The sequence below is a fragment of the Panthera tigris genome, chromosome D1 (genome assembly GCF_018350195.1).
Source record: "Panthera tigris isolate Pti1 chromosome D1, P.tigris_Pti1_mat1.1, whole genome shotgun sequence".
Lineage (NCBI taxonomy): Eukaryota > Metazoa > Chordata > Mammalia > Carnivora > Felidae > Panthera > Panthera tigris.
The window spans coordinates 100,147,234-100,291,412 of NC_056669.1; the positions used below are offsets into that span (position 1 = coordinate 100,147,234).

The window sequence follows — 144,179 nt, forward strand, 5'->3', positions numbered from 1 at the left end:
AAAAATCACATAAACCATAGAACAAATGAGCACGTGTTGTTGATGATCAGCCATGGATATTGGCATTAAAGGAGGTTAGATGTTGGGAAATGGCTCGGGTCAGGCCTTAGGTGGAATTGAGCATAGAAATTTTGATTTGATAAATTAGTCAATAGGAAGAAATCCAAGTTGTCAGAGCTAAAGGCTGTCCTAATAGCCACAGTAATCAAGGGAAGAAGAATTTGATGTTCTTCCAGTGCAAGCTAGAAGCACTCCAGGGAAGCTAGCTGTGTTTAAGCTACTATAATCCAGCTGGGTAATGATTGCACTTTGCCAAGTCTCCATGGGTGCCAACCTGATATTATAAAGAGAGGACAAGAAAGAATCAGATAATAATGAGAAAGCAAAGGGGAAAACACAGGGAATTTATTGAAAGACAGTAACTGGAAAATTCAGATGATCAGGGTCAAGTGGAGATTCAGGAAAGAGACCTGGGCTTCCCTGTGGCATCCCAGATGTACCCACCTATCTGTGGCTGCCCACTTTGGCCCTTGACCTATTTCTTAGATTTAAAAAAAAATAATACAAGGGCTTTAAAATAATATTAATTAGTGATAGCACTAAGAATTTTTTTTTTAAACAGTGAGGGTGTGGAAGCCCATACCTACTGGATTCCACAATTTTCAGACTCAGTGCTAAGTACGTTAACATCATTCGCTAAAATAATGTTGATACACGCATGCAACATGTATCATCATGTCATTATTGCTGACAAAACTGAGGTTCAGAAAATTTAATTCATCAAAGATCACAGAGTAAGTGACAAAGCCTGAAATTGAATTCAGATCTAGGTTCCCAAGCACGGGCTTCTTTCATTATGCTGGACTGTCATTAGCTTTTGTCCCTTTCCCACCCATTCCTTCTCTGCACATAGAAAGCACATGTTGTTGAATATCAAAAACCAGCATTTAGCTATGAGGGAAATAATAGTTTCTTTCTACCTTGACCTGGTCAGACAAAACTAAAATGATGTCTTTGTTTATGAGATTCATGCTAATATATTTTAATTAACCTGAATATTTTAGACATGTGCCTGTTACTGGCTAACTTATTGTTTCAAAAAAAACAAAAAAATATTGTTAAATGATTAAAGATACTTCTGTGGCTAAGGACTGCTTGTGAACAAAAATGCTTCTGCTTTCTCAAAATAACAGGTACAAGTAAACAAAGATGGCATAACTCAAAACAAGATAATCACATATATAACGTTAATCAAAACCAATGGCCCCACCAGAAATTTTCCGGGTCATAATGTAACCATTGCTGCTTATTGCTGTAACGTCTAGCTTGAGAAGCTTGAGCAAAACATGTCGTTTTTAATTTAATTTAGATATTCTATGAGTATTTAATATCATACATGCCTAGTAAAGTTATCAGATTAAAAATAATAGAAAGTTAAAAAGATAATAATTAAGGGATCTAGATGAGTATTGTTGAAAGCAGCAAGGGACACCTGGGTGGCTCAGTCGGTTAAGCGTCCAGCTCTTGACTTCAGCTCAGGTCATGATCTCACTATTGGTGAGACCTAGTCCCATGTTGGGCTCTACGCTGACAGTGCAAAACCTGCTTGGGATTCTCTCTCTCCCTTTTCCTCTGCCCCTCCCCTCATGCTCTCTCTCAAAGTAAAAAAAAATAAATAAATAATAAACTTAAAAAAAAAGGAAAGCATTAGTGACACTAAGTAAGAAAATAGTTAAGTAGGAAAGAAAACACAGAAGTGGGGGGAAAACATGTCACAAGTGCGACTTTATTATTTTACCAGGTTGCTGCATTGTTTTTGGAACACTGAAGTAATTATTGTAGCATTTGGATAGAATCAGTGGAAAGCTTGAAGATATGTGGGGCTATGTTCTGTCCACATCCACATATTTTTTTCAAAACATGGAAATTCTTGCGGTGACTTATAAATGCTGCCTTCCCTGAGCCTGGGGTTGAACATCATAACTATTGAAGTATTATCGCCTCTAATGTTTTACATCTGATCCTTGCTTTATAAATTTGAGTGCTACATTTAGCTGCATTGTTATATTAACCCCCTGAAAAAGGGCAGATCTTCAGAATGATGGAACTGTGAAAAATACATTGGTCTACAACAATGTGGTGTAGTTTTCTGTCTGTTCCCTAAATTTAATTGGAGTTCTGCCACTCAGGATCAATTTCAAAACCGAGCTCATCACTGGTAAGCTGTGCGATCTCAAACGAGTTCCTTAACTTATATATGCCTCCCCATCCTTAAGTAAAGTATGAAGCTCCTTGTTTTACGATTCACAGTGCTATTTGAAGATTTCAATCAATGCATTTTAAGGTTTTAGCACAATGCCTGCCACGTGATAAGTGCAATAGAAATGCGTGATCACGATGATCATTGCTACTGTTTTTAGTATTATTTCAGATTCTTTTCCAACCACAAGCATGTTGCTCCTGGAAGGAAACCACAGTACTGGAGCCACATTCACCCTCTTGGGCTTCTCAGAATATCCGGATCTGCAGATTCCCTTGTTCCTGCTATTCCTGACCGTCTACACCGTCACTGTGGTGGGGAACCTGGGCATGATCATGATCATCAGGGTCAGTCCCCAACTCCACACCCCCATGTACTTTTTCCTGAGCCACTTGTCCTTTGTCGACTTCTGTTACTCCACTACAGTTACCCCCAAACTGTTGGAGAACTTGGTTGTGGAAGACAGAACCATCTCTTTCATAGGCTGCATAGTGCAATTCCTCTTGGCTTGTATATTTGCAGTGTCAGAAACGTTCATGTTGGCAGTGATGGCCTATGACCGCTTTGTGGCAGTTTGTAACCCTCTACTCTACAAAGCTGTCATGTCCCAAAAGCTGTGTGCATCGTTAGTGGCGGGGCCCTACTCATGGGGTATAGTCTCTTCCCTGACACTCACCTATTTTCTCCTGACATTGTCCTTCTGTGGCTCTAACGTCATAAATAATTTTGTCTGCGAGCACTCTGTCATTGTCTCTGTGTCCTGCTCGGACACCTACATCAGCCAAGTGCTTTGTTTTGCCATCGCCATGTTCAATGAGGTGAGCAGCCTGGTAATCATCCTCACTACTTATATTTTTATTTTTGTCACTGTCATAAAAATGCCTTCTGCTGGTGGGCGCCAAAAAGCCTTCTCCACTTGTGCCTCCCACCTGACTGCCATCACCATCTTCCACGGGACCGTCCTGTTCCTTTACTGTGTACCCAACTCCAAAAACTCATGGCTCATAATCAAAGTAGGTTCTTTATTTTATACCGTGGTGATCCCCATGCTGAACCCTCTAATCTATAGCCTCAGAAACAAAGATGTGAAGGAGAGTGTCAGGAAATTAATTAATCACTCAATGCAATTTTGTCAAAGGTGTGCATTTTCAAAAGAGATTTGATTTATTATACGGAGAATTACTCAATGCTTCTAGTAGAGGTGACAGTTCAAAGTATTTAGTCAATTCACCACATTTTGAAATCTACTGTTGTAATAAACCAGTTATTTGATCATTGATTTCTGGTCACTTCAATGTTTTGTAAAAGAACTATGAGCAACAGGTGAAGAAACATAGTGTTGTGGGTTGAATAGTGTCCCCCCCCCAAATATCCAAGTCCATCCAGAAGCTAAGAATATGACCTTATTTGAAAACAGGATCTTTACAGATGTAATAAAGGTGAAGATTGAGATGAGATCGCCCTGGATGAGGGTGGGCCCTAAATCCAATGAGTGTGTCCTTATAAGAGAGAAAAAGAACCCACGGAGAGGTCTTTGTGAAGATTAGTGCTCTGCTGATACTGAGTAGGGGGCTCTAGGAGGATGCAAGGAAGGCTTCTCCTCTAGCATCTTCAGAGGGAGCATGACCCTGCCAGCACCTTGATTTCAGGCTACTAGTCTTGAGAACTATGAGGAAATGCATTGCCCTAGTTTAAGCCACCACGTTTGTGGTAACTTACTGCAGCAACTCTAAGAAACTTATCTAACAGTAAACAGCAGACCATAAAATTCAAATCTCTTGGATTACCATGCTGGCATGGTAAATCATTTTTCAATTCCATTTAAACATTGGGAATGTTAGGTGATGAGATGTTTGTTTATTTGTTGGTTGGTTGGTTGGTTGGTGGTTGGTTTTTTTTGGTGGTGATGGGGGCGGGGTTTCCCGGGATCCTGAGCTGATGGCCAAGAAAGAATTCTTGAAGACGTCTTTGGTGCAAAAAGGTGATTTTATTAAAGCACGGGGACAGAACCCGTGGGCAGGAAGAGCTGCCCCAGGACCACAAGGAGAGACTAGTTATATACTATGGAGTTGGGAAGAGGTAAAGTCCAAGGGAAGTTTCCAGTGAGATTTTCAGATGCCAAAGAAGATTCCCAGGATAGGGAGGCCTAGCAATTGTCACGCTAAGGTTGTTTTCCCCTCTAGTAAAGCATTAGCATTAAGACAGTAGGCAGTTCCCTGAGGAACATTTTGCTCTGGCTGCCTCAAGTATTTGTCAATGGGCTGCAGGTTATAAAGAAATTTAGTTCCTTTGCCAGTTCCTTCTGCCTTTGTTTCATGCATCATTAGGGTCATGGAGGAATTCTACAAAGTGGTGGCTGATTAGGAATGTAAATATGGAAGAATTAGTAATAAGCAGAGAGGCACTATTTCTAAGACCTGGCCAAGTTCTTTGTTCCTTCTTCCTTTTTGTACTTTTATTAATAGTATTGGAAGTGATGTGAAACATGATGACGGAGTATCAAAAGTATTTTATATGAGGGGCGCCTGGGTGGCTCAGTCGGTTAAGCGTCCGACTTCAGCTTAGGTCACGATCTCGCGGTCCGTGAGTTCAAGCCCCGCATCGGGCTCTGGGCTGAGGGCTCAGAGCCTGGAGCCTGCTTCGGATTCTGTGTCTTTCTCTCTCCCTTCCCCTCCCCCCACTCTTGCTCTCTCTCTCTCTCTCTCTGTCTTTTTCTGTCTCTCTCTCTCAAAAAATAAATAAACATTAAAGAAGATTTTTTTTTCAAAAAGACATCAGATATGTTTAAGTTTAAAATTTTAATTTAGATACTAAAAAAGAAAAAAAGATAATAAATCATTGGCTACTATTGAAGGTTGCTGGGGTGTCAAGGCATTGCTCTGAAAACTGATAAATAAGGGAAATAAATATTTATTTTGTCTTTCTATTATGAGTTGCATTTCAGGGTTACCTAACAGTTTGTGAGGGGAAATTCAGGGAGAGTAAAAGCAGAAAAGAGGATGGAATTAGAAAATCGCGATTTCAGAACTCCTAATGTTAAAACATGCACCAAGGCAATGGTTTCAAGAAATATTAAAATCATTACGCAAAATGTTGGTGGGGAATGCTAAAATGAGGTGATCTAGCTGATAGGACCTGCATCCACAGATGGGACCGAGGATCCCTAGAAAACGATTAGTTAACAGGTGCTTTTGTGATCCAATGCCACGGGAGGAGTCAGAACCACGTCTGAACAATGCTTGCCGAAGGGAAGCTAAAAGAATGAATCGGAACTAATAAAGCTTCTTGAGGTGTCAGTTTATAAAACCCAGGGCAGGAACATGTCAAATGACACCAATTAAAGCAGTAAGCCCAATGCAGAGAATGCAGCCTTCTGCAAAGGGTCCAAGTCTTCCGCAAAATTACCTGAACGCACATACCGGTCCACATGTGTGTGCATGCCCAAGCGCCCCGCCCCCAGGGAACTGTTACATGATACATTGAGCATTTACATAATAAAGGAAACTGAGTTATAACAACAGAATATGTGTAGAATTTTGTAAGGATATATTTTTTGTTAGGTCAAATTTGACGAGGGTATTTACTCAAATGTTCATTTTACCAACTGTCACACTTTTCATAAGTTCCTATTAATGACTCAGTTGTCTTAGCAAGTGGATTGATAGAGAAATATTATATTCTATAAATATTATTATATTGTAGAGGACTCAAATTAATAAGACTGGAAGTCAGGGACTCACTGTCCATTAAATGTTCTGGCCCTTTAGGACAAAGAGCAAGCCACATTAGTCTCGTTTTCCAGGCTGCACACAGGACTCTTGGCCAAGAAATACACTTGGGACAGAAAAAAACAATCAGTATGGCCAGCAGTTCTTGTGGATCTTGTTTTGAGGCTTGTAACATTGGCTCAAGGGCTTTTTGTTTCCTTGAATATTTTCAAAAGAAAAAAAAACATTAACTTTTAAAATAAGTTTTTCTAATTTTATTTTGAGAGAGACAGAAACAGGGCAAGTGGTCAAGGGCAGAGAGAGAGAGGAGAGAGAGAAAATCCCAGGCAGGCTCTGTGCTGGCAGCACATGTGGGGCTCGAAGCCATGAGATCATTATCTGAGCAGAAACCAAAGTCGGATGCTTAACTGACTGAGCCACCCAGGCGCCCCGCCGTTAAACTTTTAAAAATTACATCAATAAACCTTTTTTATTCTTAAGCTATATCATCTCAGATTATTTCTGCAGAGCGGAAATTATTCAATGATAATTTCTTAATGAAAATGTACTATAAAAGTATTCCACTAATGGCATCCCATATTTTGTTATTGTTCCAATACCCACTTAGTAGCATAAATAGAGCTTTAAAGAACACCCATTGATATACCCAAGTAGGCTTCCTTCTTTTCCTTTCTGCCATGAATAATGTCACTTGGAAATCTCCAAGTTATAATTTTGCAAGCAGATTTAGAAAGCACAAAACATCACGGCGAACTGATTAATTATTGGGATGCGTAAAAACACAGTGTGTATTTTTTTTTTAAAGTTTTTACTTAAATTCCAATTAGTTAACATACAATGTAATATTAGTTTCAGGAGTAGAATTCAGTGATTCATCACTTACATACAACACCTAGTGCTCATCACAAGTGCCCTCCTTAGTGCCCATCACCCATTTCACCCATCCCCCCACCCACCCCCGCTCCAGCAGCCCTCAGTTCCTTTCTATAGTTAAGAGTTTGTTTTCCTGGTTTGCCTCTCTTTCCCCCCCCCCCTCCACATTCATCTGTTTTGTTTCTGAACAGAAACAAAATAAATAAAATAAATGAAATCATATAGTATTTGTCTTTCTCTGACTGACTTATTTTGGTTAGCGTAATACTCTCTATCTCCATCAACTGCAGGTGTTGCCGAGGATGTAGAAAAAGGGGAACCTTCTTACACTGTTGGTGGGAATGCAAACTGGTGCAGTCACTCTGGAAACAGTATGGACGTTCCTCAATAAGTTAAAACCAGAACTACCCAACGACCCAGCAATTGCACTATTAGCTATCTATCCAAAGGACACAAAAATGCTGATTTGAAGGAATACACATACTCTGATGTTTATAATAGCATTATCTAAAAGAGCCAAACTATGGAAATCACCCAAATGTTCATGGATTGATGACTGGATAAAGAGGAGTATATATATGTCTAGACATGTATCATAGACACGGACACTCACACAATGGAGTCTTGCTCTGCCATAAAAAAGAACACAATCTTGCCATTTGCTGAGTATGCATTTGAAAATAAGTAGTATTTGCTGTTTCCTTTGCCCCAAACTCCACACTCTTCCCCCCAATCTTTGTACGTCTTCCTCTCTCACTTCATCATGGTACAGGCTCAAATAGTACCTCACTGTGGTCTTGTCTGGCCTCCTTATTTAAAATGGGGCACCTGGGTGGCTCAGTTAAGCTTCTGACTTTGGCTCAAGTCATAATCTCATGGTTCATGAGTTTGAGCCCCGCATCGGGCCGGCTCTGTGCTGACAGCTCAGAACCTGGAGCCTGCTTCGGATTCTGTGTCTCCCTCTCTTTCTGCCCCTCCCTTCCTCACACCATGTGTCTCACTCTCTCAAAAATAAGTAAACATTAAATAATTTTTAAAAAATGATATCTTCAATTGTATACTTATAGCATTTATAATTACTAAAAAATGATCACATATTTATTTATTTGTACTCCCCATTAAATAGAAATTTGTTGACAAAGGGACATTCTTTCTCTTTTTCCCCAATATCTAAGATAGTACCTAGCTCATTATAAACTTATAATAAATAATTACTTACCCTCATCAGGTACCCAACCACTTTTCCCTGGTTCCTGTAGCAAAACACAAAATTCACAGAACAGTCCCTGCTTTAATTCTCAGCATGTACAACCTTCAGTCTTTATTCAATTGTATTGCTTGTTACTACAGAGAAATTATACATCTTTTGAAAGAAAAGTTTTAATGTGATCCACTTCCTTATTATTCTTATATCAACACTGTAGCCTTGCATTTAATGGATATGTAAAAAACGTTTGCCAAATGGATCAACGCGATAAAACTTTAGCAAAACTACCTGTAAATTTTTCTAAAGGAGAATACTTGAGATATTTTCCATTTGCCGGTAATTTCACCATGCTGCTCCTGATGTTGAAAAAGTCAAGATTTCTGATATAATAAACCTGATAAAGACAGGAAGTTGAGAGGAGTGCAAATTTCTTTTGGTTTGTTTGTATTCTGTTTTGTTGTGACTGCAGTTTCAAGAACCACTTCTAAAACATCCTTATCATTCTTTGTGAACTATCCCCTCACCGCACTGAAATTCCTCCTAGTTCTGGTAGTTTGGCTCTATTCCCAGTTCCTTTGGAAGGCCATATTTATTGTTCAATGAAGACTCATGGTGCACTGACTTTATGCTACTCATTCATCTAGGAGCTTGGGATATATTAGTGAACAAAGCAATGAACGATCTCTGCTTTCCTGGAACTTTTATCTTAGCAGAAGAAAACAAGCAATGTACAAATAAAGAAATAAGTAAGGATTAAAATATATATTTGAGGGGCTCCTGGAAGGCTCAGTTGGTAAGCGTCCAACTCTTGACTTTGGCTCAGCTCATGATCTCAACATTCATGAGCTCGAGCCCTGCCTGGGACTCTGGGCTGATGGGGTAGAGTCTGCTTGGGTTTCTCTCTCTCTCTCTCTCTCTCTCTCTCTCTCTCTGTCTGCCCCTCCCCCCAATCACACTCACACACACACTCTCTCTCTCAAAATAAATAAATAAAGTAAATATATTTGAAACATGTGAAGTACTTTAAACACTATATTGGGTAGTAGAAGAGCCCCAGTGGTAAAACAGTATGTTCGAGGGTATCACTGAAAAGCTGCATTTGAACAAAAACTTAAGGGAAAGCATTTCAGTGGGCAGGAAACATGAGGAGAAAAGACCATAAAGAAAGAGTTGGTAATATTTTTTGGAAAACATAAAGCAAAACACAAAAACAAAGAGGTCAGACTAGATAGAAGAAGCAGAGGTGGTTAAGAGTAATAGAATAGAACAAGGTTTGAAAGGGACTATTTTCCCAACTTGATATTTAACTTTTTAAATATTTATGCTTTAACTCTCAGTGAACCATGATGACCTAAAGGAGGGATCTTCACCCTTCTCCAACAGGGTCAGAGTGGATGGCAGGGAGGAAGACAGTTACGCCTGCTATATGGTAGCCACTCAATATTTGATAAGGATGGTTTTTATAATTCCATAACTTTTATAATGGTTGTAGGTATGTATGGGAGTAATCAGGGGTTGGAGAAGTGATTTTAAAATATAACATTTTGGGGGCACCTGGATGGCTCAGTCGGCTAGGTGTCTGACTCTTGGTTTTGGCTCAGGTCATGATCTCATGGTTCATGAGTTCAAGCCCCACACTGGGCTCTGTGCTGACAGTGTGGAGCCTGCTTGGTATTCTCTCTCTCTCTGTCTTTCTGCCCCTCCCACACTCTCTCTCTCCTTTTCTTCCAGACTAAATTAATAAAATCTAAAATACATTTATATAAATTTTTGTATAAAATTTTCCTAATGCTGCTCCATGTTTTCAAGCATTACATCAGAGAAAAATGATTAATTTTAATTGTTTATTTCATGACCTCAAGAGAATGGGGCAAGACATAATCTCTAGGGCTCATGTCCCAAAGGTTGTACTATAGATATAAGAATGTATCCATCAGTCCCAACCAAGAGTGGCCTTACCTTTGCCATCAGCAGGTTTGTTTTCAGATTCTAGAGACCGATTGATATTAATTTCAATGTAGGGTATCTGGGAAGCAGCACGGTGGGGGAAACTTACCCTTAGATCTAGACAGTTCTTGAGAATTATTTAGTCACTGCAGAAGTAACATATCTGGAACATGCAAGGAAGAGAAAGTGCATTTATACTACACGGTTTTGTCTTAGAGGGCCTGGCTCAGATGCACAAGGGCTAACCTGGGTGGGAGGATAGAAGAGGTCTGAGAACTTTGGGAATGTGCATTGTTCTGTTTCTGTAAGTTATGGGAGAAATAGTCAAGGTAAGATAGAGAAGATTTAAGTAAAATGAAACTAGCAGAGATTGAATAGACTCTCTAGTGAAAAAAATTAAAAGGGGCCAGCTTTAATTAAGATGATAAAGCAGAGAAAAATTAGAGAAAAATTAGAACAAAATAGGGAAAACAAAGGTCAGATTTCAGCTGTTATATTTCTTGGACTCAATGGTAGAGAAAGATTTTACCAACAATTTAATAATAGTATTTGGGATGCAAGAATCATCATGTTGAATATCACATTCATTTAAAATGAAACCTGAAAAGCCTTAGTCAGTTAAATATTATATTAAGCAAGAAGTGTGATAATGAGAACGTCTAGCTTCAGGATGGATGTCTTTTGAGGTTGTCTTTAATACTCAGATGTATGACTGACTATAGGGACAGAGAGATCCTTTAAGCTCTCAGTCTTGAATATGATCTGATATCTTTATTGATGGGCCATCTGAAACTATCTCTTGGGTTGTGGGACCAAAGATAACCTTACCATTGAGATGATTAAGAGTTTTCTGCTATGGTAAGATCTTAGAGGTGTTGGGCACCAACTGGAGAAGTACAATGATACTTTTGTATTACTATTTTCTTCTAAAATGCCTTCATAGTGTATTACTACCTCGAGTGTTTAAAAAATCCTTCTCCTTCACAGATACTATATGGACAGAATGAATATCCTGCATGTCTTGAAGGGAGAGGAGAGGTGAGAAAAGAGAGAGAAAGCGAGAGATTCCCAGGCAAGGAAAGTGTCTAAGTCGCTTATTACTACTTTAGTTATTTCTGGGAGAGAAAATTTCCCTAGTTCCTGTTCTTATTTCATCATGATGCTGATTTCTAGTGCAGCTCTTTGGTCTGTACATTGTCAGTAGACTATTTCCCATAGGCCCAGAGACGCTGGCTTGTCACAAATTACAAGTATGATCATCAATAAAAGAAATATCTTGGTATCTAGACCTAGAACAGGGGTCAGAGTCTGGTGTGGAGGAATGGACATATGGTTGGGATTCTGATCAAGGCTCTAGTCGCAGGTATGTAGATTGGTCATTATTGGCATGTCATTGGAAAAGTCAAGGTGTCTCCAGAAGTTTTGTCACCTCTAGAACAAGGAAGTAGACATGATTATCTTTAGCATCTAATCTAATTATTTATCAAGTAATGAGGTCAGATTGACAATTTGGAGCCCATTAGTTGAGGAGAATACTCTGAAAAAATGAATTAAGGTTTATTTTGATATCAGATTCACTGAGTCAGAAAGAAAAAGATTAATGTGTTGTATGAAATGAATAATAACGGCAAAAATATAAAATGTTAAAGGTGTTTATGCTTAATGTCACAGTGTAAACCTGTGATGTAAAAATTAATTTATTTGGAAATTTCTCATGTTTGTACTGCTTATAGGGCTGACATAATCAGTCATTATATTGTATTAGGTGTATCTTTTATGCACTTATAATGTGCAAGGAGGGCTGAAAGGGTTATGCTAATATTTGATTTAAAATAACCATAAATCCCTTTATCTCATACTTTTATATGTAAATATTAAAAATTACAGTTAAGAATTTAAACAACTTTTAAAGATTTTATTTTTATGTAATCTCTACACCCAACATGGGGTTCGAACTTACAATGCCAAGACCAAGAGTCACATGCTCTACTGGCTGAGTCAGTCAGGCATCCCGAGAACTTAAAACATTTTAATTCAGTAATTGTATTGCTTTTAAACTTAACGAACATTTCAAAAATGATTTTGTGTTTTCAAATATTAGACATTTAGCATATCTTACATAAAATACATAGAGAAATTATGAAAAGATATTTTGCTTCATCTTCCAGTCTTGGTAAGGGGTAGTTAGGAAGCTTCTTAGATGCTCACTCCCTTACTATTTTTATTTTCAGGACCGATTCAGATTCTGACAAACAGAAACCATCATGTTACTTTCAGAGAGAAATAAAACTGGGGCTGTGTTCACTCTCTTGGGCTTCTCAGATTACCCAGAACTGCAAGTCCCTCTCTTCTTGATTTTTTTGGCCATCTACAGTGTCACTGTTGTAGGAAATATTGGGATGATAGTTATAATCAAGATTAACTCCAAACTGCACACCCCCATGTACTTTTTCCTCAGCCACCTCTCATTTGTGGATTTCTGCTATTCCTCCATCATTGTTCCCAAGACCCTGGCAAACCTAGTTGTAGAAGACAGGACCATTTCATTTCCAGGATGTATAGTGCAATATTTTTTCTTTTGTACCTTTGTGGTAGCTGAATCCTTTTTACTGGCTGTGATGGCCTATGACCGCTTTGTGGCCATCTGCAACCCTCTGCTCTACACAGTGGCCATGTCCCAGAAACTCTGTGCCATGCTGGTGGTCGGATCATATGCATGGGGAGTAGCATGTTCCCTGATACTCACATGTTCTGCTATCAGATTATCTTTCCAGGGTTTCAACACAATCAATCACTTCTTCTGTGAGTTCTCTGCATTGCTGTCCCTGTCTTGCTCTGATATTTACGTCAATCAGTTGCTGCTTTTCATTTTTGCCACCTTCAGCGTGGTCAGCACACTGCTTATCATTCTCATGTCTTATGTATTTATCATTGTCACCATCCTCAAGATGCGTTCAGCCAGTGGTCGTCGCAAAGCCTTCTCCACCTGTGCCTCCCACCTGACAGCCATCACCATCTTCTATGGAACCATTGTCTTCCTCTACTGTGTCCCTAACTCCAAAAACTCGAGGAACACAGTGAAAGTGGCATCTGTGTTTTACACAGTGGTGATTCCTATGCTGAATCCTTTGATCTACAGTCTGAGAAATAAGGACGTCAAGGATACAGTCAGCAAGATAACTAAAGTCTTTTCTTTTTGAGCATATTATTGCAGTATATTGTCCTTGAAATGTAAATCAAGTGGGCCCATAATTGTTGATTGTAAGATAAGTTTAAATATAATGAAGAGTTGATGTACAATGGATTGGATGTGGATTTGGATCCAAGAGACTTATCTTGATGTTATCTTTTGCTCGCTGGAAAAAAAAATCCGAAGCCCCTCTGACCTTTGGTTTTTAATCCAAAAAACTGAGGTAATATAAACTAGCTCCTAAACTGATTGTGAAGACTAAACCTTAATTTAGATATCATGTCGAATACCTTGTATAATCTCAGTAAACATTAATTTTATTCTCCTTTCTTATAACATACCTCAAGTAGACTAGGTCTCAATAAACACATAAATATATCTCCAAAAGTACAACTAGCAATTAAAATAAAACATAGTCTTCATATCCAAGGAATGCACAGTCCAGTGTTGACAATAGGACAGTGAAGAAAGTGGCCATTGTATAAGGTGAGAAATAAAAAGTATCATAGAATTTTTGAAAGAAAGAAAAGATCAAGTCCATTTACGGACTTTAGAGTAATGACTGCAAAAAATAGGTATCACCTGCACTTGGCTTTGGATAACAAATTGCACAGTTTCAGGAGACAACACGTATGAGTTTCATTCAGAAGAGCAAAGCATCACAAAATCATGAGGTCAGAATGTAATACTGAATCAGTAATCTAAAAAATATTTTATTGAGTGATTACTATATAACGTGTGTGTGTGTGTGTGTGTGTGTGTGTGTGTGTGTGTTGTGTGTGTTGTATTGTGTGTCTAGGTTACTTGGCATGAGTGGAAATTTAATAAGACATTGTCTATATCCTGAATGTGTTTCAAAGGAGCTCCATTGTGGCAGTGTGATAAGTTATGATGGCATCCATCAAAGGCTTTTAAAGATGTTAGACTGGATTTCAGGAAATCTCCTTTTTTAATTTTTAAAAATGTTTTGAGACAGAGAGATAGAGAGAGGAAATGAGTGGGAGAGAGGGGCAGAGAGAGACAGAGACAGAGAATCTTAAGCAATCTCCATGCTCATCACGGAGCCTGATGTGGGGTCAATCCTACAACCCAGGGATCATGACCTGAGCTGAAATCAAGATCAGCATGGCTCACCCAGCTGAGCTACCCAAGTGCCCCTGGATTTCAGAAAATCTTATGCAAAGAATAAGCATAATGAGTGTCTGCCCAACCTGTGTTTCATAGTAACATTCTGCCTATGAAGACATCACAAACATTATCAATCCTTTATCATTTTTTTTTCCTGAACATGAACATAATCTCTGAATCCTTCTCAACTGAACTCCCGCCTTAAGAAAAAGTGCTCAGGGTCTCCTGGTGGCTCAGTCGGTTAAGCCCCTGACTTTGTCTCAGGTCCTGATCTCAGGGTTCATGAGTTGGAGCCCTTACATCAGGCTCTCTGGTCTCAGTGTGGAGCCCACTTTGAATCCTCTGTCCCCCTCTCTCTCTTCCCCTCCCTGGCGTGCTTTCTCTCTCTGTCTCTCAAAAATAAAATAAACATTAAAAAATGCTCAAAACCAATTGCTTCCATAGCTATTCAAAAATAAAATAAAGTCAGATAGTGATTAACACCAAGGCCTATTTATTTTATCTGGCAAATTCAACATACTAAGCCTCTGTAATATTAATAAGTCATGTTGCTTGAATGCCTTATACCTGCTTCTCTTTCTCTTTACTCAATATGGACAGTTAAAATTGCAAACAAGTTATTAATAAAATGAAAAGTAATACATTTCTGCTGTTCTAGTAAAGGAGAACTATTTTATATGGGCTCAGGATAGTTACTTAAAATGTGCATATTATTTTGAACTTATGATCATTATTAAAATGTTCTATTTATATACATCATAAAATAAGGAATCACTTAAATAACCATTTTACATGGAAAGATACAATCTAAGAAACAGTGTTTTAGAAATGGATGTCTGAGGACATTTCTCTTCTATTGACTTCGGTTTCTCTGCATATCCACAAATTTATCTTTCACTTTCCTTTGGTGCTTTTTTTTTTTTTTCAAGACACTCAATACATTTTAGTGAGCCTTTTAGTTTACAACATGAGGTGAAAGGATAGTCAGTCCTCTTTAACCAATATTTTACACAGCTGTAGGAAAATATTTCAAACTTTAGGGAATTATAACGGATTACATATATTACAGGTTGGGAAGCAGGTAAACAGTATCTTCATTCTTCAATTTTCCAGTTGAGTCTTCCTTTCCAATAGTATCCATCTCTAATTAGTTACATAAATTTCTTCAAGGCCACGTTTTGTTGTTGCTGATGTCTTCAGACCTGAAACTTTGCTATTTCAGTCAATATCCGCGAATTCCGCTTCAAAAATGCGTTTTGCATTGGGTGGAATTTTGGCACCTTTCTTTCCATAAGCCCATTCTGGATCAATCTCTAGTTATGCCTTTTCTCCTTTACTCGCTTATACACTTATACAATAAATTAACTCATTATTCATAAATTAATACAATTTACGTGCACTTATACAATCCTAATTTTCCTCAAAATTTAGGAAATTATTTACAATTGAATTATTTTTGCAATATTTATATTGAATTAGGAATTCTTACTTTGAGTCAAAAAAGGGTAATCCCTCTTTAGAGAGACTCTTATTTTACTTCTTTTCTGCTTGGAAAAAGGATGATCATTTTGGGGTAAAAGTAACACCAACCATTTCGCTCTTACTCTGAGGAAACCAAAGCCCGTAACACGTAAGTGACCCGGCCAAAGTTGTAAAAGCAATTGCTGACAGAAACGAAAGCAATCGGTTAAGACTCCAGACATATCTTCTACTAAACTCTAGCAGACAATCTTGTGTTTTCCTTCATTTCAAGTTGCCACATTTCAGACTCTTTATGATAGATTCTGTTGCTTCTATATAGAACATGACATATTAGCCTCTGAAATTTTTGGTTGTGTGCCTCTCGATTTTGAAAATAATTTAATATTGAATATAAAATATTGCATCATAATTTTAAATAGCAGCAAAAAGTGTGATTTCTCTTACATAATATAATTCACTTAAAATACATAAATAAAGGGGCACCTGGGTGGCTCAGTGAATTAAGCATCCGACCTTGGCTCAGGTCATGATCTCACCGTTCATGAGTTCAAGCCCCGTGTCGGGCTCTGTGCTGACAGCTCTGAGCCTGGAGCCTGCTTCACGTTCTGTGTCTCCCTCTCTCTCTGCCCCTCCCCCACTCACATTCCATCTCTCTCTCTGTCTCAAAGAATAAATACACATTAATTTTTTTTAATCTTAAAAAAGGATAAAATGTGTTAATAGTTGTATTCAGAACAGTAACTGGGTCATAGAAAGTGGTCACTGTGAGCATTGGTTACTCTTCTTAGCAAAGGTGGTTTGTTATTCGCACCTATTTCTGGTATTTGACAGAAGTCCGGTTTGACTGTTCAGCAAAATCCCTGGTCTCTACCCACTAGATGTCACTAGCACCCCTTCCTATTGGGAGAACCCAAAACGTCTTGGGACAGAGCCACAGGTCCCAGAGGCATCAAAATATCTCCTGCTCCAGAACCACTTCTCTATAAATAGTCAACAGCCTGATTTTTCACCTTCAGACTTGAAAACAGGCAAGGTTTTCAACATTGGGTACTATGTTGGACTCAGAAAAAGACACCTCACTTTTACTGACCATTGAAGAGAGAGAACCATATTATCAGAATAACTATTTGTTTTCAGACTGGGATTTCTCAATGCGCATATCTTTTACCTTTTTGAAATCATTTGACCAAAGGGGGACATACCTAGTGGATTGAATTTTAGTGAAGACCATGTTTCCTCCAGAAATAATCCACTGGGGACTCCACCTCATAAAGCAGGTTCTAATTTCTTTTCAAATGGTTAGAAGAAAATATTTATTGTCATGGGTTTTATAAGGGTTAAATAGGTAAAGCAAATTATGTATGCATATACAATATTTTACATGTACACTCTGGCTTAGTGTTATTTAACTTACCGTTTTATCATAATGATTTTTCAGGCCATTAAAGGGCCTTCAAAAACATCCTGTAAATAGTTGCATAGATTTCCATAATATATATGTACCCTAGTTTTCACCATTTGCCTCTTGTTGTTCAAATCTTTTTAATATTTATCTATTTTTGACACAGCATGTGCGAGCAGGGAAGGGGTAGAGAGAGGGAGACAGAGGATGCAAAAGAGACCCTGCACTGAAGACAGACAAGCAGATGCTGGGCTACAACTCACAAACTGTGAGATCATAACCTGAGCCAAAGTCAAACACTTAACCGACTGAGCCACTCACGTGCCCCTGACCATTTCCCTCTTATTGACATATTATTGCTGAAATTTACTCTCATAAATAATGCTACAATGCAGCAGGAAGGCTTTTGGTAATACTTCCTTATGTACATCTTTGATTCGTTCTTCAAATAGATTTAAAACTGAATTTATTTGTCTAATAGGTTAAGGCTTCAGAGTCAGAGTTATAGGAAGTTTGAGACCAACTACAAACTCCCTGAACAAAAAAAGACAAGAAAGACCATGATTAGGAGAATCACTATGTTACTTTATAGAAAAAAAAAAAAAGCTAGTGTGGAGGATAAAAGCTACTTCCCCATCTAAAACATATGGATAAAAAATGAACACTTGTGGGTTAAGAGTCTTCAACTGACATGCTTCTCATCATTTCAGTGGAAAACAGGGAAGGATGTGGTGTATTTCAAAACATTATTTTCTGAGATCTCACTAGATTCAGTGCTCATTAAACAGTCTGCCAGGAAGAAGGGATTTGAGTTTCATAACACATTGTGGCTAATTATGTCTGAGGTCTTTCTAGTGATTCAGGGTCAAGCTGTAAATTGTGTAGGAGTCGCTTAAAGAATCATATACACCGTGATGGATGTGGATGTTTCTGTGTGATCTGTGAATCAACGTGTGACCTTACGCATCTTTCCACAATGCCTGCACTTTTCCTAAACTTCACAAAAGCCATGTCCTAATTCTTTGCGGAAAAACTTAGCTATCTTACGCGTTTTCACGTCTTTTTTTTAAGAGACTGCCAAAAAATGAATCTGAGCTCATACAGTGGAGGATAACTATGAATATTTTTCTCCAACCTCAATCAAATGGGAACATGGGCAAGGGAAACTGCTCCAGTGTGACCGAGTTCATTCTCCTCGGATTTGCAGAAGCCCCTGAGTTGAGAGTCGCCCTCTTCTCTGTGTTCCTTCTCATCTATGGAGTCACAGTGCTGGGCAACCTGGGCATGATGGCCGTGATTCAGGTCAGCTGTCACCTTCACACTCCCATGTACTTTTTCCTCAGCCACTTGTCCTTTGTGGACTTTTGCTACTCCACCGTCATCGTGCCAAAGATGCTAACTAATACCTTAAACGAGGACAAAGCCATTTCTTTCCTGGGGTGCACCGTGCAATTCTACTTGTTTTGTACATGCGTGGTAAGTGAGGTCTTCCTGTTGGCGGTCATGGCCTATGACCGCTTCGTGGCCATCTGCAACCCACTGCTGTACACGGTCACCATGTCCCGGAATCTCTGTGTGGAGCTGGTGTCTTGTTGCTACCTGTGTGGGATGGTGTGTTCTCTGATCCACTTGTGTTTAGCTCTGGAGATCCCATCCTACACATCAAATGTGATTGACCACTTCTTTTGCGATCTGCCCCCTCTCTTATCCCTTGCTTGCTCTGATGTCACTATGAATGAACTGCTACTGTACATCGTGGCCACCTTCAATGAGATCACCACCATCGTGATCATCCTCACGTCCTACTTGCTAATCCTCATCACCATCCTGAGGATGCACTCTGCCGAGGGAAGGCGCAAAGCCTTTTCCACCTGTGCCTCCCACCTCACAGCCATCCTTGTCTTCCACGGAACAATCCTTTTCACTTACTGCCGGCCCAGTTCTGGCAACAGTATGGATACTGACAAGGTGGCCACGGTGTTCTACACTGTAGTGATTCCCATGCTCAACCCCCTCATCTATAGCCTGCGGAACAAGGATGTGAAAGAAGCGCTCAGAAGAATGGTGAGCTCCAAAATATTTTCCTAGAAAATATTTTCTTTGTGAGACTCAAGTTCCCACAGGGCAGGCTGGTTGAGCAGTGAATGGGTGGTTGTAGTGTTTGAGTGGAGGGTAGAGCCAGGGAGTAGGTAGTTAAGAGTGATTCTTTTTGATTCACTTACCTTTATGAATCTTCCATTTGCCTCAAAGTTAGGACTGAGTATATTTCAAATTTTAAGCCTACTTCTTTTCTTTTCTTCAATCTATAATCTTTGAAATGGATAGGAGTAATGGATTTTTAAGACATCTTTGGTTTGATCTATAACCTTCATAAGCTTAATGAAGAACTCTTGAGAATCATGCTTTCTTTCAGTATCTATGATGGAAAATTCATTCCTTTTCAAAATTGAATTCCTGCTATTTTACAATGAAGAACACATCTTTGTCCAACAGTTGATATATAGAGTGAGATTTCCACATGCACACATGTCATTTTTATCTTTTTATTCTTTTTGATACATTTATTGCTTATTTTTTGTTTTCCTTATTATTTGTCTCGGTGTACAGTGTTTTTGGAACTTCAGATAGTATGTCATCTGAAAAAGTGGAGTTAATCTTAATTATTTCACATGGATGTTAGTAAAATTAAATTGCATGTCATGTGCAAAGAGCCTAGAATAATCCCTGGCACATAAATAGTTTTCTCTTTCTCTCTTCTCCTTCCCTTATATTGTCCTAATATTACATATATACTTTTGGTCACATGCGCGCGCACGCACACACACACGCACACACACACACACAAACTTGCCATCATTGAATAACCCTTACTACAAGTAGCTGCATTTCTGACTTAGGTCACTTGTCACATTTTTGTTGTTTTTTTCCTCAATTTTTGTCTCCATTATAACTCTCCATTTGGAAGAAACGCTGTCACTTAAAATTGGAATTCTAAGCTATTTGTAGAAAACATAAATATTTCATTTTCAAGCCAAAATATGGAAAGAGCCTAAATGTCAATCAACTGATGAATGGACAAAGAAGATGTGATATATCTATATCTATATCTGTATCTATATCTGTATCTATATCTATATATCATCTATATCTATATCATCTATATCTAGAGAGAGAGAGAGAGAGAGGAATATTACTGAGCCACCAAAAAGAGTGAAATCTTGCCATTTGCAACAACCTGGATGGAATTAGAGAGGATTATGCTGAGTGAAATAAGTCAGTCAAAGGCAAATACCATATTATTTTCTCTCATATGTGGAATTTAAGAAACAAAGCAGATGAACATAGTGGGGAAAAAAGAGAGCTAAACCATAGAATAGTCTCTTAACTATAGGGAAGAAACTGAATGTTGCCAGATGGGAGGTGGTTGGGGGAATGGATTAAACGTGTGATGGGTACTAAGGAGGGCACTTGTGATGAGCACTGGGTGTTGGATGTTAGTGATAAATCACTGAATTCTACATCTGGAACTGATATTACACTGTATGTTAACTAAGTGGAATTTAAATAAAAACCTGAAAAAGATCATTTTCAGGGTGCATACTGGACTTTATTTTACATCCCTGTGGTTCCTGAATTAATTCTGCTATGACAGTGTGTGACAGCTTCGTGGCCATTTGCAACACTTTGCATTACACAGGTGCTGTGCCCCAGAAACCCCGTGCCCTACTACAGGTTGTATCATATGCATGGGGAGTAGCATGTTTCCTGAAACTCACATGTTCTGCTTTCAAAGTATCTTTTAGTGGTTCATCACAATCAGTCACTTCTGTGAGTTCTCCTCACTAATGTCTCTTTCTTATTCTGAGTCTTACCTCAGCCAGTTGCTTCTCGCTGCTTCTCACAATGAGGTGAGCACAGAGCTCTTCGTCCTTCCATCTTATGGGGTTTTCACTGCCACCTCTCCAGATACATTCAGCAGGTGAGCATCAGGAAATCTTCTTCAACTGTCAGCTTCACACTTGACCGGATCACCGTTTTCTACAGCACCATTCTCTTCTCCTAGTCTGTGCCCTACCTCCTAAACCTCCAGGCACACAAAGTGATACCTGTTATGTACGGTAGTGATCCTCGTGTTGAAGCCCCTCATCTATAGACTGAGAAATAAAGACATCAAAGACACAGTCAGAAAATAATTAACACTTTTTTTTCATAGTGAATGGTAAACACTTACCTCTGTTACTATAGAACATCTTTCTGTGCTTTTTGAAGGACCTGTCAATCAAGCTCATTTTTAAAAATCACTTTAGATTTTCCAAAAGACAGAATACTTACAATGGGAAGAATATGAATTTTAGGTCTGAGAAATCATACCTGGCTCTGATAATATAAAATCGGCCGGTTGGTTTATCTGAACCAGTCTTTATCTACAAAAATGATATAATGTGATGTAATTCATGGAGTGACGTGTGAAAAAAAATAAAATGTAGACAACATATCTGGCATATTGTATATGTGCAATAAATGCTAGTTGTATTCTCTTCTCTTCACTGCTAAGCGATAGGTTGCAGGTGTTAAATACACAGCCACTTTTGTAGTTTAAATTCAGTGAAATAGATGACAGGAAAGAAATACATAGTCTTCTTTTCAAGAACCTCACAAGCCAGTGGTATTAGTAAATATCATAATGTTCGGTCAGGAGACACTTCAAAATCATATGTGGATATCAAAGAGATTATTTCATAATTGCGTGCATCCTTTGCTTGACCTTGAAGGAAGAGCAGGTTTTGAAAAGACACAGAAGAGAAAGACACAAGGTGTATTCAGGAGTAAAGAACAGGAACAATGTTCGAGAGGTGAGCATGAATAATAAAGCCAATGATTCAGCACTATTGTGAGCTACTGTTTTATGTCATATGCATTCAAGGTATCTTGTTAGGTGCTGGAAGGAATGAGAATTTGCGTAAGATACACTTACTATTCTCAATTCCTTCAAAAAGAGCTCCAGTGTGGACGGTGCAAATATTACAAGAAGTTTAGAAATATTAGCGCGTTTCCTAGAATAGTGAGAACAAAAACAAAGCAAATATATTCATGTTCTATGTTTTAGGCTCCCTTTTATCACCTGTCAATTTGCATAAGTATATTATTAATTGACATGGCCCCTGACCAAAGGCATATCTCAATTCTTTTCTTCAGAATTCTTTAGGCAGTCTTCATAACATTTTTGAATAGATTTCTTGTAAATATTCCGAGCCATTTGTTTTCCTTAAATGTTGTTTTAAATTGTCATTTGTAAATTATAATCTTAACAAGTAATTAATCAAACCTAGGTTATTGTGTCTATTAGGAAAGATTAGCTTTTCTCTGGTAGTAGTAATATTTATTATAAGATGGCCTCATAGATAAAGGTGTCTAATTTTCAAAAATCTTATGACATCATATTTATCTTTCTTCTATCATTAATTTTGCTTGAATTACTTACGTATCCTTTGTTTGGTACTCTTTGTCATTGGTAAATCCCAAATTAGTTCAGAAATTATTGTGAGAAAAAATAATAGCTGTGTTTGTTGAAGGTAACATAAACACTGGATAATAACCTTATATTGGTTCATGAAATAATTTGGAATGGTTCTATGATCTTAAACGTACGGTAATTAATTAAAGTCCACTTATTTCAGAAATAGAACTATATAATTATGACCCAAACTATCTTATATATTTGCATATATTCACGTATATGAAACTGCCTTCCTTTACACATTGTCACTTACTTGATTTGAACTTACCTGGAACGCTTGTAGAAAAGTAGCAGAAATGTTATATTGTTCTTGATTGGAGTGAATGATGAAAATGAAAACTAACCTATGAAATTTAATAGATGCTTCTAAGTGTTTAGAGGGAAATATATGTCTTTAAATAACTGTATTAGAAATGAAGAAAACTCTCAAAATTAGAATCTTAGTTTCCACATTAAGAATCAAAAAAAAAAAAAAAAGAAAAGAAAAAGAAAAAAGAACAAGGGAGGTTATAATAAAGACCAGATTATCAGTCAATAAAGTAGGAAAATAAAAAGTAGAGATCATTGAGTTTGTACTGTGAAAAGATTACTACCATTGACAAAATTTTAGCTAGAATTACCAGGAGAAAAGGAAACCAGAAACAAATTAGTACAATTAGTGAGGATAGTAATCTTGCAAAAATTTTATGCCAACAATTTAGTCAACTTAGATGATACAGACAGATTTGAAAAAGATAAATTTTCCCAAGCTGACAAAGAAGTTGAATATCTGAATAGATATGTGACAATAAATTCAATTTGTAATGAAAATATTCTCACACTCCTTCCATCAATATCCAGACAATTACTATTACTAAATATCTATGTAGGCAATAACACTGGTTGTTACACAGATGGCTTCACCAGTTACTTTTACTAAATAACTACATAAGCAATGGTACCAATTGTGAGTTACTTTATTTAGGAGATAGAGATCATGATCCTTTTTCCAATTCATGCAGTTATATCAGTATTACCCTGATACCAAAGCCAAACAAAGACAACACACAGAGGAAAACAGAAACCAAAATCCCTTATGGATACAAACCCAAGAATTCTCAACAAATCCTTGTATCCAATAATAAGATAAAATAGATGCACTGAAACATATGAAAGGCTTATGAGCCACACCAAGGGAGATTTATCTCAGAAATGCGAAGTTGGTTTAACATATGAAAAACAATGTAATATATCACTTACATAGAATGATGGAGATGGGGAACCAGATGGAATGTCTCCTCAGCCTTGGGTGCCGTCTTTGGCACATCAATTTTGTAAAATATAATCATATTATATGGTAGTTGAGAGAATACCAATTTATTTCCTTGAAATTACATTTTACCACATATACCTTTACAAATTTATGTGCACAGCCAGTGATACACAGAGACGAATGGAAAACTGTGGCTTAGATTGATCTTTCAAAGTCAGAAGAACACATCTGGGAAAGATATCTGAGGGGTCCCATTTGATGACTTCCACTATTGCACATGCATTAGAAAAAAAATGCAGTCTCAGAAGTCTCTCTGGATTTACTTATTTTTTTCTATACATTCATATGGGTGGAAAACCAGATGGGCCTCAATTTCTTTTATTGATCATTTATTTTGAATGTGTCCAAGTTTCAACCGCCTGTAAGATAAGCATAAAAACTGGAATTGCTCTCCTGGCTGGTTACTAGGAAGCTAAAGTAAGTGAATATTTGTATAATAGTTAGAACGGGTTCCAACACATAGCAAGTGTGAGTTATTATATGGTTTTCTGACCACTGGAGTCATTATTTTTTTGTTATTTAAAGGAATTCTGATGCAGCTGTAGTCCCTGTGCCCTACAGGAATCTAAGGGATGTTGTAATGTTATAAGAAAGGAAGAACTTCTAAGAGATATGCATGGCATGTCATTACGGCAATATGAGCTGTGTCCCACACATACGACACTTAATGTAACCTCTATCATGTAGCACCACAAATTCTGGGAGGAGGCATATGTGGTTTTAAACCATTGTTTCCCAATTTGGGATAATTTAAAAAATAAATTTCCTGATGATATTCCATAGAGATGAACTATTAGTTGTGTTATATCATACGTCACCTTGGTTTAATTTTTATGTATTTTGTTATACCATAGAGATTAGTAATTGTTTTGGAGCTTAATGGGCCCATCCCCCAGGAGCTTAAATTACAGTATAAGTAAGTGTCTGCCTCCTATATACATCTCATATCTTCAGCACCAGGGACAAAACGTAGGTCACTCAGGTTTGTTAGCAAGAACTAGGTTTTGGTTACTTGAAAATAGAAATGAATATATTTTGTCTGTAAACAATTATTTTAAAGATATATTGAACTCAACTCTCTTTTTTTATTTTAAAATTTTTTTTAGCGTTTATTTATTTTTGAGACAGAGAGAGAGACAGAGCATGAACAGGGGAGGGGCAGAGAGAGAGGGAGACACAGAATCTGAAACAGGCTCCAGACTCTGAGCTGTCAGCACAGAGCCCGACACGGGGCTCGAACTCGCGGACCGTGAGATCATGACCTGAGCCGAAGTCGGATGCTTAACCGACCAAGCCACCTAGGCGCCCCTCAACTCTCTTCTAATTAGAGAATGTTTTGACAGGACCCATATTTCTGTGCAGTTACTGTTTAGAGTGCTTTTGTGTTTTGGTATTCAGAACAATTAATGGTGAATTTAGAACTGTTTTCTCTGTAACATAAAACATGGATGTGGGTAAAAGAATGCTAAATAAACAAATGGTACCTCTCTCTCTCTCTCTCTCTCTCTCTCTCTCTCTCTCTGTCTCTATTTCATCTCTTACCACCCATTTTTCAGAGCGATCTCTATCACAGCATCTAACATGTATGACCATTGAGAGGGTCCTTAATTTTCATATTAATGCTGAGGGTTGCATTTCTGTTCCTGCCAGATGGTTATCGAGAGTCAGGACTTATGAACTCTCTGTGGTTAGAAAAAGAGATGAATTCTTTTGGATTTGTTTTGGGTTTGTTATGAAATGGTTTTGTATTATCAGCCTTGGAGATTAAGAAGAAAAACATTTGCCAGGTTGAATATCCTCTTTGAAAAGTAGGCAAATAAGTCAGGTATTTTGCTTTGTTTTGTTTTTGTTCTTGGTCACGTAATGAAAAACTGTGACTTAAGGGAAGTGATATGTTTCCATGTCTTTAAGGTTAGCTCAAGAGACCGAGAAGATACCAAGATATGCTTCCATTCCAGAACCTCTTCACTCAATTTTCATTACACATAAGTGTAGAAGTCATGAGTCTAGTCCTCGTGCTGTCTAGAAGTGGGAGCAGAGAATAGAATCCCTCAATTTTTATTTGCCTTTTCCTTTAGGAAGGGCCTCAGTGGTAGATCTCCCTTATATAGAGCATACATGTAATCATTTCTGCAATCAACTACTTAAAGAATCTCTATCATGTGTATTCATATCTCTATGGGTGCATCTTCATTTGCATCTATATGTATATGCTGAGTGTACTATTCAGTATTCTTTTTATTTAAAAAAAAAAACCTCATAAATGGGATTTTACATAGCATGATAATTTTCTGTCCTAGATATGACACCCCAAAGTTTAACACTAGCTCCACTTCTGAAAATATTTTTTATGGCAAATATTATAAACAGTAATGCAATACAGTTTTGGACATGATTTTTCACAATTTTATCAATGTAACTAAATATCTTTTAATAGCTTATGAGGAATAAAATCTATCAAAAAAATATCAGATAGCTTTTATTGTTGTCAGGGTCAAGACTTGGATATATGCCCCTTCATTACTTTCCAGAAAAAGGTATTCAAGAGATCTATCTCTCTGAATCTTTATTAGCATAGATCGTTATTATTATAATTGATTAAGCTAGTAAATCAATTAACCACATAGTTGATTTGATAGGCACAATTCTCACTTTCAATGTATATTTTATATCTCTTGTTTCATAATTCAGATTTTAACGAGTTTTTGTGAGCCACAAACATCAAAAATTCTATCACACTTTTCCAAAATAGAATATGAGAAAACTTTGTTTCGAATTTATGTTCCTGATAGAGTCACGTAAAAATAAAAAAAAAACAAAAGAGTGTTTGGAGAATCAGAGTAGGTGTTACTCTCCTGGACAGAGCTTATTAAGTTTCTTCAGAGAACAGACGCTAGTGTCTGTATGGCTTTGAAATATATCATTGAATCTAAAATTCCACCCAGAAACTGAAGTTAATCATAGATAAAGTGATAGATAAGGGTTGGAATCGTTCAAGGTTTCTGCTGATGCTTAAGTCAATTTTGGTCAGTGGGATCCACTGAGACTTTCAACCTTTTGAATTACTTGACCACTGTGTTTCTGTTATATCTTATAGATACATTGTTTGATATCACTGTTATATTTTTCTGAAATTAATGTTAACCTGTTTTTTCCTCCCTTTTTAGAAGAAAGACAATATCTGTCATTTGTTTTCCTAAGTCCAACACCTGGCAGGAATGGGCACGGGAAACTGCTCCAGTGTGACCGAGTTCATTCTCCTCGGATTCTCAGAAGCCCCTGAGTTGAGAGTCGCCCTCTTCTCTGTGTTCCTTCTCATCTATGGAGTCACGGTGCTGGGCAACCTGGGCATGATAGCAGTGATTCAGGTCAGCTGTCACCTTCACACTCCCATGTACTTTTTCCTCAGCCACTTGTCCTTTGTGGACTTTTGCTACTCCACTGCCATTGTGCCAAATGTGCTGTCCAGTATCTTAAACAAGTGCAAAGCCATCTCCTTCCTGGGATGCATGGTGCAATTCTATTTCTTTTGTGCCTATGCAATCACTGAGGTCTTCCTTTTGGCTGTGATGGCCTATGACCGCTTCGTGGCCATCTGCAACCCACTGTTGTACATGGTCACCATGTCCCGGAATCTCTGTGTGGAGCTGGTGTCTTGTTGCTACCTGTGTGGGATGGTGTGTTCTCTGATCCACTTGTGTTTAGCTCTGGAGATCCCATCCTACACATCAAATGTGATTGACCACTTCTTTTGTGATCTGCCCCCTCTCTTATCCCTTGTTTGCTCTGATGTCACTATGAATGAACTGCTGCTGTACATCGTGGCCACCTTCAATGAGATCACCACCATCGTGATCATCCTCACCTCCTACTTGCTAATTCTCATCACCATCCTGAGGATGCACTCTGCCGAGGGAAGGCGCAAAGCCTTTTCCACCTGTGCCTCCCACCTCACAGCCATCTTTGTCTTCCACGGAACAATCCTTTTCACTTACTGCCGGCCCAGTTCTGAGAACAGTATGGATACTGACAAGGTGGCCACGGTGTTCTACACTGTAGTGATTCCCATGCTCAACCCCCTCATCTATAGCCTGCGGAACAAGGATGTGAAGGAAGCACTCAAGAAAGTGTTGGGATCTAGATTACCTTTTGGAAAACTATTTTCTTAACCAGACTCAGAGTTTCATCAGAGACTTTAATGACGGGCTGGATTTGGGTGGGTGTGAATGGAAAAGTAAAGTAGGGAAATAAAACTTGGGGACTCTGCATGCTGTTTTGTTTTCCACTTGCTTATCTAATTAAGCCATATAATATCTTCTATGGATAATTTAAATACACCTTTTATGGGACCATATCTGTGTTATTCTTATATCAGTAGTGTAGCTTTGCAATTAATTGTTGTGCAAAAAATATTTTCCAAATGGTTCAACATGATGAAACTCTAGAATAACTACGTGTAAATTTTTCTAAAGGAGAATACTTGAGATATTTTCCATTTGCTGGTAATTTCACCATGCTGCTCCTGATCTTGAAAATGTCAAAAAAAAAAAAAAAAAAAAAAAAAAGGAAAAAGAAAACAAAAGAAAAGAAGAGAAAATAAAAGGTCAAGATTTCTGTTATAATAAACCTGATAAAGACAGGAAGTTCAGGGGTGCCTGGGTGGCTCATTTGGTTGAGTGTCCGACTTCGGCTCAGGTCATGATCTCGCAGTTTGTGAGTTCGAGCCTCACGTCAGGCTCTGTGTTGACAGCTCAGAGCCTGGAGTCTGCTTCAGATTCTGTGTCTCCTCCTCTCTCTGCCTGTCCCATGCTCATGCTCTGTCTCTCTCTGTCTCTCAATAATAAATAAACTTTAAGGAAAAAAAATTTTAAAAAAAGGAAGTTCAGAGGAGTGGACTTTTTTTTTTTTTTTGGTTTGTTTGTATTTTGTTTTATTGTGACTGCAGTTTCAAGAACCACTTTTAAAACATCCTTATCATTCTTTGTGAACTATCTCCTCTCTGAACTGAAATTCCTCCTAGTTCTGGTAGTTTGGTTCTATTCCCAGTTCCTTTGGAAACTCATATTTATTGTTCAATGAAGACTCATGGTGCACTGACTTTATGCTACTCATTCATCTAGGAGCTTGGGATATATTAGTGAACAAAGCAATGAATGATCTCTGCTTTCCTGGAACTTTTATTTTAGCAGGCAATATACAATTAAAGAAATTAATTATTATTAAAAATATATTTGAACGATGTGAAGTATTTTAATCACAAAATTGGGTAGTAGAGTAACTCCTGAAGTAAAACAGTATGTTCATAGAAGATTTCACTGAAAAGCTGCATTTGAACAAAAACTTAAGGGAAAGCATTACAGTGTGCAGGAAACATGAGGAGAAAAGACCATAAAGAAAGAGTCGGTAATATTTTTTGGAAAACAAAAAGCAATACACAAAATCAAAGAGGTCAGACTAGATCGAAGAAGCAGAGGTGGTTAAGAGTAATAGAATAGGACAAGGTTTCAAAGGGACTATTTTCCCAACTCGATATTTAACTTTTTAAATATTTATGCTTTAACTCTCAGTGAATCATGATGACCTAAAGGAGGGATCTTCACCCTTCTCCAACAGGGTCAGAGTGGATGGCAGGGAGGAAGACAGTTACGCCTGCTATATGGTAGCCACTCAATATTTGATAAGGATGGTTTTTATAATTCCATAACTTTTATAATGGTTGTAGGTATGTATGGGAGTAATCAGGGGTTGGAGAAGTGATTTTAAAATATAACACTTGGGGGCACCTGGATGGCTCAGTCGGCTAGGTGTCTGACTCTTGGTTTTGGCTCAGGTCATGATCTCATGGTTCATGAGTTCAAGCCCCACACTGGGCTCTGTGCTGACAGTGTGGAGCCTGCTTGGTATTCTCTCTCTCTCTCTGTCTCTCTGCCCCTCCCACACTCTCTCTCTCCTTTTCTTCCAGACTAAATTAATAAAATCTAAAATACATTTATATAAATTTTTGTATAAAATTTTCCTAATGCTGCTCCAGGGTTTCAAGCATTACATCAGAGAAAAATGATTAATTTTAATTGTTTATTTCATGACCTCAAGGGAATGGGGCAAGACATAATCTCTAGGGCTCATGTCCCAAAGGTTGTACTATAGATATAAGAATATACCATCAGTCCCAACCAAGAGTGGCCTTACTTTTGCCATCAGCAGGTTTGTTTTCAGATTCTAGAGACCGATTGATATTAATTTCAATGTAGGGTATCTGGGAAGCAGCACGGTAGGGAAACTTACCCTTAGATGTAGACATTTCTTGAGAATTATTTAGTCACTACAAAAGTAACATATCTGAACACGCAAGGAAGAGAAAGTGCATTTATGCTACACGGTTTTGTCTTAGAGGGCCTGGCTCAGATGAACAAGGGGTACCCTGGGTGGGAGGATAGAAGAAGTCTGAGAACTTCGGGAATGTGCATTGTTCTGTTTCTGTAAGTTACAGAAGATATAGTCAAGGTAGGATAGAGAAGATTTAAGTAAAATGAAACTAACAGAGATTGAATAGACTCTCTAGTGAAAAAAAATTAAAAGGGGCCAGCTTTAATTAAGACGATAAAGCAGAAAAAAATTAGAACAAAATAGGGAAAACAAAGGTAAGAAGATTTCAGCTGTTATATTTCTTGGACTCAATGGTAGAGAAAGATTTTACCAACAATGTAATAATAGTATTTGGGATGCAAGAATCATCATGTTGAATATCACATTCATTTAAAATGAAACCTGAAAAGCCTTAGTCAGTTAAATATTATATTAAGCAAGAAGTATGATAATGAGAACGTCTAGCTTCAGGATGGATGTCTTTTGAGGTTGTCTTTAATACTCAGATGTATGACTGACTATAGGGACAAAGAGGTCCATTAAGCTCTCAGTCTTGAATATGATCTGATATCTTTATTGATGGGCCATCTGAAACTATTTCTTGGGTTGTGGGACCAGAGATAGCCTTAACAGAGAGATGGTTAACAGTTTCCTGGTATCTAGACCTAGAACATGGGTCAGAGTCTGGTGTGTAGGAATGGACACATGGCTGGGGCTCCAATCAGGGCACTAGTCACAGATACGTAGATTAGTCCCTACTTGCATAACATTGGGAAAGTCAAGGTTTCTTTTATCACCCCTAGAATAAGGAAGTGGACATGATTATCTTTATCACCTATTCTAATTATTTATCAAGCAATGAGGAAAGATTGACAATTAAGAGCCCATTTGTTGAGAAGAATATCCTGAAAAACAAGTTAAGGTTTATTTGATATCAGATTTACTGTGTCAGAAAGAAAAAGATTAAAGTACTTTGTGAAATGTAACATAAAGTGTTATGGGTGTTTTTTCTTAATGTCATAGTGTAAACATATGTTGTAGACATTAATTTGTTTGGAAATTCCTCATTTTTGTACTGATTATAAGGCTGGCATAATCAGTCATTATATTATCCTAGGTGTATCTTTTATGAACTTCTAATGTTCAAGGGAAACTGAAAACTTTATGGGAAGTTTGATTTAAAATAACCATAAATCCCTTTATCTCATATACTACTTATAAATATTAAAATTTACAGTTGAGAACTTAAACAATCTTTAAAGGTTTTATCTATCAACTTATTTATTTATTTATTTGTTTGTTTGTTTGTTTGTTTATTTATTTACATAATCTCTACACCCAATGTGGGTCTTGAACTTAAAATGCCGAGATCAAGAGTCGCATGCTCTAGTCAGCCAGGCACCCCAAAGACTTAAATTTTTTTAATTCAATAATTATATTGTTTTTTTAACTTAAAGAGCATTTAAAAACTGTTTTGCATATTTTCAAATATTAGATAGTTAGCATATCTTGCTAACAAACACATAAAGAAATTATGAAAAGACATTTTGCTTCATCTTCCAGTGGTGTAAGGGGTAGTTAGGCAAGCTTCTTAGATGTTCACTCTCTTTAATATTTTTATTTTCAGGACCAGTTCAGATTCTGACAAGCAGAAACCATCATGTTACTGTCAGAGAGAAATAAAACTGGGGCTGTGTTCACTCTCTTGGGCTTCTCAGATTACCCAGAACTGCAAGTCCCTCTCTTCTTGATTTTTTTGGCCATCTACAGTGTCACTGTTGTAGGAAATATTGGGATGATAGTTATAATCAAGATTAGCTCCAAACTGCACACCCCCATGTACTTTTTCCTCAGCCACCTCTCATTTGTGGATTTCTCCTATTCCTCCATCATTGTTCCCAAGACCCTGGCAAACCTAGTTGTAGAAGACAGGACCATTTCACTTTCAGGATGTGTAGTACAATTCTTTTTCTTTTGTACCTTTGTGGTAGCTGAATCCTTTTTATTAGCTGTGATGGCCTATGACCGCTTTGTGGCCATCTGCAACCCTCTGCTCTACACAGTGGCCATGTCCCAGAAACTCTGTGCCATGCTGGTGGTCGGATCATACTCATGGGGAGTAGCATGTTCCCTGATACTCACATGTTCTGCTATCAGATTATCTTTCCAGGGTTTCAACACAATCAATCACTTCTTCTGTGAGTTCTCTGCATTGCTGTCCCTGTCTTTTTCTGATATTTACATGAATCAGTTGCTGCTTTTAATTTTTGCCACCTTTAATGAGATCAGTACACTGCTCATCATTCTCATGTCTTATGTGTTTATCATTGTCACCATCCTCAAGATGCGTCCAGCCAGTGGTCGTCGCAAAGCCTTCTCCACCTGTGCCTCCCACCTGATAGCCATCACCATCTTCCATGGAACCATCCTCTTCCTTTACTGTGTTCCTAACTCCAAAAACTCCAAGCATACAGTCAAAGTGGCATCTGTGTTTTACACAGTGGTGATTCCTATGCTGAATCCCTTGATCTACAGTCTGAGAAATAAGGACGTCAAGGATACAGTTGGCAAGATAATGGATACTAAAATCTTTTTTTCTTAAGCATATTATTTGACTAGAGTTTGGCCCTGAAGTATAAATCATGTACCCATAAACGTTGATTATAAAGATACATTTAAAAATAATGAAGAGTCGATGTACAATGAAAAGAATGCAGATTTTTATTCAAAGAGACCTTGATGCTCTCTCTTGCTTACTGCAAAAAAAAGTCAGCAATCCCCCTCATCTTTGGTTTTTAATCCACAAAAATGAGGTAACATAAATTAGCTCCTAATCTGATTGTGAGGTCTAAAAGGTAATATAAATATTATGTGGATACTTTGTATAATATCAATAAACATTAATTTCATTTCCCTTTCTTGTAACATACCTGGAGTAGACTAGGCTCTCAATAAACATGAATTTATCTCCTAAAAGTAAAAATAGCAGTTAAAATGGGACATAGCATTCCTCTCTGCGCAATGTAAAACCCAGTGTTAACAGTAGGGCAGTGAAGAAAGTGGCCTTTGTATAAAGTGGGAATGAAAAGTACCACCAAGTGTTTAAATGAAAGAAAAGTTAAAGTCCCTTGGGGACTCTGAATAACCCCTCCAAAAACCAGGTGTTGTTTGAACTTGGCTTTGGATAACAAGACGAACAGAGTTTCAGGACACAACATATGAGTTTTATCCAGAAGAACAAAGCATTGCAAAATCAGGGAGGTCAGAATGCAATACTGAGCTACTTATCAAACAAACATTTTATTGAATGATTACTATATAACATGTTTGTGTGTGTTGCAGTGTGTGTGTGTGTGTGTGTGTGTGTGTGTGTATGTGCGTGTGTGTGCCTGCATGTGTTGCATTGTGTGTATAGGTTGCTGGGCATGAGTGGCAAGTTGATAAGACATGGTCTATATCCTGAATGTGTTTTCAAAGGAGCTCCATTGTGCAGTTTGATAAGTTATCTTAGGCTCCACCAAAGGTTTAAAGATGTTAGATTGGATTTCACAAACTCTATTTATTTATTTTTTTAGAGGAAAGAGAGAGTGAAGGGCAGAGGGAGAAAGAGAGCAAGAGAGAGAGAGAATCTTAAGCAGGTTCTATGCTTAGCACAGAGCCTGATGTAGGGCCAAGTCCCACAATCTTGGAATCATGACCTTAGTTAAAATCAAGAGTTGGATGCTCAACTGACAATCTACCCAGGAGCCCCTGGATTTCAGAATATCTTATATGCAAAAAATAAGCATAATGAGTTCCTGCCCATCCTATGTTTCATACTATTATTCTGCCTATGAAGATGTCAAAAACATTATCAAAACTTTATTATTTTCCTAAACATGAGCATAATCTTTGAATCCTTCTCAACTAAACTTCTACCTTAAAAAAAAGTTCTCAAAACTAATTGCTTATATACTTTAGTCAAAATACAATAAAAATAAAAATACTAATTAGCATCAAGGCCTACTTAATCTGGCAAATTTAAAATACCAGATTTCTATAATATTAATAACACAGTTTACTTAAATACCTTGCATGTGCCTCTCTTTCTCTCTACTCAATATAGATAGTTAAAATTGCAAACAAATTATTACTATATTGAAAAACATAAATTTCCTGGTATTCTGGTAAGGGAGAACAATTTTATATGGGCTCGATAAAGTTACTTGAAATGTGCATATTATTTTGAACTAATGATCATTATTAAAATGTTCTATTTATATACATCATAAAATAAGAAATCACTTAAATAACCATTTTCATGGAAAGATACAATCTAAGAAACAGTGTTTTAGAAATGGATGTCTGAGGAGGGAATGCATTTCTCTTCTATTGACTTCGGTTTCTCTGCATATCCACAAATTTATCTTTCACTTTCCTTTGGTCCTTTTTTTTTTCAAGACACTCAGTACTTTTTAGTGAGCCTTTTAGTTTACAACATGAGGTAAAAGGATACTCAGTCTCTTTAGCCAATATTTTACACAGCTGTAGGAAAATATTTCAAACTTTAGGGAATTATAATGGATTACATATATTACAGGTTGGGAAGCAGGTAAACAATCTCTGTGTTCTTGAATTTTCCAGTTCAGTCTTCCCTTCCAATAGTATCCAGCTCTAATTAGTTACATAAATTTCTTCAAGGCCATGTTTTATTGCTGCTGATGTCTTCATATCTGAAATTTTGCTATTTCAGTCAATACCCTTGAATTCCGCTTCAAAAATGCGTTTTGCATTGGGTGGAATTTTGGCACCTTTCTTTCCATAAGCCCATTCTGGATCAATCTCTAGTTAAGCCTTTTCTCCTTTACTCACTTACACACTGATACAACAAATTAACTCATTATTCATAAATGAATACAATTTTCCTACACTTATACAATCCTAATTTTCCTCAAAATTTGGGAAATTATTTATGTGACTCTTACATTGAATCAAAGATGAGATCCCTCTTTAGGAGACTCTCATTTTACTTGTGTCTTGCTTGGACAAAGGATGATCATTTGGGGGTAAAAGTAACACCAACCATTTAGCTTTTACTCTGAGGAAACCAAAGCCCGTAACACGTAAGTGACCCGGCCAAAGTTGTAAAAGCAATTGTTGACAGAAATGAAAGCAATCGGTTAAGACTCCAGACATGTCTTCTACTAAACTCTAGCAGACAATCTTGTGTTTTCTTTCATTTCAAGTTGCCACATTTCAAATTCATTGTGACAGATTCTGTTGCTTCTATATAGAACATGACATATTAGCCTCCAAACTTTTTGGTTGTGTGCATCTCAGTTTTGGAAAGAATTTAAGTCTGCATACAAAATATTTCATCATAAATTTAAATAGCACAAAAAGTGTGATTTCTGTTGTGTAGCATAATTCATTTAAATTCCATAAATAAGAACATCTGAAAGCAGATTTGTGTCACTCTTCTTCCTCAACTCATGTTCAATGTTACCCCAATCCATTGAATATTATAATTTTATAAATGGCATTCATACTTTTAATCTCTTGGATTAATATTGCTCTTGGCAATATTGAACGTTCTTTTTCATAGATTAAGTTAACCTTGTAATAATACAATAATAATTGCATCACTAATCAAAAACATAATTGCATTTGCAAATTTTGATAAAATACAATTACCCAAAATTGAAAAAAAATTTGTTTGCAAATATTTATTTTCATGAGAAATATCATGAGTATATATTTGGATTTTTTATTTCAGTTAATTAAATGTATCCATGGAAAGATATCACTTAATGCTAGAAAGCAAGAGGGTTAAGCATCATCTCTATTTCTACTTCTTAAAAAGAAAATGCTGAGACTTTTTGGTCATGTTAAGAGTAAATGAGACTAGAAACTGTGTCAGAAATTGTGCTGTATTAGTAAGGTCACTCAAATCTTTCAACTCACCCAAGTTATGTGCCAGTTCCTCACAATGATTTTTTATCAGAAATTTTAAAAATAACGCATCAAACAAAATTTATACTGAGTTTCTCCGATTTTGTTGAAGGGCAAAATTTTGGAAATTAATTCTCTCAACAGGGTTTGTTTACCCAGTCTGGTAGATTGCAAACATAGCCAAAATTCTCCAGTCCTCTGGTGTCTATGCCACCGTGCAGATCTTCTGATTACATGGTGGAGTCAGTTTTCCCCACTCCTGGAGGGTAGTCTGCTTTTCTGAGTAGCTTTGGCTAACGGAGAGTAGTTGCAATGACGTTGTTCAAGTTTTAAGCCTCTGAGAGGCAACATGGCTTTTTCATAACCTTGGGGATTTTCACAATCTCTCAGGAAAGTTGCCATGTTAACAGGCACAGCCTGTCACCCTTACCTCCAGCATATGATCTGGCATCTAGCCAAGTGCCCTACATGGGTGTGAAGTCCTCTTAGATCACCTAAACTGCCAAGCTCATATCATATACATAAGCAGACCAAGCCAAGATCAATCATGTCATGATCAGATCTGCAGTACTATCTTACAGACTTATGCAACGGTAACCTATTCAATTAACAGTTGTTTTCAACTAATATGTTTGGAAGTGGTTTCTCATAAAAATGTTGGAATCACTCACTTTCTCTTTTGTTTGTTTGTTTATTTGTTTATATTGAGAGACACAGAGGGAGCACGAGCAGAGTAGGGGCAGAGAGAGGGAGAGAGAGACTCGCAGGCAGGCTCTCTGCTCAGAGCAGTGCAGGATGCGGGGCTCAATCTCACAATGGTAAGATAATGACCTGAGCCAAAATTGAGTCAAACGCTTACACTGAACAACAAAATTAAGAAAATCACTGTGTTAATTTACAGAAAAAAAGATGCGAGCATGGAGTATAAAAGTTAAACATCTAAACATATGGGTAAAAAATCAACACTTGTGGGTTAACAACTTTCAACAGACATGCTTCTCGACATTTCAGTGGAAAACAGGGAAGGGCATGGTGTATTTTAAAACATTATTTTCTGAGATCTCACTAGATTCAGTACTCATTAAACACTCTGCCAGGAAAAGGGGATTTGAGTTTCATAACACAATGTGGCTAGTATGTTTGAGGTCTTTCTAATGATTCAGTGTCAAGCTGTAAATTATGTAGGACTCGCTTAAGGAATCATACGCTGTGATGGATGTGGATGTTTCTGTGTGATCTGTGAATCAACGTGTGACCTTACGCATCTTTCCACAATGCCTGCACTTTTCCTAAACTTCACAAAAGCCATGTCCTAATTCTTTGCGGAAAAAAATAACTATCTTATGCATTTTCATGTCTTTCTTTTTAAGAGACAGCCAAAAAATGAATCTGGGATCACACAATGGAGGATAACTATGAATATTTCTCTCCAACCTCAATCAAATGGGAACATGGGCATGGAAAACTGCTCCGGTGTGACCGAGTTCATTCTCCTCGGATTCTCAGAAGCCCCTGAGTTGAGAGTCACCCTCTTCTCTGTGTTCCTTCTCATCTATGGAGTCACAGTGCTGGGCAACCTGGGCATGATGGCCGTGATTCAGGTCAGCTGTCACCTTCACACTCCCATGTACTTTTTCCTCAGCCACTTGTCCTTTGTGGACTTTTGCTACTCCACTGTCATCATGCCAAAGGTGCTGTCCAGTATCTTAAAAGAGGACAAAGCCATCTCCTTCCTGGGATGCATGGTGCAATTCTATTTCTTTTGTACCTATACAATCACTGAGGTCTTCCTTTTGGCTGTGATGGCCTATGACCGCTTTGTGGCCATCTGGAACCCACTGCTGTACACGGTCACCATGTCCCGGAATCTCTGTGTGGAGCTGGTGTCTTGTTGCTACCTGTGTGGGATGGTGTGTTCTCTGATCCACTTGTGTTTAGCTCTTGAGATCCCATCCTGCACATCAAATGTGATTGACCACTTCTTCTGCAATCTGCCCCCTCTCTTATCCCTTGCTTGCTCTGATGTCACTATGAATGAACTGCTGCTGTACATCGTGGCCACCTTCAATGAGATCACCACCATCGTGATCATCCTCACATCCTACTTGCTAATTCTCATCACCATCCTGAGGATGCACTCTGCCGAGGGAAGGCGCAAAGCCTTTTCCACCTGTGCCTCCCACCTTACAGCCATCCTTGTCTTCCACGGAACAATCCTTTTCACTTACTGCCGGCCCAGTTCTGGCAACAGTATGGATACTGACAAGGTGGCCAGTGTTCTACACTGTAGTGATTCCCATGCTCAACCCCCTCATCTATAGCCTGCGGAACAAGGATGTGAAGGAAGCACTCAAGAAAGTGTTGGGATCTAGATTACCTTTTGGAAAACTATTTTCTTAACTAGACATCAGATATTTAATGAGGGGCTGGTTTTGGGTGGATGTGAATGAAAAGTAAAGTAGGTAAAAATTTTATGAGTTGGGGGACTATGCATGCTTTTTTGTTTTCCACTTGCTTGTCTTATTAAGCCATATATTATCTGTTTTATGGATGATTCAAATGCACCTGGTAATGTTGCTGCTTTCCCCAATCTCTAATTGCTTTGAGTGGGTTTGGGAGGCCTTGTTAGACTCTGTTTCTTGGCTTGAGAACAAATCAATATATTTCTAACAAAGTGCACATAGAAAGACAAGTCGTTTCATCATCGTTAAAGCATGCAACCTTTTTCATTAGACTTTCATTTTTCTAGGGAATGCACACACATCTGTCTCATAACCTATGTATTTTAGTGAACATTTGGAGTAAATTTCTGTGTAATATTTTTAGTCATTTTTTAAATTATTTTTTCTATTGCCATATTATACTTTCAGAAGTTTTAAAGTTTCTTTTAAGGGTATTAAGAAGCACAAAGTTCCAGTCATAAAATTTAAGTCATGGGATGAAAAGTACAGCATAGGAAATACAGTCAATAATTTGTAATAATGTTGTGTGGTAACAGATGATAATCAAACCTACCATGGTGAGTCTTGTGTAATGTATAGAATTGTTGAATCACTATGTTGTACCCCTGAAAATAATATAACGTTGTATGTCAAGTATACTTCGATAAAATAATAAGTTAAAAAAAACTGTCTCTTCTACAAAATAGAGACAATACTATAATTTTCTAATAAAATTTCCATGAAAATTAAATTATGTCTCTTAAATTCTTAGCATTATATATGATATATTATAAATGATTAATAAATTATTTGTTGATATTACTATGGTTATTTTTAGTTTTACCTTTTATTCTCCATTCTATATTTTAATCCTTGATTAGATAAGTAGATTATGTATCTGATGCCTTACTTTTCTTAAGTTTCTGTGTTCTTACTAATGTTTTCTTTTGCCTTATATTATTTTAGGCATTTACTTTTTTTTCAAATCTATTATATCCTAAACTTATTGATTGCGTTGGTTTCCCATGGCTTCTGGGGAAAAAAAGAAAGAGGACTATAAATTTGGTGGCTTCAAACAATAGACTTTATCGTCTTATAGGTTGTGAGGGCAGAAATTTGACATCACTGTTACTGGGCCAAAATCAAAGTGCCAAGAAAGCCATATACCTTTAGGAGCTTCTTGGGGACAATGCTTTCCTCAAGTCTTGCAGTTTCTGGTGGCCGCAAGCATTCTTTGACTTGGGGTTGTATTACTTCAACCTTCAAGGCTGGTATCTTCAATTATCTTTGCTCTCCATCTTTATTACTCGTGTGTGTGTGTGTGTGTGTGTGTGTGTGTGTGTGTGTGTGTATGAAAGAGACTGACTCTCTGAGGTCACCTGTGAAGGCATTTACCGCCCACTCAGGTAATCAGGGATAATCTCTTCATCTCAAAATCCTTAGCCTAATCACATCTGCAAATGACCTTCTCCCAAACAAGGTGGCATTTGCAGGTCCCAGGGATTAGAGCTTGACATATTAAAAAAACGTCCATTTTCAAATTTAAGACATCCACCTTTTAAAGGCCAAAATATAATGTACTTTTCCTGTGTCCCTACAATGTTAACACTCCCCTTGTTTTCTTACTTTCTTAAGATTTCATTTTACATTTGTTATTGACTATATTTTTATTGGACTTGCTGATTTAAACATAATATAGGTCTTTGTTGCTTAAGTGAAATAGGATGGAGCCAGTTTCAGATCCTGAAGAGTGATTTTGAGGAAGATGCTTAATCTTGCTTAACCTTGAGTCTCTCAAATATAAACTGAAGACAAGTTGCCTGACTCAGAGTTATCACTGAACTTAAACATAATAACAAAACTGCAAAGACCTGGCTCATAAAATGCACTCCTGATGTTTCTTAAAAAGATATCCTTGAGGGTAAGAGTTACTTAGAAATATTCCAGTATTCCTGGCAAAGACAGGTACTCATTATTTCTTTTTAATTGATGAATAAATAATGACCAAGAATGGAGTTATATATTGTGCATATGATAAAAATATGGCTCTATATTGCTTTTTAAATGTTGTAAATGGAGTGAGATTTCCCACCTCACCCATGAGACTTGGGTTTTAAGATAAAGGTAAGAGAAAAACATCTTTCACCTTTGGTCTTCCAACCAGAACAGGGTTTCTCCACGTTGGCACTATTGGCCTTTCTCTCTAGGTAATTCTGTGCTATAGGGGTCTGGTCTGTATATTATGGGATGTTTTGCAGCATCCCTGACCTCTACTCATTGGCTACCTTTACCACCCTTCCCTACCTTTGTGATAGGCAAAAAGTCTCCCGACATTTTCCAGTTTCACCTAGAGAGACAGCCACTTGAGCCAGGAGTCACGGGACTAGCAGGATTCAGTATGTAAGAGCTCCAGTCTCTTCAGAGGGACCCTCGATATTGAGCTTTTGTGTGTTTAAAAAGCCTTTTTGGTTAGCCAGAAGCTCACATTTTACCCAGTTACTACTCTGATCTCTCTTCAGAATCTGCAATGTTCCTTTCAGAGACCTTGGGTTTTAGGGTCTCAGAGACACAGAATAGCTTTAATCTGGGCTTGAATAGTTACTGGTCTCCATATCCTACTAAGAAACAGGCTCAATTTTCATATGGAGAGGCTGATTGTTTCGTTTTATGAAAGAAAGAAAGAAACAAACAAACAAAGAAACAAAGAAATAAAGAAAGTCTCATTTACATTCAGCTTCACAAAAAAATTTAAATATCAGGTTTCTTTTTCCCTCCCAAGGTTACTTCATAGATAACATCCACAATTGTCTGGGAATAATTGAGAAACACTGAGTGTTCCTCAAATATCTGAAAAGCAACTACACAAAAGTTTCTTTTCTATTTCTTTAAGTGGTTTTGTTTTATTTATATAATCTGATCGCTCTCTTACTTGCAAACTATAGGAGTTGACATGCAATTCTCATTCTCTTATTATTTGCATCTCAATTTTCCGGTGGGGACCCAAACTCTCCTATTCTTAGTTGGCCTCTGTCTTTGCAAGGTTGATTTGCAACTCTCTTGGGAGCTTTTCAGGTATAATTTGAGGCCAGCACCATTATTTGGAGGGCAGGGAGAGACCAGAAGGAAAAGGCAGGTCACTCCAGGTTGATAGGTACCAGTTTTAATAAGCAAAGGGAATTTATATATGAAGCTTGTCTTGGGCAGTAGCAAGACAAAATGGATCCCCGCACCCACCCACCAAATCTTAAAAGTTTATAAAAAGATCCTAACCGGGTTCAGTCACATATACCATGCAGGTGTTCTTAACAACACATCACTAACTCAAGGCTAGGTCCTTGGAGCAGCCTCTGGGAGTGGGAAAGGCAGGCAAGACATACATTTCAAGGACAAGGGAGGGCGTGAGGAGCCTCTGAGTATCTGAATCTAACTCATCAGTCACTCAGCAGTCATGTTTTTTGTTGTTGTTTTTAATTAACTAACTAACTAATTAATTAATTAATTAAAATTAATTAATTAAAATTAATTAACTAATTAATTAATATCCAAGTTTGTTAGCATATAATGCAATAATGATTTCAGAAGTAGATTCCAGTGATTCATTCCCTATGTATAACACCCAGTGCTCATCCCAAGTGTCTTCCTTAATGCCCTTTGCCCATTCAGCCCATCCCCCCCACCCACAACTCCTCCAGCAACCCTCAGTTTGTTCTCTGTATTTAAAAGTCTCTTATGTTCTGTCCCCTCCTTGTTTTTATATTATTTTTGCTTCCCTTCCTTTATGTTCATCTGTAATGTATCTTAAATTCCATGTATGAGTGAAGTCATATGATATTTGTCTTTCTCTGACTAATTTCCCTTAACATAATACCCTCTAGTTCCATCCACTCAGTTGCAAATGGCAAGATTTCATTCATTCATTCCCGAGTAATACTCCATTGCATATATATACCACATCTTTATCCATTCATCCATCGATGGGCATTTGGGCTCTTTCCATACTTTGGCTATTGTCGATAGCACTGCTATAAACTTTGGGACTCATGTGCCCCTTTGAAACAGCACACCTGTATCCATTGGATAAATACCTAGTAGTGCAATTGCTGGGTCATAAGGTAGTTCTATTTTTAACTTTTTGAGGAACCTCCATACTGTTTTACAAAGTGGCTGTACCAGTTTGCATTCCCACCAGCAGTGCAAAAAAAGTCCTCTTTCTCCGCGTCCTTGCCAACATCTGTTGTTGCCTGAGTTGTTAATTTTAGCCATTCTGACTGGCATGAGGTGGTATCTCATTGTGGTTTTAATTGTGGTATTTCCCTAATGATGAGTGATGTTGAGCCTTTTTTCATGTGTCTGTTAGCCATCGGGATGTCTTCTTTGGAGAAGTGTCTGTTCATATCGTTTGCCCATTTCTTCACTGATTATTTGTTTTGTAAGTGTTAAGTTTGATAAGTGTATTGGATATTTCATTTGTGAATATCTTCTCCCATTTCATAGGTTGCCTTTTACTTTTGCTGATTGTTTCCTTTGCTGTGCAGAAGTTTTCACATCTTTTTGATGATGTTCCCCAGCATTCAGCCAATGGGATTTGAGGAAGTGTTAATGGCCAGTAATCAAGAGATGCAGTGACTGGTTTCTGAGTGGATTGGTTCACGTGAGTGGTTAGTGAGCTAATAACTTAACTGAGGTTCTGTTAGAAATGGAGCTTCTTTTTGTTGATATAAATCTTCTGGGCATATAGAAGTTCAAAGCTGCTTATAGTTCTTTTTGCCAAAATACCAAGATGTATATATACAGATCCAGCCTTATCTTTCTTCATGAGGCAACACATTCTTTCTAAATCTCATTTTCAGGTCTACAATTACGCCGCACACTTTCCAAACTTTGTGTAATTGTTTATGTTGTTTCTTTTATCATCTCTTATTCACTATTCTGTAATTGACAAAATTCTTAAATGTGCAGTTCATGTTATCTTTCTTCTTTCTGTTTTGTACCCAAAACACTGTCTGGTACACATATTTACAGAGTAGATATATTTATTAAAGAAAGATTCTCTGAGCTATTCTGGCCTTGGATGGCCAGAATCTTACTTGCACATAGATGCACACTTAGCACATATCAGAGTCATTAACTTCAGTCATAATTGGTTTTCCACTGACATTTGACTTTAAGGTCTTCTAATTTTCAACAGCTAGATAGAAATATTCTTGCTCCTTTCCAGTTATTCTTGCTTCACATAGAATAATACTCTGATAGCTGTTTGATAAATTGCTTTGAGCTGGTTAAATCAGACGAAAAATAACATATTCTAATTTTATATAATAATTTATCATTTCATTGGGGCGCCTGGGTGGCTCAGTCGGTTGAGCACCTGACTTTGGCTCAGGTTACGATCTCGCAGTCTAAGAGTTCGAGCCCCGCGTCTGGCTCTGTGCTGACAGCTCAGAGCCTGGAGCCTGCTTTGGATTCTGTGTCTCCTTCTCTCTCTGCCCCCAACGCCCCCCCCCCCAGTCATGCTCTGTCTCCCTCTGTCAAAAATAAATAAACATTAAAAAAATTAAAAAAATAATAATCTACCATTTCAAAACTAAAAAATATAGTTTTCTTTGAGACATCTTCAAGTTATAGAAAAACACATTACATCATTTCATTTTGTGTTTTTGAGTTAAACAATTCCTCAGTAGAACTGTTTAATTGCTCACATATCTTTTCCCACTGGGATTTGGATATCAGAGTGTGTGTTCCTGGGATCCTAAATGAGATCTGAAAGCTAATCTCAGAAGACTCAAGGCAAAATATAAAAGGTGTTGCATTATCCTAAGGAAACACTGCCTTCCTAAGGGAGGCCCAGATTTCTTATATGGACATAAAAGGCCTGTACACATGGATTATGGAAAATCTTGCAATGGATTGTTTTTTTAATATTGTCAAACTGTCCATAACTGTCAAAGCTGATTTTTCCAGTGAAAAATGAACTGATGCTGACAACAGAGTAGTAAGGTAAATGAAAGAAAGATAGTGATCTGGTAAGTGTTCTTCACATAATCCTGGGACATCAGAGTTGGGCAGGATTTCAAGTGCTCATCTTCATAAAATCGTTTATTTTACACACAGAAAACTGATCTTTTGAGAAGACACATGCCTATAATTTTTTAAATGTTTTATTTATTTTCGAGACAGAAAGACACAGAGTATGAACAGGGAAGGGGCAGAGAGACAGGGAGACACAGAATCTGAAGCAGGCTCCAGACTCTGAACTGTCAGCACAGAGCCTGATGCGGGCCTGAACCCCACGAACTGTGAGATCACGACCTGAGCCAAAGTCGGATGCTTAACTGACTGAGCCACCGAGGTGCCCAGAGAAGACACATACTTAGAATAACACAGGTTTTATTTCTCAAGGTATTTCCAGCAAAAGCAACATTACCACCACCAACAACAACAAAAAAATCACATTTAATAAATGATATTCTTAAGACAATCTTCAGCATTATTGGACTCTGATTAGAAATCTAACTATAAACACAGCTCTCATTGCTTCTTATTTTTTTTTAAGTTGAGCAGACTGAAGTATAAATTGAGGGTAATGCATTTGTGGGCCATACTATTTATTCTATCCTGTAGTCATGTGTTCATACGAACAATTGTCAATACACAGGTGACAGGACTGGGGTAGGATTAGGGGAGTGGCTTTGAGGCAACAGAAAAATGCTTTACAAAGTTAGTGACTAGCGCTCAATATAGAGCTTTGTCTGTCAGAATATACTATTTTACTAAACTCTTTTCGAAGCCCCCAATTTCATCCTCACCTACCAATTGCATTGAAGAGCAGATTTTTTGGTTCCTCTTTGGATGCTTCTGACTCTTTTATATCTTCTATTCCTTTCCCCTTCTATTGTTCCATTTGAAATTTATATTTCCTTTCCTGAAAGTCTTTTTAATCTGAAAGTATATAACATCCTTGAAAGATCATTGTAAGAAAATATTCTCTATAAAAATTAATTTCTTCATTACCTTTGATTCTGTGATTAGAAATAAAGGATTTGGTAGCAAAAAAGTCCAGCAAAAAGTGGTTCTTCTCCGTGGCTCAGACCCCCAAGCTTATTTTAGCATTGGCCTTAAAGATGAGCCTCTTTTTTTCATCCCTACTTTTTGGTAGTCATTCTTCATAGATACCAAAAGAGGGCATGACATAACAAAGAAGCATTTCATCCACGTTTGCCTTTCTAGCCACTGGCTCTAATTTTATCCCTTTTGCCTTCACAGTGGTGGCCATTGTTCCACTTTTAGGTCAATTGACAATCTTATCTCTCATATTTGTAGACAGGAACAGATGAGCTGTCATTCAATGAGAGTTGATATTTTCTAAGGAGGATGCCATATGTATTTCAGGAAGGGAGAACTCCAAAGAGTTGACTAGTAGCTCAGAGATAGCACTTTCTCCAATTAACACTTTTTTTTTAAAGCAAAGTGTTTGGAGTGAGATACAGTATATGAGATAAAAATGGGAATATATGTGAACGCTGAAGGTATTTCAATGCTGAGCTTGTAGGGGACAAGGAATATTTAAGTGTAGGAAGAAGACTACATAACAGAAAATCTATTTTGTACAGGTAATTCTTACAGTGGTTTATGAATTCATTTTGTAGCGTGTTTGAAAGTAGAATGGGAATTGACCAGAGAAAATGAGGCCAATTAAGAAGTTCAACTGAGGAAAGTGAGGGATGACATTACATAATGGAGTGTCAATGATGATAAGAAGGAAATGTTTCTGGGGCACCTGGGTAGCTCAGTCGGTTGAGCATCCAAATTTGGCTCAGGTCGTGAGCCCATGGTCCATTCGTTTGAGCCCTGCATCCAGCTCAGTGCTGACAGCTCAGAGCCTGGAACCTTCTTCAGATTCTATGTCTAGTCCTCTCTCTGCCCCTCCGCCACTCGCCCTCTGTCTTTCTCTCTCTCTCAAAAGTAAATAAACATTAAATTGTATTTTTAAAAAAAGAAGGAAACATTGGATATTTGCCACGTTTTGCAGATTGTATCAATGGTTCTTCTTTGGCTTTGGGTAAGAGGAGGTATCTTACTTGGACTAGCAGTGGAAGTGGCAGATATATATTCAAGACAGGAATCATAGAATAGTCATACGTTGTAGGAAACAATAGTAATTAAATATAGTTTTTGGCATACTGAAATGTACATGTGACTCTTTGTTAGGTCACTCTGAGTCGGACAGATGCCCATGTGAAAGTTATCACTGTCTACTCGGTACTGTAAGGAAAGGCACAGAATTATGTTGGGAGAGTGTACATAGCGAGGAGAGAAGTAGATTGAGAAGGAAGCCCTAGGAAAGTGCCACTGTGCATGAAGGAGGCTGAATAGGGGCAAATTGACATTAGGAATGAAATCAAGAGAGGCATACAAAAGCCAAGAGAGGAAGGTATTTTAAGATGAAAGGAGAGGTTGGGGCACTTGGGCAGCTCAGCAGGTTGAGTGTCTGCCATTAGGTCAGGTCGTGATATCACAGTTTGTGAGTTTAAGCCCTGCATCAGGCTCTCTGCTGTCAGTGCAGAGCCCACTTCAGATCCTCTGTCCCCCTAGCTCTCTACCCCTCCCCCACTCACACTCTATCAAAAATGAATAAACGTGATTTAAAAAAAGAAGAAAGGAGATGTCAAAGCTATTACATGAAATAGAGAAATAAATTTCATTACCTACTGAAAAATCTTTGACTTTGACGAATAGGACATAGTTTGGAATTGAAACAAAAAGGGTTTTAAGTCATTGGGATAAAAATCCTATGTGAGTAGGCTGAAGTGAGAAAGTAGAAACCAGTGTAGACGCTTATAAGAAAACCTTGAAATAAGGTGAAAGAAAATAAATGGAAGTAGATACAGAGTAATGTTTTTAAAGGTGACATTGACTTCAATGTTATGTGCTGCAAGGTTATGAAGGAAAGATTAGTAGTAATGGTATAAGTATCTTAATTGATGCAGACATCAGAACTGGGTGCACAGTTGAAGGGATTAACCTCAGAAAATGTGAGGGCATGATATTCCACAAAAGGAAAATAAAGGAGAGAGGAAGCCATCGATGAATCCAAATGCTTATATCATGACTTGATGAGAAAGTTGAGCATATACTTCCTTGCTATCGGATCTTTTTCTCTACAAGACAGAAATCATTTTCTGGTAGTGAGAAGAAGAGACCCAAAAAGAGAATGAGACCTAAAAAGAATTATGAAGGTTTTCAATAGAGATTAAATGAAGGAAATAACTGTATGCTATGAAAAGTTAAACAACAATTTTATGAATTATATATACATATATGTAAATATAACTTAAAATCGTGACTTTTAGCTTAACACCTTCCAGTTCCATCCACGTTGTTGCAAATGGCAGGATTTCAGTCTTTCTCATTGCCAAGTAGTATTCCATTGTTTATATGTCCCACATCTTCTTCATCCATTCATCAGTTGATGGGCTTTTAGGCTCTTTTCATAATTTGGCTATTGTTCAAAGTGCTGCTATAAACATTAGGGTACATATGCCCCTATGAGTCAGCACTCCTGTAGCCTTTGGATAAATTCCTAGTAGTGCTATTGCTGGGTCATACGGTAGATCTCTTTTCAATTTTTTGAGGAGGCTCCACACTGTTTTCCAGAGTGGCTGCACCAGTTTGCATTCCCACCAATGGTGCAAGAGGGTTCCTGTTTCTCCACATCCTTGCCAAAATCTGTTGTTTCCTGAGATGTTAATTTTATCCACTCTGACTAGTGTGAGGTGGTATCTTAATGTGGTTTTGATTTGTATTTCCCTGATGATGAGTGATGTTGAACATCTTTTCATGTGTCTGTTGGCTATGTGGATGTCTTCTTTGGAAAAGATTATTATTTTTTTCAGTCAGAGAAAGACAGATATCATATGTTTTCACTCCTATGTGGAATCTGAGAAACTTAACAGAAGACCATGAGGGAAGGGAAGGAGAAAAAATAGTTCCAAACAGAGAGGGACAAAAACCATAAGAGACTCTTAAATACAGAGAACAAACTGAGGGTTTATGGCCAGGGGGATTGAAGGAGTGGGGAAAATGGATGGTGGGCATTGAGGAGGGCACTTGCTGGGATAAGCACTGGGTGTTGTACGTAAGCGATGAATCATGGGAATCTCCCCCCAAAACCAAGAACATACTGTATACCCGGTATGTTAGCTAACTTGATGATATATTAACTAATTGTGACTTTTATACAAATATAAAATGAAACTTTCAGTGATTTTACTTCATCATTCATTCCCTAAGCTGTTCTAATTGGTATAAAAGATAATGCAAAGAATTATAGATCAAGAATTCATTATTAAGCAGGGCTTTTAAGATGAACATGGCTGTTATACATAAAGTGATGAATCACTGAATTCTACTCCTGAACATTTTACCATGTATATTAACTAACTAGAACTTAAATTAAAACTTGAAAAAAATTCACAAATAAATATACAAATAGACTAAAAACTGGCTATTTCCATAGAAGAGAGGGAAATCCATTATCTCTACGCTCGACAAAATGCACATGTCCGTAGACAAGTATTGTGTTGCTATCAGTTCTCTGCGACTTACAGATTTCTAAACTAGAGTAAGGTCAGTCAAAGGCAAAAAGATAGAAAGGTAAGGAGAGTGATCCTTTTTTCAACATCTTTTACAATTATTCCTGGCAGAGGGCATGGACACATTCCTGGGTATCGTTATCATATTCCCTGGATTGAATTTAATAAATCTGTAGGCATGAGAATTCCTCTAGCTATGTTCTGTAGCTTGAATTCCAGAAAAGGAAAACAGACATCTGGATCGACTCAGAATTGCCAGGCTGCCAGATTTAGAACCGTGAAGGAACAAGATGGTGAGGATACGGAGACTGTGGAAGGAAATTCACTTAACACTTACAATTTGATTATAAGGCACTATCACTGTCATGTCATAGGGGATGAACTGAAGCTCAGTGGTTAAGTGGCCTGACCAAGGTCTCACAACTTCTGAGAGACAGAGCTGGGATTCAGTCACTTGTATGATTAACGCAGAACCTTTCTTCTTTATATCTTATCAGCGGATGTCGAACAACTCTTTGGAGTTTTTTTGTTCCTCAGAGGGGCAGCCACAGCTCAAGGTAAGGAACAGAAGTTCTGCTAATCTTCTCATAGAAGGCTTCGGCTGGAACGGCAATGCTATCTGTTGTGAAAAAAAAACAAAAAAAAAAACACAACACAAACGGGAACAGAGGCTATCCATTCAATTTGCTTTACACCCACGTGGTTTAGCCACTATTACTTGACATTGGTAGAAGATGAGGGAGTCGAAGAATGTACAGCTCAACAACTGATTTGATGGCGGTGCCCTTAAATACAGAAAACAATAGCTTTACGTGATAGAAGTGGCAGAGTGTTGATTTAATTAAGAAATTGAAAATCTGCATGTTTGAAATGTATAATACCCTATATCTGTGTGTATATATATATATAGACAGATATATATATACAAATATATATATACAGATAGATATATACAGATAGATATATATATATGTATATACATACAGATAGATATATATATATGTATATACATACAGATATATATATATATCTATCTATCTGTATATATATATCTGAAATGTATATACCCTACCCTAGCTGTAGATATGCCCATGTGTTACCAAGACATGGATTTAGATAACAGTGGATTTAGAATAACTCTTCTATTTGTTTTGTCTGTTTTTTTTTTTTGTTATTGTTGTTATTTTTAGTGAATGTTGAAGTTATTAATATTGCCATCATTATTACTTGTGCCACAACTGCAGAGGTCTGGGGCACTGCAGAGGATGGAATTGGAGAACCTCACTGTGAAGACTGAGTTCTTTCTCTTGGGATTTAGTGAGCATCCAGAACTCTGGAGGGTTCTTTTTGCTGTGTTCCTTTTTATCTACTCTGTTACCTTAATGGGGAACCTAGGGATGATGTCATTAATCATGACCAGTTCCCATTTGCACACCCCTATGTACTTTTTCCTCTGCATACTGTCCTTTGTAGATGTATGCTACTCCTCCGTCATTGCCCCCAAATTACTTGCAGACTTGGTTTCCGAGAAAAAGACCATTTCTTACAAGGGCTGTGCTGCACAGTTATATTTTTTCTGTTCTTTGGTTGACACAGAATCTTTCCTCTTGGCTGCCATGGCTTATGACCGGTACATAGCCATCTGCAACCCACTGCTTTATACTGTAATTATGTCCAAGAGGCTTTGCTGCCAGCTTGCGATTGGAGCATTTTGGGGAGGTACCATGAGCTCAATTATTCACACTACAAATACCTTCCATCTGTCTTTCTGCTCCAAAGAAATTAACCATTTCTTCTGCGATATCTCCCCACTCTTCTCTCTGTCCTGCACTGACACTTACATGCATGACATTGTTCTGGTAGTTTTTGCTGGTTTAGTGGAAGCTATCTGTCTTCTAACAGTTCTTCTCTCTTATGTCTGCATCATAGCAGCCATTCTTAAAACAGGCTCTGCTGAAGGAAGAAGAAAAGGGTTCTCCACTTGTGCCTCCCATCTGACTGTGGTCACTATTTACCATGGTACCCTCATTTTTATTTACTTGCGCCCCAGCGCTGGTCATTCGCTGGATATTGACAAAGTGACCTCTGTGTTCTATACATTGATTATACCTATGTTGAATCCCTTAATTTACAGTCTGAGGAACAAAGATGTCAAAAATGCCTTTAGGAAAGTGATCAGCCGAAAATTGCTTTCTTAAGAAAGAATGAAATTGAGCCTGATGACTTTTTCAACAATGTCTGTTCTTTGACCTTTGGTTCTTACTGTTGGGAAAGTCAGTTTGATATGGATGTTTCCCAAATCTGTGGGTAATGAGGCCTCAACTACAAAATAAGGCCAGAGCCTAACATCAGAGCCAAGCCCAGTCACATCACTTGTATTATGTCTATCTCTTTATTATTTTAAAGTTAAAACTTTTAACATGTATTCAAGGAGTAGATTTACCCTTCACATAATATCCTATATTTCATATTCTTACTCCTTTTCCCTCCAATCCTAAATTTTATAACAATTATTCTCAACATTGGATAAGCCATTAAATGTCACAACCCTCTTTTTCTGAAAGAAACTAAATCCAATTTACTGAGACTATTTTTCAATTAATTTTTATTCCCATGTAAATGTGTGCATTGCAGCTTAGCTATCTAATTGTATTCACTCTAAAAAAAATCTTCTCCAATTTTAACTCCTATATGATTTTTTCCTGATATCTCCTTCAATTACAGATGATAAGTCACATCATAAACCTCATTAGAATCTTAAGTGTGCTTCCTTTGAGACTCTCAGAATTTTCTATATGACATTGTAGCTGTCTCTGTGTATTTTATCCCTCTACTAGACTTGCTCATTTATTATTGTTCCTTATTTGATGCCTTGCCTCTTTATCACAGCATTTTCCCCAATATAGATACTGAGTAAATGTTCATGAAGTCAACATGAGTACATTTGCTATTGGTTGTTTTTTATTTAGATTATACACCTATGGATAGGCAGAAACTATTTCTCTTGCAGTATTTTTTTTTCCTTCTCCAGAGGGCTACTATAAACACACATGACTGTTTCAAGATATTGTTAAGCATGGTGGCTTATTAAAAAACAATTTGCAAATATCCACAAAGTTAACGTCTGGCTCATAAACTATTTCCTCGAGAATGTATGGTCTGAAATCTCTTGACTGGTAAGCAGAGAGCCGAAGTTCCTGAAGGAGGCTATTCTCTGAGAGCCAGAGATGGGATCAGAAGCCAACAAATGGTGAGATCTTAGTTAGGTGGGCTGCTGGGACTTGGCTTTTAGACAAGGTGTGGCAGAAAGTTGAAAATAGTGTTAAACCCAAGGTGAGGTTGAACAGTGGGAGAGAGGGTCAATTAGACAGGAAAGCCTTCTGACAGTGAAAATGCAGTCTGGGTTACAAGCAAGGATCACAGTTACATTTACTACAGTGGAAAGGATCTTTGCAAGAGGGTTTTTGTCCATACAGCTCAGTGGTGAGGCCTGCGAAGGCCTCCCACTAATGGTGAGGAAGGGCTCTGGGCAATGTGGGCTGTCAGTAGGGAAGAATGGACTGGAAGCTTGATCACAATGAGAAACAAACACTTCATCCTAAATACTGAGCAGACAATGTTCACCACAGTGTACAGGTTCATCACAGGAAATGCATATTGGTTCTTTTGTCATTAAGTGTATGTTGCCTCATAAACTGTCCTCCCCCTGCACAGAGGGTAGGGAGAGACTGAAGAAAAAGGCAGACCACTCCAGACTGCTAGCTGGAATGTTTAATGAACTGACTTACAAGGCTTGTCTTGGGCAGCCCCAAGAGGAGTAGATTGCCACTCCTGTGCTCCAGGATCTTAAAAGTTTATACAGAAGCCTTAACTAGGCTCAGTCATGTAAACCATCTGGGGGCCCTCAACACCACATTGATCTTTAAGTCTATGTCCTTGGAAGAGTTCAAACTGTGGGAATAGTGGGCAGAATGTATATTCCAAGGACAAGGGAAAGGTGAAGAGCCTCTGATTCAGACCGCAGGTCAACCAGCGATCACATTCTCTCCACCACTCCTCCAACAATGTCCCATTTCATCCTTGGCCCTTGGGATGGGGCCACGCGGCATAACACAAAATGGGGTATCCTGGGACTAATTACCTAAACTCGTTTCTTGGCACTGTGGGGTTTGAGACTTGGATCAGAAATATAGTTTCAGGCATCTGGCCTGGACATGGGAATAGTGTGGCCAACCTGGGGAGTCATGAAGAAATCTTTGCTCAGGAGTAAAGGCAACATTAGGAAAAATAAGCCCCAAGGTGGCTGGATAGACAGTTCCAAATAAGACCTGCAGCTGTGATGTGCAGCTGGAACCTGAATGACCGGGTGAGCAGGCCCTAAAGGGAATAAAGATGGACACCATTTCATGATAGGATGCCATGAATGATACCATCTTCTCTTTCAGCACCAGGTTTTAGTTCCTGAGAGGGAGCTGGTTGACTCTGAATGGTCTTAGAAACTCCCTATCGTCCTCAGATAAATAGATATATACCTGGTTATAAAAATATCTATGTCTATATATATATTTATTTACATGTATGTGGCTTTAATATTTACATGCACGTGGCTTTAATATTTATATGGTTTATATGTTATATAAACATAAATATGTTTATATGTTTTATATGTATATTTGTATATATGTATATAAATATGTTTATATGTTTTATATGTATATTTATACGTATATGTTTATATGTTTTATGTTTATATGTTATATATGTATGGGTATACACATATATGTATATATATACACATATATAACATATAAATATTAAAGCCACATACATGTAAATATTAAAACCACATCAGGGAGATGAAGAACCTGAGTAACAAACTAATAATCTGTGGTCACACAGCTGACAAGTAAATGACAGTATATAGATGTGAACCGGGTCTGTCTCACTCTGAATTCCAGTTCTTATCTTAACACCTGTCTCCTCTTTACCGTTTTTTAAAAAAATGAAAATAAAACACAAACAAAAACAAAATCCTCATTTCCTGTCCATGTGTAAAGGCTATTAAATTAAAGTCATCTTTAAGGGGCGCCTGGGTGGCGCAGTCGGTTAAGCGTCCGACTTCAGCCAGGTCACGATCTTGCGGTCTGTGAGTTGGAGCCCCGCGTCAGGCTCTGGACTGATGGCTCGGAGCCTGGAGCCTGTTCCCGATTCTGTGTCTCCCTCTCTCTCTGCCCCTCCCCCATTCATGCTCTGTCTCTCTCTGTCCCAAAAATAAATAAAAAACGTTGAAAAAAAAATAAATTAAAGTCATCTTTAAATGAAACCATAAAGAAGAACAAAGAAATATCTTATTCTGACGCACATATGTGAAAGCTGGCCAGGAAATCTAATTTCATGTGACATGAATAAGTTTAATTTTTATAGATAGGAATATATGTAATATGTTTTTCACTAAAGTACATTGTGATGGGAAGGAATTTGGACAATGATGGACAGGTACTGATATATGACATATTTTAAACAACAAATAAATTATTTGAGATTGCAAAGTGAAATGGTCAATAGATAATGAAATACTTTGATTTGTCTTAAAAGTCCATCCAGTCAGGAATGCAAAACTAATAACCTGCTAATAATTTCACCTTTTCAATGTGTTATATATTTTTTTGATTTTTTAATGTTTTATTTATTTTTGAGAGAAAGACAGAGAATGAGTGGGGAAGAGGCAGAGAGAGAGGGAAACACAGAATCAGAAACAGGTTCCAGGCTCTCAGCTGTCAGCACAGAGCCCACAGGGGCCCGAACTCCCGAACCCTGAGATCATGACCTGAGCGGAAGTTGGACGCCCAACCGACTGAGCCACCCAGGCGCCTCTAAATGTGTTATTTAATGCTTATGATATTTTGAGATACACTCAGCCCATTTTGTACACTAAAGGAATGAATATATATAAAACAGGAAGAAGATTTAAATGAAAAAGCCTGTAAAACCATGGCCCTCTCCTCCCGGAACCAGAAAAAGGTGCTTCTGTAATTCCTTCTTGACAATAACCTAAAATAAAATGAATCTTGAGCAACACTCCTTACGTTTTTCATAAGTGGATTAAGTCTTAATTGACGGCAGTGTAAACAACACATGCAATTAATTAGGTTTTTGGCAAAGGACATAAGATTACCTGACATCCAGCTACCAGCAATGGCCATTATTAAAACTGTGTTTATTTGTTTCACAGATAAACAGACAGCCAAAATCGTCAATTATTACAAATAGAATTCTATGTAAATTTTACTGCGCCCTTTGTTTTTTGTTTTTTTTTTTTTCATTGAACACATGATTAGGTCATTAAATCTTACTTTCAGCTTAAACTGTATCAATTAGGCATTTTAGTTTTTTTAAAAATTTATTATAATAATGCTATGAACACATTAAGAAAGACGGAGTCCTCTTTCCAGTGGCCTTTGGACAAGGTATAGGTCCTTGTCCAACTGTCATTTGTGCATTTTCTGTAAAGTTGTCAGCAACACCAGCTCTGTTCTCCAGAGTGAGGGCAGGAAGGGGAATGAACAAGCTGATGTGCACTGGGAGATGCAGTGTATAACCGGAGCACCTGGTCCTGGGGGTGTCTGCTTAAATAACCAGGCCAGAATGAAGAGGAACAGATGGTCCAAAAAAAGATTTTTACATCCCATGATCCGTATCCTTGATGGATATTTCAGCCTAAGCCAAAAAAAAAAAAAAAGTTTTTGAAGACTTAATGTAAGATGAAAATACTAGAATAATATTAGCAAAGCAAGTGTGTGTGTGTGTGTGTGTGTGTGTGTGTGTGAATTTACAAAGTCTCCTTGCATCAGCTTTGCAGGGGACACTCATTCATTAATTTAATAAATGTTTTAAATGGCATCTGGAGCTGAGCTTTGTAAATAACAGAGTAGAACTCTTGGTGAACAATCCTGGAAAGGGTATTGCATTCACAGAACTTTGAGCTGGGGCAGGATATTTTTAATTTATCCTTATGTATTTACTTACTACCGAAATACTTGTGAGTGCCATGATGGAACATTTATAGGGTGATACCAGTCCACAGGAAGGGTGCAAACAAACCCAACTTAACTCACAGACATTCCCCTCTGGCTGAACAAGTTTATTGAACTCATCACTTACAAAATACTATAATCTTAAGGAGTTATGTTTAACCGGCACGAGGAGAGTAGTTCGCAGGGGCACCCCCATGAACAGAGAAAGCGGGTATAAAAAGATCCTTTTTGCAAACCAGCCATAACCTAGTATTACTCTTTCTTAGTCTGAGAAGAAGGCTAAGATCAATAATGACTCCCCACACTCAATTTAGGTACAATGATAAACGATAGAAAACATCTAGAAGGTTGTATTGGTGAGACTATAGGAATCTATGCCAAAGGATCTGAACTTCAGCTCTCAGAATCTTTTAAAAAATAGTTTTTGGTGAAAAATCCAACTTCAAGTACTGATTATTTTTTTCAGGGCACCTTTCACATCCTTATTCCGTAAGCTGTAGATCAGTGGGTTTAACATTGGGATGACGACTGTGTAGAACACAGAGGCCATTTTGTCCGTGTCCATAGAGTAACTGGAGCTGGGTCGGAAATACATGAACAGGAGTGTGCCGTGAAATATGGCCACTGCGGTCAAGTGGGAGGCACATGTAGAAAAGGCTTTGCGTCTCCCTTCCGCTGAGTTCATTCTGAGGATGGTCATTATGATGTAGGTGTAGGAGAGGAGGACGGTGATGACGCTGCACCCCACCACACAACCAATGAAAGTGAACATCACTATCTCGTTTATAGATGTATCGGAAGACGAGAGGGACAGCAAGGGTGGGATGTCACAGAAAAAGTGATTGATGATATTGGAATTGCAGAATGCCAATCGAAACGTGCAACCGGTGTGGATTGCCGAATCCACAAATCCCACGATGTAGGCAAGGGCCACGAGCTGGATGCAGATTCTCCTGGACATGGCGATTGTATACAGAAGTGGATTACAGATGGCTGCATACCGGTCGTAAGCCATGACAGCCAACATGAGACACTCCACATCTGCGAAGGCCCCGAAAAAATACAGCTGAATTGCACACGAGTTGTATGGAATCTTCTTTTGCTCAGCTAGGAAGCCAGCCAGCATCTTGGGAGAGACAGTGGAGGAGTAGCAGACATCACAGAAAGACAGGTTGCTCAGGAAATAATACATGGGTGTGTGGAGCCTGGAGTCCAGTTTGATCAGCAGGATCATCCCTAGGTTGGCAATCATGGTTATGGCATAAACCAGCAGAAAGAACACAAAGAGCCCCTGCTGCACATCTTTTCTTCCAGTAAGTCCTAGGAGTATGAAGTCCGTCATCACAGAGCAGTTCTCAACAGCCATCGCTGAGATCTGGGAATCCCTGGTTGTGAAAGAAGGAAATGGAATCACGATTAACATCATTCTATTATCTTAGTAATTAAACTGCTGGTCCTTTCTATTTTTCTGTATTCAGGAAAAGAGATGAGCAGTGCCGGGACTGTTTAGATTAAACAGACTGTCCTGGAAATATATACATACCCATACCAATCGATTACATGATAGTGATAATAATATTGCCTGCATTTCAACAGCACTGTACAGAATTTGTAGCACACTTTTCATCCAAATTAAATCATGCTATTTCCACACCACCTATGTAGTTTTTATGATAACTTTTGCTACGTCTAGCTTATAGATTGGAAACGATATCCTCGTAGTTTGAGGCAATAATTCTCACAATAATCCAGGTATTCTCATAAGGTAGCTGTTTTTGTTAAATTTTGCCAACATGAGTTATGTCCTGTAATAGAGAAGCATAATTAAGTAAGAGGTGCAGGTGATGAATATATTCCTTTGTTTTCCCTCATCATCCAAGAAAGTGGAGTGGACAGAGGTCTGGTAGTTTCCTGGATATGACGTTCTCCCACAACCCCATTAATTCTATGTTCTATCCAGTCTCAATAAACAAGAGGTAGAGATAGTTTGTTCCAGGACCCACTGGAGCAAGGCAGATGGTGGTTGCTGGACAATATGGTGGAAGGGTCTCCATGAGCGCTATGGCAGAGTGGATAGACAGGAGTATGCTGAGGCTAACCCCGCTCTCCTCAGACAGTTGCTCTTGCTCAGGAGAGAGTAGGAAGAATTTGGGGGACCAAACTGTAGGGATGCTGGATGCTGATCACAGGGACAGGGCAGCAAGAAAGGGAAAATGGTTTAGTGTGTGAGTCCATCTGCCTTAATTTACTATAATCAACAAGATCTATTCACCAACAGATCAGATGCATAAGTCACAAGGTAAAAGTACTCATAAATTCACAGTCTCTAACCTCAGATAGACTCATTTCTGAATTGCACCCACAACCTAATTTTCTAGAAAGTGTAATATTATTTTATTGTTTTCACTGAATGCTCTTGCACAGAATATCTCTGAAATCTGCCTCTCTTTGCTTTAAAAAAGTTGGTGGTGGGGCGCCTGGGTGGCTCAGTTGGTTAAGCGTCTGCCTTCAACTCAGGTCATGATCTCGCGGTTCATGGGTTCGAGCCCAGCGTCGGTCTCTGTGCTGACAGCTCAGAGCCTGGAGCCTGCCTCAGATTCTGTGTCCCCCTCTCGCTCTGCCTCTCTGCCCTTCTGAAGTTCTGTCTCTGAATAATAATAATAAATAAACATTAAAAAAAAAGTTGGTGGTCTTTGGGAGGCCAGCGGAAATCTGTGTCCCACAGTTGTATTTTACCCAACGAATGATGTTTGTGCAGTATCATAAGTGACCTCTTGTATTCCATGAGGACATAAGAATAATGGAGATGAAAGACAGAAAATGAATATCTGAATAATGATCTAGTGTTCAATGTGCATATTTCCAAACTGTTGGCCTCACCTCCTTTAAATACCTGTCCCTGTGGACGTATCAGTTAAAATTGTCTTCCTTTAACAACGAGTATATTTTTTTAAAAATACAAAGTGACAGTAAGAGATTTAAAATAATAAAAAAATGTCCAACTAGCTTGAGAGTCCACGTTCCCATTTTATTGTCGCCCTTGCTATCTGTGTATTTATGCATTTAAGATACATTGATCCAAGTAATTAAAGTTAAAATATTTCATATTCTCCTTTGGTTTTATCACATGCTTTCAGTTGAAAAGGATAAAAAGCTAAACAAATCTAAAGTATAAATTAAAAAAAAAAATATATATATATATATACATATATACATCAGTACCTTCCCCAGAATTACTGACTCTGTTGTACACAGCTCTGTCTGCAGGAGGTTCAGCAAGCATTGTCTCCTGAATGAGCCAGATTATATAGTCATCTCTGTATCTGGTCCCTGGGTGTTGAACACTTGGCCTCTAAGGAATAAGTCACTTAAAAAAATGACATCATTTATCATCTGATATTTCATATAGGCTGCGTGACTGAAAAATACAGACTTCTAAAAAAAGTTCCTTTTGTTCCTCTCTATTCTTACTCCTCAATGGTATACTTAATTAGCAGTAGTAAAATGATTCCAGTCAATGGGAATTCCTTATTTCAAGTTTACTACTCTTCATAGAAGCATTTTGTTTAATTCCATAATTTACAAACAAATACCTGCTCACATTTATACATTATAATGTGTATGTGTACACATTATACATATATACATTTACACACATCTATGGACACTCTTCTATAAAAATATTCATAAAATAAAAGTTGTAAAAATAGCCAAACAAAAAAAATAAACAAACAAAAAAACCTGCCATAATCTCACTGCCTAGGGAAAAGTAGATTTCATTGTCTATATTATTGGATATGTAATTTTTAAACAAAAATGGCATCAGAACATACATTATATATAACAAAAGTATTATGAATAGAGGCAACACATTTCTTTCTATTAATGGACATTAATGTATTTAAAGGCATTTTTTCCTTTTTACCTTAGTCAGATTTATATTGTTTAGTTATCAATGCATAGTATGATATATTTCATGTATTAATACATATCCCCGGTTGTCTTTAACAACTTATAATATGACACAGAAATTGGGGCGCCTGGGTAGCTTAGTCAGTTAAGTGTCCAACTTCAGCTCAGGTCATGATCTCACGGCTCCAGAGTTTGACCCCCACATCAGGCTCTGTGCTGACAGCTCAGAACCTGAAAACTGCTTTGGATTCTGTGTCTCCCTCTCTCTCTGCCCCTACCCCTCTAGTGCTCTGTCTCTCTGTCTCTCAAAGATAAATAAACATTAAAAAAATTTTTAAAAAGAAGAAATTGAAACCCAGAGGGAATAAGTAAACTTCTATAGTCCCATAGTCATTGAATTTCATTGAATCCATAGGGTTTGCTCACTATAGGTTCCTCGATATAATGCAATGAAGCAAAGCTATCTTAAGGATAACTCTCTTAAGTACTCTTACAGAATGCTGTAGTGTCTTTATGTTAAAGTGACTCTTGAAAACGTACAAATTAATGATGCACAGACTTCTAGCTTTCTGAGAGAGCTGAGAGACCATTAAAGTCTCAATTATCCACCAAGGTAGGATCCAACGACGGATGATTGAGAGCAGGAGGGTTACTACGTTGGAGGTAATCTGGTTTATTTATATTAGCTGGGTACTTGATCATTATTAGCATTGATGTGAAGAGAAAGTGATGTGGCAGGTGGCTTCATTGCACAATTGCAGGAAGCAAATAAGAAAGAAAGAAATTGGTTACCCTGGAACTTATATAACATGGTAGCTTTGGTGGATAATCTCTGTATTGTGATTGAACAACATTTTATCACGTGTGAACAAATCATTGCTGTACACATACGAGCATAGGTCGGATGTGTTTTTTAAACGACCACTGCTAATTGATATTCCATAAAACGTAAAATAATCATATGTATCACCTGTATTTCTTGAGTCTTAACATCGCTAATTTGATGCCCACACAATCTGCAAGTCCAAAATTTGTGTAAGCAGACAAAAAAAGTAAGATGTGCATGGCATCTACCAGATTGTACGTGTCAGGGCTTCAGGTAGTTTCATATTTCTTCTGAAACCTCACCCGGAGGAAACAGAAACATAGGTTTGGCTCTTATGACTATTTTTTACTTGTTTTATTTGTTGTTATGGAGTTTCCCCTTGTTTTCCATAAAGCCAGACTACTCTTGAGGCAAAAATTCAATAAAATCAGTGTGTTTTTAATTTTTGGAAAAGTGATTCTAGTGACAATTGTTAATGCTTCTTCTGAACGTATTGCTACTCTTTGCGTGATATTTCCAACACTGAAACACCAAATGTACTCCTCTGGGATGTGTTGTTGACACAAATCTTAAACCACCTAAGGAATTGCCAATAACTTGCCATCCGATGAACTCAAGAAAATGACGCATTTGTGTTACGTGGGCACTTTACTACTGTTCTCTATATCTCTGATGCATATTTGGAGGTTGACGTGGAGCACCCTCAGTCACCTCTCCTGAGTCCTCTCCACGCTCATTTTCCTGGCAGGTGCTTCCCTGTCTGCAGGGAGGTCAGATCTCCTCAGACTACATTCTGTTCATACGGGTGCCAAGCTTGAACTTCATAAACATGGCCGTCCCTCCGGACTATGTAGTCTAATCCCAGTCCCCTTTAGGTGGGGAGCATGCGTGGCAATATACTGCACAAAATAGAAAAATATAAATTAATTCCCGAAGCAATTTGTTTGTTAAGAGAGAACAGCTTTCTAGAATTATGAAGGGAAAGACTGAAGGTAAAGTTTAGGATGTCATAGAAAGACAAGTGAGAAAATCATCTGTAACTAAACAATTCCTTTGGTGCCACAGTCACCCCTAAGCATCGCACTACATAGAAACTGTCTACTTATGAACGCCTTCCTTCAGATAATAGTTTTCTGGCCCGAGTCATGGGCCATTATGAATAATTTCTGTGCATGATACTGGTACCAAGGAAAACTAAGTCTTCCTGCTGGAGGAAACAAGAAAACCAGGAGCTGTGGGTTGCTAACATCTGTATTCTATAAGCAAACAACTCATTTCAGCAACATATGGGATAATTATTTAATGAAGTATTTTCTAAAAGTTGCATTCTTTGTTAATTTTACAGAAGTATCTTGAAAATACTGTATAAAATAAACTGCTAGGGTTTAAAAAAATTTTCAGTTTTCTACAACCAGATAATAACTGCGTATCTTTTTAGAATTAATTTTAAAGTTGTATATGTGTATTATTTTATTTTTAATTTTTTTAATGTTTATTTATTTTTGACAGAGAGAGAGACAGAGCATGAGTGGAGGAGGGGCAGAGAGAGAGGGAGACACAGAATCCGAAGCAGGCTCCGGGCTCTGAGCTGTCAGCACAGAGCCCGATGCGGGGCTTGAACTCACAGACAGCAAGATCATGACCTGAGTCGAAGTCGGGCGCTCAACCGACTGTGCCACCCAGGTGCCCCAATGTGTATTATTTTAAAAACTACTAGTGACTTTTGAGAAATAAGAACATCCTGCACACATAATCTAGACGAAAACATGAACATAACAGCCTTTCAGAGACCATGAAACGAAACACAAATTGACGTCCAATATGGCAAGTTAGTATGTTTTTTAAAAAGTATGCTGAACTGAAATCGTTCAGTTTGTAAGCTTGTATGTCTAGATTCTTACACCCAATGTTATGTATACAAGATTCCCTTATGCCATTGCCTCTGGTGATATTTTATTCATTCTGTTTGTTGTGTGGCATCCCAATGTTTGGGGCCCGCTGTAAGAGACACTGCCCCACAGTTTTTCAGAGTTGTGCATCACTTCTGATCCCTGCCGTCAACGTGTAACGTTGTAACATCAACGGTGGTTCCGCATTCACACAAGTGCTTGATGCTCATATCGTGAATCATTTTCATTTTGGCCATTCTTCTGGTGGGCCAAAGTCCAGCCTTGAAGACTTACATTTTATTCACCTGAGTCCTAATGAAGTTGTATAACCATTTCTGAGAAGTGCCTGTTTAATTCTGAAGGCAGAAAAAGAGGTAAAGAAGGTGTGAAGAAGCTGTGTCTACAAGTATGTGGCCTTCCACCACTCACACTCTCTAGCTGATATCATTATTGCCCTTCCGGTCAAATCAGCCTAAGTCATTCTTTTGTATGAAGATGAAGCCCCTCGCGTGGTTTGTTTGTTTGTCATTTTAATATCTCCAATGGTGGAGATAGGTTTACACAGCTGTAGAATCACAGATTGGGGAGATGGATTAAGGCAACCGGAAAGGGCCTTAGAGATAATCTAGTTTGAGATCCTCTTTTACAGAGTGGGGGTGAGGTCTAGTGAGTCGTTGAACACCACAGCGATTTGGGGTTGCGTTTGGTGCCATATTCACAGCATATTTCTGGAGAGGAGTGTCCAAAGAGGTTTAAAGTTGCTGCCTCTGGCTTTTACACAGGAGCACCCATTTACTCGGTTACCGAGCTTTGCCACTGTTGTATTTTAACAAATGGTGTCACACAACCTACCACTGTGTGCATCCATCTGCTCGTTGCATTATACAAATGCCCAAATGTACCATCACGATGTCATTTTTATCCTTAGGGATTTCAGTGCAAGGCTGAAGGAAAGGAGTCCAGATATGCAACATGTCTATTATATCAATAGTCACTTGTATGGTAATACTGGATAATAATTCTTTCATCAGTTCCTGGTGGATGTGTGGGGACATTGTGATGTAGAGAGTGGAAGGAAATGGGTGAGGAAGGAAGTACATGAACCAGAATAGACCACAAAGCTTTTTGATGTGTTCCCTATTTCTGTAGAATTCCACATGGAAGGGTTAGTTCAGCCATCTGCCCTAAGTTCCTATTTAAGTCATGAAGCTACTATTCAATATTCTGAGACAGTGATTTTTCACTCTCTAATTACATAAATTCAGGGAGATGAAGCCTACAGTTAATCAAGTTGGTTTCTTCCATTTTTAGATGAGCTTAAAATATCTCAGTTAATTGGTTTATGACTTCACACTCATTAGATGTGATTAAAGAAGCCAGTATGTGCATCGAATCAATCTTTACATGATATTACTGTTATATGTCATATGGAAGGGTGATGCCATATTTATAACTTCTGAATGAGAAGCCTCTGATCAACCCACTAAGCTTCTGACTTGTTTAGACTTTACTGCATTTCAAAAAGTTAAGAAAGATTAACAAAAGTGTATTGATAAATTGGGAAAATATGGTACAAATGGAAGTTCTTAAACCTTTTTTTTTCCCCAAAAGAAGCCTTCCCATTGATTTTTTCCACCACCATATTTTCCCCCCAATTTGTCAGTTTCCCATAAATGCCCCTCTCAAAAGCAGAGAAGCCTTTTGACGTTTGCTTCCATTCTTAAATTCTTTCACCAAGGACAGTTATAATTACTTAGGGGTATAATTCTAATAGTAATTAAGAATGGCATTGAGTCTTACATGGTCTTACAAACACATAGCCATATCCATGTTTTCTCAGTAAGATTCTTTTAGTGGTTGACATCAGAAAACTTGAGCAGAGCTAGATAAAGAAGAAAACATCCAGGGAGGACATAGATGAATGCTTTTTTACTTCCCATATAATTAATATAAGTATTTATATAGGCATTAATTTAGTATCCACAACCATTTATAAATATTTTTGTAAAAGCTATTAAATACATATACAAAGCATATATTATATTCTCATTTAATTATGTTCTGAAAATTTCTAGTGAACATTCAAAAATAGTGTCAGCAAAACAAAATAAACACAAAACAACCCAAACAAAAATGTTATCAGGTGTGTGGGTTTTTTTAAGTGTTTATTAATTTTTGAGAGAGAGCAAGAGGCAGAGAATGAGCGGGGAGGGGCAGAGAGGAAAAGAGACACAGAATCCAAAGCTGACTCCAGGCTCTGAGATTTCAGCACAGAGCCCAATGTGGTTTCGAACTCATGGTCTGCAAGATCATGACCTGAGCCAAGTCGGATGCTCAGCCAACTGAGCCACCCAGGTGCCCTAGGTGTGTGGTTTTTATTATTTATTTGTTTTTCAATTTTTGTGTCCCAGACATGATAAAGGCACTGGATTGGTAAGGATGATACTCAACCTTCACCAAAGAATACAGTCTTATATTGGAGACAATGGTCAAATCAACTGAGCCATAGGTATAGGGATGCCTTGAGGAGAGTAAATTATTTATAATTTAAGAACATCATTTAACCAGGACTGGGAAGGCAGAAGAAGGAAAGAAGAGCCAAGTGGAAGTGGCTGTATTGAGAATTTCAACACAAGGAGGTACTTTAGCAGGACCCTCCACTTTGCACTTTTATCCTTCTCATTTTCATCTTGCGGGGGGGGGACAGAATAAGCCACCCCAAAATATACCACTTTGGCTATTGATTATTTTAAATTAAAGTTACTTAAGAAACAGCAGGTGCAAGAAGGACACTCTGACTTTCCTTTGTTCTCCTGAAAGCAGAAAATAAATTTCCTATGTGAAAGGTACCCTTCCTGTACCAGGAGAAAGAGAGACATCCTCTTCACCAGAGAGGGAATTGAGGGCTGAGGAATCTGTATAAACAAACTGTTACCTCTTTACTTATTTACTAATCCAAGCCCACACTTCTTTGTCATGTCAATTCTTCACAAATATATTATTTCAGGCTCCTGGGTAGTTCTGTTGGTTAAGTACCCACCCATCTGACTATGGCTCAGGTCATGATCTCGCTTTTGTGAGTTTGAGCCCACATTGGGCTAGCAGCTGTCGGCCCAGAGCCCACTTCAAATCCCCTGTCCCCCTCTTTCTGTCCCTCTTCCAGTCATGCTCTCTCTCTCTCTCAAGAAAAAATAAACATTAAAAAACCCCAAATATATCGTTTCTTTGTCTAAAAAATATACAAGCTACCTGTTCTGGTTACTTGAGTTTTATATTTTTATGAGATCGTGTACTTATGAGATTAAATTTGTTTTTCTCCTGTTAATCTAATATCTTTTTTCTTTTTAGAATTTATTTATTTACATACAAGTTAGTTAACATACATTGTAGTATTGGTTTCAGGAGTAGAACCCGGTGATTTATCACTTCCATATGATACCAGTGCTCATCTCAACAAGTGCTGTCCATGACCCAGCAATAGCACTGCTAGGAATTTATCCAAGGGATACAGGAGTACTGATGCATAGGGGCACCTGTACCCCGATGTTTATAGCGGCACTCTCAACAATAGCCAAATTATGGAAAGAGCCTAAATGTCCATCAACTGATGAATGGATAAAGAAATTGTGGTTTATATACACAATGGAATACTATGTGGCAATGAGAAAAAATGAAATATGGCCTTTTGTAGCAACATGGATGGAACTGGAGAGTGTGATGCTAAGTGAAATAAGCCATACAGAGAAAGACAGATACCATATGGTTTCACTCTTATGTGGATCCTGAGAAACATAACAGAAACCCATGGGGGAGGGGAAGGAAAAAAAAAAAAAAGAGGTTAGAGTGGGAGAGAGCCAAAGCATAAGAGACTGGTAAAAACTGAGAACAAATTGAGGGTTGATGGGGGGTGGGAGGGAGGGCAGGGTGGGTGATGGGTATTGAGGAGGGCACCTTTTGGGATGAGCACTGGGTGTTGTATGGAAACCAATTTGACAGTAAATTTCATATATTAAAAAATAAAAATAAATAAATAAATAAAAAAATAAAAAAAAATTAAAAAAAAATAAAAACAGAACTACCATATAAAAACAAAAAACAAAAAAAAAAAAAAACAAAAAAACAAGTGCTGTCCATAATGCCCATCACCCATTTAGCCCATCTCCCGATGCACTTCTCTTCCAGCAAGACTAGGCTTGTTCTCTTTATTTAAGAGTCTCTTATGGCTTGCCTCCCTCTCTGTTTTTATCTCATCTTTCCTTCCCTTCCCCTATGTTCATCTGTTGTGTTTCTTAATTTCAAGTATGGGTAAAATCGTATGATGTTTGTCTTTCCCTGACTGACTTCTTTCGCTAAGCATGATACACTCGAGTTCCATCCATGGTGTTGCAAATGACAAGATTTCATTCTTTTCGGTTGCTGAGTACTATTCCATTATATATATAAACCACATCTTCGTTATCAATTCATCAGTCAATGGATATTTGGGCCTTTTCCATAATTTGGCTATTGTTGATAGTGCTGCTGGACACATTGGGGTGCATGTGCCCCTAATTATTAGATCAGTCAGAGAACCAGGAAGAGAAGAAAGGAAAAACTTTGCTCCCCTACAACTACATAACCTCTGAGAAGGCATTGCCCTGCCCACCTCAGGATCTGTAATTGTAACCTCTTCATTTGGATTCCTTTCTTCACCCCATCACCACTGTATCCCTCTTCACCATTTTGATCTGAAATGAAATTTCAGAGGATCTTCTTCTCTGCACTCTAGAGGTAGACATTTTGCTTGAACTGAGAGTATCTTGACTTTTCACTTCAGGGAAAATGTAGAGTTTATCATGAATAATTTGTAAGATTAATGAATTAATTTTATTTCTTTTTATTACATTATTTAACTCACTGGTATACAAACTCCTGGAATCACCATGAAATGCAAGACACCTATAGTGCAACAGGTGTATACTAAACGCTAATGGCTCTTAGAATAATTAAATCAGTGCATAAAATTAACAACTAATACAAAATTGACACACTAACATGAAGACTGATAAATTTTCCAAATATTAAGCATGGCTGACTTAAAATGGAGACATACAATAAAATATAGGCTACCTAAATATTGGCATCATAGTAGCATAGTAAAATAATATGTTAGTTAAGGTATTTGAGACAATTTAATAATATAATATAACATGGAAGTATAATAGGAGATTTGAAAACAGAAGAGTGCATTTGCATGTGTATGTATATAAATATGTATTTATTTGTCCTATGTGACTAATTACTTAAAATCACATTTTATTTTTCAACTTTCCACCATCTCTTTCACATCCTTGTTCCGTAGGCTATAAATCAGAGAATTTAACATGGGAATCACACGAGTGTAAAACCAAGAGTTCATTTTGGGTTAATCCAGGAAAGAGGAAGAATTTGGCCAGGAATATATTATAGAAAAGCATAGTTCCCCAGAAGACTCTAACAGCCATTAAGTGGGAAGTGCAGGTAGAGAAAGCTTTGAACCTCCTCTCAGCAGAGCGAATCTTCAAGACTGATATGACAATAAGGGACAAGAACTCCTAAAAGGGTGCTCCATTCAACGAAGGCAAAAATGTTAAAAATAACGAAATCATTGCCCTGTGCATCTGAGCAAGACAGCAATAGGAGAGTAGAGATATCAGAGAAGAAATGATTAGTCATATGACCTACAGAAGACATAAGCGGGATGTTCATGTCAGGGGTATCAAAGCAGCTGACATTCCCACTATAAGTATCCTAGGCATGGGCAGGGAGCACAAGGGGTTGCCAATGACTTTATACCAGTCAAAGACCATCATCAACAACAGTAGACACTCAGAATCTGCAGATACAGAAGATGAAGAATTGTAGAGCACAGCCTGTGATGGAAATTGATTTGATGTTAGCAAATAGATCTACCAGCATCTTGGGCCCAATTGGTATGCAAAAGCATAGGTAACAGAAGGCAGGTGACTGAGGAAAAAGTATCTGTGTGTGAAGCTGGGAATCCATTTTAATTATAAAGAACATTCCAAGAGTTTCCAGGAGATTAACAAGATACATATCTAGAAACATGGTAAATAAGGCCACTTTGGTGTCCAGTTATTGGTAATTGCCAAGGGAAATAATTCAGACAAAAGGGATCAATTAACCCTGACCTTCCTCTTCATTCTTGTTGCAAACTTTTACAAAAACACTGAAGAAAATTATAGTTCGTAATTTGACTCTTCTAGATTTATCCATGATAAATTCCCCCTTTTTATTCCTTTTATTAAAAAAAATTTTTTTTAACATTTATTAGTTTTTGAGAGACAGAGAGACACAGAGTGTGAGTGGGGGAGGGGAAGAGAGTGAGGGAGACAGAATCTGAAGCAGACTCCAGGCTCTGGGCTGTCAGCCCAGAGCCCGACCCGGGCCCAAACCCACAAACTGCGAGATCATGACCTGAGCTGACGCTGGAAGCTTAGCCAACTGAGCCATCCAGGTGCCCCAAGGCCGATTTTCTTTATTTTTTATTTTTTTTTAATTTACATCCAAATTAGTTAGCATATAGTGCAACAATGATTTCAGGAGTGGCATCCTTAATGCCCCTTACCCATTAAGCCCATCCCCCCCCCCCACAACCCCTCCAGTAACCCTGTTTGTTCTCCATATTTAAGAGTCTCTTATGTTTTGTCCCCCTCCCTGTTTTTATATTATTTTTGCTTCCCTTCCCTTATGTTCATCTGTTCTGTGTCTTAAAGTCCTCATATGAGTGAAATAATATGATATTTGTCTTTCTCTAATTTCACTTAGCACAATACCCTCTAGTTCCATCCACGTAGTTGTAAATGGCAAAACTCATTCTTTTTGATTGCCGAGTAATACTCCATTGTATAGATATACCACTTCTTTATCCATTCATCCATCGATGCACATTTGGGCTCTTTCCATACTCTGGCCATTGTTGATAGTGCTGCTATAAACATGGGGGTGCATGTGTCCGTTCAAAACAGCATACCTGTATCCCTAGGATAAATACCCAGTAGTGCAATTGCTGGGTCGTAGGGTAGTTCTATTTTTAATTTTTTGAGGAACCTCCATACTGTTTTCCAGAGTGGCTGCACCAGCTTGCATTCCCACCAGCAATGCAAAAGAGATCCTCTTTCTCTGCATCCTCACCAACATCTGTTGTTGCCTAAGTTGTTAATATTAGCCATTCTGACAGGTGTGAGGTGATATCGCATTGTGGTTTTGATTTGTATTTCCCTGATGATGAATGATTTTGAGCATTTTTTCATGTGTCAGTTGGCCATCTGGATGTCTTCTTTGAGGAAGTGTCTATTCATGTTTTTTGCCCATTTCTTCACTAGATTCTTTGTTTTTTGGGTGTTGAGTTTGATAAGTTCTTTATAGATTTTGGATTCTAACCCTTTACCTGATATGTTGTTTGCAAATATTTTCTCCCATTCTGTTGGTTGCCTTTTAGTTTTGCTGGTTGTTTTCTTCACTGTGCAGAAGCTTTTTATTTTGATGAGGTCCCACAAGATAGTAGCCACCTGGATCCAGTAATACATTTAAAAAAAAATTATTCACCACGACCAAGTGGGAGTTATACTTGGGATAGAGGGCTGGTTCAATATCTGCAAATCAATCAATGTGATTCCTCACGTCAATAAAAGAAAGGCCTATTTTCTTAATAGCCTCCCGGCTCCCTTTAAAAAACCCCTGACTTAAATGACCCCATTTCATTTTACCTTTCGTTTTTAGCAATTTAATTTAATTTAATTTAACTTAATTTAATTTAAATTTAATTTACTAATTTAATTTCACATTATTTTATTTTGAGAAGGTGAGTGGGTGGGGGGAGAGGGGCAGAAGGGGAGAGTATGCTGAGTATGGAGCCTGATGTGGCGCTCGACCCCACAACCCTGGGATCATGGCCTGAGCCGAAATCAAGAGTTGGACCCTCCACCGACTGAGCCACCCAGATGCCTCTATTTTGCCTTTCAAACAAACGACAAATGAACGACAATTGCACACCAGCACCTAAACAAAGAAATAGAATTGTTTGGCAGTTACATTGCAGTTAATTCAACTAAGTAAGCAGGTACAACGTAATTCTTTTACAAATTTCTAAATGCTTGATTTCTCATTTTTCCAAAAAAAGTGTCTTTCTTCTATAATTCTTTGAATTTAATTATACAGAAACCTACTTGAAACTGGTGTTTCTGTTCTTACCTCTGTACATGCACGTAGCAGATTGTATTTATTTTCTACCTTGTGATTGTTGGGACTTAAATCAAAAGCCACTGTCTTCACTCATCATTACGTGAACATGATTAATTAGATTTGTGGTTATGTATTTTCCGTGATGAATGGTGTCTCAATTTGGCAAAGGCTGAACTTTTCATGCTTATCACCAAATTGATCAAAGATAGAAGTTAACAGAATTTATTTCAATGTTGTGTTCATGGTTACCATGAATTTTACACCCTCCTTTAGTAAAAGCAGATACTAATGAATTTCGAATAGACCTATTTAATAATTTTCATCTGTTTCATTGTTCACCCTGTTTCTTCAATTTCTGAAATATCTCTTTCACTTCTCATTTAGAAATCTGGTAGTCTTTCATACTACTTTTTTCATTAGTCATTGTCTGGTTCTTTCCCCTCAACTATATGTCGTTCACCCTCATTTCAATGATTTTATGACTGTATAACATCCATTACTCCTAATATACTCATTATTGAATATGATTTTTATCTATTCATATGTGTGTCTTTCTACATTCCCATAATCCTGGACACAAATATTTGCATTAGTAAAAACTCAGTAAATGTGTGTTAAATATTTTCTTATTGAGGGTACCTGGGTGGCTCTGTTGGCTAAGAGTCTGACTACAGCTTAGGTCCTGATCTTGTGGTTTGTGACCTTGAGCTGCGCATCAGGCTCTGTGTTGACAGCTTGGAGACTGGAGCCTGCTTCGGATTCTGTGTCTCCCTCTCTCTCTGTCTCTCCCCACTAATGTGCTGTCTCACTCTCTGTCTCTCAAAAATAAATAAACAGTTAAAAAATTTCAAGTATTTTCTTATTGTAAGGCCGATGGATGTTCAACAGAGTAAAAATAAACAAATTTTGAGACCTGTTCCTGCAAATATATTTCATTTGTACAAGGACAATTCTTTAAGAAAAAAAAGTGTTGGGTTGATGCTTTAACAACAACAAAGCCAAGTTCCGTTTGTTTCCAAAAATAACCCTTATGTGCCATAATTTATGGTAGTGATTTGAAAATTGGGAGGTACTAGAATTTTAAGTATATTTAAATTCCTCCAGGACAGCTATAATGCTCCATAATGCTCCACCATCCCTGAATTATGTCCAAGCATGTTGCTGTTCCCTGACTTCACTGAAATCCTTCACTGGGACAGAGAGATGAATCCTACATTTCCATTTTTTCCGACCATAAAAACGCCTCTACCTTCCTTTTCATACATGTGTCTTCTAAGCATCTTTTCATTCAACACTGAATTCCTGAAGGCAAAGGGTGTGAATTTAATTAATTCATTGTGGGGGCTCAGTCGGTTAAGTATCCGACTTCGGCTCAGGTCATGATCTCATGGTTTGTGGGTTCAAGCTCCACATGGGGCTCTGTGCTGACAGCTCAGAGCCTGGAGCCTGCTTAGAGTTCTGTCTCCCTCTCTCCCTCTCTCTCTGCCCCTGCCCCGTTTGTGCTCTGCCTCTCTCTCTCTCTCTCAAAAAATAAACATTAAATATATATATATATATTCATATATATATTCATATATATTCATATATATATTCATATATATATTCATATATATATATTCATTGTGGCGTTCTTAACTTTGTGCTTTTCATATAGTATTTAACTGATCTCCATATATATCATCATACATTTTTAATATTGTGTTTCCTAGGCTGTCTCTTAACAATCTCATTATACATATACTGAAAATATGATACAGATGTAATTAGTAAACTGAAGTTCCCTAAGCATCATGTTTGTCTGACCCAAAGCATTTCCCGTTAATATTAATTCCTATTAATATTCCCAACTACAGTGTAGTCATAAAAAATAAAATATCTCTTTTAAGAAGAAGTAACTCTGAGCTATTGTCATGAAATGTTCTAGTGTGTTTACTTCAAATTTACAAAAACAGCAACCCACAGATTCTTAGAGTTCTAAAAAGCTTGAGAGACCATCCAAGTCCTATTTGTAAATCAAGAGAAGATGCCACGGGTGACGGAGGGCAGATGGGAACAATAGGAAGGGCTTGCAGACTGAGAAAAGAATCTGCCTTATTTTATTCATCTTAGCCAGAACCCTTCATTAATATTATTGCTCAACGGGTCGCTGTATTGTACAAATCCAGGGAACACATAGAAAATAAGTAACATAGCAGTTTGTTGTCTGTGTTTATAGGTCTGATTCTGCTTTTTGTTTGTTGTTTTGGTTTTTAGATTTCACATTTAACCGACGGCTGCCAGAGGAGAGGATGGGCAAAATGTGTGAAACGGAGTGGGAAACCCAGGCTTGCAGTAATGGAAAGAATAAGTCACAAGGATGAGAGATACCATGTAGGGAATACGGTCAATATGGCGACAGATGGTAGCTACACGTAATGGTGAGCACAGCATAGCGTATAGACTCATTGAATCACTATATTGTACACCTGAAACCCATGTAACACCACGTGTCAACTGTAGCCCCAAAATATAAGTAATGTAGTGGCCCTAAAGTCGCACCATGTGGCAATCTTGGGGAGTACTCACTGTAGTGGCCATGTTCCATGTATTGCTTTATGATAGGTGATTCACTCTAGGACACTAATGTGGGTATCATGGCGACCACCCAAAATGTGCCACTTTGGCATACTGATTATATTAAATAAAAGTTGTTTAAGAGAAGGCCTGTGCGAGGATCCTCTGACTTTCCTCTGTGCTCCTGAAAACAGGAAGTAAATCTCCCATGGGAAAGGTACCCTCCCTGTACCAGGAAGTAAAGACACATCCTTATCACCAAGTATAAGAAATTCAGAGCCTGGAAGGCCGTATAAACAACCCTTATTACATTTTAGCAATCTACTACCACAGACCAAATTCTGTTTAGAGTTTCTTACTAATCGAAGACTGCAAATTCAATTCTCTTTATCCTGCCAATTCCTTACAGATTTATTGTCTCCTCATAAAAATAATATAAAAGCTGCCTGCTTTGGTAATTTCTTTAGATCTCAATTTCATTATTTGGCCTCTGTGAGCACACAATAAAACTGTATTTTTTGTTTTGTTTTGTTTTCCTCTCCTGTTAATCTGTCTCATGTGAATTTAATTCCTAATTCAGCAAGAAGAACTTGAAGAATAGAAGGAAATGCCTTTCCTTCACTAACAGGCACAAATGTATATGTGTCATGAAAGTCTATTGTTAAGTGCCGTGTACAGGAATGTTTTCCTGCCCTACGTGTTGCCCTATTGCAGTTATGTTATTCATTTAAACAAATCAAGTAAATGCCAGATCTGTGGGTTCAAGAAATAATTTACGAATTTATAAGCATTACCAGCGTATGGGCAAAAATATTCCAGGTAATTTTTTTGTCTGAGTCCTCAGTGGGAACTAGAAACGGGCATAGCATTTCTTTTTTTATGGTTCCTATAAATCTAGACGACATCATAGATTAAAATCATTAAAGTATTCTTGATTTGGGAAAAATGACTCTGTGTGATACGTTTCAATAACCTTTCCGTTTTTATTATTATTTTGTGTGTGATGATACCAATACAAACATACAGAATTCACTGCCTTAGGAGATATGATTTGAAGCCAGGCTCAAACTAAGTAATTGTGATAATTTGCCACCCATTCGAGTGAAGACATTAGATGCAATTGTATGACCCTTGAACTTTACTACCATTATTTACTACTTTGATTCATATTAAAGGGATGGGATTTGTCCTTGTGATGTGGAGAACAAAGACAAAAGAAATGTAGAAAAACATCATTTTCCTTAGAGCTTAGAGCAGGCTGACAAGTGCTTGAGAAAGGCAGAGTGACCTTCCTCAAGGAACTCAGCTGCCTCAGTGTTAATACTTTGCTAGAGGCAAAAGGCAACCTTAGTTTGACATTAGCCAACCTCTAGTTTCCTGTAAGTCTTTAACATACACAAATTCCTTTGGAAACTTCCTTTATCTCTACCTCCCCAAGCATCCTCCAAGCTTATGGCCCACTGATATACATCTCAAGGGTCTCATGAATAAGATTTGACTAGCCTCAAGGTCCGGAAACCTTGCTTCCAAGTTTCTTAGAGACTTTCATTATCCCTAACCCCTTCTCAACTTGAAAGTACGGAATCAGTCACTGGTCACAACCCCAGGGCAGATCTTTCTGCCCCCGGGTCCTGGCCCCATGCTTTAATAAAACCACCCCTTTTGCACGAAAGATAATTCAAGAAGTCTGTCTTAACTTTTCCCTACCAGACTCCAACATTTCACATCACTTGGTCATTTTATATGACTCCTTCCCAAACTCATTTTCTCATCAGATGCTTCTCCGTCTCCAGGGATGACAAACCCCTTCAGGTTACACTCTGTTTAGATAGAACCTAAATTTACCGTCCTACACTTGACTGCCCCATAAACCATTTACGCTAAGTTCCCTTCAAATCCTTCCATTAAAATCTGAGCTTTAGGGACCATATGATTATTAAAAATTGGATGATTAACATCTCAAAGGATTTGTATTTCTTTGAAGATGGCTTTCGAAAATAATGAAAGAAAATTACTCCGTTCTAATGCAAGACACCAGAGACAAGCATGTGAAGAAAACAATTGTATCTAAATGCCTTCCCTGGCGCCACAATAATCGATGTAGGCAGCTATCTGTTTATAAAGTCTCTCCTTCAGAAAGTAGCTGCATGGCTGTGAGTCTTGAGCTTTTGGGAATAAGCTCAGCGCATGCTAACCATACCAAGGAAAACCGGGTTTACTAAGTCTCCTTGTTGCTGAAAACAGTATGAGAAGGGCTTACAGGTTAAAAAAAGACACATTTGCTTTATTACAGTAGTTTTTTTTAAAGTTTATTCATTTATTTTGAGAGAGAGAGAGAGAGCAAGTAGGGGAGGGGCAGAGAGAGAGGGGGAGAGAAAGAATCCAAAGCAGGCTTCATGATATCGGTGCAGAGACTGAGGGAGAGTCTCGAGCTCACTAACAGTGAGATCATGATCTAAGTCAGAACAAAGACTTGAACACTGAACCAGTTAGGCCACCCAGGCACCCCTGAAAAGACAGCAAGTATTTATTTATTTATTTATTTATTTATTTATTTATTTATTTAAATTTATTTTTGAGAGAGAGAGAGAGAGTGCTTGCATGCGAATGAGTGGGGGAGGGGGCAGAAGGAGAGGACAGAGGTTCAGAAGCAGGCCCTGAGGTGACAGTAGTGAGCCCGCTGTGGGACTCAAACTCAGGAGAAATGTGAGATCATGATCTGAGCCAAAGGCAGATGCTCAAACAACTGAGCCACCCAGGTGCCTCTATTTCCAATAATATTAATGTGAACATTTTTACACATGTCTTCTGATGGAGATACACTTATTTATCTTGTGTATAAAACCAGGAACAGGAAATGTGTGTGTGTGTGTGTGTGTGTGTGTGTGTGTGTGTAAAATTTATATTTACCCAATATTAGCATACAATTTCCCGAAGCAGTATGCCAATCTAGAGTTGCACATTATTAGTGAGTGAATCCTGTGTCTGTTTCTACATCCTCACTAATAGGTAATATTGTCTGTCATTTTCATTTTAGCTGTTATGTAGAGTCCATAATTGTCCTAATGACTAATAAAGTTGGATATTCAAGGAGCGCCTGGGTGGTTCAGTCGGTTAAGCATCTGACTTTGGCTCAGGTCATGATCTCACGGTTCCTGAGTTCAAGCCCTGAGTCAGGCTCTGTGCTGACAGCTCAGAGCTTGGAGGCTGCTTCAGATTCTGTGTCTCCCTCTCTCTCGGTCCCTCCCCTGCTCATGCTCATGCTCTGTCTCTCTCAAAAATAAATAAACGTCAAAAAAAGTATAAATAAATAAATAAATAAATACATGCATACATACATAAAAGTTGGATATTCACTTTTATATGGGATGTCTCTGAAAGTTAAAATGAAGAATAAGAAGAATAGAAAATCAGTTGAATGGGTCCACCTTAACGGGGTGAGGGCTCTTGCAATCAGTGCTATCTATCTGCAATCATTGCCAATTCAATTTCAGGTCAGATTAGCCTGGGGTTGTACTGTAGTCCCATCCATCTGTTATATTTAAGATCTCCCCAAAGATAGAAGCAGGTTTATACATTATGCATTTATAGAATCATATCAGTATAAGCATGAAATGTGGTATCTGGAATACACAATAAAGATCATTCAGTTTAAAGCCCTCTTTTGACAGAGTGGAAACTGAGGACCAAAGAAGGAAAATGATTTGCCGAAGGTCACAATCACTGTGAACTGATAGTACAGATTCAGACCCAATTTTGCTACCATTCCTTTTCCAGTTCCCAGCAGGTTTGCAGAGTTCAAGTTAGGTTAAATTTGCTGCCTCTTAAGAAAGAGCTACACAATTACCAATTTGTGAGAATTAGTACTTTTTTATTTAATAAATTTTCCTAACCAGATTTTCCTCAGTATGGAGCCAATTGTTTCTATCATTATACATATTTTCTAATCGTTCATCACTGGTAACATTTATGTTTAGGGATGTCCATTCCTGATCAGAATAAGGAACCCTTAAGAAAAAATAGACCTATAATATTGACTCCATATCTAGAGTCTAAATCTAAATTTCAAATAAAACATAAGAAAACTGAGGAGAGATCTTAACGAAAAGAAGAATCCCCTGTTCCTTTTCTTTGTTTGTTTCTTCTTTGTTTTACCTTTATACCTTCCCCTACCATGTCTCAGAATCCCAGAAAAAATATCACCCTGGAGAACGGAAGAGTCTCATTGTCCTACTTGGGCTTTGCTGGCAATCTGAAATGTTTTCACGGAAGCCCTTTACAATGGCACGTAGGTAGACCTAGACTGAGTGATTTTCAGGTTGTGTAATTGTAGCAAATATTTAAGAGTGTCCCTGACTTTTCTTTGGTCCTGCAAGAGCTGTTTTTATCCAGACTTACTGAAGAAATCACTTCAGTGATTTCTGCTTTAGCAGAACAGAGTTGCAAATATCTTGGTAAACACCCAGGCAATAGCCCTCTGGGTTAATTATTTTCCAAGTAATTTGCATGTCTTTATCCTTCCCTTGAATTTGGCATCCACAACTACTTTATGTGCTTACATATATGATTCAAAAAACGTATTTAAGGCACATACTTGATCTCAGCGATTTTTTCTTTTACTTCCCATGAATAAACATTCAATAACAATTAACTTTTTGGATCTTTTTCATTTTTTCTTTACCCAGATGCTACAGTGGGGCTTGAGGAAAGAGATAAAAATATCCAGTCCTTAAACTCTGGGTATTCATTACCCCACATTGAAGGTAATGATTAGGAAACAGAGAGTAGATTCAACAAACTTCCCAGGCTCAGGGTGGTGTGGGACCCAAGCTTAGCGAGTGCTAGAGGGAAGAAAAGCCCCTGGAGGAAGTGACTGAGTTGTGAATTGTAGCACTATAGCCCAGCCATACTGGTTTTCTTTAAATTCCACAGAAATGATGTGGTCCTGTTCCCCTGGGGACCGTCTAGTTGCTGATCTATCTGCATAGAATGCTTTCTCCATCTAATGCATCTCTCAGCTAATTCCTACTTATCTTTTAGATCCCAGATTGTTCCATTACCAGGAAGAACTTTTCAACATTCTTCACTATAATTGAACATTGTGCTTTGTTTCTGTTTTTTTTTTTTATGGCGTAATTACAGTTTATTATAAATAATTTGAATGATCATTTAATTAACATTTGTCACTTCTGATGAGAGAGCCTATATAGGCAGGCTGAGGGCAAAATTGAGCTAACACCCCACCCCTCCCGCCAAGGTGGGTTATGTGTGATATTCCACAGGCACTGCTGGCTACTCAAGAACAAAGGAAAGTAAGGAAAACAAATGGTTAACTGAAGGAGATCACAGTCAAGCAGGACATGAGTCTCCATGTCTTGATAGATTACAAGAAAAAGGCAATTTTATTAATAGCCTAATCTCCAGAAACCTGTAGACTCCTTTCCTGGAACCTCAAAATCACACCTCCATAGTGATATGGGGAACAAAGGCAAGAAGGAAATGGCAGGTAAAATTCAATCTCCTTATAAACTGCAGTCCATTGACAACTATTAGAGGCTGGCAGAGTAAAAAGTTTCTCCAGGATCTCCCTACTGTCTTAATGTTAATACTTTGCTGGAGGGAAAAACAACCTAAGCTTGACAACAGCTTGGATTCCAGTATCCTGCGAGTCTTCTTTAGCATATGAAATCTTTTTGAAAACTTCCCCTTGACTTCCCCTCCCCCCTCTCCCAACTCCCAAGTATAGAACCAGTCTTTCCACAGGGTCCCAGGCAGCTCTTCCTGCCCATGGGTCCTGTCCCTGTGCTAAAAAAAAAAAAAAAAAAAAAAAAAAAAAATCACCTTTTTGTGCAAAGGACATCTTCAAGAAGCCTTTCTTGACCTTCAGCTCTGGACCCCCACCATCACCCCAAAACTTCATCAGTTTCCACTAGATGACAAGATTCATTAACACAAAACTGTTAGATTCACCATAAAATACAAAACACATAGAAGTGCGTTACGTACTTAGAAAACTCTCACTAACATATAGGAAATTAGATTCATGCATAAATGAGAGATTGTAGAAACACAAATTGGGCAAACTAGGAGTCCATAAATTTTCCATAAATAAGGAATACCAAGTATAAGCTCAAGACATAAAATGAATCATGGAGTACTAAAGAAATGACACACTTGGTTATGGCAGGAACATGGTATAAATACTTGTTGGATCATACCACTTTTTTTTTTTAACATTTATTTATTTTTGAGAGACAGAGAGAGATAGAGCACAAGCATGGCAGGAGCAGAAAAAGAGGGAGACACAGAATCCAAAGTAGGCTCCAGGCTCTGAGCTGTTAGCACAGAGCCCGACGCGGGGCTCGAACTCACAAACTGCGAGATCATGACCTGAGCTGAAGTCAACCGCTTAACCAACTGAGCCACCCAGGCACCCCTAGATCATACCACTTTAATCAAAACAATTTTGAACTTCTCAAATGAAAGTGTAAGATTGGGAGAAAAATAGATACATATAAGTTTTCAATGAAACCACTTTCTATTTTTAAGTTTTTTCCGAGCCTCTTTCACATCTTTGTTCCGCAGGCTATAAATCACAGGGTTTAACATGGGAATCACAAGGGTATAGAACAAGGAGGTCATTTTGTCTTGATCAAGAGAGTAGGAAGAACTCGGGCGGAAATACATAAAGAGCAGGGTTCCCTGGAAAATTGCAACAGCAGTTAAGTGGGAGGTGCAGGTGGAGAAAGCTTTGAATCTCCCCTCAGCAGAGCGGATCTTTATCACTGCCAGGATGATATAACAGTAAGACACAAAGAGCCCTGAAAGGGTGATCAGCTCAATGAAGCCAAAAATGGTGAATATCACTAACTCATTAACTTGGGTATCTGAGCAAGATAACAAAAGGAGAGGTGGGACATCACAGAAGAAGTGGTTGATCACATTTGATCCACAGAAACATAACCTGAATGTTAATATTGTATTTGCAGAAGCATCCACAAGCCCTACCATGTAAACCCCAGCCATGAGCAGAAAGCACACTCTGCTGGACGTGTTGGCCTTGTAGAGCAAGGGGTTGCTAATGGCCTTGTAGCGATCAAAGGCCATCACCGCCAGCAGTAGGCACTCAGAATCTGCAAACGTGCAGAAGATCTAGAATTGCAGAGCACAGCCATAGAAAGGAATTGACTTTATCTTGGTAATGAGGCCTACCAGCATCCGGGGTCCAATTGCTGTAGAATAACAGAGGTCACTGAAAGAGAGGTGGCTGAGGAAGAAATACATTGGTGTGTGAAGCTTAGAATCCATTCTAATTAACATGATCATCCCGAGGTTTGCAATAAGAATGATGAGATAAACAATTAAAAATGTGACAAATAGGGTCACTTTAATTCCAGACATATTGCTAATTCCCAAGAGAAGGAATTCATTCACAGAAGAGCAATTTTTTCCATCCATTCTTCTTTATTCTTCCAAAATGCTCCCGAAATAACCAAGAAACGGTATATCAAAGTTTTAATTCCTCTTGAAACTCACAAAAATACAATCTATACATGAGAAAGGTTTTGTTTCAGATATTATATTCTTTATCCTCAGAAAATAGCCCAGAAACATTTCATTGTTATGCTGTTGACAAAATTAACATGTTTGTGATAGAATTTAAAGTTTGATTATCAATTTGCATATCACCCACCAAATATATGACTTGTGTGCACCTTCACTGCTTTATCTCAGCAATCGTGAATGAAAACTCATCACAGATCAAACATAATATAAAACTCACACCTAAAGGCAAAGCTGAATTTACAGCTTTATGTCTGAAAAACAAATATCAAATTGAGCCTAAAAGCGATTACACTTACTGTTCTTCAAAAACCATGATTTGTTCAAGCCTGTGTGTTAAAACTGGATATCATGAACAGGTCTCTTATTTAAACATCATGAACACGAGTGTCTAGGTGGCTCAGTCAGTTAAGCATCCGACTGTTGATTTTGGCTCAGGTCATGATCTCACAGTTAGTGAGTTTGAGCCCCACATCAGGCTCCGTGCTGACAACATGGAGTCTTCTTGGGGTTCTCTCTCTCCCCTGCTTTCACTGTCCCTATGCTTTCTGAAAATAAATAAATAAACTTAAAAAATTAATAGAAGAAAAAATAAAAGTAATGAACAATACAACATTTTTACTGTTTTGCCACATTATTATTACTTACACTCAGAAATGGTGGTCTGGTACCAAAGCTCATGTAGAGGAAAAATGCTAAAAACAAATGAAAACAGAAATAACATATACAATTACATCTCTTTGGATTTAAACTTAACTTTTTCATCAAAAATAGAGCTGAACAAGAAATTATATTTTTCATATATAGACTTCTGTTTGTTTATATATGTATGTGTGTGCATGCACCTGTCTTTCTATTGATATGTGAGAATTGGAATATAAATGATGGTCTTATTTTGTTTTGGATTGGAGTAAATATGGTATGTGGTTCATATGGGGTTAGATTTATATAAATTAGTATTTGCATTGTGATATTTCAATTATTATTGTTTTTAAAAATTAAAAGAATATCTAAGATTTGCATGTACCCTTTCACACGATTAAAAAAAAAAAGTTTTTCTTCTTTATTTTGGTTTAGGTAAAACTATACATTTACTAATGAAAGTTACTCCAAGGGGAACTGGGGTGGCCCAGTTGGTTAAACGTCCAGCTCTTGATTTCAGCTCAGGTCATGATCTCATCGTTGTGAGATCGAGCCCCTTGTTTGGCTCTGTGCTGACTGTGGGGAGCCTACTTGGGATTCTCTCTCTCCCTCTCTTTCTGCTCCTCCCCTGCTTGGACTCTCTCTCTCTCTCTCTCAAAATATATAAATAAACTTAAAATAAAATTACTTCTAAACACCCTCTTTTATCAGAAGTACATATTTTTGCCATTAGATTGCAGATTATTACCCAAAGGAAGTAAAAAAAAATATTCACTTACAATGTCCTAAATATTTGATTCCTCATTTTTTCAAATGCAAGGTTTTTATTCTTTACTCTTTAAATTTAGTGACTCAGAAACCTACCTGTGATGAGCAAGTCTTTCTGTGCTTGCCCCTGGTAGCTGAACACTAGAGATTGCATTTTATTTTTACTCAGTGTCATTTGGGACTGAAATCTCTCAAGCCTTTGCCCTCACACTTAAACAAACATGTGATTAATTCGATTTCTAATTCTGCACTTTCCCTGGTGAACATAGCTGACAACTTCAGCAAAGACCAATTCTTTGTACTTGCACCAAATTGTTTGTTGTTAGGAAGGTGAGATGATTTTTGTAGTATGGTTTATTGCTATCTTGAGTTTATAGCGTCTTCTTCCAGACTTCTAAAGAAATTCAAATTTAAATATTTTATCTCAAATATTATTCCTTTTGTTTAATTTATTAAATTAATAAATTTGTTAAATAAAATGATTATTTTATTTGTTAATTATTTATTATTAATGATGTTTATCCTGGTTCTTTCACTTCGGAAAAAGTCTCTTTCCCCTTCCCACTTAGTAAGTATAAAAATTGGGGCACCTGGATGACTCATTTGGTTGAGCATCTGACTTCAGCTCAGGTGAAGATTTCATGGTTCTGGGTTCAAGTCCCATATCAGGCTTTGCACTGACAGTGCAGAGCCTGCTTCAGATTCTCTGTCTCCCTCTCCCTGCTCCTCCCCTGCTCACTCTCTGTCTCTCAAAAATAACTAAACATTAAAAAAATTTAAAAAAAGGAAGTATAAAATTCTTCAATGTTTATATTTTCATTAATCATATTCAATGACATTCTTTCAACCACATATTATCTAACAGGATTCCAATTATTTTATGACTGTAACATCCACTCCATTCAGCACTTTTTCTTGACTTATTTTTATTTCATTCAGATATTTTATTTCATTCATTCAGATATTTCATTCATATATTTTCATTTCATTCAGTCTTTTAATCCATTGTAAGCTCCTGAGAAATAATAGCTACTCTTGGCTAATTTTTGTATACCCTGCAGCCCTAGTACCAGGAGTTCCACAAATAATGCCTAATTTAATATTAGTTGGTATTTTAAGTGATTAGATAAGTGGGTAACAGAAAGAAGAGGAAATATGAGTTTGCAAACTGTTTCAACTAATATAGACCATAGGTGCATGTGTACACAGAAGAGGTTTTAGGGAACACCACAGTTTTATTTGCTTTTTTAAACAATTTGGTGTGCTTTGTTGCAATTTTTACAAAGTTAAGAAGTATTAAAGTATAATTTTCTGTCCTTTCCAATATTGTTAAAATAGCCATCCTACCTAAAATATCCATTTTACCAATCTACATATTTAGTGCAATCCCTATCTAAAGTCCAACAGTGATTATCACATAAGTAGGAAAAAGAATCTTAAAATTTCTATGAAACAAACAAAAAAAAGACCTTAAAAAGCCAAACCAATCTTGAGAAAGCAGAACAAAACTGCAGGCACCACAGTATCTGATTTCATACTGACAATATTAATTCTTCCAATGTATGAGCATGGAATCTCTTTCCAATTGTGTCTTCTTCAATTTCCTTCATCAATATCTTATAGCTTTCAGTGTGAAATTTGTAAAATTTTTTCACCTCCTTGATTAATTTATACCTAAGTATTGTATTCTTTTGTTGTTAAGACATTTGTTTTTAAAAAAATATTTTTCTGGCTGATCACTGTTAGTGCATAAAAAGAAACTCATTTTTTTGTATATTAGTTTTGTATCCAGCAACTTTACTGATTTTTTTTTTTTATTAATTCTAACTGCTTTTTGGTGGCATCTTTAGGATCTTGTATATATACAATATCATGTCATCTGCAAATAAAGATGGTTGGATTTCTTCCTTTCCAATTTGGATGCTTTTACTCTTTTCTTTCTTAATTGGTGTGGCTAGGATTTTTACTATTGTTGTAAATAAAAGTGGCAAGGGTGGACATCCTTGTCTTGTTCTTCATGTGAGAGGGAAAGTTTCACCTTTGCCCTGTTGAGTATTATATTAGCTGTGGACTTGTTACATATGATCTTTATTTATGTTGAGGTAATTCCACACTCTACCCAGTTTGCAGAGATCTTTATCATAAAAGGATGTTGAATTTTGTCAATTGTTTTCGCTGCAGCTATTGAGATGATCATATGATTTTTATCTTTCGTTTTGTTAATATAGTATAACCCACTGATTGATTTAGGGATGTTGGACCATTCTTGCATCCCTGGACTAAACACACTTGATTATGGTTTATGGTCCTTTTTTATTCACTGTTGAATTTGGTTTGTCAATATTTTGTGGATGATTTTTCATCTATGTCCATCAAGGATGTTGGTCTTTAATTTTCTTATAGTGTTTCTGCCTGGTTCTGGTAGTAGGGTAATGCCAATCTCATAAAATGAGTTTGAAAGTATTGTTTCTTCTAATTTTTTGAAGAGTTTGCAAAGAATTGTCTATGACATCTTCATAAAATTTTGATAGAATTCACCAATGAAGGGATTTGGTGCTGAATTTTCTTTTTTGAGGAGGTTTTAGAATACTGATTTAACCTCTTTAATAGCAGTTGGTCTGTTCAGATTTTCTATTTCTTCATGATTCAGTCTCAGTTGTACGTTCTAGAAACTTATTTACCTTTTCTAGGGTGTCCAAATCATTGGCATATAAATGTTCATAGTAGTCTCTTATTGTTCTTTGTAATTGTTTGCTATCAAATGAAATGTATCTTCTCTCAGTTATAATATTATTTATTTGAGTCTTCTCTCTTTTTATCTTGGTGAATTCATCTAAATATTTTTCTATTTTGTTTATCTTTCCAGAAAACCAGATCTTAGTTTGATTGATCTTATTTATTTTCTTTTTAGTCTCTCTTTCACTTATTTAAGCTCTGATTTTTGTTAGTCATTTCCTTCAAATGACTTTAGGCCCAGTTTGTTTCTCTTTTCTAGTTCTTTAAGATATAAATGTAGGCTGTTTATTTAAGATCTTGGTTTTTCTTTAAAAAATTTTTTTTTTATTTTTTTAATGTTTATTTATTTCTGAGACAGAGAGAGAGAGAGAGAGAGAGAGAGAGAGAGCATGAGGAGAGGAGGGGCAGAGAGAGAGGGAGACACAGAATCTGAAGCAGGCTCCAGGCTCTGAGCTGTCAGCAGAGAGCCCTACATGGGGCTCAAACACTTGAGCAGCGAGATCATGACCTGAGCTGAAGTCTGATGCTCAAACGACTGAGCCATCCAGGCACCCCAAGATAGTGTTTTATCACTATAACTTTCCACTTAGAATTGTTTTTGGTGCATTTTCTTTTGATATGCTGTGTTTCCATTTTTGTCTCAAGAGATTTTTTGAAGTCTTTCTTGGTTTCCTCTTTAACCTATTGTTTTTTTTTTTTTCAAGAACATGTTGTTTAATCTCTACATATTTGTAAATTTTCCAGTTCTTGTCTTCTGTTTGATTTCTAGTTTCATACTATTATGGTTGGAAAAGTTTACCTGAATTGATTTTAAAATTCTGTGGCATTTCTTTTTTTTTTTAATTTTTAAAAAATATTTATTTTTGAGAAAGAGAGACAAAGTGCACACAGGGGAGGGGCAGAGAAAGGGGGAGACACAGAATCTGAAGCAGACTCCAGGCTCTAAGCTGTCAGCACAGAGCTCAATGTGGAGCTTGAACTCCCAGACCGTGAGATCGTAACCTGAGCTGAAGTCGGATGCTTAACTGACTGAGCCATCCAGGTGCCCCCAAAATTCTGTGGCATTTCTTAATGGAAACCCTGTTGGCTATTGTAGTCAGATGATCTGGGAAGACATTCTTCAGATGGCAGCTGCAAAAACTGGGGTGCAGACATGTGTACAAATTCCTTCCAGGAAGATACTGGTGACTTGGGGTTGGCAGGAGGGAGAGAGTTGGGGACATGTCCACAGGCTCCTTGGTGTCCAGGGAGGATCCCAGTCAGCCCCTAGAAGCATGCAAAATCAGAAGCCGGACCCTCAGTCTGTTAAATTGTACAAATCAATCTCATTCAGGAAAAGACTGAAGAATGGTCTTTTCTATTATCTCTGCTCTGAGCCCTGGTGTGATAGCTGCATCTCCTATTTTATTTGCTATAGTCTTATGACTCTTGTGATATAAGACTCATTGACCTTTGGAGCCAGAGGACTTGGAGGCCTGTCCCTCTAGTGGGACTATTAAATGGTAGGACATTGGGGGGGGGGGGGATATAAACCTTCCATACCTCATGGAGAAGCTGGTAGCCAGGAGTTTCTTCCCAATTGTAAATTTTATGGCAAAGTTTTGTCTTAGCTTTTTCTGTGATTCAGTGTGGTTATTTTTCTCATTTGCTCAATGTATAACAGTTGCTCAGATAGTTTCTTGATTTCTTTCAGAGGGAATTGTAGCATCTGTAGCTGTTAATTTGGGGAGGAGGGAAATTTAAGGCCTCTTATATTATCATCTTTAAAGACTTCCCCTTCACTCAAAAAAAGCTACATTTGGACATAATATTTTCTTTAAAAACTTTTTAAGTTTATTTATTTATTTCAAGAGAGACAGAGAGAGTGAGTGGGGGAGGGACAGAGAGAGAGGGAGAGAGAATCCCAAGCAGTTTCTTCCCTGTCAACGTGCAGCTCAATGAGCTGCTTGAATTAACGAACCACAAAATTATGACCTTCCCCAAAAGCAAGAGTCAGACGCTTAACTCACTGAGCCACCCAGATGCCTCCAGACAATAATATTTTCCATCAGTTATTGGGTATATGTGAGAAGGATGTGATAAAGGTTACAGAGGAAAGGAATGATGAAGGTTGAAGTAAGCTAGAGTACATAAAGTATTTTGATGTGATACTCCTTTTTCATGTAAAATAAATAAGATAGAAGAGTCATTGTAGGCCATCCACCGACAAATCTAAAAATGTTCCCCATGATGTGTTATTAAACCCCTCATATTCAAGGAAAATAAGTCCATGTTTAGTTAAATTAGTCAATTCTATATTTGGAATCCCATTCATAGGACTCAAAATTTCTTTCTCTTTAAATTTTTCTTCCCTCTAGGTCAAACCAGATCTGATAAAACTGCTATATGTAGGTCAAATCCGTCTTTGGATGTTGTAATGTATAGGTGTTGAAAGGGAGAGAGACTAGTTACCTAGAAGACATATGTATATTCCCTGAATTACCAGCAATCTACTTATACCCCATTCATTTTTGGACAATGTATTTCAGACAGTGTTTTCTACCATGCTGCTGCTTATCAGTAACAATATTGACATAGTGTGTGTTAATTGAGAAAATATCATTCAGGTAGAAACACTTAACTCCTTTTATTAAAAACAGAAAATGTTCCATGCATTTTTTTCCACTGTGATACTGTGTGACAGGTAAGGGGTCCCAAAAATGCCCCTATGAAAACAAGAAAATCTTAGGTTTACATCTTTTCTGAAATGTTTTCACACAAAGGCATTTCTAAATAGCAAATGGAAAATCTAAGGCATTCAGTGGCTTTTAATTTCTATGATTGCAATTGGTAAGAGTATCCTTGAATCTTTAAAATTTTTTTTTAATTTTTTTTTAATTTCTTAAATTTTTTTTTTAGAAAGAGAGAGAGTGCTAGTGGGGGGAAAGCGGAGAGGGAGAGAGGGAGAGAATCTTAAGCAAGCTCCACATTCAGTGAAACCCAATGCAGGCTCTTGGAATCATGACATGAGCCAAAGTCAAGAATCAGACGCTCAACCAACTGAGCCACACAGACACCCCTGTCCTTGAGTCTTAAATAGTCTCTCAAATATATGCCATACCCATGTTGTCTCAACAAGCTAACTCACTGCTTTAGCCATCAGAAAGTTGAGCACAGACAGATGAAATTGATAGATACCAAGCATATACATGGGAAAATACTCTTTGCTTCTAATGTAATTAGTATGTAGCTCTTTATAGATCCATTACCTTAGTATCCACAACCATTTTATACACTTTTTGGAGAGTTACAAAATATATATATTCAAATCACTTATCATACCCTCAGTTAATTGTGTTACCAATGTCTAATAACCTCTTAAAAATGTTATCTAATATTTCATTGGGTATATGTTTGTTTTGCCATTTCTTGTCTCTGGCACCACGAAGGCACTTTGGATAACAGGGATGGAATGCTCAATCCTTGAACAAAGAACACTTACCATCTTATTTTGGAGGCAATAAGCCAAGCAATATTAAAAAAAAAAAATGCTTAAAGGAGATCATTGTCTATGAATTATAAAAAGGGACATTTAACCAGAGCAGAGAAGGAGGAAGATAGGAAGGAAATCTTCCTTTGGAAGTTATGGAAGACTTGTGGATAATTTCAGTACAATGATGTAATTTACCAAGGAACTTTACACTTCTCTTTATAACCTTTGCATGTTGGACTATTTAAATCCCAAAATGGTATAGAACCTCAGGACCTCTGTAATGTTAGACCCTTTGCCTGGAATCTTTTATTTTCCCCAGCTTGATTTTTTTTAATTAGATCTGAGACTAAACATCATCATAGAAGGAAACCTTTCTTCTACACACTAGCTTTTGACATTTTTTTTCTAGATTTGTAACTGTCAACTCTTTTACTTCATGAATGTTTTAAGACTTATTTGGGTGCTCAGTTAATTAATGTTTGTTCATTCCTCTAGATTATAGGATTCATTAGTTTGGAACCTACTGTATTTATCATGAAATTCAAAATATTAACATGTATGAAAAGTACTTAGTGAACACTCAATAATAAATCCAAGTATACTTGTAATTAAGCTTACATGAAAAGCAAACAAATAAATATATGGAAAATTAGAAGAGTCAGAATGTTTTGCACAAATGAGTTTCTTAAATAAATTGAAGACCACAGTGACACATGACAGGTTTGAGGAAATACAGTGTCTTGTTATGGTTGAGTTTTAATGCAGATACTCATTTCTTTAAGTATTTGAGAAAATACCATAATAATAAATACCATAATAATCAATAAATCATATCATATAATTTTATGAAAACAACAATCACGATATGTGTGTGGGTGTATGCACATATACAGACTATAAATACTTAAGACTGTAATTTGTTTTTCAATTTTTCTAAGGCCCTTTTTACGTCCTTGTTCCGTAGGCTATAAATCAGTGGGTTTAACATGGGAATCACAAGGGTGTAAAACAAGGAAGTCATTTTGTCTTGATCAAGAGAGTAGGAAGAAATCGGCCGGAAATACATGAAGATCATGGTCCCCTGGAAAATTGCAACAGTAGTTATGTGGGAGGTGCAGGTGGAGAAAGCTTTGAACCTCCCCTCAGCAGAGTGGATCTTCAGGACAGATAGGATTATATAACAATAAGAGACAAGGACTCCTGAAATGGTGCTCAGTTCAATGAAGCCAAAAATGGTGAATATTGCTAATTCGTTGAGTTGTGTGTCTGCGCAAGAGAGCAATAGGAGAGGGGGTACATCACAGAAGAAGTGATTAATCTCCTTTGATCCACAGAAACATAACCGGAATGTTAGTGTCGTGTGTATCAAAGCATCTGCCGTTGCCAGCACGTAAACCCCGGCCATGAGCAGGAAGCACACTCTGCTGGACATGTTGACCGTGTAGAGCAAGGGGTTGCTAATGGCCTTGTACCGATCAAAGGCCATCACCGCCAGCAGTAGGCACTCGGAATCTACAAACATACAGAAGATCAAGAATTGCAGAGCACAGCCAACGAAAGGGATTGATGGGTTTTTGGCTAAAAGGTCTACCAACATTTTGGGCCCAATTGCTGTGGAATAACAGAGGTCACAGAAAGAGAGGTGGCTAAGGAAAAAGTACATTGGTGTGTTCAGCTGAGAATTCATTCTAATTAGAATAATCATTCCGAGGTTTGCCAGGAGATTAGTGAGATAAATAAGCAGGATGGTGGTGAATAGAGTCACTTTGATCTCAGAGTTGTCGGTAATTCCCAAGAGAAAGAATTCAGTCAAGGAGGAGCAGTTTTCTTTGTCCATTCTTCTTTGTGCTTGTTCTAAACTGCTTTCCAAAATGACCAAGCAAATTATAGATCAGGCTTTGGCTTTTCTGGGTACCCAAAACACCATAAGACAAAACGTGATTTTATGTTGTCTTCTTTATCCTCAGAAAAGAGTCCGGTGAGTGTCCCTATTAAAGAAGCCTTGCTGTGTTATAAAAAACTAAAAATTTGGGGGATAGAAAGGTGATAAACTTGAATTCTAAATACATGTCATTCTTGAGATATGTTACTTGCCTTGGCTTCTGTTGTCCAATGTCAAGTAGCAGATCCAAATGAACTGTGAGTTCTCTCTAGAGCCAAAATCATATAAGAGGAACTACAAAGTTTTTAGAAAGTGTCAGAAGATACTGGATAATATGAGTTGGACGAAAAGAAACAAAAGTATAAGTTGCTTTCTTGAGGAAAGGTAATTGATTTTATCACTCACCGTGATAGCGCATATAACAAATGAAAATTAGTATGGGTTAGATTTTGGTGTATGCTGACTTTAGTGTTTACTGAAATATGAACATGTTTTATACAACTATTCTATCACTCTTCCTCACTGGTTTGACACAGCGCTGAGAATCCATTTGTATGATTGACTTTTGCTGTAGGACAAATACCTTGAAAGACAAAAAGAGGTGATAAAATGAAGTGGAAACAACAGACTATCATATGCAAATTTGCAGATCTTTGAATTTTCAGTTGTCTTTTCCATTAAAATAAAAAAGGCGAAGAAAAATAAATGTTTCTGAGAGACACAGTCTTCAGTCTTGAATTTATATACACACATTATGTATGTGTGTATCTGTTGAGAACTTAAATGGTAATGTGAGTGGTGGTCTCGTTTTTATTTTTCTAGACTTAAATGCTGTGGCATGTGGTCTATATGGGCTTGGATTTGTATATATTAGTGTTCATAATGTGTTATCTCTATTATTTTTGATAAAAATAGAGCAAATGTGCCACTTAAATGTACAGTATCACTTACACAGAGATAGAAAGTGATGGTATACTTATTGACCTAGAAGAAAATATAAATAGGGAAAAGCTTTACCACCCTTATACAAATGACAAATGAGGCCAAATCCACATAAGTCTAATAAAGAAATATCATTATTTAGATGTTAGGTTGCAGAATTTATTTAACTGACTTAAGCAGATATAAAATGATTCATTTATAAATTCCTTAATACTTGATTCCTAATTTTTCCAAAAAAAAAAGTAAGGTGTTTTCCAGTCTGTATATATTTTTTAAAAATTTGGTTATTGGGGCGCCTGGGTGGCTCAGTCGGTTAAGCATCCGACTTCAGCTCAGGTCACGATCTCACGGTCTGTGAGTTTGAGCCCCGCATCGGGCTCTGGGCTGATGGCTCAGAGCCTGGAGCCTGCTTCTGATTCTGTGTCTCTCTCTCTCTCTCTGCCCCTCCCCTGTTCATGCTCTGTCTCTCTCTGTCTCAAAAATAAATAAACGTTAAAAAAAATTTAAAAATTTGGTTATTTAGAAACCTACCTGAAATGAGCGTCTTTCTGTTCTTATTTCTGGTACATGAACAATAAATAGATGGCATTTTATTTCTACCTTGTGACTGTTGGGGCTTTAATCTCTAAAGACTCTGCCTTTGCTCTTCTGGGTTATGTGAGTGTGACTAATTAGGCTTCTGCTTCTGTATTTCCTTCCCCCCACCCCTTCCTGCCAATGAATGCTGCATCAAAGGCTGAACTTTCAATTCTTCACTCCTTAACAAATTGATCAATGCCAGAAGTTTACCAGAATTTATTCTAAGTCTATGCTTATGGTTACTATGAATCTACACCCTCCTTCAGTGAAAGTGATGTTTAATTAAATTCAAATAGATTTTATACTTAATATTATTTTCAGTTCCTTTTCATTGTTCGCTCTGTTTCTTCCATTTCTGAAATATCCCCTTTACCTTCCATTTAGAAACATGATAATCTTGTATATTGTTTTTTTCATTAGTCATTGTTTGGTTCCTTTTTCATAGGAACACGCCAACAACTCCCATTTCAGTGATTTTTTGACTGTGTACAGGTGGAAAATCTTTCCCTTCTAGGTTCTTTCAGTGGTCTAATAATTAAATTGACATAAGACAGGTTAGCAGAAGAAAAACACACTTAACTTCCTGCATATGGAAGCCCCATAAAAAATATGACACTCAAAGCAGTGACCAAATCAAGCAGCTTTTATACCTTTTAGACAAGGAAGTGGTAAATTCGTGAAGAATTGAGAAGACAAAGAGGTTTGACCTTGGGGTAGTAAATTAGTGTGGAATTAAAAAGTTTTTTTTTTTTTTTTTTTTTTTTTTTTTTTGGTATAGCCTTTATGGCCCTAAATTCCCTCTCTCTGATGATAAGGATGCTACTTTATCTCCTTTTACAGGGAGTGTACTTTTCCCATGGTGGATTAACTTCGTGCTTTCAGAGCCGGATTCTTCCCTATTTCAACTGTATAACATCTACTATACCTAGTACATTCTTCATCAAGTTATGTTCTTTATTTATACATACGTCTTTTCACTTTCCTAAAACCTTTAGCATAGGATATGCATGAGTAATGAGCCAGTAAATGTGGGGTATTGAATATTTTCCTGTTGTTAGGCTGGTGGACGTTCAACAAAAAGGAGTAATAAACAACCTTTATATGTACATAACTCACCTGTACAAGGATGATTTTTTATTTAAAAAATGTGTTGGGATAATGCTTTTGAAACAAAGCCAACTTCTGTTTATTGAAAAACAAGTTTTGTGTGCCATTATTCATGGCAGTACTTTGAGAATTGAGAGAAACGGAGATGAGAAATTTGTGCCTACCCAAATCCCACTGGTACAGATACAAATGAAATGCTCCACCTTCCTGTATCTTGGTCAACCATGTTGGTCCCTGAATGTTCTTTGGACTTCTTCGCTGGGACAGGGAGTTAAAACCTGTGTTCCCATTATTCTGCCCTATAAAACATCTCAACTCTCTCTTCTAGAAATGTACTTTTTTTAGCACTCAATTTGTAATGGAAAAGGCATGGAGATCTTACCAAATTATTTGTGGTTTTCATATATTATTTAGCTTATCCATATATATCATCGTATATTTCTAGCATTATCTTGTGTTTCCTGAGCTGTCTTTAACAACCTCATTATACTTATACTGAAAGTGGGATCCAGAAATAATCAGTAACGTTCTGGAATTTCATAAACATTATATTTTTAAGACTCAAAGAACTTGCCCTTAATAGTTTTTCGACTACAGGGTAATGAACTTCAAGGCATTATGCTAAGTGAGATGAGCCAGACAGAAAAAGACAGACACTGTATGGTATGATTTATGAGTCTAATCTAAAAAAGCCAAACTCACAGAGACTTGTAGAGTGTAGAATGATATTTACCAGGGGCAATGGGAGTGTGGGAATTGGGAGATGTTGGTCAAAGAGTACAGACTTGAAGTTATAAGATGAACACATTCTGAAGATCTAATGAACAACATTGTGATTATAGTTACAATATTGTATTAGATACTTCGAAGTTGCTATGAGAGTAGATTTTAAATGTTCTCACTACAAAAAAAATAATTACATGATGGGATGCAGGTGTTATTAACGCTATGGTGGTAATAACTCCAATATATAAATGTGTTAAATAAACACTGCATTTCACAAATCTAAGGAGCCAAGAAAATAAATAAAATGATTCTCCTGAGGTTGTGCAAACAGGCAATCTTGGGGAACACTCTGTATTGGCCCTGTCCTGAGTGACATTTTATAATAGATGAATTATTGCAGGATGCTGGTCAGTACAGATGCTTATCTGTTGTTAAAGTCTACTTTTGGTTATAACTTAAGTAATGTATTCTTGCTCTATATTTTGCCTTATTGCAGTTAATTTATTTCTTTAAAAAAATCCAGTGAATGCCAAATCTTTGTGTTCAATTAATAATTGGTGTTACCAGAGAACTTTTTTTTTTTTTTTTTCCAAACTCATTTTCTCATCAGATGCTTCTCTGTCTCCAGGGAAAACAAATTTCTTCAGGTTGCACTCAGTGTAGATAGAACCTAAATTTACCTTCTTCAACTTCACTGCCCCTGTGGACCAGTTAGTCTAACTTCCTTCCAAAGTTTTCCATTAAAATCTGAGCCTTAGTGATTATATGATTATTACAAATTGGATGATTACCATCCTAAAGGGATTTGTTTTTAATTGAAGTTGCCTTTCTCACATTACGAAAAATTGGCAGTTGGAATTTAAGACATGAGACACAAGCAAGTGGGAAAAAAAAATCTGTGTCTACATGACTTCCCTGATGCCACTGAGCTTCTATATGTAATCCTATAAAGGCAGCTGTCTACTTAAAAAGTCCTGTCTTTAGAAAGTAGTTGTATGGCCCTGGGGGCCTGGGAGGCTCAGTTGGTTAAGTGTGAGACTTCAGCTCACGTCATGATCTCACGGTTCCTGGTCTTGAGCCCTGTTTTGGGCTCTGCAATGACAATATGGAGCCTGCTTGGGATTCTCATTCATTCTCTCTCTCTCTCTCTCTCTCTCTCTCTCTCAAAATAAGTAAATAAATGTAAATGAGATGATAAGATAAGATAAGATAAGATAAGATAAAAAAGAAAATAGTTGAATGGCCCTGAGTCATGGGTCACTATGAAAAAGTTTTATGCATGATAATGGCAGCAGGGAAAACCAGGTTCACTAAGTCCCTTTGTTGCTTTAAACAGGATTCGGAGTGCTTATGGATTGAATAAGACATCTTTGCTTTTTTTCAACAACAAAAGATATAATTATTTACTGAAATATCTTCTGAGAGTTTTTCCATTCATTTTTAAAAATAGACCAGATTTATTGTGTATAAAGCATTCTAGGGATAAAACTTTAAAACATTCTGCAATTTCTTACAATCTAAAGGTGAATAGGCCTTGCTTTTGGAAAGTCTTTTTTTTTTTTTTTTTTGTAAATTTTTTTAATGTTTATTTATTTTTGAGAGAGAGAAAATAGGAGAGGAGCAGAGAGAAGGAGACACAGAATTGGAAGCAGGCTCCAGGCTCTGACCTGAGCTGTCAGTGCAGAGTCCTACGCAGGGCTCGAACTCACAGAGTGTGAGATCATGACCTGAGCTGAAGTCAGATGCTTAACAGACGGAACCACCCAGGCACCCCTGGAAAGTCTTTTTGATGTGGAATATACATATGGAGAATGCTTAAATAATAAACATACTGTTAGATGAATTAAAACAACAACAACAACAAACACCTGTACAACCAGGACCCAGACCAAGAATGGGAACAAAACCAGAATCAACAAAGACTTCTACATGCTCCCTCCTAAGTTTTTATTCACTTAGCCCAAGGAGTAAATATTTGCTTGACTTTTATCACGATATATCAGGTTAGTATATTTTTGAATCACACTTATGCCGATGCTTACAATATGTGTTGCTTCATTGAACAACATACTTGGGCAATCCATTCATGATGTTTCCTCAGTTGCGGTACGTTTATTCCCATTATTGAATAGTATTCTTTGTACAAAAATACCATTATTTATCTACTTTAATGTTGATAGACAATTGAGTTGTTTTCTTTTTACCAATACACAAAATGTCTTTTGAACATTTTTATACTCCCTTTGGGACTTACGTAAGACCAGGCATATACGACCAGGATTTGGAAATGTGTGCACACACATCTGTATAAAATTTAGACTTAATAAATATCATCATATGGTTTTCTAAAGAAGCATGCCAATCCATATTTCCACTATCACACTTTCAGTGTGTGAGTCGTCTAGCTGTTCCACATCCTCACCAACACTTAATGTTGTCTGTCATTTTAATATTAGCCATTAGGTAGAATATGTGGTTTCCTGATGACTAATAAAGTTGGGTATCTGCTATTATTAAGTGTCTCTTAAAGTCAAAATGCCAGAACAGAAGGAAAGTTAAATGAGTCCAGCTTAATGGTACTGGGGTTTCTGTAACTCATGCTATCTGTCCTTATTACCACCCTTATTTTGGGTCAAATTGACCTAGTGATGTAATGTAGTCCTTTGGTATGAATATATTGCCACCCATCTGTTATTCTTTTTTTAAATCTTCCCACAGATAGAAGTAGGCTTGTGCATTGATAGAATCAAATCAATATAGATGGAGAAGGTGGCACCTGGAACACACAATAAAGATTATCCAGTTGAAACTCCTCTTTTGACAGGGTGGTGCTGAGATCTGACGAGGAAACGTGATTTGTCAAAGGTCACAATTATAGTGAGTTGGGAATAGAGTCAGACCCAACGTTGTTGCTGCTTCTCCGGTTCATAGCCTTTTTCTAGGGAGGATATCAAACTAGGTTATATTCGCTGCCTCTAAAGGCACTTAGCAAAGTAGTGAGAAGCAGTACAGCATTTAGCAAATTTTGCTAAGCTTTTCACAATATAGAAATAATTGCTTGTGTAATTACACATACACATTAATCTGCTTATGTTTAAAGATGCCAGTGCCTGTGCAGAAATAAGGAACTGAGATGAAGGAAGGGACATGTGTTATTGGCTCATCACATGCAGACATTGATAATGTCTTACTGGGACAGTTACATTTCCTGCCAACAGGTGGCGGGTATGCTCTGAGAAGTATGTGGGTTACAGATATAGATGGTAAAGGGAATGGTGAGGATTGGATTACAGAAGTTAACATAAAATATTTTGATGGTAACTTTCTCCGATTTTCTGTGGACAATCAAGACAGAAATCTTGGGCAGCCCCTTAGCCCTCGTTCACTCTTGAATTCCCCAGTTTCCGTGAAGCAGTTACACGTCTCCCACTCTCACGGATTTAGGCACAGGGATTTTGCAAATTTTATAGATCAGTTGATTCTATTTTTAGACACTTGTTCATTGAGCTTACAGTGCCTCATTTAATAGACTTAACGTTTGCTTCTTTTTTTAATGTTTATTTTATTTTTGAGAAAGACAGAGAGTATACACAGGGAAGCGGCAGAGAGAGAGGGACACAGAGGATCTGAACGGGGCTCTGCACCGACAGCAGAGAACCCGATGAGGGGCTCAAACTCACAAACTGTGAGATAATGACCTGAGCCGAAGTCAGATTGTTAACCGACTGAGCCACTCAGGTGCCCTACATCTCCTTCTTTTTAGTTCACACATCAGACTTAGATTGGCTTATAGGAGCCAATATGTAGATCAAATCCGAGCTTAAATACATTACAGTTGTCCTATGAAGGGGCAATGTGTTGGTAGATGGCATCTTTGTGCTTCTAAGATTGACACCCATCTGTGTCTGGGCTTTGTTCTGATTAAATTACACTCCTAACATGCTGTACTTCATGAAAGAACCTAACTGATAGGTAAAATGTCTGAATAGCATTGCCTAATTGAGGAGAGATTTTGGCTAAAGGAAGCATCCCCCCCTTGTTTTATTTCGTTATGTATTTTTCTACCTCTATACCTTCCTGTACCATGTCTCAGAATGTCAGAAAGAATATCACCCTGGACAAAAGAGGAGCCTCATCGTCCTACTTGGTTTTTACTGGAAATCTGAAGTGTTTTCACCAAAGCCATCTACAATGGCACCTAGGTAGTCCTAGCCATTGAGTGACTTTTAGTTTATGTAATTGTAGCAGACATTTGTCCCTTACAAGGAGGACATATGTTATTTACATTACAAGGCATGTGTAGATGGGGTGGGGTGCAGGTGCTCGCAAGAATGGAAGCCAGAAAAGAAGCAGCTTTTTCTCTCACGGGGTCCCTTCCAATTCCCTGTCTCAATGGGATCATGCACAAACTGGAGCAGAACCAAATTAAGTTGTCAAATACCTTGTGAACGCCCAGATGAGAGTTCTTTGGTTTATTTTCCCAAGTAACTTATATGCCTTTAAGCTTCCCTTACGTTTAGCCTCCACAACTACTTTACGTGCTTACGTATATGATACAAAAACGTACTTAAGGCACATACTTGACCTCAGCGATTTTTTCTTTTACTTCCCATGAATAAACATTCAATAACAATTAACTTTTTTCATCTTTTTTCATTTTTTCTTTACCCAGATGCTATAGCGGGGCTTGAGTAAAGAGATGAAAATACCCAGTCCTTAAACTCTGAGTATTCATTACCCCACCTTGAAGGTAACGATTTAGGAAACAGAGTAGATTCAACAAAGTTCCCAGGCTCAGGGTGGTGTGGGACCCAAGCTTTAGTGAGTGCTAGAGGGAAGAAAAGCCCCTGGAGGAAGTGACTGAATGGTGAATGGTAGCACTACAGCCCAGCCTTACTGGTTTTCTTTAAATTCCACAGAAATGACGTGGTCCTGTCCCCCTGGGGACCCTCTAGTTGCTGATCTATCTGCATAGAATGCTTTCTCTACCTAGTGCATCTCTCAGCGAATTCCTACTTATCTTTTAGATCCCAGACTAATTGTCTGAATTTGCAAGAATTACTTTTCAACTTCTGTTTCGCTTTGGGAAGCAAATTAATGCTCAGAGACTGGTTTGTCTTTGCCAGCAATGTATTTAACGCAGGTTCACAGTGGGAGTTTCACTAAGCAATGGCATACACAATAATGTCTCCAAATAAGCCAATAAAGGATAATATACTCCAGTGAATGATAGATTAGTCACACTAGTGCTCCAGGCAGGGAGAGATGAAAGGAATGGAGTTCAAATTTAGTCGAAGTGCACCTTTAGGGGAGCTGGGGCTCAGGAGAGACGGTTCAGCCAATCCTGAGCTGACGTCCGGTTGCCAGTGCAAAAGTAACAGTCCCCTGTTGCTAGAGCACGTTGCTAGGGAATGACAGAATCACTCATCATGAGCATCATGGGCAGGATGATCTTCTGCACAGGCTGCTGCTACCTGGCTATTGGCTTTTGCCACCGCCAGTGGAAGAGTCACCGTTACCAGGCAGGAGCTTATTGACCCGAGGTCATTGGAGAGATATTATTTTAATTAAATTTAATTTTTTAAAAAAATTTACTATTGAGTATAGCTGATGTGCAATGTTATATCAGGCTCAGGTGTGCAGCATAGTCACGTGACTACTCTGTGCATTACTCAGTGCTCGCACTAAGTGTAGTCATCATCTGTTGCCGATACTGTTACTACAATATGAATGGCTATATCACCTACGCTGTATTTTTTCCTCCCTGTGACTTATTTATAACTGCAAGTGTGTACCTCTTAATCCCCTTCACCAATTTTGCACACCTCCCCCGCCCCCACTTCCCCTCTGGCAAACAACAAAACTCTGCATTTATGAGTTTCTTGTCTGCCTTTTGATTGTCTGTTTATTCACTTGTTTTTTGAGATTCCATATATACATGAAATCATATGGTATTTGTCTTTCCCTGAGTGACCTCACTTAGCATAACGGCCTCTATGTCTGTCCATGTTACTGCAGGTGGCAAGATCTTATTCTAGTTTACAGCTGAATAATATTTCATTGTATATATACATCACACCTTCTTTATCTGTTCATTTATTAATGGACACCGGCTTGCTTTCATGCCTTGGTTATTGTAAATAATGCTGCAGTACACATAGAGATATATATTGTAGCCTTGCTCAGACAGAACCCTCTTAGGTGGTCCTCACAAGAATCAATATTTAGAGTCTAAGTACTCCTTTGCCATAGTTGATTCTTCATGTGTGTTTATTCATAAGCTCCCAGTGGGGCCCTTCATCAGTTGAGCTACTGAGTTATTATCAGTAAAAACATATGAGATAACAAAATCCTGGAAAACCTATTTCATCCTTATATCCTTATATCCTTTTGATATCCTTATATCAAAACAACTTTACTCTCAAAAACAATTTTATTTTGTCATAAACAAGTGGATTTGAAGTCATCTCAAACAACAATTTCCTTCACTGTATTTGAAAAATGTACTTTGGTTTGATAGCGTTTAGCATTTCTTTCTTTCTTTTTTTTTACATTATGGGTAATTATAGTTTTATAAATAATCTGAGTGTTAATTAAAATTGTAACTTCCAGGGGTGCCTGGGTGGCTCGGTCGGTTGAGCGTCCGACTTCGGCTCAGGTCATGATCTCACGGTCCGTGGGTTCGAGCCCCGCGTCGGGCTCTGTGCTGACAGCTCAGAGCTTGGAGCCTGTTTCAGATTCTGTGTCTCCCTCTCTCTGTGACCCTCCCCCGTTCATGCTCTGTCTCTCTCTGTCTCAAAAATAAATAAACGTTAAAAAAAAAATTAAAAATAAAATAAAATAAAATAAAATTGTAACTTCCATTAGGCAATGAGATTTATTAGTAAATAAACTGCTGGATTCACCATGAAATTCAAAGCACATAAAGGTACTTAGAAAATACTCAATAGCATTTAGAAAATTAAATTCATACACAAATGAAAGACTGAAGACAAAAATTTGGCAAACTTGGAATCTGAAAATTTCACACAAATAAGGAGTACCAACATAAATTCAATGTATAAAATGAAGCCTGGAGTATTTAGGGAATGACACATTTTGGCATGGCTGGTACATGTTATAAATACTTATTGAATCACACACTTATAGCCAAAACAATTCTGATTTCCATGATTTATAGTGTAAGATTGTGAGAAAAAAAATGCATACATATAAGTTTTCAATGAAACCACCGTCTATTTTTAATTTTTTGTCAGACCTTTGTTCACATCTTTGTTCCGGAGGCTGTAAATCATAGGATTTAACATGGGAATCACAAGGGTATAAAACAAGGAGGTCATTTTGTCTTGATCAGAGTAGGAAGAGTAGGAAGAACTTGGCCGGAAATACATAAAGAGCAGGGTCCCCTGGAAAGTTGCAACAGCAGTTAAGTGGGAGGCGCAGGTGGAGAAAGCTTTGAACCTCCCCTCAGCAGAGCGGATCTTTATCACTGCCAGGATGATCTAAAAGTAAGACTCAAAGAGCCCTGAAAGGGTAATCAGCTCAATGAAGCCAAAAATGGTGAATATCACTAATTCATTAACTTGTGTGTCTGAGCAAGATAACAAAAGGAGAGGTGGGACATCACAGAAGAAGTCGTTGATCACATTTGACTCACAGAAACATAAGTGAAATATTAATATTGTATTTACAGAAGCATCCACAATTCCCATCATGTAAACCCCAGCCATGAGCAGAAAGCACACTCTGCTGGACGTGTTGGCCGTGTAGAGCAAGGGGTTGCTAATGACCTTGTAGGGATCAAAGGCCATCACTGCCAACCGTAGACACTCAGAATCTACAAAGGTGCAGAAGATCCAGAATTGCAGAGCACAGCCATAGAAGGGAATTGACTTGTTCTTTGCAGTGAGGCCTACCAGCATCTGGGGTCCTATTGCTGTAGAATAACAGAAGGAGAGGTGGCTGAGGAAGAAATACACTGGTGTGTGAAGCTGGGAATCCATTCTGATTAAAATGATCATCCCAAGGATTGCAACCAGAATGATGAGATAAGCAACTAGAAATATGATAAATAGGGTCACTTTAATTCCAGGGTTATTGCTAATTCCCAGGAGAAGGAATTCATTCACAGAAGAGCAATTTTTTTCCATCCATTCTTCTTTATTCTTCCAAAATGCTACAGAAATGATCAAGAAATGGTAGAACACAGTTTTACCTCTCAGTTTTAACACTCAGAAAAATAAACGCTCAAAAAAAAAGTTTTAACACTCAGAAAAATACCATCTGTAAATCACAAAGGATTTATTTCAACACATTATGTTCTTTACGGTCTTAATCTTGAGACAGTAGTCCCGACAAGTTTCATGGTTATGTTGCTGGCAGAAGTTAAAGTGTTTGGGTATAGAATTTAGAGAAAGTTTGATTGTAAATTTAGGTATCGTCCATAAGATATATGATTTATGTGCACTTTCGTTGCTTTATATCAGTAGTCAGTCATTACAGATCAAATATAATACACAAGTAACACCTCAATTAAAAACAAAGTTGGAATATGAATTCTTGTGCTTTAAAAATAAATATCTCATTGGGGTGCCTGGGTGGCTCAGTCGGTTAAGTGCCTGACTTTGGCTCAGGTCATGGTCTCAAAGTTTGTGAGTTTGAATCTCACATCGGGCTTTGTGTTGACAGCTCAGAGCCTGGATTCTGCTTTGGATTCTGTGTCTCCCTCTTTTTTCTGCCCTTCCCCTGATCACACTCTGTCTCTCAAAAATAAAAAAAATATAGATATATATATTTAAAAAAATTTAAAAAAAACCAAATACCTAATTGACCATAAAATGATTACATTTATTGAATTCTCTAAGAATCATAATTTGTTTGGGATATCTAGGTGGCTAAGTGGGTTGAGCATAGGATTCTTGATTTTGGCTCAGGTCATAATCTCATGGTCTTGAGATTGAGCACAGAGTTGGGCTGTATAGGGAGAGAGTGGAGATTGCTTGGGTTTCTCTCTTTCACTCTCTCTCTCTGCCCCTCCCCCACTCACGAGCCTGTGCGCACTCTCTGTCTCTCAAAATAAATAATAAACATTTAGAAAAAAGAAACCATGATTTATTTAAGACTTGTTAAGTTTGAAACAATGAACGTATCTCTGATTTAAGAATAATGAACACTATGTTTGTGACTATTTCCACCCACATTGTTTTTAGTATTTACTGAGACATTAGATATATCTTAATAAACCTTTCTCTAGTTATATATTACTACTTTGCCACGTTTATATTACTTACATGCAAGAGTGGTCTCATGCCAAAAGACATTTATCTTGACCAGTAAAAAAAGAATGTTAAAAACAGGTGGATACAGCAGAATTTAACACATACATTTCCATCTCTGGATTTTAAAACTGACTTGTTTGTTAAAAATAAAGAGGAAAACAAGAGTAATAAACATACCTTTGATTTATAGGCTTCCGTGTGTGTGTGTGAGTGTGTATGCATGTACCGTCTTTCTGCTGATATATGAAAACTGAAATATGGATGATAACTGATTTTCTTTTAGATTTCAGTAAATATCATATGTGGTTCATATGGGTTCAATTTACACAAATTAGTATTTGTGTAGTGATATCTCAACTATTACTGGTAAAAAAAAGTAGAAAAAAATCTTAAGTTTGCATATACCCTTTCACAGTGAGTAAAAAATCTCATATCTATCTATCTATATAAATTTTGATTAGGATACAAATAAGTAAAACTGTTTATTTGCTACTCAAAATGAATGGATTCACCCTACTTAAATGAGAAATACCTCTTTTTTTTTGCCATTTGATTGCAGATTAACCAAAGGAAATGAGTAAAATAATCATTTACACTTTTAAAAATATTTGATTCCTCATTTTTCCAAATATAAACTTTTTTTTGTTGATTATTTAAATTTAGTGACTCAGAAACTACCTGTGATGGGCAAGCCTTTCTGTGCTGGCCCCTGATAGCTGAATGCTGCAGACAGATTGTATTTTATTTTTACTCAGTGTCATTTGGGATTTAAATATCTCAGGCCTCTGTGCTCATGCTTCTATATTATACAGAAGCATCCAATTAGATATCTAGTTCTGTATTTTCTCCCGTGAATGTTGCAACAATTTCCACAAAGGCTGAATTTAAATTCTTTGCTCTTGCACCAAATGGGTCATCGTTAGGAAGGTAAAATGATTTTTATAGTATGATTCGTTGTTACCTTGAGTCTATACCATCTTCCTCCAATCAGATCAGACTTCTAATGAAACTCAAATAGGCCTCCTATTTAATTACTTTGTTAGTTACTATCTATTCCATTAAATGTACTAAATTAATAAGTTTGAATTACTTTATGACTAAGGGTGTCTGGGTGTGTCAGTCAGTTAAGTGTCTGACTCATGGTTTTGGCTGAGGTCATGATTACATGATTCATGGGTTCAAGCCCCATATTGGCCTCCATGCTGCTGGTGTGGAGCCTGCTTGGGATTCTCTCTCTTTCCCTTTCTCTGCTCCCTTCCCCTGCTGTTTGCACTCTCTCTTTCAAAATAAGTAAATATGTGAGGAACAAGTTTAGGAATTCCCTGGGCTTGCACCAATGCGTAAAAAAGGCACAAAGAATTACAAAGCCATAGGATGCTCACACCCAAGTTTAGGTAAACAAGATTAGGGGAATAAGGATAAAGAAGGGGAGCGAAGGCCCCAGAATAGAGTTGGGGGGGACAAAGGCTTCCAGAATAGTGAAGGGGGGCAAAGGCCCCCAATACAATGGTATATGAGGTAAGCAAGATTAGGTAGTCAGGGCGAAAGCGTCCCCCAACTTAGTAGTATAGCAGAAAATTGCTTTCACAGGAGGGAAGGACCAAGTTAGGTAAACAGGTAAATAGGGCTATAGACTGCTGCTGTGCTGCATGTGAAGCTGCCCAGAGTGGAGCTGATTAGCAAAAGAAAAGGTGCCTTGTTGACCCTGAAGTTACTCATTCTATCTGTCTCATCCCCTAGGCTGGCTAAGATAAAGAGAGGTGGTGCCTCATGTCTGCTGTAAACAACCTTCTGCCCGGCTGTCAGTGCCAGGATTTTGTTTTGTATTAACCAAAACCCCTAACCCCGAATGTCTCCAAGACCCCCCTTTCCTTCATATCCATGAGTTAATGTTCACAGTTTCATTGTCTCTTTGTGCACATCCATCACCATGTTTATAAGCCTGCTGATCCTAATAAAAACAGGACAAGAACCTTTATTCGGGGATCTTGTCTTTTTCTGGACATTGGCCATCTCTTGCATTTTAATCCTGCATCTGCTTTCTTACTGGCCAAGAAAAAACTTTAGACTTAGAGTCTATGACATATATACACTTAAAAAGTATTTTATGACCATCACATCCACTATACATAGCCTACTTTTTCTTGTACTATCTTTATTTTATTCAGATATGTATCTTTGACTACCTTATAAGCTCTTTCATAATAACAACTGCAACGGGCTAATTTGTGTATATCTTGCAGCCCTAGCACCAGCACTTGTACAAACTGAAACTTTGTTCTTAAGTATTTTAAGCAGATAGGCTGGTGGGTGATAAATAGTTGGAATAAAGAAGCTCTTTTGGACTGTTTCAGCTAATATAGATCATAAGTACATGTGTGCATGAAAAAGGTTTAGGAAAAAACAAGGTTCTATTTGTTCCTTTTTTATTTTCAAATTTTCTTTTAAATTCTAGTTGGTTAACATACAATGCAATATTGGTTTCAGGAGTAGAATCCAGTGATTTGTCAATTACATAAAACACCCAGTGCTCATCACCAGTGCCCTCCTTTAAAAAAAATTGTTTATTTATTTTTGAGAGATAGAGCATGAGCAGGGGAAGGGCAGAGAGAGGGGGAGACACAGAATCTGAAGCAGGCTCCAGGCTATGAGCTGTAAGCACTGATCCTGATGCATGACTCAAACTCATGAACTGTGAGATCATGACCTGAGCTGAAGTCAGACACCCAACCAACTGAGCCACCCAGGTGCCCCTCAACTATCTTTTCGATTAGTTCATTTTGTTCTGTGTGTACTTGCAAGTATAAGAAAAATTCATTCACACACACTTATGTATTTAATTTGAATATATGTAAAACTAATAAAAAATGAGAAAATGAGAATTTTCAAGGTTCTACAACTGATCGATGGTAGTCATGTTTAATTAAAGATGATTTCAAACTCTTTGATATTTGATATCATGGACACATGATATCTTTACCCCTTCCTATTAAATTGGGCTGGACTTTGACTGCTTTGATGAATACAGTATGGAAAAAATAATTGTCATTCTGGGACCAGCTTTCAAGCGGTGTATACTTTTTACAAATGTAATTATTTTAATGAAGTTAATAGTAGTCAAAACTAGAAACAAAGAGATGTTCACAAATAGGGGAATAAATATATTAACAACATTATAAAATCATTAAAAGGAATACATTGGTGCCCTTTGTATTGGTGTAGAAGGATTTACAAAAGACTACAGTTAATTGGGAAATTTAACATGCAATGAATTATACAGTATTATACCCTATTTTCTGGAAAGCAAATGATGATCATATAGTCACTAATGAATGACCATGATGAGAAAATAAGAAAAAAAAGATGTAGCATACTTGAGATGGATGTGTGGAATGAAGTAATGAGGAGAAAAATTATCCACTAAGAAAATAAAATTAAAACGTACGTAAAATAATCCCATTTATATTTTTATATATATGTGTGTATTGTGTGTGTTTGTGTTTGTGTTTTCATTTATGTATTTCAAAGAGGGTATGATTTCCTAGTTTTACTGAGATACAATTGACATGTAATATTGTGGAGTTTTCTCCTGCTTTCTGAAAGTTTGCATGGGATTAGTATCTAAAATCTATAAAGAACTTATCAAACTCTACACCCAAAAAATAAATAAACCAGTTAAGAAATGGGCAGAAGACATATAGACAACATTTTTCTAAAGAAGACATCCAGATGAGTAACAGACACATGAAAAGATACTCAACATTACTCATCCTCAGGGAGACACAAATCAAAACCGCAATGAAATAGCACCTGTCAGATGCTAAAATGAACCTGTCAGGTTGGCTAAAATGAACACAGGAAACAGCAGATGTTGGTAAGGATGTGAAGAAAAGCAATCCCTTTTACACTCTTGGTGGGAATGCAAACTGGTGCAGCTGCTGTGGAAAACAGTATGGAAGTTCTTCAAAAAAGTTAAAAATAAAAATACTCTATGACCCAGCAAATGCACGACTAAGTATTTACCCAAAAGATACAAAAATACTGGTTCAAAGGGCTACATGACCCCAATGTTTGTAGCAGCATCATCAATAATAAGCAAATTATAGAAAGAGCCCAAATGTCCATCAACTAATGAATGGATAAAGAAGGTGTGGTGAACACACACACACACACACACACACACACACACACACACACACACAATGTAATATTACTCGGCCATCAAAAAGAATGAAATCTTGCCCTTTGCAATAATGTGGATGGATCTGGAGAGTATGACGCTAAGTGAAATAAGTCATCAGAGAAAGACAAAATACTGCATGATTTCACTCATATGTGGAATTTAAGAAACAAAACATATGAACATAGGGGAAGGGAGAAAGAGAGAGAGAGAAGCAAACCATAAGATACTCTTAACTGTAAAGAACAAACCAAGGGTTGATGCAGGGAGTTGGTGGGGGGGATGACCTAAATGGGTGGTGGGTATGAAGGAAGGTACTTGTTGTGTTTTGCAGTGGGTGTTGTCTGTAAGTGATGAATCACTCAATTCTACTCCTGCAGCCGATATTACACTATGCGTTCACTACCTAGAATTTAAATAAAAATTTGGAAAAAAAAGTAAATTTGTGTTGTACCACTTCATTTTTACAAAAGACCCACAATTGTATTTGTTTTTGCTAATTGTCTGATGTGCAGGAGTCATTTAGCTAGTTTCTTGGTTTCTTTCAGAAGGAATTGTACCATGTGTAGCTATGCATTTGGTGTGTCCGTGGGAAGCAGGGTGTTGAGCCTCTTATGTCACCATATTTAAAGACTTCCCCTTGGCCCTGATAATACTGCATTTGGAAGCAGCTATTTGCCTTTAGTCTTTGGGAATGTGTGAGAAGGATATGATGTAGAGAGACTAAAAGGAGGGTTGAAGTAGACAGGCTAGAATATATAAAGCCTTTTAATGTGGTGTTTCCTATTTATGTAAAAATGCCAAGATAGTCATTATAGGCCATCTGCCCAAGCTTCTATTTGAGTCATGATTCCTTAAAAAATATTTTCCAGAATGTGTTGTTCAATTTCATATATTCAGATGTAGGAGGCCCACGATTAATTGAATCTGTCAATTCTATTTTTGTAATTCCATTTTTAGGGATTAAAATGTCTTATTCTTTAGTTAAAAACCACTCGATCTGATAAAACAGCCAATACATAGATCAATCAGCCTTTAGATGCTATAATATATAGCTGACATAAGGGAGAGAGATGGGTTAATCTGATTATAGGTTTACATACTCTAAATTAGTAGTAATCCAGTGACAACCCATTCTTCTTGAACAATTTATTTCAAACAATATTTTCTACTGTGCTGCTACTTATAAGTAAGAGCTCCATAAAAGTATGTGTTAAATGGAAAAAGATCATACAGGTGGAAACCCTTGAAGCGCTTTATAAAAAATAAAACAAAATTCTCCATAGATATTTTTTCAGCATGATACTTTGTGAGAAGTCACAGCATCCTATAAATGCTCCTTTGAAAACCTGAGAATCTCCCTGGGCTTTACTTCCATTCTGAAATGTTTTCATACAAAGGCATTTTTCAATCGCAGCTAAAAAATTGAAGACATTCACTGGTTTTAACTTCTACAATGGAAATGATTAATTAAGAGTATCTTTGAGTCTTACATGGTCCTTCAAATATATGCTGTATATATGGCATCTCAATAAGTGGATTCAGTGCTTTTATTTTCAGAAGCTAGAGCAGAGACAGATGAAATAGATAAATAGCAAGAAAGAATATGGTATGTGGTTTATGTATGAAACTGTTAGGATATTCTTTCTATGCTGATTAATGATTGGCAGGTATAGCCTTTTTATAGTCATTTCTATCACTCTCTCTCACCCACACAGGGAGATAGATAGATGATAGAGAGATGATACATAGATAGATATGTAGATAGATGATAGATATATACATATAGATAGATATATAAATATCTCTCCCTCTTTTCCTCTCTCTCTCTCTCCCTCTTTCTATATATATATATATATATATATATATATATATATATATATGTATATATGTATATATCTGAATTCAAGTCAAAAATATTTTTTGGCCACATTTAACAGATGGGGGTTGCTTTTAAAACTTATAAATATGCATTAAATACATACAGCATCACCATAAAACCCTTATTCTGAGTTCCTGTCTTTATCATAAAAAGAATATGGATCTGTGTTTAATTGGCGAAAAGTCGACCTGAACAAAAATGACTGATAATGTGTTATTTCTTTCTGAAACTGAGTAAGAAAAGAATATACCATTTTTGTTTGATAGCCCTTAGGACTTACATCTCTAAAGTCTGTCCTGATTCACTATGTGGTAACAACGTGTAGTTAATTAAGATTGTCTCCACAATAAATGACACAATTTTGTTTACCAGACGGGAACATTTTTATTTTTATGAAAAAAATTACATTAAATTTAAATTAAATTGAGGGAAAATTAAATTAAATTAAGGGAAAATTAAATATAAATAAGAAAACCACAGCAATATATTATTATCTAGAACTGAACTAGTGATATTTTTCTTAGATGCAAGAAGGACACACTGACTCTCTTTTTCCCCCCGAAAGAAGAGACTAAATGTCCCAGGTGAAAAGTGCCTTCCCTGTATCAGAAGGGACAGAGACATCTTTATCACCAGAAAAAGTCAGAATAGAAAGGACTGTATAAAGAAACCTTTATTACTTCCTTACTAATTTGCTCCCCGAAGCCCAAACTTCTTTGACTTTCCAGTTCTTCACGCTGTATTTTTCCTTTGTGTAGAATGTATAAAAGCTGCCTGCTTTGGTCACTGAGTCTTGTATTTCTATGAGCTCCGAGCATATGAAATTACATATTTTTCTCCTGTTAGTCTGTTTTGGGCCGATTTAATTATTAGACCGACCAGAGAACGTGGGAGAGAAGTAAGGAAAATTTTCCCTTCCATATTATATGCAATTTTTTATATCATAAATAACTTGAGATAAATGAAAGTGTGCATCCATAATTCATCAGATGCTGTGTTTCTATATGGAAATCCTTCAAAATGAACTTAAGGAAAGAAAGACCATTTTGTCATATATTACGTCTTTCACTACTATACCATATCACATATTTAATATGCTATCTTATGTATTCTAACTGGTTATTAACAACCTTCTCATACGGATGCAGACATGGGCATCTGGAGTCTCACAGATACTAGGCTTTTCTGGATGCAATACCCTCGCTCTCTATAGATTCCTGACGACGGCATCAGGAAATAAATCTCTCTCCAGAAATCATTCTCATGGCTAATCTCAGGAAATGCTAAAGTGTGTTTACCCTAAAGTCTCATTTGGAAATGAACAAAACCGGGGATGACAGATTTCCAGGATTCTAAGCAACTTCAAGGTCCTCTAAGTTGGTTCTCTAATGCAGCAGGATTCCAGCCTGTGTGATTGATGGCTGAAGGCAGCATATAAGGAGGGTCACCAGATGGAAGCGTGGTCTGTAATTTATATTAAGCTGAACTCTTGAACATCGCTGACATTGGTGTGATGAGAAAGTAATGTGGAAGGTGGCTGCATTGCAGGATTCCAGAGAGCAAATACATAATAAGAAAATCAGTGGCCTCTGAATTTGTGCACTGTGGTAGCCGCAGGGGGTGCTCTCTTTAGTGGCCATGTTCTGAGTGACATTTTACAACATGCTAATCAAGACAGGACACCTAAATATCACAGCTTGCTATGCATTCATTGAATATCTACTGTTGATAAATGTCTCCAGATAATGTATAATAATCATGCACATCAGCTGTATTTTCTGAGCTTTAATGAAGTTCATTTAATTGCTCCTAAACCAGTAGATGCAAAACTTGAGGAGGAAAGAAACTAAGATGTGTTAGGCATATACTAGCTTATGTTCTTGAGTAGTCCGGTACTTTCCTGTTTAATCAGAAACTTTATCTGGGACTTAGCAGGGGCACAAGATTTCTTCTGCTTTTTTTTTTTTTCTCTTATTAGTGTATTGTTTTTGTTTCTTGCTTTCTATAAAGCTAGAACTCTCCACAATGAAATTAGTATACTTTTAAATTTGAAAAAATGATTCTCAGTGACAATTTTTGATGCTTTCATATATTCCTTTGTCATTCTTTGTGTGATGGTCCCAGTACTAAGGTAACAAAAGTATTCGTGTGGGAGATACTGTTGAGGCAAGGCTCAAACCATGTAACTAATTGTTACTAATTGCCCACCAGTTAAAATTAAGAAACTGATTCATTTTTGTTACCCAAGACATTTTCTGCCATTGTTTACTTCCTTGGTACTTATTCAGAGGATGTGGAATTGTCCTCAGTCCTTTCTTCTGATTCTTTTCGAATTAATTGTTCCCTCAGATGCTCCCCTGTGTAGAGGGATGTGAAAATCCCACAGGTTCCATTTTGTTCAACCAGGACCTAACTTTAGCCTCTAAAACAGGGTTTCTCCTCAAGACCATGTAAACTAACTTCCCTTCACTCTCCTCCTTCCCATGATTTAAATATGAGCTTGTATAGCCACATTATTATTATAACTTAGGTACCCTAATGGATCTTGGTTTTCTTAAAAATGGAGTTATAAAGGGACACCTGGGTGGCTCAGTTGGTTAAGCATCAGACTCTTGATTTCGGCTCAGGTCACGATCTCCCCTGTCGTGAGTTCCAGCCCTGTGTTGGGCTCTGTGCTGCCAGTGTTGAGTCTGCTTAGGATTCTCTCTCTCCTTCTCTTTCTGCCCCTCCCTCACTCTCTCTCTCTCTCAAAATAAATAAACTTAAAAACAACTAGTTAAATTGTTTTTAAAAGAATAGAGTTACAGGGGCACCTGGGTGGCTCAGTCAGTTCAGTGTCCCACTTCAGCTCAGGTCATCATCTCACGGTTCATGGGTTTGAGCCCCACATCGGGCTCTGTGCTGACATCTCAGAGCCTGGATCATGCTTCGGATTCTGTGCCTCCCTCTCTCTCTGCCCCTGCCCCCATTTTCTCTCTCTCTCTCTCTCTCTCTAATATAAAATAAAGCATAAAAATTTAAAAAAAGAGAAAGAGTTATAAATAACTGAAAAAAGAATGTTTTTAGGAGAAATTCTATACATCAATTATAGGCAAGCGAGAAAAATTTATGTATAATTAGGGGTTTCTGGATCACCCTGGTGATACTCAAGCAGTAGGAGGTAGGCAACCATCTACCTAGAAGATCACCTTCTTCAGAAAATAGTTGTCTGTCCTGTCACATTGAGTATTATGACAAAGGGTTCCTGGCATGATGATGGTACCAAAGTACACTGAGTTTCCCTGCTGCTGGAAGAAAGACTAGAAGTTCCTGCAGGTGGATAAAGGCGTTCTGCAAGCAAGACAGAATTTTTACTAACGTGAGGGGTGCCTGGGTGGCTCAGCCGGTTAAGTGTCTGACTTCGACTCAGGTCACGATCTCAGGTCTGTGAGTTCGAGCCCCACGTGGGGATCTGGGCTGATGGCTGGAACCTGGAGCCTGTTTCCGATTCTGTGTCTCCCTCTCTCTCTGCCCCTCCCCCATTCATGCTCTGTCTCTCTCTGTGTCAAAAATAAATAAACGTTAAAAAAATAAAAAAAAAGAATTTTTAATAACGTGAAGAATGTGTACCGAGATATTCTATGACATACGGGCACTACATCAATTTTACAGATATATTAAGAACACATACTGGGTACAAGGAACTGTTAGGTTAAACAACCCTGAGGTTGCTTATGATACGGTAGAAAATATACTATGTGTTTGGGAAATATATTTAGAGTATAATCTACTTATAGAAACTTTCTCAGGATGTATACTGCAGTTATTTTCAGAAACAAAAATTTCCTTCACTCCAAAGGAGAACGTTACTAGCGTCTGTAGAAATCGTCCCGAAAACCACCGCAAGGTGACGTCTAGCGAGCTAGGTTAGTTCTAAGTTCTTAAAGTATACACAGCTTTTACACGTTTTTTTACCTTGCTCATTTCGCGGAGCAGTATGTTTGTGAAATTTCTCCGTGTTGTTGCACATGGAAGCAGTGAGTTCACTTCCCTGCTGTGTCATTTTCCAGTGTGCTAACATGTCATGAAATAATTTATCTCCTCTAGAGCAGGAGTCAAACTATGGTGCAAAGTATGTTTGGACGTGAGACACTTCCTATTTATATATGGTCGAGGATTGTTTTGGCAATACACGGACAATCCTAAGGGACTGTGACTAAGAATTTATGGCCTGCAAACCCTAAAATATGCCGCATTTAACACTTTAGGAAAAATTTTTGTTAACTCTTGTCCTGTTGTGTTGATCTAAGTTTTTTTCAGTTTGATGCTAATGATAATAATGCAATGAGGAATATTTGCACACATGTCTTGGGCAGACATACTCGCTCATTTCACCTCAGCATAAATCTGGGAATAGAGTTTTTAGGTCATAAGACATTTATATGGCCAGCACAAGCAGACAAAAGCATACGGTTTTGCAAAGTAAAATGCCAATTCTGCTTTCTTACTGTCAGTGTGTAAGAGCTACGATTTTTCCATGTCGTCATCAATACTTGGCATTTCAATTGTTTACATATTTTGCTGTTCTATATGTGAATCAGAATATACTACGTTTACATATTCATTTTTATTTTCTTGAATACCAATGAAGCTGGATATCCACTCTCTGAAGTGTCTAGGAAATTCTGAATTTGCATAACTGGCCACTAAAAAGGGTCACCCTGACAAGTACTTGGCCCTCTGAAATTGGTATTATCTACCTGGCTTCAAATTTAGGGAGAGGTAACCCAAAATTAGTTGAGTCAGTCAATTCTATTTTTGGAATTCCATTTCTGGGGTGTAGAAGTTCCTATTTCTTCGTTCACACCCACTAGATCTGAAAAAACAGTTAATAGGTAGATCAAATCAGTCTTCAGATACTGGAAAATATGGTGGCTGTCCTAAGGGAGCAATGCTGGTTAATCAGATTGCATATTAAAATTCTCTAATTTTAAGTAGCAATCCACTTACGCTCTCTTCTTTTGGACTTAAATATTTTAAGCAATGTTTTCTTCCATGCTGCTGCTCTTAATTTTAAAAGTGCCTGTGTTCATTGAGAAAATATGGTACAGATGAAAACCTTTCAAATCTTTTATTAGTAAATAAATTTCTTCACAGTTTTTCTTTTCCAGCATGACACCCAGTGACAGGTCACAGGATTCCACAAATGCCCTCTGAAAAAGGAGAGGAATTGTTTCTTCCACTCTAAAATGTTTGCTCATAAAACTATTTAAAAGTAGCAGCTACAAAATCTAAGAAATTCAGTGGTTTTTAGCTTCAACAATTGTAATGGATAATTAAGAGTGTCTTTGGGTCTGATATGGTTCTTTAAATATAAGGATATTCCCATGCTATTTCGACAAGTTGTTTTAGTCATTAGAAATTAAAACAGAGAAAGTTCAAATACACCAATATCAAGAACATACACACATAAATGCTCTTTATTTCTAGTGTAACTAATATGTAGGTGTTTACAGACTCATTATCTTGGTATCCACAATCATTTCATGTACTTCCTTAAAAGTTATAGAAAACAAAATATAATATAATATAACATAATATAATATAATAATAATATAATATAATATATAACATAACAGTATAATAATAAATTGCATATATATATATATATATATATATATTCTGGCTACATACTTTACAGTTATATAATTGTGTTACTAATTTGTAATAAACATTCAAAAATGTTGCCTGGTGTTTTTAATTTATCATTTAATTGTTTTTTTTTTCCATTTTGTGTCCCATACAGTAAGCAGGTACTTTGGATAATACAAACAAAATGTTCAATTATTTTTTTTTTATTTTTTAATGCTTATTTATTTTTGAGAGAGAGAGAGAGACAGTGTGAGTGGGAGAGGGGCAGAGAGAGAGGGAGGCAGGTAATCTGAAGCAGTCTCCAGGCTCTGATCTGTCAGCACAGACCCCAGAATGGGTCTCCAACTCATGAACCATGAGATTATGACCTAGCTGAAGTCAGACACTTAACTGACTGGGCCTCCCAGGTACCACCCACGTGCCCCCAAAGTGTTCAATTATTGACAAAGAATGCTCCCAACCACATATTAGAAGCAGTTATTTAATAAATGGAATGATATTAAAACAGTGTTTCAGGGAGAGGTTTTACTATGTATTACAAAAAGAGACATTTATCCAGGACAGAGAAGAGAAAAGGAAGGAAGGAAATTTCCCTGGAGGATTGGTAGAGGAGCTGATTTTTGATAATTACAGCACAATGATGCCCAAAGCCCTTTCCGCTGTTCTTTATAACTTAACCATTTTGACTCCTTTTCCTCTCCCCTACTTTCTTGGGATCAAATTGACATATAACATTGGGCATTTTTAAAAGTGTACAAGGTGGGTTTTGATATATATCTACTTGGTGAAATCATCATTGCTATAACGTTAATAAACACATTCGTTGCCTTACATAGTTACCAATTTTATATCGTGTTGAGAACGTTTAAGAACAAATTCTTAGCAAATTTCAATTATGCAATACAGTATTGTTAATTGTAGTCACCATACTGCACACTATGTCCCCCAAAACTTATTCAGCTTATCACAGAAAGTTTGTACTATCTGACCAACGTGTCCCCATTTTGCCCACTCCCCAAGCTCCTGGCAACCACTGTTCTACTCTCTGCTTTTATGAGTCCAGCTTTTTTAGATTCCACAAACAAGTGAGATCATATAATATTTATCTTTCTCTGTCTGACTTATTTCACTTGGCATAATGCCCTCAAAGGTCCATCCATGTTTTGGCAACCACAACTTCTTTACTTTGAAAAGTCATGACTTGGCCACCTCAAGACCTCTCTAACTGTCAGATACACTGCCTACTATCTTTACTTCTCCAGGATCCAACTTGCATCTTTTGAGATCTTTTCAGACTCAATATCTCCAGCCAATGAAGCCTTTCTTTTATACTAGATTTAGACATTTTCTGTGGATAAAGCCCCCTGTTTTTTACTTCATGATGAATTTGAAAGTTATGAATTATTTGGTGCATAGTTAAGTAATGTTGGTTACCTTGAGTAGATAACAAGATTCGTTAGTATAGAAACTACTGGATATGCCATGGGATACAAAGCACTTAAATACCCAAGTTCACTTAGTAAGCACACACTCAATCTAAGTATAATAAATTAATGTTTGAATGAATGAAAGAATGAACAAATAAAAATCTGGCAAAATGAGAAAAGTGCGAAAAGTTTTCCACAAAGAAGGAGTACCGTATACAAAATCTAGATGCAGAATAAAGTATGATATATATAAGGAACTGCAATATTATTGTGATAGGGCTTCAAAACAAACTCATCTTATTCAATTAAAGTTTTCGAGACAACTTTATTTCTCTTCTGTTATGCAATATAATTTTATATAAACTATAACCACAAAGTATGTGTGTGTGTGTGTGTGTGTGTGTGTGTGCATGTGATATTTAAAACCATCTTTTAATTTTTATTTTTTTCAGGGTCTCTTTCACATCTTTGTTCCTCAGGCTGTAAATCAGTGGGTTTAACATGGGAATCACAAGGGTGTAAAACAAGGAGTTCATTTTGTCTTGATCAAGAGAGTAGGAAGAACTCGGCCGGAAATACATGAAGATCATGGTTCCCTGGAAAATTGCAACAGCAGTTAAGTGGGAGGTGCAGGTGGAGAAAGCTTTGAACCTCCCCTCAGCAGAGTGGATCTTCAGGACGGATAGGATTATATAACAATAAGAGACAAGGACTACTGAAATGGTGCTCAGTTCAATGAAGCCAAAAATGGTGAATATTGCTAATTCGTTGAGTTGTGTATCTGTGCATGAGAGCAATAGGAGAGGAGGTACATCACAGAAGAAATGATCAATCTCCTTTGATCCACAGAAACATAACCGGAATGTTAGTGTCGTGTGTATCAAAGCATCTGCCGTTGCCAGCACGTAAACCCCGGCCATGAGCAGGAAGCACACTCTGCTGGACATGTTGACCGTGTAGAGCAAGGGGTTGCTAATGGCCTTGTACCGATCAAAGGCCATCACCGCCAGCAGTAGGCACTCGGAATCAGCAAACGTACAGAAGACCAAGAATTGCAGAGCACAGCCAACGAAAGGGATTGATGTGTTTTTGGCTAGAAGGTCTACCAACATTTTGGGCCCAATTGCTGTGGAATAACAGAGGTCACAGAAAGAGAGGTGGCTAAGGAAAAAGTACATTGGCGTGTTCAGCTGAGAATTCATTCTAATTAGAATAATCATTCCGAAGTTTGCAAAAAGATTAATGAGATAAATAACAAGAAACATTGTAAATAGGGTTGCTTTCATCCCAGGGTTATTGGTAATTCCCAAGAAAATGAAATCAGTCAAGGATGAACAATTTCCTCCATCCATTCTTCTATATCCTTGTCTAAACTTTTGAGAACATGACCAAGACGATGATAGATACACATGTAACTCTTCCGACAGCCACAAAATACCTGTAAGGCAGAACACAATTTCTTCCCTCAATTGTCTTTTATACTCATAAAATTACTTGGTCAATTCTTTAAAGAGGCATCGCTACCTCTATGACAATAATAAAAATATCTACAATAGGTGGTTAAGAAACTTTGATATAAATCTAGATGTCATTTAGGGCACCTGGGTGGCTCAGTCGGTTAGGTGTCCAACTCTGGATTTCAGCTCAGTTTCTCATGGTTTGCGAGTTCATGCCCCACATTGTGAAGAGCACTGTCAGTGCACAGTCGGCTTGGGCTTCTCTCTCTCTTTCTCTGCCCCTCCCCCTGCTATCTCTCTCTCTCTCTCTCTCTCTCACTCTCAAAATAAGCAAGTAAATAAATACATAAATAAACTGTATAAATCTAGATGTCATTTATGAGGGATGAAACTTTCAACAAGCTCTTTAATTCCTCCAAATATCACCTTCCTTTTATCAAGGATGATATTTGGGTGAATTGATATCTCATTCATCTTCAAAATAACCTGAAGAAGCACCAATATTAGGCCATAAGATGGAGGACTAAGCCTTTTCTCTGCTTGAAAGTATTCCATGGACACACACACAAAATGAGTATATTTATTCTATTCTTTAAAAAAACCATGATCGGCTTAAAAGATTTTTTTATATTAGTTTTTAGAAACAATGAGCATATCACACTAATAACAATGAAAATAATTATATTCCTGATCCCGGGGTGAGTTGTCTTCAGTGTTTGCTAGGACAAGGAGTAAGAATTACTGACTTTTTTCAGGAAATGTATTATTGCTTTGCCAAAATACTCATTACCTGTTTGTGGAGTGGTCTGATGCGAAGGAGGAGTCTCTTAACCAAAGAAAAGGGCAAAAAAAAAAAAAAAGAAGTCAACACATACATTTGCATGTCTTTGGATTTTGAATGGACTTTTATATTAAAAACTGAAAGTAAGATGAAGAATGATAAACGCTTCTGAGTGATACAGGTTCTCTTCCTTGTGTGTGTATTTATGTGTGTGTCATGTATTTGCATGTGTATATATGTCTCTCTCGTACATAAGAATAGAAAGTGGACAATGGACTTGCTCTTTAGACTGAGGTAAATATGGCATGTGGTTCACATGGAGATGCGTTTGTGTATGTTGTTATTTGTAAAGTGGTGCCTACATTATTTTTAAGTAAAACCAAAAAAAAAACCTGCTTAAATTCATGTATATACTTACCCAGCAATAAAAGTAATAGAAGCTTTCCTATAAACCAACATCCAAGTAAAATAATTTAAAAAGTTATATTGTGAATACTAAGCTCAGACAGGTTCAGTTTTGAGAAGAAAATATTTTTGTCCATTAAACTGCAGAGTTTATTTCATTGAGTAAGCAGGCAAAAAGATGCTTTTTTAAAAAAAAAACTTTTTTTCTTAAAAATTTAAGTTTTTAACCCTATATTCTTTAAATTACAACCTAAAAGCCTACCTGAGATGAGCAGGTCTTTGGTGGTTGAACAATAGGCAGCGGGCATTTTATTTTAGCAGGTGCATTTGGGACTTAAATCTGTAGCTACTACCCTTAGGCTTTGATGTTAGGCAAACATATCATTAATTATATTCCTGGTTCTGTATATTCCCTCTGTGAATTCGGAAACAACTGTAGCAAAGGCTGAACTTTAATGCTTCACTACTGTTACCAAATTGATCTCTGCCAGGAAGAAAACCCCAAATTATTTTTATAGTATGCTTCAGCTTCTCAGAATTTGCATCATTCTTCTCCAGTCAAAGAGGAAATCTAATAAAACCCAAGTAAACCCCTCCTTAATCATTTCTAGCTCCTTTTGATTGTTCATTTTGTTTCTTCCATATTTGAAATATTCTCCTTCCCACTGTATTGAGGCATATTAGCATAATTTGATAACATTTTCTTTTTATTGAAATATAATTGATCGTTGTAAAATTCACCCTTTCAAAGAATGCAGTTCTTTGGTTTTTAACATGTTTTCAAGGCTGTTCAGCCATCACCACTATCTAACGCCAGACCTGTGAGAAACCCATACCTGTTAATTGCCACAGCCCTTGCCCTCTCTCCCAGCTCCCAGAACACTAATGCACTTTCCACTCTGCCCACTCCGGACATCTCAAATAAACAACATCGATTGTGTTGTGTTGAAATGGGCTTCTTTCCTCCAGCTTAATGTTTTTAAGGATCATCCATGTTGGTGCGTGATTCAGAATTTTGTTTCATTTTATGACTGAATAATACTTCACTGTCTGGATATAATACATTAGTTGATTCATTCATCAGTTGGATGCACTTTATGGATATAATACATTGGTTGATTCATTCATAAGTTGGATGGACATTTTGGGTTGTTTCCGCATTTTGGCTATTGCGAACAACGATGCTAAAAATACTCTTGTCCATGATACTTGGCTTGCCGGGCTGCTTTCCTCAGGGAGCCTGGTCTTCTTCCCATCCCCTGACCACATGCAAGTCACCATTTCATTGACTTTAGGACTCTATCACATTCTCTACACTTAGTACATTCTTTACTAAATTCTGTTCCTTTTATTCATATGAAAATTCATCTACTACATTTGAGACTTCAGGAATAAGACCAGTGTTTGTATTTGTGTTCTAAACTATCTAGTATAGGGATTTGCAAAAGTCATGGTTTTCCAAATATTTATTGTTGGGTGTTTCTGGCTATTTAAAATGGAAGGTGAAGTGAAAATATTAGTAATATACTAGATTTGGGTTTGGGGATTTTTTCTATTAATATACCTCCTATGTACAAGGATAATGCATCTAAGGAAATTCACATAGATGCTGATAATTCTAAAAAAGCAGAGAAAAAGATGTAGCCCTTCTCTTATTATTCCTAATGGTCCATTAACAAAAACTTTGCTTCCCCCCTTTGTAATTTTAGGGTCTTTGGTCTTTGTTTAAAAAGAAAAAAAGTAATTCTTCCAACAGGTAACACAAATTAGTTCCATTGAACCAAATGCCAAGACAGCTATCTGGTCACTTAAGACCCTCATGCTCCTTAGTGAACAGGCAAAAGGGGGTTCTCTACCAGTTGGGGTGATTGTTCCTGAATATAAAGGGAACATGTGATGTTTACTATAGAGCTAAGGTAGCAGGGAGTGTTCCTGGAATGCATGAGAGCCTCCGGGGCACCTTTTAGAATGCTCAAATCCATTATTAGAATGTTGATAGAAAACCATAACGGCCCCAAATAGAACTAGAAATGATATCTATACTTGAGGGATATAGGTTTGGGCCACTTTACAAGGCAAGAAAGCAAGACAACGGGGTGCTTGTTGAAGTTAAGGGGAATTCGGAGGAGGTTGCAGAGAAAAGGAAATTCTATGTTTGAACGATGATCACGTGGCCAGTAATGAAAACAACACCGTAGGAGTTATGATTGTGTTTTCCTTTTGTTTCGAGGTAAATATGTTAACTAATATTCCCACCTCGCCTATTCCCCTACTTCCTTCCATAAGATAGCGTGAGAAGGTTTAGACTTCTATCTCAAAATTTTCACAAGTTATAGGCTGTCAAAGGTGTGTGACTTAGCTAGAAGAACCCTAGGTCACCCCCATAAGGATAAAATGGCACATGAAACTTTGTGTAGCCTCTTTTTTCTTTCAGTTGTATGAGTGAATCTGTTAAAAGCAAGCATGTGTTTGCTGTTGTCTTATTTGAAAGCTGAATGTGATTATAAGAAAGTCCCTGAATGGCATGCTGAAAAGCAGTGGATTATTTGGGATCTTGCCATCAGTGTGTCTATAGATGCATTTTCTAAATTGTTTCAATGCTGTTTCAGGTTGGAATTGGTACAAAATAGGAATTTACATGAGGGTTGGGCATAAATCTCCTGTTTCCATAATGTTTACAGTGATTCTGTTTTTAATACCGAAATGATGATTAAGCAGCTTCAGTAATAGCACAAGGACCACATAGACCAGCAAAAACCACAGAGGAAGGCTTAGCTAAATGGGTTGCCATGGAAAGTTTGACCATTCCGGGTCTGAAATATAAATTCAGGCCTTGCTGACTATCATACAGTCTTGGGGATTTAGCAGGTGGCCTATGGGTAATGAAATACTGTATGTTACCAGTAGGAAAAGCAGTGTAGGCCATCTAGAAGGCTCAGCAATTAACAGCAGCTCTGGGGACCTTGAAAACATACTGATACCCTGTATTTTTAGTTATTCCTTTACTTGGAAACTGTTAAATTTTCTCATAAGTGGCATAATGTTTGGTGATATAACTGTTGAGCACCAAAACATAGTAATGTAGGAAAAATAAGATTTTCACAGGCATCTGGATATGTAATATTGTGCTGTAGACATATCATTAATAGATAGTTGCATACGTTTGTTTTAAGTAAGCTCTATGTCCAGCATGGACCCCAACGTGGGACCCAAGATCCTCACAACCCTGAGATCAAGACCTGAGCTAAGATCAAGAGTCAGACATGTAACTGACTGAGTCACCCAGGTGCCCCAGATATTTGCATATGTTAAGTGTTTAGTGAACATGAAAAGCCATTGAGATATATTTATCTAATACTGCTTTTTGTGATTCTCTATTGCCTTGGCCAAGTAATCCTTGGCTAAGGAAATATAAACTTAATATTAGAGTATCGTGGTGGGTATGTAGCTGTGAGTGACTGTGCTCTCTTTTTAGCAAATAAAACAACAGACATGCTCAAGAGAAGCATTGTTGGTCAGAAATCTAAAGAAACGATTCTTAGAGGAATTTAAAACTGAGAATGATTTGGGCTGGATCTTGTGGACTTTCACAACAAAGAGTACATGGGTTTAAATGTACTTATAAACTTTAATATTTCTGAGTCAAAGCTTATAAATATTTATTATGTAGAGAAAAAATAATAAAAATAACATACAGAAAAAAAAAAACCACATCAGCTACTGAAATACATTTTGCATGATACATGCCTCCAATTTCAGCCTTCAAACATCCCACCAGGGCATATGGGTTGATCTCCCAAAAGGATACAGGTGATATATATTGGAGAGCCAATTCTGTTTTTGAGAAGACAGAGAAAGATGTTTCTTCCATACCTCTAGTAATACTTTGGTGTATAAAAAAGAAAAATATAGGAAGACAAAAAGTTTGCCTTGCAGTTAACCTATATTCTTCAAAGTGCTACTTAGAAAAAATTTTCAAATTACTTTGGAGTAGAATGGGGGTAGATTAGCAGCGTATTATTGAACTGAACTTAAGAAAGTGTACTTGATTTTGTATTAATGCTTCTATGACATCCCTGCCTCTCACCATCTCATCATAAAGTGTACATTTGAATTAACGTTAGCTATAATACAAATATTTATAATTAACACCTATCAAGTACTTAAAAATTACAGGTGTTATTCACAGCATTTGCTCAGTTATTCATCCAACAATCACTGACATGCATACTTTATTCTCCCCATTTTTCAGATAAGTTAACAGGCATAGAAAATGAATGAACTTGGGGCACCTGGGTGGCTCAGTTGGTTAGGCCCCCTGCTCTTGACTTCGGGTGAGGTCGTGATCTCATGGTTGGTGAGTTTGAGCCCCACATCAGGCTTTGCACTGGCAGCACAAGCCTTCTTGGGGTCTCTCTCTCTCTCCCTCTCTCTCTCTGCCCTTTCCCTACTCAGACTTTCTCTGTCTCTCTCAAAATAAATAAATAAACTTAAAAAAAAAAAAGAAAATGAAGTAACTTGTTCAAAATGCCTCTCACTAGCCAAGTACAGAGCTTCCATACGAACCAATAGAATCTGGCCTCCTTCTTCATCCAGTAATCTATCATATAAATGAGATATATTACAGACACACATGCGCACACACTCACTTTTCTTAGGTATTTACTATATCCCTTAAGACAGCTTGATAAAACACATTTTAGTATTAATTCCAAGCTAGCGATCATTGAACAGTAGTCTATTCTTTAGCAGCAATTTTGAAACTTCTAAATGTTTTCTTACATCGTGGGTTATGATTTAAATTTGGCTGTATGAAAAACAAATGTTTGATAAAAATCCCTTGTGTATCTGCTGGTACATGTGTTGCAGGTTCCCAATGTTTGTAACTGGGGATTTAGATGAATCTCCGAACTTTATAGCTCACGAGGCATCTACCTTTAATCGTACAGCTCTCTTAGCAGCATCTTTGACGTCTTTATTTCTCAAACTATAAATCAGTGGATTCAGCACTGGGATGATGATGGTGTAGAACACGGAGATAATTTTATCAGTATTAGGAGAATATAGATAGCTGGGCCGTGAGTAAATGAAGAGGAGGGTCCCCTGATAGATGGCCACTGAAGTCAGGTGAGAGGCACATGTGGAAAAGGTTTTCTTCCTCCCACTGGAAGAACGGATCTTTAAGACTGAGCGAAGGATGAAAAAGTAGGAGATGATGATGACGATGAAACAGATAATTTCCACTGAGCTGCCATATGTAGAGAGAAGCCACTCATTAACTGATGTGTCTGTGCAGGATAACTTAAGCAGTGGGGGGAGGTCACAGAAAAAATGATTAATGACATTTTTATCACAGTATTTCAGAATAAATGCAAAGGACGTATGAACCAGGGAACTCAGGTTGCCTCCAATGTAGGACAAGACAATCAACCATATACAGATGTCCCGAGACATCACAACCATATACAGTAAAGGGTTACAGATGGCGACGTAGCGATCGTATGCCATGGCAGCCAAGATAAAGGATTCTGTATCGGCAAAAGCACAGAAAAAATAAAACTGGAGGGCACAGCCATAATAAGAGATAGATTTGTTCTCTGAGAGGAAATTGATGAGCATTTTGGGAACAATGACTGAGGAGTAACAGAGGTCTGCAAAGGATAAGTTGCTAAGGAAAAAATACATGGGGGTTTGAAGGTGAGAATCAGTCCTGATTAATATCATCAGTCCAATGTTCCCTGTTAAAATCATACCATACAGTGTCAGAAACATGAGGAATAGGACAATCTGCAGTTCAGGGCGTGTCGGAAACCCTAAAAGAATAAACTCAGTCACCAAAGTGTAGTTTCCATCTATCAATTCCATATTCTGTGTTGTTTTCTTCCTACAGGAATTCTAATGTCCTAAAATGGTATATCGATGGAAAGAGAAAAACAGATATAATTACAAAGTTATTTTATTGTTTCCATGAATAAAGAAACAAACAAGCAAATAAAGAACCAAACCCAAACTCCCTTTCAAAAATAAACTCTGAGAAATATATTTCAGGATTTAGTAGCTATCAGATTCCATGGTTGCTAGTTTTATCTTATTTGCTTGATTGTTGGTGAGTTCTTCCATTGGATAGTTGGCTTCTGCATGTAAGGATCTGGTTTTGCTTACTTTTTTTGTACTCAAGGATAGCACAATAGCTGTGTAGAGGATTAAGGAAGTAATGGATTAATGGACTAATGATGATATGAAGAGGAGAAAAACATCCATATTCTTAAACATCAGTTTGACTTTAGAGTCTGCCTTAGAATGATAACTGTAGACCAATTAGCATTTTCTGTCCAGGATTTAATAGACAGGGGTATGCTATACTGTTGAGAGAGCAGATACAGTGGTGTTATGAAACATATGCTGGCGAATTTTTTTAATGTAAAGTCAAAGTGATAATAATAAAAGGGGAAAAGTGCCAGTAAACATCAGTTCTGAGTATATTTTTGACAGGAAAGAGTTTAGGGTAATTCCACAAATCCCATCAAGATACTAAACCAAAATGATTAAACAAATCATTTCTTCAGCTTTGGCATTTGTTAGAATACTTGGCTTCTAGAAAAGGCCTGATGAATATTAGCTGACTAACTGGATAAAGTGGGGAAAAATTTAGTAGTAGGTTGATTTCTAATTAAATAATATTATACTATATGGCCTTCTCACACATTATATGTTCCGTGCAAGCAAAAATAGTCACCTCCCTTTTATTTTTATGCTAGCCTAATTCAGGATGCTGCATCTAAAAATTATGTCAATACTTGCTTCTGGGGTCTCTGAATTTTTCCAGAAGTAGAAAAAAATAAACTTGAACTTGAAGTACAAAAAGTTTTATCTTAATCTTAGAGTGTGTATTTGAAAATATATAAAACAAGCAAGCAGTTTTCGGTGAACTATGGTAGTGTTACCAAAAAGGGAACAAAATTGTTTTGTATTGTTTTCTCATTTATGTAAAACATATTCTATCAGTGACAATGGTGTGAGCTTCATTTGTTTAGGTCATCGAATCATTCAAACACTGTAAGACACAGGCACGGAGAAGCCTGAGAGAGACTGAAGGGTTAATATACTGTCATGTTATTACCTCAGAGTGTGAATGAGATGAAGGACTATAATGGGATAATGATTAATGTATTCTTTTGTCTGTTTTCAAATTCATCAAGATATATGGAAAGGGTAAGATTTTATTTCAGGGTTGGAAAGAATTTGATTAGAATCTCATATTGGCCCCATGTGAGCTGTGACCTAGTGCAATTATCTATGTCTATGTCTATGTCTATGTCTATGTCTATGTCTATGTCTATGTCTATATGTATGTCTATGTCTATATATATATCTATATCTATATATATCTATATCTATATCTATCTATATCATCTATACTGTAAAGATGACAAGTATATCACAAGGTTGTTGCATGTATTAGAAAAATTTGTCCGTCTCTGAATCTATCATCATCATCTATCATCATCTATCTATCTATCTATCATTTATCTGCTTATTTACCTTTCTATGTGGTCACAGTTTAGAGAGACTGACACATGGTATATAAAGAGCAAAGATTAGTGTTAATTTCTCTATTGTTCTCTTCCATCCTTGGCTTATGAGCAGTGCCAAGTGGCAAGGTCTTACTAATAACGACTATCATTTATACAATGGTTACTACATGCAATGCAACAGTCTAAACACTTTATATATAATTGGTCACACACACCATTTACTAACAAAATCACAATGCAGTTACCCTCACTGCGGTCTTTCTTTTGCAGGTGAGGAAGCTAAAGCACATGTGATCAGGGCTTGACAGGTAAGATGTGATGGAAACAAGATTGGATCCCAAGCTTCTGACTCCCAAGCCTTGGCTCTCTACAGAGCTGCATACTTTTTTTTAAAATCATTTTTTGTAATGTTTATTTATTTTTGAGAGAGAGAGAGAGAGAGAGAGAGAGAGAAGGCTTGAGTGAGAGCGGGAGACACAGAATCAGAAGCCGGCTCCAGGCTCTGAGCTGTCAGCACAGATCCCGACAGGGGGATCAAACTGACGAATTGTGGAATCAAGACCTGAGCCAAAGTCGAACCCTTAACCAACTCAGACACCCAGGCGCCCCTCTACAAAGCTGCATTCTTATTAATTCCATATTTTGGATAAGAACACTGAGGTTTAGAGTAATACACCATGTCATTCAGCTACTCATTTATAGGCGTAGCTCAAGTCTGGGTGTGTCCCAAGCCAAAGCTCATGACAGCCACCATGAAGGTGGTTGGAATATTAAGGGGGGTGGCCACTGTAAGACAGGCTGAGGTGCCGAGGGTTGCTGAAAAGGGGAATAAATTCTCACATGTTTACAGAAAAAGCAGGGCATATGTTTTGAGAGCTTCCAATTGGTCATCATTTCCATTAAAAAAAAAAAAGAGAGAGAACAGCATGAATGAGGGTAAAGGTAGGAAAAGATAGTGAAAGTTAGATTCTTGCTTCAAAAGGTAACGAGCACAAAGATTGAATCAAAATACTGTGATTCACTAAATTATTTCCAAATCTATAACAAAACTATCTTGGTATAGACAATAAATTTATTCAGGGGCTCCTGGGTAGCTCAGTCAGTTAAGTGAGCTAAATCAACTTTTGATTTAGGCTTAGGTCATTATCTCACAGTTCATGTGATCAAGCTTGGTGCTGACAGTACAGGGCCTGTTGGGATTCTCTCTCTCTCTTTCTCTTTCTGCCCCTCCCCCACTTGCTCTCTCTCTCTCTCCAAAGGAATAAACATTAAAAAAAAAGAAAAGAAATTAATTCAATCTATCAGGTAGCAGCCAAGCTTCTGTTCTCTTATCAGTAACAAAAAAGCTTATTTAAACCAAAAAGTGTTTTAGATGGAGAAGCTATATAAGCAATAAGGACCCAAGATACATTATGTAATAGATTACCTTGTGGGTCTAACACTAATGGATGAATGTGGTCTCTGAACCATTTAGACGCAATTCTGTGGTTCTTGCTCTCAGAAACTCAAAAGCCTGTCTTTTCTCTATTAAAGCACAGAAACCACTTACCAAGGAAGGAACTGTTTTCCAATAACCTGCATCGATAATTTTTCCAGAAGCACCAATGACTTTTACATGCATTCTCATGTCATTGGGGACCTCATAAATGAAGGATTCCAAATGTGCTCATTTCCAAGGGGCACCTAGAGAATAATTAACAAGTCATGGCCATTGTGAGTCATGTTTCTAAAAACCCATGGGTAGTTATAACAGATATTCTGGTAGTGTTAATTTGAATAGGCAGTTTTTACTCTCAGTTATATTGGGGTTGTTTGTACTGACACTTGGAATCCCAAAGCATCCTCTATTGTGGAGGTTCTTTGGAAATAATTCAAATATTTGTGAATGTTAACTATAACCATTTAATTTTTTTTTCAAAAACCCCATGGAAGCTCAAACATTGTTGCTTATTATTATCAGTGCTGAAAACTGATAATTATCTTTCTCCTGTCATCAGAAGCTGAGCACAGTAGAGGTTTCTGTACATCTTGGTAGATGGAAGGACTCCTAGGTGAGTATCTTGTGCTGAAAGCATCAAAAATGACAGAACCATTCCAGTTAAGAAGTGCAAGCTTTCATCAGCTAATTAGTCTTACATACAGAGTATCTGACAGTTTTACTAAAACAATGATATTTAAGGGCTAGTCGTAGTTAGTGGAGCTCCACTAATTATATTATAAACTACATTTTTTTTTCACAGTATAAAATGGGTTTATAAATGACTCCTACATTTGCAGAATATTTAAGGGAATCTTGTTAAAACTTGTATCCAATGCAAGATCTACTTCTTATTCAGGACTGAAAAATTGTCACACAACTTCAGTTTAATTGTTTATAAGGGCCAGAGTTTCACATTTTCAATTCACTGTGGATGTTCTAACAGTTAAACATTTCTCCATTGTAGTGAACTCAGATCTGAATTTATTTTTCCTCTTTGTTTGCAGTGTGATCCTCCTATCTATATGTAAACCATACTGAAATTATTTTGTGATTGTGGACAGTTTAGTGGCAGGTGTGATGGACTGCGGAATAACAATTTAAGCAAAAATGGAAGTCATTTTAGCATAATATGGTCATACTGAGAATTTAAAAGTGTAAAAAAATACTGTAAAAAAATTAAAAATTGAAAAAAAATTACTGTGATAATAATGATGGTAATGAAAAACATTGAGAAATGTTTTAAAATTGTAATAAAATTTTTGAGGAATCTTCATACTGTTTTCCATAGTAGCTGCACCAGTTTGCATTCCCACCAACAGTGCAAAATGGTTCCCTTTCTCCACATCATCACCAATAGCTGTTGTTGCCTGAGTTGTTAATGTTAGACATTCTGACAGGTGTGAGGTCGTATCTCATTGTGGTTCTGATTTGTATTTCTCTGAGGATGAGTGATGCTGAGGATCTTTTCATGTATCTGTTAACCATCTGGAAATAGAACTACCCTACAACCCAGAAATTGCACTATTAGGTATTTATCCAAAGGATACAAAAGTGCTGATTCAAAGGGGCACATGCACTGCAATGTTTATAACAATGCAATATTTGGCTATCAATAATAACCAAATTATGGAAACAGCCCAAATGTCCATCAACAGATGAATGGATAAACAAGATATGGTACACACACGCGCACACACACACATTCAATGGAAACTACTTGACATCCAAAAAGAATGAAAATCTTGCCATTTGCAACAATGTGGTTGGAGCTAGGGTGTATTATGCTAAAGGAAACAAGTCAGGCAGAGAAAGACAAATATATGATTTCACTCATCAACAGATAAACATATGGGAAGGGAAGGAAAAATAAGATAAGATAAAAAGAGAGAAGGAGGCAAGCCATAAGACACTCTTAAATACAGAGAACAAGGGGAGGGTTGCTGGAGGGGTGTTGGATGGGGGCGGGGAATGAGTTAAATTGATGCTAGATATTAAAGAGGGCACTTGCTCGGATGAGCACTAGATGTTCTATATAAATGATGAACCACTGGGTTCTACTCCTGAAACCCATACTACACTGTGGTTAACTAACGTGAGTTAAAAAACATGAATTAAAAAAAAATAAAAATTTAATAAATTATTTTATTAAAACCAATTTCCCATATATGCTTTATATACAAATTTACATTTTTAAATACACAGATTTACATTTTTAAACTGCAATTATTTGGACTTTCATCCCTTAAAAGCTAAAAATACCCATTATCTTTCCCTATTCCTACATTTCCAAGAGTGATAACCTAGCACCAATTGAGTGATCTATTTGAACCTATATGCAGAGGTCCAAGCCTTTAAGATTGTTATAACATGTAGCAGTAGCACTGCTTCTGTAGCAAACATTTGGAATCTCTCCATAATTCCTGGGATTTTGCACCATTCTTTATTATGATTCTAAATGTCCTTGCCATCATATTCAGGAGAGATAGAAGGCAAGATGGGATGAGGGGAGTCTTTCTAATAAAGATAAGCTAATTGTACTCATTATTCAAGTGCTCTAGGAAAACACTTAAGCAAATGATTGCAGTTGAAATTTAACTTTTTCACATCAGATCAGCTGATATAGAGCAAGTATGATATTGGCTGTTACTTTTAACTTTTTAAAATGCTATAACTGAGCTGCAATCTCAAATGGATGCCACGGTGGCAAGGATGGATGAGGCAGAGCAGAGAATCAGTGATATAGAGGATATACTTATGGAGAATAATGAAGCAGGAAAAAAAAAGACTAAGGCAAAAGAGTACGATTTAAGAATTAGAGAAATCAGTGACTCAATAAAAAGGAACAACATCAGAATCATAGGGGTCCCAGAAGATGAAAAGAAAGAAAAAGGTGGAGAAGGGTTATGGGAGCAAATCATAGCAGAAAACTTTCCTAACCTGGGGAAAGAGACAGACATCAAAATCCAGGAAGCACAGAGGACTCCCATAAGATTCAACAAAAACTGACCATCAACAAGGCATATCATAGTCAAATTCACAAAATACTCAGGCAAGGAAAGAATCATTAAAGCAGCAAGGGAAAAAAAAGTCCTTACCCAACAAGGGGAGACAGATTAGGTTTGCAGCAGACCTATCCACAGAAACTTGTCAAGCCAGAAAGGATTGGAAGGGTATATTCAATGTGCTGATTCAGAAAAACACGCAGCCAAGAATTCTTTATCCAGCAATGCTGTCATTCAAAATAGAAGGAGAGATTAAAAGTTTCCCACACAAACAAAAATTAAAGGAGTTCATGACCAGTAAACCAGATCTGCAAGAAATTTTAAGGGGGACTCTCTGAGGGAAGAAAAGATGAAAAAAATAAATGAATACCAAAAGCAACAAAGACTAGAAAGGACCAGAGAACACCACCAGAAACTCTAGCTCTACAAGCAACATACTGGCAATAAATTAATATCTTTCAGTATTCACTCTAAACATCAATGGACTAAATGCGCAAACCAAAATACATAGGATAACAGAATAGATAAGAAAACAAGATCCATCTCTGTGCTGTTTATAAGAGACCAACTTTAGACCTAAAGACACCTTCAGATTGAAAGTAAGGGGATGGAGAACCATCTATCATGCTAATGGTCAACAAAAGAAAGCTGGAGTAGCCATGCTTACATCAGACAATCTAGACTTTAAAATATAGACTGTAACAAGTGATGAAGAAGGGCAATATATCATAATTAAGGGGTCTATCCACCAAGATAACATAAAAATTGTAAATATTTATGCTCCAAATGTAAAAACACCCAAATATATAAATCAATTAATCACAAATACAAAGAAACTCGTTGATAATAATACCATAATAGTAGGGGATTTCAGCACCCGACTTACATCAACGGGCAGATCATCTAATCAGAAAATCAACAAGGAAATAATGGTTTTGAATGACACACTGGACCAGATGGAGTTAACAGATATATTCAGAACATTGCATCCTAAAGCAGTGGAATACACATTCTTCTCCAGTGCACATGGAACATTCTCCAGAATAGACTACATACTGGGACACAAATCAGCACTCAACAAGTACAAAAAGATCGGGATCATACTGTACATATTTTCAGACCAGAATGCTATGAAACTTGAAATCAACCAAAAGAAAAAAATTTGAAAGGTAACAAATACTTGGAGACTAAAGAACATCCCACTAAAGAATGAATGGGCTAACCAAGAAGTTAAGGAGGAAATTAAAAAGTACATGGAAGGGGCACCTGGGTGGCTCAGTCGGTTAAGTGGCCGACTTTGGCTCAGGTCATGATCTCGCGGTCCGTGAGTTTGAGCCCCACGTCGGGCTCTGTGCTGGCAGCTCAGAGCCTGGAGCCTGTTTCAGATTCTGTGTCTCCCTCTCTCTGACCCTCCCCCGTTCATGCTCTGTCTCTCTCTGTCTCAAAAATAAATAAATGTACATGGAAGCCAATGAAAACAATAATACCACAAGTCAAAATGGGACGTGGCAAAGGCAGTCACAAGAGGAATATATATAGCAATCCAGGCCTTCCTAAAGAAGGAAGAAAGGTCTAAGATACACAACCTAACCTCACACCTTAAAGAGTGGAAAAAGAACAGCAAATAAAAACCCAAAACCAGCAGAAGACAGGAAATAACAAAGATTAGAGCAGAAATTAATGCTATCAAAACCAAAAAAAACAGTAGAACTGATCAATGAAACCAGAAGCTGGTTCTTCAAAAGAATTAACAAAATTGATAAACCACTAGCCAGTTTGATCAAAAAGAAAAAGGAAAAGACCCAAATAAATAAAATCAAGAATGAAAGAGGAGAGATCACGACCAACAAAGCAGAAATAAAAACAATAAGAAGAGAATATTATGAGCATTTATATGTCAATAAAATGGACAATCTGGAAGAAATGGACAAATTCCTAGAAACATATGCACTACCAAAACTGAAACACGAAGAAATAGAAAATTTGAACAGACCCATAACCAGTAAGGAAATCGAATTAGTAATAAAAAATCTGCCAAAAAAATAAGAATCCAGGGCCAGATGGCTTTCCAGGGGAATTCTACCAAAAATTTAAGGAAGAGTTAACACCTATTCTCTTGAAGCTGTTCCAAAAAATAAAAGTGGAAGGAAAACTTCCAAACTCTTTCTATGAAACCAGAATTACCTTGATTCCAAAACCAGACAAAGACTGATGTGATTCATCACATCAGTAAAGGAAAGGATAAGAACCATATGATCTTCTCAATAGATGAAGAGAAAGCATTTGACAAAATACAGCATCCTTTCCTGATAAAAACCCTCAAGAAAGTAGGTATAGTAGGATGATACCTCAAGATCATAAAAGCCATATATGAACAACCCAACGCTAATATCATCCTCAATGGGGAAAAACTCAGAGCTTTCCCCCTAAGGTCAGGAACAAGACAGGGATGTCCACTCTCGCCACTGTTATTCAACATAGTATTGGAAGTCTTAGCCTCTGCAATCAGACAACACAAAGAAATAAAAGGCATCCAAATTGGCCAGGAGGAGGTCAAACTTTCACTCTGTGCAGATGACATGATACTCTATATGGAAAACCCAAAAGACTCCACCAAAAAACTTCTGGAACTGACTCATGAATTCAGCAAAGTTGCAGCATATAAAATCAATGCACAGAAATCGGTTGCATTCCTATACACCAACAATGAAGCGACAGAAAGAGAAATCAAGGAATCGATCCCATTTACAGTTGCACCAAAAACCATAAAATACCTAGGAATAAATCTAACCAAAGAGGTGAAAAATCTATACACTGAAAACTATAGAAACCTTATGAAAGAAATTAAAGAAGACACCAAAAAATGGAAAAAGAGTCCATGTTCCTGGATAAGAAGAACAAATATTGTTAAAATGTCAACACTACCCAAAGCAATCTACATATTCAATGCAATCCCTATCAAAATAAAACCAGCATTCTTCACAGAACTAGAACAAACAATCCTAAAATTTGTATGGAACCAGAAAAGATCCTGAATACCAAAGCAATCTTGAAAAAGAAAACCAAACCAGGAGGCACCACAATCCTGGACTTCAAGATGTATTACACAGCTGTAATCATCATGACAGTATGGTACTGGCACAAAAACAGACACTCAGATCAATGGAACAGATTAGAGAAACCAGAAATGGACCCACAAGCGTATGGCCAACTAATGTTTGACAAAGCAGGAAAGAATATCCAATGGAATAAAGACAGTCTCTTCAGCAAGTGGTGCTGGGAAAACTGGACAGCGACATGCAGAAAAATGAACCTGGACCACTTTCTTACACCATACACAAAAATAAACTTAAAATGGATGAAAGACCAAAATGTAAGACAGGAAGCCATCAAAATCCTTGAGAAGAAAGCAGGTAAAAACCTCTTTGATCTTGGCCACAGAAATTTTTATTCAACACGTCTCTAGAGGCAAGAGAAACAAAAGCAAAACTGAACTATTGGGTCCTCATCAAAATAAAAAAAAACCTTCTGAATAACAAAGGAAACAATCAGCTAAATTAAAAGGCATCCAACAAAATGGGAGAAGATATTTCCAAACGACATATCACATAAAGGGTTAGTATCCAAAATCTATAAAGAACTTAGCAAACTCAACACCCAAAAAACAAATAATCCAGTGAAGAAATGGGCTGAAGACACGAATAGACACTTTTCTAAAGAAGAGATCCAGATGGCCAACCGACACATGAAAAAATGCTCCACATCACTCATCATCAGGGAAATACAAATCAAAACCACAGTGAGATACCACCTCACACCTGTCAGAATGGCTAACATTAACAACTCAGGCAACAACAGATGTTGGTGAGGATGCAAAGAAAGAGGATCTCTTTCACGCTGCTGGTGGGAATGCAAGCTGGTACAGCCACTCTGGAAAACAGCATGAAGGTTCCTCAAAAAATTACAAATAGAACTACCCTATGACCCAGCATTTGCACTACTAGGTATTTATCCAAGGGATATAGGTATGCTGGTTCCAAGGGGTACATGAACCCCAATGTTTATAGAAGCACTATCAACAATAGCCAAAGTATGGAAAGAGCCCAAATGTCCATCGATGTATGAATGGATAAAGAAAATGTGATATATATATACACACACACACACACACACACACACACACCCAATGGAGTATTACTTGGCAATAAAAAAAATGAAATCTTGCCATTTGCAACTATGTGGATGGAACTAGAGGGTATTATGCTGAGTGAAATTAGTCAGAGAAAGACAAATATCATAGGACTTCACTCATATGAGGACTTTAACACACAGAACAGATGAACATAAGAAAAGGGAAGCAAAGATAATATAAAAACAGGGAGGGGGACAAAACATAAAAACTCTTAAATATGGAGAAAAAACAGAGGGTTATTGGAGGGGTTGAGGGAGGGGGTATGGGCTAAATGGGTAAGGGACATTAAGGAATCTATCCCTGAAATCATTGTTGCGCTATGATGTAACTTGAATGTAAATTAACTTGGATGTTAATTAACTAACTTGGATGTAAATTAAAAAAATAAAAAAATATGGAACTTGTTAGAAATGCAAAAAAAAATTATCTAAGTTTTTGCCCCAGTAAATCTTTTGATTTCTCACTGCAGAAATTTCCAGAACAACCCACAGACTCTTTAATGGAAAACATCAACAGCTTACTCCTTAAATTCTTTGAATCTCTTGACACAAAATCCTTTCCTTGTTCCCCTCAACCTGAACTGTTGTCTCTTGACCTCTAGCCAATACTATCAAATCCTTCCTTTGAAAGCCCTGCTTTAAACCAAACTTTCACTTCTTAATAAATTCTTTCCTCCCTTACTAAGGTGAGCAGTAAGCTTACCTTTGTTATCAACCGTTTGTTTTGGTGATATTTAAGGAAATCACCTTTTGCATCATATATGTAAACTCATCATTATGGACTAGAGAACCTTCAAGAAAAGCTATAATTGTTAACCTTAAAGGTGAGCTGAAAGCTTACAGATGTCCTTATAGGAATTTATCAAGCATGACTGAGCATACTCAGGGCAAGATACTGAGAATACGGGATTTTCCAGAGCTTTTGGCAGTTATGTAGTGCTGGAATATCAAAACTGAAGATGTGAGAAACCTCAAACAAATGGTAGATTTCCTATTCCAGACCATTTCTAAATTCAAAGCGTTAGCATGTAATAGACAAAAGCGCTAAAAAAAAAAAATGGATAAGCCTTTGGAATTTCTCGCAATTTCTTAGTGCTGAGGATACAAAGACTTGCTATTAATTTGGGTTCTGAAAATAAATCCCTGGAGGGATTTGTCACTTAAGAAAATTAATGTTTATTCATTTTTGAGGGAAGAGAGAGAGAGAGAGAGAGAGAGAGAGAAACAGACAGAAGAAAAAGGGAGGGGCAGAAAGAGACACAGAATCTTAAGCATGTTCCATGCTCTGAGCTGTCAGCACAGAGCCGGATGGCTGGTTGTGGGGCTCAAACTTGTGAACCGCGAGATCATGAGCTGAGCCAAAGTCCATCACTTAATCAATGGAGCTACTCAGGCGCCCTGGGATTTGTCATTTGATCTAACAATCGTAAACCACGTTTATCTGAGAAGCTAGGAACACAAAAGCATTTGAGAATACAGGTATGGTCCCTGGAAGAGTGTTTCAGCTGGACTTAGAAAAACTTTCAGAACTTTTGTTAATTGCATAGGTTTAGTGCAACATTGGAAATTTGTGTGGGCTCAAACACATAGTGATCTTTTTTTCATGGCACTTGCCGATTCTAAAGTTGGTTGGGGTAGAAAATTTAAAGATATAAACCAGAAATCTCTGAAACACAGGAGTGACATTTTTCATTCTCTTCTTGCAGAAGAGACAGAGTCTAAGTTCTTAAGTAAAAGTCCTGGATTGCCATGCCCTAAAAATAGGGGTGAACTGGGGGTACACTGCATCTTGTCAAAACTGTAAGGGAGAATCAACTCGATCAGTTTCTGATTGCATTGAGATGTTCAGCTTTAACTTCATTGGAGGAATGATTGAAAACTCTTTGGTGGTGAAATCATCTGGAACATTTTTCTGTGTAGTCACTATATGGCAAGTAATAAACAAACACAGAGAACAGGCAAGACATTATGAGCAACAAACATGGGGAAAACAGGCTAAAAGCAAATGCACATTGTACCACATATTGGAGTTGGCAAGTAAGGACTTTAAAATAATTGTAGAAGTAGCTTTAAAAATTGTGTTTAATTGGAAAATGGCAAAGGAGTGGAGAAATTCACTGAGGAATTGGAATCCATAGAAAAATTAAATCGATTGAAAAAATATATTTATAATGATCAACTTATTGAACTAATTTAACTTAATGAGCGGTGCATTGAATATTAGATAACGGAAGTGGATGAAAAGTGATGAGGGTCAGTGAGCGTATATTAGGATCTTTTGCTTAGAAACTGAAACCAATGTGGCAGAGAAAGTAATCAGAAAAATATATGCTCTGTCACTCAAATACTTAGAATACCCACCTTGAACCAGCTCTTAAGAAATCAGACTTCCCCAGCAAGTCTCTTTCACCCTGGGGCTGCTTGGGAGTGCATGAATTTAGTGCTTTCCTTTTGCCCCCAAGTCTAGAGTTGTTACATCTTCCACACACTAGATGGCACCAGAGACAAATATGTAATCACCTCAGTAGTAAGGACTCCTAATGTTTCAAAGTTCCTACAGATCTTTGGTGTAATTGTTACTTCATTAGGCTGGTCAGTATTTGATTTCTCATCCTGTGGAAGTGTTTTTCAGACCTGGTTATTTTATTTTAAGGAACATTTCTATTACTTGGGTAAGATATATCTCTTCTCTCTCTGCACCTGATATTCTGACCCTCAGCTCCCCATAAAGCATCATCAAACAGTAAATCCTGATTCTATATAATTATATATAAATATATATATATATTATATATATATATAAATTCTATATAATTATATATAGTTATATTTTAAATTAATATATAATATATTAAATATATATAAATATAAATATTAAATTTATATAATATATAATATATAATATATATAAACTATATATAAATATATTAAATATATAATATATAGTATATTAAATGTAATGTATAAATTAATATAATATAATATAATATAATATAATATAATATAATATATATTTTATAATATATAAAATATAACTCATAAGTGAGTCCTGGAAAAACTGTCAAAACTTTGGGAAAAGCTAGTTTACATGAATGAGCAAGTATTTCATAAGAAACTAGACTCTTCTTTTGGGACTATGACAGCCTAAGATATTCAGACCATCCAATATACTGAAATAAAAGAATGAAGTTATTTTAAATTTACACAAAAGCATCAAAGAATAGTCAAGAAATTCTATTTTTTCTCAAACTGAGCACTAAAGAAGGAAAAATCACAGTACTACATACAAATAAAAGAACTATGTAGAGTGGGAAAATGAATCTAATTAAAGTGGCAGCAAAGTCCAAACCAAGCTCAACTATAGATTTGATTGACTTAGCACCTCATCCTAGCAGTTATGCAGAGGAACGTTCATAATTCTGAAGGCAAATATTATCTATTTAAATCTCTATATCCAGTGTAAAACAAGTTTAAAAAAATCCGGTGTAAAATAAATTTAAAAAAAATAATGGAACATGTATAGAGGCAGGAAAATGTGATCCCTAAAAAGAAAGAAAAAATCAATACTATAGGAACATAGATAAGTGACATCGATATTCAGATGTATAATCTTGGTGAACATATGCTGAATGCAAAGTGAATCAAATCTAGGCATAGAAAAGTTAAGTAAAAGGAGATGAAACAAAACAACAACAAAACAACAATTATAAAATAGACAAAAGACATTAGAACACTAACGTTAGAAAGATGAAGTTTAAAAATTTAAGCCATTATTCTGAATTCAGGAAAATAATAACACTCAAAACTTTCCTACAAAAATGTTACCAACCCACAGGGCTTATCTGCTGAATTCTAAATATTTTAGCAAGAAATAATTTAAAATTATGCAAAATAGTTCAGAAAATAGAAAGCTGTAGCACACTTTCATACCTTCTGTATGAAACCAAAATAACCATAAAATGAGGAACCTGAGAAGAACTTAGGGGCGTCTGGGTGACTCAGTCAATTAAACGTCCACCCTTGATTTCAAGTCAGGTCATGATCTCACAGTCATGGGATCAAGTCCTCTGTTGGGCTGTCCACTGAGCCTAGAGCCTGCTTGAGATTCTTTCTCTCCCTCTGCGTCTCCCCCAGTTGAGCTTTCTCTCTCTCTCAAAACAAATAAACAAATAAGACACCCCCCTCAAAAAAAAAAAACCCTTAGAAGAACTTGCAAAAATGAGAATAGGAGCACTTGAGTGACTCAGCTGGTTAAGCATCTGACTTCAGGTGCTTAGGTCATGATCTCATGGGTTGTGGGTTCAAGCCCCGCATTGGGCTCTGTGCTGACAGCTCAGAGCCTGAAGCCTGCTTCAGATTCTGTGTCTCTCTCTCTTTCTGCCCCTTTCCCACTTATGCTTGTCTCTCTCTCTTTCTGAAATACAAATAAACATTTAAAAAATGAGAATATTATAGTCTAATATGATAATATGACTTTTGGAAATAGATACAAAAAGCCCTTGACAAAATATTTGTAAATCAAATCCAATGCTACTTAACACAGATAATATAAGATGACCAAGAAGAGTTTCTTTCAGAAATTCAGTGTTGATGAGCATTTAAAAATCAATTTATTTAGCTGTGTGAACAAATTAAAGGAGAAAAGCCAGAGGATTATTTCAATAAGTGAGGAAAAAATAACCCCAACAATGTGATACATTGAATGCACATTCAAAGTAAATTATCTTAATGAATTAGAAAAAGAAGCCTTCCTCAAGCTGATAAAGAATATCTATATTACTCATCTATTGCTGCATAACAAATTACCAGAAACGTAGAAGATTAAGTCAGTGCCTGTTTACCATCTCACAGTCTCTCTGGGACAGGATTGTGAACAGGGTTTAGCTGGGTCCCCCAGAAAGCTGTGAACAAAAAGCCTTGGCTGGAGCTGGGGCATCATCCGAATGCTTGACTGGGGAGGGATTTATGTTTATGGTCATTCAAGTTCCTGGCAAAACTAACTTATTTACCATGGTAATAAAAGGGCCTATTTCCTTGTTGGCTATTTGCCAGAAGCTGTGGCAACTTCAGATAAGAAATCAATTTTCTTGCTATTATGCTGATTGGACAGTCAAACTATTGGCAGTGGTCCAAGAGTTTATAAAAAGGTAAAGATGGGACTGATGATTGGCCAGAGTACTAAGATGACTGAATGCCTGAAGTCTGAGCAGCTGTGCCCATTCTGAGCTCTCATCTGTGATCAGGGATGTCTTGATAAGGGACAAGAAGCAACTGTTCTGGGGAGCTCCATCATGTGCAATGGTTGAGATGTTGTCTCTAAGTGTAAAAAGTCCCTTTCCTGTACATCCAGTTGACTCCAGTTGCCCCTAAGTTATCCAAAATAACTCACTCAGCACCACGGTTTCTGCCAAGGGACTGAGCACGGGAGGCCACATACTCCTGCAAGTGGGATATACCTGTGGGTCCAAGTTTGGTTTTATCCTGTAGCAGGGAGGCCTCAGCAGCCTCCCTAATCTTGTGGGGGTACTGTTTCCATGACACAAAACAAAGGGGAGCAGCTAAATATAGAAGGACATGGGAATAGGGCCTGTGAAAACCCAGGTAACTCTGCACCCACAATGGCCACTTTAATGGTACCGAGCATGGAGCTGAGGAGGGCAGTTTCTTGTATCAGAAGTCCTTGGGACACTTATGGCCACCATTGGGGATCCAGACTTTCTAGGACCAATGGAGAGGTTGCTAAAACCTCTAAATGAAGGACACTCTGGGAGGCACTAACAGGACAGCCAGTTGTATCGTGACTGGGACGGATTTTAGAAACTTTTTTTAAAGAAGCCCTATTAACAATGAGCAGGTAAGCACATAAATTGTCTTAAGTAAAATCAAACATATATTGCTTCCAGAATCCCCAAAGTTCTATAAGATGTTATCTGTGTTTTAATATTGTGAGTGCTAACATGATTAATAGCTATTTCTTTACAGTGGCATGGATAGATAATCTCTGGTCTACCAAATAATCTTCAGGGCTTTAACTGAGTTGGTGGGGTCTTTTACTGTGTAAGGGATAATGGTCCACCCCTTTTTATGAGCTCCTTAGTAAATGTTTATGAGCTCCTTAGTAAATGTGTGTCCTAAATTATTCTGTCAAATGAATCTCTTTGGAGGAGGACACTTTATACATAATATCATACCTATGTTTGCAGAGACAGTTGGATGTTGTTAAAATCTTGCCTGAAAAAATTGTATGTGATGGCCGGGCTACTGAGATACCCCACGGATGGCCAAGCAAAGGGAATTATATCCTTTTAGAGTTGAAGGCAAACTGTTTCTAAGAGACTGTCGAAATAGGCACTAAACAGAACATATTAGCCAAAACTACAGCTTCAAAATATTTAACAGTAGTTGTTTGATTGAGTAAGTAATTTCAATAATATTGCACATGGGGACCTTAAAGAGGGGGAGCACAGTATTAAGGCTGTGGTAATGTCATGGCATCCATTATTTCCAAGTTTAAAAACAGGTCAAATTAGGCTTTAAGATGGAGAAGTAGTGGGGATAATCACCCCTTCTCTAAATAAGTTTTGTACAATACGTTTAAATCCTTAAGGATCTCATTTTATTTTGCATTGGGATATTTTAACTATTTTAAATGTGTGGATACTATGAAGAAAATTGTGTACCCCTAAAAAGGCATACATTTAAGCTGTGATCAGTGTGATGGTATTTGGAGTCGGAGAGTTTTGAAGGTATGTTAGACAGGGGTCTCCATCAGAACAGAACCAATAGAAAAGATAATGATGGAGAGAGAGAGAGAGAGAGAGAGAGAGAGAGAGAGAGATAGAGAGAGAGATGAGAGATGACAGAGACATAAAGACATACCCAGAAAGGAAGAAAGAAAAGTAAAAGGAAACCCTGATTTGTAGCATTTGATAAATTTCCATGATGTAAACATCCCCACTGTTCTTAGATGAGGGGATAGAACTAGAATCTATCACCAGTGCACCTGCTCCAGAAGACGTACTGAGGCGGCTCTTCAGAATGAAGGAGATGATATAAGAGGGAAACATGGAGCACAGGTGTCTGTGTGTGCTCACACACACAACTGAGTACAGGTAAAACTGGGGAGATTGGTGTGGGGTGCCTGGGGAGCTCAGTCAGTTAAGCATCCGACTTCAGCTCAGGTCATGATCTTGCGGTCCGTGAGTTGGAGCCCCGTGTCTGGCTCTGTGCTGACAGCTCAGAGCCTGGAGCCTGCTTCACATTCTGTCTCTCTCTCTCTCTCTCTCTGTCCCTCCCCTGTTTGCACTCTCTCTGTCTCTCAAAAATAAGTAAACGTTAAAGAAAAATTCTTTAAAAACTGGGGAAATTGGAATAAGACCAATATTGTATTCATGTCAGTATTCTGGTTTTGATATTATATTATAATTTTGTAAAATATGCCAAGAGAAGAAACTGGGAAAATTATAAAAATGAGCTCCCTGTGTTATTTCTCATAAATTCATGTGATTCTACAATTTTCTCAATTTAAAATATTGGTAGGGGGATGGAGACATCTGCTTTTTCTTATTCCTGCAATCCTGTTCTCTGATGACACCAGAAAGCTGCCATATAAATCTTACCATAATAAAAAATATCCTACTAAGATAAAAATTTATCTGTTAAAAGAATTAAATAAATCTTACATTTGAAAAGAAAAAAAATGCCCAATAATCTAGGCTTCCATGATAAGAAACTAGATAAATAAGAGAAAAATAAATCCAAAGTAAACAGACCAAGGAAAATAACTAAGATTAGAACAGCAATCAATGACATTGAAAACAGAAAAAGAGCAGAGAAAATTAGTGAAATAAAAAGCTTGTTTTTTTGTAAATATCATTAAAATGGATCATAGATGTAAACATAAAAGTATAACTGTGACTGTTTTAGAATAAACATAGGAGATAACCTGTGACCTTGGGTTAGGCAAAAAATACATAAACACAACCCCAAAAGCATGAATCATGAAGGAAGAAAAAAAGAAATTGTATTTCATTAAATTGAAATTAAAGTTCACTATACATTTACCTTATGTATTTACCCGAAAGTCCCACTGTTGGGTGTTTATCATAGAGAAGTGAAAATTTGTGTTTACACACACACACACACACACACACACACACACACACACACACACTATATATATATAGACAAAATCTTCAGGGTAGTTTTGTTTAAAACAACTAAAAAGTGGAAACAACATGAATGCTGTCCATCTAGGAAATGGATAACAAACTTCAGTACCTCATACATTGGAACACTACTCAGCAATTAAAATGAACAGACTCTATTAATGCATGCAACAGCATTGTAGATGCCAAATGCTTTATGCCAAGTGAAAGAAGCCAGACTTAAAAGATTTTACTGTCTGATTCTATTTATATGACATTCTGAAAAACGGAAAGCTATAGGGACAGAGGAAGGTTGCCTGGTGATACCATTGGTGGGAATTGTCAACTGCAAAAAGGCAACAGGTGAGAATTTTGGAGAGTGCTGGGACTGAGCCTTAATCATGTTAGTGATTATACACCTCCATGAATGTGTCAAATCTCAGAGAACTTAGACTGAAAAGAAAGAATTTTACTTTGTATATAAATTTAAAATTTACTCTGTGTAATCTAAAAATAAATCTTATAATGCTACCAGTTGACAAAGGCATCACT

The 144,179-nt window shown here is 37.3% G+C and overlaps 12 protein-coding genes and 2 pseudogenes across 12 annotated transcripts; 7 read left to right on the plus strand and 7 right to left on the minus strand.

Annotated features, from left to right (window-relative positions):
• The first annotated feature begins 2,451 nt into the window (after positions 1-2,451).
• LOC102949029 (olfactory receptor 5D13-like) lies at positions 2,452-3,423 on the plus strand. Its single transcript, XM_007088797.1, has one exon. The coding sequence runs from the start codon at positions 2,452-2,454 to the stop codon at positions 3,421-3,423; it is 972 nt and encodes a 323-aa protein (XP_007088859.1).
• An 8,856-nt stretch (positions 3,424-12,279) lies between these two features.
• LOC102963781 (olfactory receptor 5D18) lies at positions 12,280-13,215 on the plus strand. Its single transcript, XM_007088769.1, has one exon. The coding sequence runs from the start codon at positions 12,280-12,282 to the stop codon at positions 13,213-13,215; it is 936 nt and encodes a 311-aa protein (XP_007088831.1).
• A 5,154-nt stretch (positions 13,216-18,369) lies between these two features.
• LOC102949329 (olfactory receptor 5L1-like) lies at positions 18,370-19,305 on the plus strand. The gene has a single exon (XM_007088798.2). The coding sequence runs from the start codon at positions 18,370-18,372 to the stop codon at positions 19,303-19,305; it is 936 nt and encodes a 311-aa protein (XP_007088860.2).
• Positions 19,306-27,265: 7,960 nt separating this feature from the next.
• LOC102949617 (olfactory receptor 5L1-like) lies at positions 27,266-28,216 on the plus strand. Its single transcript, XM_007088799.2, has one exon. It carries the CDS (start codon positions 27,266-27,268, stop codon positions 28,214-28,216), a length of 951 nt encoding a protein of 316 aa, XP_007088861.2.
• A 3,857-nt stretch (positions 28,217-32,073) lies between these two features.
• On the plus strand, positions 32,074-33,015 carry LOC102949916 (olfactory receptor 5D18-like). Its single transcript, XM_007088800.2, has one exon. The coding sequence runs from the start codon at positions 32,074-32,076 to the stop codon at positions 33,013-33,015; it is 942 nt and encodes a 313-aa protein (XP_007088862.2).
• Positions 33,016-37,795: 4,780 nt separating this feature from the next.
• Positions 37,796-38,665, plus strand: LOC102950200 (olfactory receptor 5L1-like). The gene has a single exon (XM_015540529.1). It carries the CDS (start codon positions 37,796-37,798, stop codon positions 38,663-38,665), a length of 870 nt encoding a protein of 289 aa, XP_015396015.1.
• Positions 38,666-50,621: 11,956 nt separating this feature from the next.
• Positions 50,622-51,575, plus strand: LOC102950494 (olfactory receptor 5I1-like). Its single transcript, XM_007088801.2, has one exon. The coding sequence runs from the start codon at positions 50,643-50,645 to the stop codon at positions 51,573-51,575; it is 933 nt and encodes a 310-aa protein (XP_007088863.1). The 5' UTR covers positions 50,622-50,642.
• A 4,441-nt stretch (positions 51,576-56,016) lies between these two features.
• LOC102950802 (olfactory receptor 5W2-like) lies at positions 56,017-57,777 on the minus strand. Its single transcript, XM_007088802.2, has 2 exons — positions 56,883-57,777; positions 56,017-56,094 (listed from the first exon to the last, which is right to left on the minus strand). The coding sequence occupies exons 1-2, from the start codon at positions 57,775-57,777 to the stop codon at positions 56,090-56,092; spliced, it is 900 nt and encodes a 299-aa protein (XP_007088864.2). The 3' UTR covers positions 56,017-56,089.
• A 10,563-nt stretch (positions 57,778-68,340) lies between these two features.
• Positions 68,341-69,184, minus strand: LOC122231504 (annotated as a pseudogene).
• Positions 69,185-80,336: 11,152 nt separating this feature from the next.
• On the minus strand, positions 80,337-81,272 carry LOC102964071 (olfactory receptor-like protein OLF2). The gene is given in 1 exon segment (XM_015540524.2): positions 80,337-81,272. A coding segment is annotated over 1 exon segment (936 nt).
• An 8,627-nt stretch (positions 81,273-89,899) lies between these two features.
• On the minus strand, positions 89,900-90,835 carry LOC102951114 (olfactory receptor 5W2-like). Its single transcript, XM_007088803.3, has one exon. It carries the CDS (start codon positions 90,830-90,832, stop codon positions 89,900-89,902), a length of 933 nt encoding a protein of 310 aa, XP_007088865.2. The 5' UTR covers positions 90,833-90,835.
• A 10,615-nt stretch (positions 90,836-101,450) lies between these two features.
• On the minus strand, positions 101,451-102,381 carry LOC102964362 (annotated as a pseudogene).
• Positions 102,382-117,048: 14,667 nt separating this feature from the next.
• On the minus strand, positions 117,049-117,981 carry LOC102964646 (olfactory receptor 5W2-like). Its single transcript, XM_007088770.2, has one exon. It carries the CDS (start codon positions 117,979-117,981, stop codon positions 117,049-117,051), a length of 933 nt encoding a protein of 310 aa, XP_007088832.2.
• A 6,211-nt stretch (positions 117,982-124,192) lies between these two features.
• Positions 124,193-125,137, minus strand: LOC102964933 (olfactory receptor-like protein OLF1). The gene has a single exon (XM_007088771.2). It carries the CDS (start codon positions 125,135-125,137, stop codon positions 124,193-124,195), a length of 945 nt encoding a protein of 314 aa, XP_007088833.1.
• Between the last annotated feature and the right edge of the window lie 19,042 nt (positions 125,138-144,179).

Coding starts and splice junctions, on each gene's coding strand:
- LOC102949617 (XM_007088799.2), top strand. CDS start 27,266: ATGGGCACGGGAAACTGCTCCAGTGTGACCGAGTTCATTCTCCTCGGA.
- LOC102950200 (XM_015540529.1), top strand. CDS start 37,796: ATGGGCATGGAAAACTGCTCCGGTGTGACCGAGTTCATTCTCCTCGGA.
- LOC102951114 (XM_007088803.3), bottom strand. CDS start 90,832: ATGGACAAAGAAAACTGCTCCTCCTTGACTGAATTCTTTCTCTTGGGA.
- LOC102949329 (XM_007088798.2), top strand. CDS start 18,370: ATGGGCAAGGGAAACTGCTCCAGTGTGACCGAGTTCATTCTCCTCGGA.
- LOC102949916 (XM_007088800.2), top strand. CDS start 32,074: ATGTTACTGTCAGAGAGAAATAAAACTGGGGCTGTGTTCACTCTCTTG.
- LOC102949029 (XM_007088797.1), top strand. CDS start 2,452: ATGTTGCTCCTGGAAGGAAACCACAGTACTGGAGCCACATTCACCCTC.
- LOC102950802 (XM_007088802.2), bottom strand. CDS start 57,777: ATGGCTGTTGAGAACTGCTCTGTGATGACGGACTTCATACTCCTAGGA.
- LOC102963781 (XM_007088769.1), top strand. CDS start 12,280: ATGTTACTTTCAGAGAGAAATAAAACTGGGGCTGTGTTCACTCTCTTG.
- LOC102964646 (XM_007088770.2), bottom strand. CDS start 117,981: ATGGATGGAGGAAATTGTTCATCCTTGACTGATTTCATTTTCTTGGGA.
- LOC102964933 (XM_007088771.2), bottom strand. CDS start 125,137: ATGGAATTGATAGATGGAAACTACACTTTGGTGACTGAGTTTATTCTT.
- LOC102950494 (XM_007088801.2), top strand. CDS start 50,643: ATGGAATTGGAGAACCTCACTGTGAAGACTGAGTTCTTTCTCTTGGGA.